This window comes from Bolinopsis microptera, chromosome 13, assembly GCF_026151205.1.
Source record: "Bolinopsis microptera isolate Bmic1 chromosome 13, MBARI_Bmic_1.0, whole genome shotgun sequence".
Classification (NCBI taxonomy): domain Eukaryota; kingdom Metazoa; phylum Ctenophora; class Tentaculata; order Lobata; family Bolinopsidae; genus Bolinopsis; species Bolinopsis microptera.
The window spans coordinates 7664-125387 of NC_087084.1; the positions used below are offsets into that span (position 1 = coordinate 7664).

Below are 117724 nucleotides of genomic sequence, written 5' to 3' on the forward strand. Positions count from 1 at the left end.
TATCACTGCGCGTATGGTGAGCGCGAATCTTTCTGAAATATTTCGACTGCGCGTTCCATTGCAAGTTTTATGTAGACTCTTTTAACGTTTAGCGAAACATTGCTTACGTATCTAATATAACAGCTTTCCTTCACTCACAATTAGTTTTACACAAGAACAGATCTATACAGCCTATAAATACTCTACAGAACAGTTCCCAAGATTTTACGATCCAGATAAAAACATCATCCGACTTTTACTCAACATTCTCCCGGATAAAATGTAATTAGAGTTGAAGCAGATTGAGTGGTGGAAGTGCTACAACCAGGCGTTTACTCCTTATCACGGGTATTAAGTTACGTTATATATATTTGCCGGGGTGATGTAACTGGGGGGGGGGGGGGGGTGATGTAACTGGGGGGGGGGGTGATGTAACTGGGGGGGGGGGGTGATGTAACTGGGGGGGGGGGGGGGGGTGATGTAACTGGGGAGGGGGGTGGGGTGATGTAACTGGGGGGGGGGGGGGGGTGGGGGGGGTGATGTAACTGGGGGGGGGGGGGGGGGGTGGGGTGATGTAACTGAGGGGGGGGGGGGGTGGGGTGATATAATCATCCCCCGCTCTACCACACAATAAATCTCTGAATCGCTGAAAAATTTGTGATTACAAACTAACATGCCAAATAATACAAAAAGATATAATATTATTTCATGATGCAATAAAAACTTGTATGCAAACCCTTGGAAAGTGTGACATGCTATTAATCGTGTAACAATTTTAATGGTATTAATATAAAAGTGTACTACAAGGCAGTCACCCAACAACTCCAATACTTACACAAACACAACTAAATAAATCAAATTCCACAAAATTAAAACACAAAGTTGCTCTCTCATCTGCCACTCCTTACTTTTAAATAACAATTCTCAATAAAGATCCTATATGGACAAGTTCATTTGATTTTGAGGATATTGGTAAACAAAAATAATAGCGTTTTCGACGATAGTGGCTTAATTTTGGCATCTATTAACCTAGCACGTTAAGAAGTTATGAACATTAGCCACGTGACCCATACTCCCATATGCACTGCTCAGAAATAAAATTTATTGTTTTTATGCACTGCAATGTTTAAAAAGTTCCTTTTTTTGCGACTTTGTTAGCTATAGCTGCCCAATAAGCTTCCCTTAGTCTAAAATATAGTAGTCAATCTAACAAATCTGATACAACATTGGTTAAAGGGCAGGGATCGAGCGGTTTACGAGGTAAGGGTCATATGTACCCATCCTAGTGATGAGACGAATATCCTAACCATAAAGGGTTTAAATAATTTCATAGTGTGACAAAGTCACTACACTGTGCCTTTTAATAGGACCACTAATATTTACCAATATTCTCAAACTCAAATGAACGTGTCCATAAAACATTGGTTAATGGGTCACAATAGAATTGTCTGGAATGTCTTTGCTGGAATCTAATTAAAACTAATTTATTAATTAACTAATTGATTAATTAATTAGTATTTGTTAATACCAAATAGTCGTTTGGCGTGCATGAAGGGTTGTTTAGGTATGAACTGTAAGAGGAAGGAAGGTATTGATTGGAACAGTACGTCAGAAGAGTAGTCGCAGTAGTGCTGGCACATCAGAAACCTGGGAGAAAGAGACCTTACTTACATAATTAGGGGGAATTAATTACATAATTAGGGGAACATTATTATCAAACTTAACACAAATCTGAAGTAGTTAACAATAAACATCTTAAAGATCTGATAAGTCTACAAAAAAAATTAAAATTATTATTAAATGGCAACAAACTTAAAGAACTATAACATAAAGCGTGTTTAGGAGGATATATCTAGGGGGACATTGCTAACACAATTAGGGGAACTTTACTTAAACAATTGGGAGATATTTCAAGAACTGTATGTTAATGCTACGCACTGTATGCTATGTTTGGTAGCATTGAAAATTTGGTCGGGGCAAAAATCGTAATTCTTCTTCACTCAACTTTAATCGGCTTGTAATTTGGAATTTCCTTGTGTTTTACTTACAATATGCAGGAGAAGATGATAAGGAATTTCCTTGTGTTTTACTTACAATATACAGGGGAAGATGATAAGGAATTTCTTTGTGTTTTACTTACAATATGCAGGGGAAGATATAAGGAATTTCCTTGTGTTTTACTTACAATATGCAGGGGAAGATGATAAGGAATTTCCTTGTGTTTTACTTACAATATACAGGGGAAGATGATAAGGAATTTCCTTGCGTTTTACTTATAATATACAGGGGAAGATGATAAGGAATTTCCTTGTGTTTTACTTACAATATGCAGGGGAAGATGATAAGGAATTTCCTTGTGTTTTACTTACAATATGCAGGGGAAGATGACAAGTAATTTCCTTGTGTTTTACTTACAATATGCAGGGGAAGATGATAAGGAATTTCCTTGTGTTTTACTTACAATATGCAGGGGAAGATGATAAGGAATTTCCTTGTGTTTTACTTACAATATGCAGGGGAAGATGATAAGGAATTTCCTTGTGTTTTACTAACAATATGCAGGGGAAGATGATAAGGAATTTCCTTGTGTTTTACTTACAATATGCAGGGGAAGATGATAAGGAATTTCCTTGTGTTTTACTTACAATATGCAGGGGAAGATGATAAGGAATTTCCTTGTGTTTTACTTACAATATGCAGGAATTTCCTTGTGTTTTACTTACAATATGCAGGGGAAGATGATAAGGAATTTCCTTGTGTTTTACTTACAATATGCAGGGGAAGATGATAAGGAATTTCCTTGTGTTTTACTTACAATATGCAGGGGAAGATGATAAGGAATTTCCTTGTGTTTGTCCACTGTTTCCCGTGGTTTATCTGCTCCCAATGTGTTAGCTGTCTGTTTTCTCCTTGATCGCTGCAACCAAACGGAGATCCTCTCAGATAGTGAAACACGATAAAATTCCCCTGCGGAATGTTAATTTATAAGTTGTTTCAATGAAAAAATAAAATTATCTAAAGAAGCGGTAACTTTATATTTGTGTGTGATCAGGTGTGATCAGGTCCCTGACACTGTGTGATCAGGTGTGATGCGTGTAGGGTTGATAAGGGAAAGAATCTATATTACATTATCTACATCATTATATTATCTATATTATATTATTTATATTATATTATCTATATTATTATCTACATCATATATTATCTATATTATATTATCTATATTATCATCTACATCATATATTATCTATATTATCTATATGATCATATTTTAATATTCCTCTTTCAGCTAGTATATAGCGGGTTTCCAGTATTATTTGAGACTCAGGTCAACTTTAAACAATTACGTGTATTACAGGAACACAACAGGTATTGTACTTGTAGTGTACTTCATACAACAAAAGTAACTTTATCCGTGTATGATACTTTATAGTGTGTGATAAGATTTTAACAGAATTATAAGAACCTGTACAATAAAACCATTCTCCTGATACTCTAGTAGCAGCGTGTAGTGTGATACTAGAGTAGATGCAGTGTGCTACTAGAGTAGATGTAGCAGCGTGTAGTGTGCTACTAGAGTAGATGCAGTGTGCTACTAGAGTAGATGTAGCAGCGTGTAGTGTGCTACTAGAGTAGATGTAGCAGCGTGTAGTGTGATACTAGAGTAGATGTAGCAGCGTGTAGTGTGATACTAGAGTAGATGTAGCAGCGTGTAGTGTGCTACTAGAGTAGATGTAGCAGCGTGTAGTGTGCTACTAGAGTAGATGTAGCAGCGTGTAGTGTGCTACTAGAGTAGATGTAGCAGCGTGTAGTGTGATACTAGAGTAGATGTAGCAGCGTGTAGTGTGCTACTAGAGTAGATGTAGCAGCGTGTAGTGTGCTACTAGAGTAGATGTAGTGTGTAGTGTGCTACTAGAGTAGATGTAGCAGCGTGTAGTGTGCTACTAGAGTAGATGTAGCAGCGTGTAGTGTGCTACTAGAGTAGATGTAGTGTGTAGTGTGCTACTAGAGTAGATGTAGCAGCGTGTAGTGTGCTACTAGAGTAGATGTAGCAGCGTGTAGTGTGCTACTAGAGTAGATGTAGCAGCGTGTAGTGTGCTACTAGAGTAGATGTAGTGTGTAGTGTGCTACTAGAGTAGATGTAGCAGCGTGTAGTGTGCTACTAGAGTAGATGTAGCAGCGTGTAGTGTGCTACTAGAGTAGATGTAGCAGCGTGTAGTGTGCTACTAGAGTAGATGTAGTGTGTAGTGTGCTACTAGAGTAGATGTAGCAGCGTGTAGTGTGATACTAGAGTAGATGTAGCAGCGTGTAGTGTGCTACTAGAGTAGATGTAGCAGCGTGTAGTGTGCTACTAGAGTAGATGTAGTGTGTAGTGTGCTACTAGAGTAGATGTAGCAGCGTGTAGTGTGCTACTAGAGTAGATGTAGCAGCGTGTAGTGTGCTACTAGAGTAGATGTAGCAGCGTGTAGTGTGCTACTAGAGTAGATGTAGTGTGTAGTGTGCTACTAGAGTAGATGTAGCAGCGTGTAGTGTGCTACTAGAGTAGATGTAGCAGCGTGTAGTGTGCTACTAGAGTAGATGTAGCAGCGTGTAGTGTGCTACTAGAGTAGATGTAGCAGCGTGTAGTGTGCTACTAGAGTAGATGTAGCAGCGTGTAGTGTGCTACTAGAGTAGATGTAGCAGCGTGTAGTGTGCTACTAGAGTAGATGTAGCAGCGTGTAGTGTGCTACTAGAGTAGATGTAGCAGCGTGTAGTGTGCTACTAGAGTAGATGTAGTGTGTAGTGTGCTACTAGAGTAGATGTAGCAGCGTGTAGTGTGCTACTAGAGTAGATGTAGCAGCGTGTAGTGTGCTACTAGAGTAGATGTAGCAGCGTGTAGTGTGCTACTAGAGTAGATGTAGTGTGTAGTGTGCTACTAGAGTAGATGTAGCAGCGTGTAGTGTGCTACTAGAGTAGATGTAGCAGCGTGTAGTGTGCTACTAGAGTAGATGTAGCAGCGTGTAGTGTGCTACTAGAGTAGATGTAGCAGCGTGTAGTGTGCTACTAGAGTAGATGTAGCAGCGTGTAGTGTGCTACTAGAGTAGATGTAGCAGCGTGTAGTGTGCTACTAGAGTAGATGTAGCAGCGTGTAGTGTGCTACTAGAGTAGATGTAGCAGCGTGTAGTGTGCTACTAGAGTAGATGTAGCAGCGTGTAGTGTGCTACTAGAGTAGATGTAGCAGCGTGTAGTGTGCTACTAGAGTAGATGTAGCAGCGTGTAGTGTGCTACTAGAGTAGATGTAGCAGCGTGTAGTGTGCTACTAGAGTAGATGTAGCAGCGTGTAGTGTGCTACTAGAGTAGATGTAGCAGCGTGTAGTGTGCTACTAGAGTAGATGTAGCAGCGTGTAGTGTGCTACTAGAGTAGATGTAGCAGCGTGTAGTGTGCTACTAGAGTAGATGTAGCAGCGTGTAGTGTGCTACTAGAGTAGATGTAGCAGCGTGTAGTGTGCTACTAGAGTAGATGTAGCAGCGTGTAGTGTGCTACTAGAGTAGATGTAGCAGCGTGTAGTGTGCTACTAGAGTAGATGTAGTGTGCTACTAGAGTAGATGTAGCAGCGTGTAGTGTGCTTCTAGAGTAGATGCAGCAGCGTGTAGTGTGCTACTAGAGTAGATGTAGTGTGCTACTAGTGTAGATGTAGCAGCGTGTAGTGTGCTACTAGAGTAGATGCAGTGTGTAGTGTGCTACTAGAGTAGATGCAGTGTGTAGTGTGCTACTAGAGTAGATGCAGCAGCGTGTAGTGTGCTACTAGAGTAGATGTAGCAGCGTGTAGTGTGCTACTAGAGTAGATGTAGCAGCGTGTAGTGTGCTACTAGAGTAGATGTAGCAGCGTGTAGTGTGCTACTAGAGTAGATGTAGCAGCGTGTAGTGTGCTACTAGAGTAGATGTAGCAGCGTGTAGTGTGCTACTAGAGTAGATGTAGTGTGCTACTAGAGTAGATGCAGCGTGTAGTGTGCTACTAGAGTAGATGTAGTGTGCTACTAGTGTAGATGTAGCAGCGTGTAGTGTGCTACTAGAGTAGATGCAGTGTGTAGTGTGCTACTAGAGTAGATGCAGCAGCGTGTAGTGTGCTACTAGAGTAGATGTAGCAGCGTGTAGTGTGCTTCTAGAGTAGATGCAGCAGCGTGTAGTGTGCTACTAGAGTAGATGTAGTGTGCTACTAGTGTAGATGTAGCAGCGTGTAGTGTGCTACTAGAGTAGATGCAGCAGCGTGTAGTGTGCTACTAGAGTAGATGCAGCAGCGTGTAGTGTGCTACTAGAGTAGATGTAGTGTGCTACTAGTGTAGATGTAGCAGCGTGTAGTGTGCTACTAGAGTAGATGCAGTGTGTAGTGTGCTACTAGAGTAGATGCAGTGTGTAGTGTGCTACTAGAGTAGATGTAGCAGCGTGTAGTGTGCTACTAGAGTAGATGTAGCAGCGTGTAGTGTGCTACTAGAGTAGATGTAGCAGCGTGTAGTGTGCTACTAGAGTAGATGTAGCAGCGTGTAGTGTGCTACTAGAGTAGATGTAGCAGCGTGTAGTGTGCTACTAGAGTAGATGTAGTGTGCTACTAGAGTAGATGCAGCGTGTAGTGTGCTACTAGAGTAGATGTAGTGTGCTACTAGAGTAGATGCAAGAAACTGATGTGTTAAAAGTAAAGGCAAATAGTTTAGCAACGCTAGGCAGGTTGGCAGTGTGAGGACTCCGCACTGAGGAGGATATGATGTCGCAGTTGTTTTCACCTCTCGTATTAGCGTTAAGATCACAGTGGTTGAGGAAGTGATATTCGTTTTTAATGAAACCAGTACCTAAGACTATATTCTTGCAACTTATAATACTATAGTTGACAATAGTTTTATTAAAACATAGTGTTAATTAATGTTAATAAGTTACTAATTACTAATTACTAACGATATTGTGCACGTTAATAGTGCAGAGCCAGCCAGTTGTAGCTGTAATAGAGGGGACACATGAACACATGAGGTGAAGGAAACACACTGCTCCAGTATAAGCTATCCAGAAATACCTGGTAATGTTATTAGTTAAATACAGTATGAGTATACTGTACCTTATATATATAAATGTAATGTTATTAGTTAAACACCTGTAATCAAGTTTTGTAAGTAAAATAAGTAGTTTAATAAGTAAAATAATTAAAACAAATTAGCTAATAAGGTTAGTAACCTGCTATCCAGGTAGCTAGCATTAGTTAATAAAGTTAGTAACCTGCTGTCCAGGTAGCTAGCATTAGTTAATAAAGTTAGTAACCTGCTGTCCAGGTAGCTAGCATAAGTTAATAAAGTTAGTAACCTGCTATCCAGGTAGCTAGCATTAGTTAATAAAGTTAGTAACCTGCTGTCCAGGTAGCTAGCATTAGTTAATAAAGTTAGTAACCTGCTGTCCAGGTAGCTAGCATTAATTAATAAAGTTAGTAACCTGCTATCCAGGTAGCTAGCATTAGTTAATAAAGTTAGTAACCTGCTGTCCAGGTAGCTAGCATTAGTTAATAAAGTTAGTAACCTGCTATCCAGATAGCTAGCATTAGTTAATAAAGTTAGTAACCTGCTGTCCAGGTAGCTAGCATTAGTTAATAAAGTTAGTAACCTGCTATCCAGGTAGCTAGCATTAGTTAATAAAGTTAGTAACCTGCTATCCAGGTAGCTAGCATTAGTTAATAAAGTTAGTAACCTGCTGTCCAGGTAGCTAGCATTAGTTAATAAAGTTAGTAACCTGCTATCCAGGTAGCTAGCATTAGTTAATAAAGTTAGTAACCTGCTATCCAGGTAGCTAGCATTAGTTAATAAAGTTAGTAACCTGCTATCCAGGTAGCTAGCATTAGTTAATAAAGTTAGTAACCTGCTGTCCAGGTAGCTAGCATTAGTTAATAAAGTTAGTAACCTGCTATCCAGGTAGCTAGCATTAGTTAATAAAGTTAGTAACCTGCTGTCCAGGTAGCTAGCATTAGTTAATAAAGTTAGTAACCTGCTATCCAGGTAGCTAGCATTAGTTAATAAAGTTAGTAACCTGCTATCCAGGTAGCTAGCATTAGTTAATAAAGTTAGTAACCTGCTATCCAGGTAGCTAGCAGTAGTTAATAAAGTTAGTAACCTGCTATCCAGGTAGCTAGCATTAGTTAATAAAGTTAGTAACCTGCTATCCAGGTAGCTAGCATTAGTTAATAAAGTTAGTAACCTGCTGTCCAGGTAGCTAGCATTAGTTAATAAAGTTAGTAACCTGCTGTCCAGGTAGCTAGCATTAGTTAATAAAGTTAGTAACCTGCTATCCAGGTAGCTAGCATTAGTTAATAAAGTTAGTAACCTGCTGTCCAGGTAGCTAGCATTAGTTAATAAAGTTAGTAACCTGCTATCCAGGTAGCTAGCATTAGTTAATAAAGTTAGTAACCTGCTGTCCAGGTAGCTAGCATTAGTTAATAAAGTTAGTAACCTGCTATCCAGGTAGCTAGCATTAGTTAATAAAGTTAGTAACCTGCTATCCAGGTAGCTAGCATTAGTTAATAAAGTTAGTAACCTGCTATCCAGGTAGCTAGCATTAGTTAATAAAGTTAGTAACCTGCTATCCAGGTAGCTAGCATTAGTTAATAAAGTTAGTAACCTGCTATCCAGGTAGCTAGCATTAGTTAATAAAGTTAGTAACCTGCTGTCCAGGTAGCTAGCATTAGTTAATGAAGTTAGTAACCTGCTATCCAGGTAGCTAGCATTAGTTAATAAAGTTAGTAACCTGCTATCCAGGTAGCTAGCATTAGTTAATAAAGTTAGTAACCTGCTATCCAGGTAGCTAGCATTAGTTAATAAAGTTAGTAACCCGCTATCCAGGTAGCTAGCATTAGTTAATAAAGTTAGTAACCTGCTATCCAGGTAGCTAGCATTAGTTAATAAAGTTAGTAACCTGCTATCCAGGTAGCTAGCATTAGTTAATGAAGTTAGTAACCTGCTGTCCAGGTAGCTAGCATTAGTTAATAAAGTTAGTAACCTGCTATCCAGGTAGCTAGCATTAGTTAATAAAGTTAGTAACCTGCTATCCAGGTAGCTAGCATTAGTTAATAAAGTTAGTAACCTGCTATCCAGGTAGCTAGCATTAGTTAATAAAGTTAGTAACCTGCTATACAGGTAGCTAGCATTAGTTAATAAAGTTAGTAACCTGCTGTCCAGGTAGCTAGCATTAGTTAATAAAGTTAGTAACCTGCTATCCAGGTAGCTAGCATTAGTTAATGAAGTTAGTAACCTGCTGTCCAGGTAGCTAGCATTAGTTAATAAAGTTAGTAACCTGCTATCCAGGTAGCTAGCATTAGTTAATAAAGTTAGTAACCTGCTATCCAGGTAGCTAGCATTAGTTAATAAAGTTAGTAACCTGCTGTCCAGGTAGCTAGCATTAGTGTATAAAGTTAGTAACCTGCTATCCAGGTAGCTAGCATTAGTTAATAAAGTTAGTAACCTGCTATCCAGGTAGCTAGCATTGGTTAATAAAGTTAGTAACCTGCTATCCAGGTAGCTAGCATTAGTTAATAAAGTTAGTAACCTGCTATCCAGGTAGCTAGCATTAGTTAATAAAGTTAGTAACCTGCTGTCCAGGTAGCTAGCATTAGTTAATAAAGTTAGTAACCTGCTATCCAGGTAGCTAGCATTAGTTAATAAAGTTAGTAACCTGCTATCCAGGTAGCTAGCATTAGTTAATAAAGTTAGTAACCTGCTGTCCAGGTAGCTAGCATTAGGGTTGCTCTCAACAGTGGTTGTTCCAACTTGCATCCTATTCAGATATTAGTCAGGATGCGTTCACATATTACGTAATCAGCCGAGGGGGGGGGGGGTTCCAAATGATTACGCTGGTGTAATTATGACACAATAGCTATGTGTAAAAGTGATAACAGAGGGGAGAGGGAAATTGTCCAAAAAGTGATTACATAGTATGTGAACGACCCCTTATAATATGGATTGTTACATAATATGTTTTAAAGTATGTGAGTTTAAAACACTCTTGACTTGTTCCAAATCATTCAAAATAATTACTTTCTTAGTCAATTCCTAATTGAGTCAATTAGCTGGAGATGAAGTTGAATCGTTGAGAAGATCAAAGTAAACAAGTAAAACACAAGTTAATATTCTTTCCGACGAAATAGGTAAATGGATGTAAAAATAACACAATCAAATTTAGAAACGAAAAATACAATATCTCTTTTACTGTCTGAATACTAACAAACAATACTTTACCTCTCTGGATACATTATTATCATGTAAACACCACTAACTAACTAACTAACTAACTAACTAACTAACTAACTAACTAACTAACTAACTAACTAACTAACTAGCTAACTAACTAACTAACTAACTAACTAACTAACTAACTAACTAACTAACTAACTAACTAACATGATATAACGTTAAATTTTCTGAAATTTGTTCAGTTTATAGTATTTTGTTTAATTTATTGTATATATAGTAGGATTGAAGCAATACAAAATGATAAAATTAACTGAGATCCAATGAAAAGTTAGTAAAGTCTGGTCCCTCTGAATGAGTAGTAATAAAAGTAGGAGGTCCCTCCCCACAGTCCTGTAACTGGCGTGACAGTGCGCGCTGCTCCCTCCTCCGCACGCGTTCTGAAGTGCGCCTCCTCTCCTGCTGCTGAGGGGACTCCTGACTTCTCCTCTGCTTAGCGCGCACTCTGTTTACTTCATTGTACAACAACTTCTCCTCCTCTGTCAGGGACAAGCGCTTCTGTCTCTGGCGCTGTGCAGCCTTGCGCAGTCTCACCGCGCGCTCTTCAGGCCCCTCTTTAGCTCTCCTCTCCTTACATCTCACTCTCTGTCTCTCTTTTTGCTTTAAATATTTCTCATGCTCAGATGAGAGGTAATCTTTAGCTACAGAGAAGAGAGCGGTGGTTGAGACGTGGGAGCTATCTGAATCACAGTTAGAAATATTACTACCTCCTAGGAGCTCCTCCTTAGTCTCCTCGTTATCGCTCATATCTCCTCCTTCTTCAGTTGAATAGACAGAGGACTGAGCTAATATAGTACCGGTACTACCTCCTAGTACAGTACCGTTACAGTGAGGGGGGAATGTGCCTGGATTAAGAATTATGTTTGATAGATCGACCACCCCAGTTGTTGAGTTTAGCAGTGGTAGAGCAATATTCTGATTGATCTGCGGCACGCTAGTTGGAGGATTGAGTAGCCGCACGCATGTCTGCGCGACCACCTCAGCGCCTAACACTCTCACTTGCTTTATTAGTGCTCTTTTCTCTCTCATCCTTATCCTGTCTCTTATTCTTCTTATCTCCCTCTCATCCTCAGTCTCTCTACTCCTTCTCTCTTTAGTTCTCTTCTTCGCTACCTCCTTTGCGTGCTTCTTCTCCACCTCTGACAGGTTCATGCGCTTTAAGCGCTGACGCTCTGCGCTGCGCTGGAGCCGCTGTGTTTTCTCCCAGGGCAGCTCGTTTATTCGCCGCTCTTGCTGATCTAGTCTGTGTTTTTCTCTTCTTTCTTCAGCTGTTAACTGTTTCCTCTGTGATAATTGTTTTGAATTCTCAGCTCGGAACACTGTAGAACTGGAATTATCTGAGATGTCAGAACTGTTATTGTCTGACACTATTGTAGGACTATCTGTAATACTCCTCTTATCTGAGGTTACACTGTCGTCTGAGCAAGTTAAATGGGAATACGTTTTGTGGTGAGAGGTTTTGTCGACATGGTTACTGTCGATATGGTTACTGTTGCCATAGTTACTGTTGCCATGGTTACTGTTGCCATAGTTACTGTTTTCATAGTGTATACTGTGCTGGGTAAACTTTGTGTAGTCTTTATTTTCTTCGTATGTAAACTCGCCTGCAAAGTTAATCCAAATACTTGAGTGATTTTAACCATTAATTACAACAGTAATTAAAATAACATTTTTAAGAGAAACCTCAGACTTTGGACTAGCTTGTTTCGAGAGTAAACTAATAATTTTAAATATTACATACCTTGAGACTGAATGGGGTATTTTAAAAAGTCGCATTCCAAATCATCGGGCTTTATAGACATGTGCCGTACTTTGCTATCATAAGCTATATGTTAGGTAACGTGAGTATTAATAGGGAAACAATAGTTCGATCCTAATTTTATCTGATAAATTTAATAGCAGTAGTTATAGTAGTAATGTATAACATGACAGAACTTAATTAAAATATATAATCCGACTTATTGCAAAATATTTATCAATCAATAGATTCATTACCTATATTATAACAGTAGTCAGTAATTTCAACTCCTACTCCCTGCTACTAGAGTAAAGCCACATATCTCTAAACTGCGAGACTTAACTTACTTAAGTTCTGAAATTTTGCAGTGTTAATTTTAAGTAATTACAGAATAACAAACTCTTTAAAAAGTGCAAAACTTCACTTCAATATAAACCATAATATCACTGTACAATCAGAATTTTTCAGTTATGTATTATAAAGAAGAAAAGAATGTTGAGCTATACATTTTGACTAAACAATAGTTACTGTGAAACTGTACACTACATCAAATAACTGTAATGGAACCTTACTCACAAGTACTTACTTACTCAAACCAATCTTCTTAAATAAATAACTATCCAGTCTGAAGATCAAAATCCTTCCGAAATACAATTTATCTCAAAAACTTAGTAAATTCAGAAAACTTAACTAAAGTAACATAATATACAATAAGTTGTAACTACTTAAGCTCACCCTGATTTTCTTGTGAAATTTAATTTACCAACAAACTAGGGCATGTAACCGAACTTTTGAGGGGTTCTCGACTCTGGGTGCGGTGCCCGCGGGACAGCCATGAGCCACGCCCATTTTTGGTCCAAATTATGCCCAATTATGCCAAATCATCTTAATATGCTCAAAACCCAGATTTTAGGTGCTCTACTTGTAGCTAGTGGTCCCCTATCTCGAAATAAAATTTCACAAGAAAATCATGGTGAACCCCCCTTAAAACAAAAGTACTGCTGTTTTAAAAGTACAATACACCCTGTATATTAGGTGATGCATCACCTAACATACAGGGTGTATTAGTAGATGGGGGAGGCTGTAACCATGGTAACAGGAGGGAGGGGGGCTTCATATAATTAACTGTTAACTACTCAGCAAACCTAGTGAGTATCTGCATCTCATCGAAAGCTTCAGAGAATTTAGAACTCTCAGACCTACAGAAGATAACAAGATACCAGAATACAGCAGTAGCAGCAGCAGCGAGGATACTCCCCACAAGTACCAGTACTACTGCAGGTAACAGCTCTAATACAGCTGCCACTACCACCACACACCACACCACTGTTAAACACAACCACAACACTACCTTCTGCGTGCTATCTACATGGGTAGCTGCTAAGCTTCTGTGTATACACTCCAGTGCTCCCTCCGCAGTACTTTTAGATAGTTTACACACACGAACTGCACTGGAGGGGGGTTTCAATACAAATGTACTGGACACTCCCAAGTGGTCAGAGTAAGAGAAAGTCTGGCCGGGTATTTTACCCATCACTACTAAAGAGTCTGTACAGGAGAGCTTAGTGGAGTTGAAGAAGATGTAGTCAATACGTTTACAGGTTCCATTACTGCAGAGCGTGGCCAGACTGGTGTCTGCTCTCCAGCTACACTCTGCGGGGGTAATACTTTATACACTTTTAAATACATTATACATTTAAATACATTATACATTTAAATACATTATACACATTTAAATACATTACACATTTAAATACATTATACATTTAAATACATTATACATTTAAATACATTATACACATTTAAATACATTATACATTTAAATACAGTATACATTTAAATACATTATACACATTTAAATACATTATACATTTAAATACATTATACATTTAAATACATTATACATTTAAATACATTATACATTTAAATACATTATACATTTAAATACATTATACATTTAAATACATTTAAATACATTATACATTTAAATACATTATACATTTAAATACATTATACATTATACATTTAAATACATTATACATTTAAATACATTATAGTACATTTAAATACATTATACATTTAAATACATTATACATTTAAATACATTATACATTTAAATACATTATACATTTAAATACATTATACATTTAAATACATTATACATTATGGACATCTTCAACAAGACGTTGTCTCATGTTTTGACTGCCACATGCTCAAATTTTGACTGCCAAACCATGTGATAGTTATTACTCGGCAAATTTTAAACCAATAACCACAAAAATTTGTAGTTTGGTCAACAAGGATACTATAATCACTCATTCATCAACATGAAACAGCTAAATTTGTTATTTGTACACTTTATGATAAGAATATCACAGGGAAACTTGTTTATGGCTGTGTAAAATCGAATTTACATGATTTGAGTGAGTTATCGTGATAGATGTGACCATCAAACCTTTCTGAAGCATGTGGGTGTTATATGTACCGCGATTAATGGTTAAATATACGAAATATGGTACGATTATCACACATCACTTAGGGTAGGCTATAATGACAACCAGTGAGGACTATTTTGATGTTTTGAATGCTATTCAAGGTGCTTTAGGCTGTAAAATAATGTTGTAATGATTAACATTCAATAAATGACCTGTAAAAGATACAAATATCACATTAAATTCAATATTTTTCACGAATCAATGTCAATAATGTGTGAATGTTATTTTTGAAGATCAATTCATCCAATATTATTAAACATAGTCAATAAGTAATAGGCATTTCATTAAATAAGCACTTTTCAGATACAAATATCACTTGATTAAAAAAAATTTAAAAAAATAAAAAATTATTTAAATTGAAATTGTGATATTCGTATCCTATTTTGGTTCCTAGATGTGCTGTGTAAGATGTTCAGGGAGTAATAATGTTTATTGTACATGTATCAAAAAGAATCTCGTTCTATAGACCCATATTGATACATTTATCACGAATGTTACACTTGTAAAATTTGGTTCACAAAAAATGTGATATTTGTATCCTTCAAGTGGTTGGAACAATTTTTCATCCTTGTATCCATACTGAGTTACCATTTTTGTAGGTGTGAATGAAGTTTCATCTTTATTAATGAATTATGTACCCTTCAAACAGCCACCCAGAGAACTGGACCCGAAAAATAGCTATATTTCGTTGTTTCAAAATACAATGTGATAATTGTAGTACATCTAACGGGAGGTTGATTTTTGTATCATACTTTTCACTAATTCTGTTTGGAATTGCCTCTGGTACAGTTTGAGTTCAAAGAAACAGAAAAAAGAGGTCAAGGGGATTCAATAATCACATCATAAAACGGACAATTTTGAAACGAAAATGTGTGATATTTGTATCATAATGAGCCTAAATAACGATTTCCTTTTGTACACTGCTTCCTTAGGAGACAGGCATCATGTTACGAAATTTTCATAAAAATCTGATAACATTCGGTCTCTCCAGACCCATTTGTATCATTATCACACCTCAGAAAATGTGATATTTGTATCATTGGACTTTAACGTGGTCTAGCTCTGTCAATTTATGTGATAGCATGATTTTGATTTCATAGTCATAAAGCTATGAAGATTCTGCAACCAATCAATCGAGTCTATCATAGCCAATAGACTATATAAGATTCTAAAAATCAATTTAGAAAAAGTCAAAACGTGAGACAACGTCTTGTTGAAGGTGTCCTTATACAAAATTAAATATTCTTATTGCATTGCTGTATAAAGTTTATTCTTATTCTCTCTCATTCATTAAGGAATAGATAAAGATCGACGAGCAGGGAACACTACACCACAAGTTCTACAGAAAAAAGCAGAAAAAGAAGATCACACTTAGCGCTAACAGCCACCACAATGAGGGAACAAAAGTAGCCACCATCAACTATCAAGAACTTCTACAAAACGGCTGCTCATTGCTCATCAACACCAGAGTATAAAGAAGAGTCCATGAAGATAGTAGTAACAGTTACCAAGACCCACGACGTATAAACCAGACAGGACGACTTCACCCTTTTTCACCTACAACACGACACAACCCATCATCATCGCACATACAAGATACCAACCACGTGACATGCACCTTACCAAAGAAGTCACTCAATTTGCCCTCTCACACAACTTACCTGTCAAATTCATATTCACACCAGGTAAGAAACTCTCAGATATTTTATGTTCATCACGACCAAACGACAAACCACACTGCACCATACCAAACTGTATCATATGTCCACTCATCACTGAACAAATCACGACTGCAAACCAAAATGTGTAATATACAAAGTCACGTGTAAATTATGTCAAGAGCTATATATTGGGGAAACAAGTAGAACAGTACACGATAGATTTTCTGAGCATCGAAGAGCAGTCAACAGGCCTTTAACCTATCTTACTATATAAAGCGAGACGATATATATGGTTCCGTGCCATTTTACTGACACCACGGCATCAACTTTAACGGGACTTTCCTCAAATTTATTTAAACCTAGTATCAATAATAAGGAAGAGTGCGAGAAGCTTAAGGGATTTATTTTACAACATATCAAGAGACAAATTTAAACAAGCACACAACCCTTATGTTCAGTAGATATTATGTACTTGAACAAAGTGTAAAACGTGTGTACATCACCATTTTCAATGTAATATATAATACCATTTGATGTAACCTGTATTCAGTGTGTGTAATTTTAATATAGCATTTTAACTAGTGTAGAACCATTTATAATTATATACTAACATTTGTACCAATTTTAGCCTGAAGATGGCGTTGACGCCGAATATTTGCCTACATTCCTAACCTCCTGTTTCATTTGTCCTTGTCTCTTCCAACCGGATATTATCCAACTATCAGTATTTAAATCATGAGACTAATAAACAGCGAACTACTCCATCATTTGATTAAGGAATAGGTTTAATTGCTGGATCCCTACCTGGTGTATCGTTAGTGTAACCGGGATCATTTATCTTATCTGGATGTAGTTCTCTGTAACTGCAATATGAGATAACCTGTTAGTAACCAGTTAGTAACCAGTTAGTAACCATATACATATATATAATAACCAGTTAGTAACAGTTAGTAACCAGTTAGTAACCAGTTAGTAACTGGTTAGTAACCATATACATATATATAATAACCAGTTAGTAACAGTTAGTAACCAGTTAGTAACAGTTAGTAACCAGTTAGTAACTGGTTAGTGAACAGATAGTAACCAGAAAGTAACCATATTGTAACCAGTTAGTAACTGGTTAGTGAACAGATAGTAACCAGAAAGTAACCATATAGTGACCAGTAAGTGACCAGTTAGTAACTGGTTAGTGACCAGTTAGTAACTGGTTAGTGACCAGTTAGTAACTGGTTAGTGACCAGTTAGTAACTGGTTAGTGACCAGTTAGTAACTGGTTAGTGACCAGATAGTAACTGGCTAGTGACCAGATAGTAATGATTCTCAAAAGTGTTGTTTGATGTTTCGCTACCTGTCAGTTAACCCCGACGCCTCAACAAACACCTCTGTTGCAACCTCGTCCTCCTTACAGTTGTAGTCCCCTACCGCTATTATAGCGTCAGAGTCGCAACTTCTTGCTATGTACTTAGCCATGCAATACATCTGACTCACCCTTAAGAGATAACGTTAGTTAGTTAGTTATAGTAGTAGTATAGTAGTAATTATAGTATACAGATATACAGATACATATGTATATAATATACATATTATACAGATACATTTTATTAAATCAGAACTTACTTGAGACTCAGGAAATTGAGCGAGCAAGTTTTTAAGGTAAGATCACATATGACATATTATTTCAAACCTGTGTCCAGTGTACATATCATAGCCAGTATGTGTGTAGTTAGCGTGGATGTGAGTTATGTAGAAGTCAACTGTAGCTAATGGGTGGTCAATTCTACACAAACCAACTCCTTTACCTGAAGTTTATATTGTAAGGGGTGTAAAGTAAACATTGTACACTCACTGTACACTCACTGTATACTCATTGTACACTCACTGTATACTCATTGTATACTCGTTGTATACTCATTGTACATTCATTGTACACTCATTGTATACTCGTTGTAAAGTGTACACTAACAGAAACCCGTCTAACCCTAGGTCTATTTTTTTATTTTTTCATACTGGTCAAAAGGCCAAAAAGGTGCTAGAATAAATACACAGTAAAACCTGCCTGATGTAACGTGCCTCTGTCTACACTTTAGTTTGACTAGCAGGAACCCGTATAACTCTAAGTGGTGTCAAGACTCAAGAGACTAAAATAATTATTATCTATTTAATTCGCGTTTTTGACACCACCTGGGGGTCCAAATTTTGGGCACTAAAATTCTTATTCCTTGGCAAATTTGTTATTTTTTCATGCTGATTTGAAGGCCATTAAAGCATTTGAACCAGTCAAAAAAGTTTAAGTTGTATATCTTTTACGGTTTTTTAATTTACTTGGAAGTGAGGAGGAATTAGCGACAGAATAATGGCGTAATTTCATCAAAGGTTTACTGCCCTGTTGCTTAGCAACAACAAGAGATTGCACAAGCAACCACAAATTAGCAACTCGTGTTGTCAAGCTTTATGATACTAGCTCACATTAACGCTGTCATCATTGTCAAATAAAATCTATACTGTTTGCAGAGCTAGATGATGAAGAGAAATTAAAACAAAACTGATTTTTAAAATTTCCGCGACCAAAGCTTTCGACTAGCAGGTTCTTAGTGCATTATAAATGTCATCACTGAGTCAGTGTATATTAGTTACAAACTGTCTCACCTGCCCACCAGTCCCCATGTGCTACACGCTGTGGGTACCCATTTAGAGCAAACGGGTGGAATGCTATCTCAACTATAGGGTACCTGACGCAAGGGTAGTTTTAGTAAAATTGTTACCAGAAAACAACTGAAACTGTGGTATTAAAGGGTGATCATATAATACACTTGTCATAATAAATACATCAACTGTTACTGTTACCTGGAGAGGACAAGCAAACCAGGACTACCCAAAGATCCGCTTCTGAACCAGTGACTATGACCAAATATTGACTGAAATCATTAGTCAAAGTAAAAATTCAAATAATGAAATTGTTTTTACATTTGGAAGGTGTTACTTCAACAGTGTAATCTATTAAAAATCACAGGTCACAGAAAAACAAAACAGCTATGTGGCAGCCAAAAGCAGAAAACACTACCTAGGAAAATATGTGTAATGTGTATGAAGGTGAGTTTAAAGTTGTTACCTTGACACCATCCTGTATAAGTTTAGCATGCCAGGAGGTAAAAACCTCTTGTAACCCCACAATCTGATAATCTGACACCATAAGGTGTTCTATCAGGTGTTCTGAGCGCTGTTTAATCTTCTTGCTGGCAAACGGGACCCCCCACATGTTCAGAGACAGTACTTTAATTGTTGTCCCCATTGTTACTCCTAATGCAGGGTGTTTTTATTTACCTCGGAAACCCGTAGTACTATGTTTTAAGTTGAGCCAAACCACAACAAATTCTACGCTTTTCTGTGACTACAGTTGTTATCTTTGTGGGAGGGGTACCAATCTACCCCTATTCTTGCAGCAGTTATTTTCTTTTTTATTAAAAAACAGTATACACATAATGTCACAATGACTCTATATAAAAATAACCCTTCAAAAACTCAATATTTTCCCTATCTCAAATATTGGTATAAACATTTGAAAATCACCCTTGGGCCTTTGCCTTGTGGCTCCAAGTTCAAATCTAGACTATCTATATTGACAAAGTTCTTTCTCGCATATCTGTCTCCCCAGATTGATATAATAGCCAATCATGAATTATGTTTAATTTAAAATGTGGCACGTGCAATTTTGCAGCAAAGGATCTGTTGTATATTTATATTAATGCAATATATTGTTAGCTTATGTTCTTGATTAAACGATCGTTTTAGTGCTCCCTAAGAACCCTACACAGAACACAACAAATGGCGACGAGAAATGTTAACCCCTTCAAAGAAGTACTTACGAAGTCGAGCAACATCCGTGAATGGTTTGAACGATATGAATTTTATCTCAATGTTAACGACTTGACCAGAAGACGCAGAGAATGCTGATCAGGTAACCGCGGCTAACAAGAAGAACATCAAAGTCTTCATCAACTCAGTCGACGGTGAAATCTACTCACTTATTAAATCACTGGTGAACCCTGACAATGTAACTGAAAAAACGTATGCTGAGAGAAACTGTTGGTAGACCACCTTTCCCCCAAACCAACCCAGTATACTCAGCGTTTTAAGTTTTACAGGACAATGCAGAATATTAATGAGCCAGCCAGTGAGTTTTTAGCCAGATTGAGAGTAATAGCCAACGACTGTAATTTCAGGAACTTTGACAGCGCTCTATTAGATCAGTATTTGGTAGGTTTGAGAGACCCTAAAATCCAGTCAAGACTGCTGTCAGAAAAGGAGTCGAACCTTGCAACTGCTGTTGAGGTGTTGAGTTTTTAGAAGGCTAACCAAGAAGCTCAAATTATGCATGGGGAGAACTTGAACTATGTCAGAAAAGGGAAACAGAGGAGAGAGAGACAGTACTCATGTCAAGGACATATTGTGATTGATTGATCTAATGATATATTTGATAATATTGTGATTGAGTAATCTAATGATATCATTGATAATACATTCTAACAATTAACTTATACAGGATGTTATCTGTATCTGGAATCAGTGTGTATCATTTGTAAAAGACCATTGTAACCAACTGACACTCAGATAAAACTATACTCCTAACCCTAAGAGCATGGAAGAGCCTCCCCTACAAAATTGCTTGCCGATGGTTTAGAGAGTACATTTTGGTATACTTAGTTATTCAAGCCTATACAATAAAATACGATGAAAATATTATTTATCCAGTAATAAATTTGAATGGCGCGCGCTATATCCCTTCCCAAAGCACATATCCAATTTAATACGTATTTGATTGACGATGTCAATAAAATACGCGAAGCAAAAATGATAATTTGCGAGGCGCATCGATGCAGCGTTGTTTTTCAAAATACGTATGAATTAGTTCAATAACTTAATTGATTTTTTACTTTACCTGGGGACCCAGGCTATTTTATTTATGTTCATAATCATATCAGGGCACGTGTTAATGAAAAATGTACGTGTCCTTCCACAATCCCTTCTGTTGGGTCACACGTTATTGGGAACTGAGATCGCTATCGTGTAACTAGAAGCAGTATATGCAAAGTAACTTAGGTGATAGGTGATAGGCAATATGAAATTACACATCTTACTTTAACTTTATCCCGTCACCCATGGACTTATCAATTAACGGCTGGTGGTGGTGTCATCGTTTGTCGTACTCAAAACGTTTCGCGGTTGCGAATGCCGGCCCATCGAGGAAAATCTTTTTACTTTGTATTTTAACCATTATAAAGTATGATTAGTCGGATATAATACTGAATTCAAACAGTCCCCGAAACGAAAAAGCAAACATTTGATTTTTGTTTCGGCGACTGAATCGTTAATGGGCCGGCAAATATTTGTTGTCGAGTAGAGTTGAATACTCATATTAACATGATTATTGATTTGATTTAGGAATTGTATATAAATAACTTTGACCAAGTTTAATTGTTAATGAGAATGCACCCCAGCACTGGGCGCGCGGCGGCTTTGATGTTAGCGGCTACAAGCTTGAAGCTAGGCAGCTGCAGAAAAAATGCCGCGCGCGTTCAGCGTACGGCTTTTCGTTTTTGATTTTACAAATGACAAAGCAACTTTTAATGATTCATGATTATTAATGGAATTATCGGATATTTATAATTCAATATGTATTGATTCTTCTGTGGAAAATAAAAATTGTATTTTACTTAAAATTGTATTTTACTTATGAGAATAGAGATTAGGCGGAATGACAGGCTGAGTGCCGGCCGCCGCCCAGTAATTTTAAACTAAGTTGATTGACCAAAATTGAACTGGGAATCGAGGTACGTCGCCAAAATGTTTGTACGTTTGTGTTCGCGTTATTGTATTTTTAACGAAGAAATAAGGAAATTATAATGTTTTTGTTCACCAGCTAACCATGTGCTTTCGCTTAACAATTAATTGCATCAACATTGCTCTATCCAGAGCCTTTGCGCTTGCAGTAGTGCGCCTCCGCTTTGTGAAACAAGCGCGCCCGCAGCGGCGCGAAAGCACATGGTTAGGTGAAGCATCAACACGGAATTTGACTTTTTCCTAGCTCTAGGTTGCAGTTTGCTCTAACCAGTGCAGAGCCCTTTTGCTTGCAGTAGCGCGCGACCTATTCTACTTGTGAAACAAGTGACCAAAACGGTTTTTTGCCCATATGCCATAATTCTTCAGGGAAGCATTTTACCGGCCCTATGTCATGGGGGTGATTCGGAATCAGCGTTCAAAAATACACCGATCACGATTTTGATCAATTTCATACCCCAAAAGGCCTTTTCTCAAGAATTTTCTTGAACATTGAAATTTGGATGAGCGATTTAGTAAGAGCGGCAGTTAGCAGCAGTCAGCAGCAGTTAGCAGCAGTTTCTTTGCACTTTAGTCTCCCTGTGCCAGGCAAGTTATTGGCGAAAAACTGTCTCGATCACGTGAAATGACCGTATATGGAAGTTGGTATAGTTTCTCGTTAGGGTCAGGGTTTCAGTTGTATCACGCGGTGACCCCCACGGTCGCTTTACTATAGTAGCTTCACTATAGTAGCGTCTTCGACGCTACAGGGGGAGCCGCGCACTTCGTGCGCGGCGGGTCATACAACGTATGACAAGGTTTCAGCTTATGCTTTTGTTAAAAATTGGGTTAGGGCTAGGATTGTCACGTGACAGTCGAGTGTAAAGTGATTAATCATCATCCCCATAACAGGGCCTAAAGCGTTAAGATTAAAATTCCATTATTAAAATCCCAATAATTGAGATAGGGATTTTAGGTTTACAACCTACCAGGACGCGCGCCGATTTGGACTCGTCGACGTCAATAATTGGAACAAATAATTTACGATTATCACCCGTTAAGATAGTGGATAGGGAATATATTGATTTTTTGAAGGTTTGTTTTTATATAGGGTCATTGACCATTGTTGATGATCTGGCCCGGCACGCGCTACTTCGTAGCACTTGCCGTCGGGCCACGTTTCGAGAAGAAAGCGGCGCGCGCTACTTCGAAGAAATTTGTCATAATATTTGAATAATCTTATATATAACAAAATTAATATGGGGTGATTTAAAGTCAGCGCTCGATCAAATACATCGATTTAAGTTGATTTTAACTGTCGGGGCCCTTTTAATAAAAATCACAAAGATCGAGTGTAAAGTGTAAAGCACGCTTGATAGATTACATTTAATCTAAAATTACATTGAGAGTAAAATTATTAATCATATTATGCGTCCAGTTCTACTTATTACATATAAGGCCTTAAATTTAATAATATAAAAGGAGCCTTCTAGGTGCATCTTTCAGTAGAGATATAAAAAGAACATTGTATGATATAAACCTACAAAGTGAACTGAACAGTTTTGTGAGTTATGAATTATTGAATCATGGTTGCCCAATGTCCATTGTCCACAATTCAAGTGGCTAGAAATGAGATGGTTTACAAAAGGTTAGTATATATCACAACAAAATAATCCTTGTTAAAGACCATAACTGTCAAGGTAATCCTCAAGTATCCCTATAGTTCTAGACTGACCATCTGTAACCAATAGGCTTCTTACCAAATCACTCATTACATCTTGTCTAGATAAAAAATGTTGAACTGCTGAAGTATTGCAGTGCCTTTCAAAATATAAGACACTAATAAATTGTATAAATATTGCATGTTTTGCCAGGCTCTGAACTTCATTACCAGTAAAAATTCCACAAAATTGCCTCAGCTTTGGCAAATGTGTTCCAATATTATATGAGCCTAGTAGATTGATGAGACATCGATGAAGCAACGAGTTACGTCCTGCTGAACTGATTCCAAGAATAAGTGACCTAATGTTATGATCTGCTTTGCCACGGCATGTAGTTATTATTTTGCTATTCCTTAACTGCGCTGCAGCAGTAACCATTGAATCCATTTCCTCTCCGTCAAAAAGGAATAATATATTATCACTATATTGCCTTAAACAATGTTCAACAGACCTTTTTTCTGCTTCATTGAATGTCCCAAAAACTCCCAAGTTGGTGAGGGTAGACAGAACATTTATACCATGATACATGTTTTTAGATGATGACCCCTCAGTCAGAGAGGATTTATCTATAAAAAGGATCAACTTTTCTGGGTTGAACACCTCTGCTTGCACACAGAGTTTTTTGAGGAAACAAGTTTTACCAGATGCCCCTGTACCTTCTATACACCACTTTTGTTGTGTTGTTTTAAGGAATCTTTCACACACCAGTGAGATTTGTCCAGATAGCCATCCATTACCAGACACTTCGAGTTCCTGCCACAAATCCATCAGAGTCAATGTGCACCTTTTTAATGGTCCTAAAAGAGTCACATTGTTAAAAAGTGGATTTTTGTATCTTCTCCAACTGTCCTCCTTTAATCGGTTCCAAATATCTCCTATAGAGTTTGATTTTGCCTCAATGAGACTTTTCAGTAGTCCTGTTTGTTCCTCTGTTTTGTCCAGTAAAAGCATCTGGTCCTCTTTGATCCTCACCAAGTCATGTTTCATTTCACCCTGTAAATATTTTAGCACATCATCTCTGCTTGTCATCAGCTCTTTTGATTTACTCAGCCAATCCTCAATCTTCTTCCTGAACATTTCCCCAAAATTTATCATTTCATCAGCCAGTATAACATTGATATGTGCGTTAATGCTTGTCTCGAGCGAGCTGTAAACATCATCGGAAATCCAGCACTTGTTAGTGTGGGAGTAAACTGTGTTCTTGACAGTCCGCATGTAACACAGTGCTTCATGTGTCTTGGGTTTCCAGCCCTGGACTGGTTTTGTGAATGACAGGAATATAGATGCCAATGTAACGTCTAATGCTGCAAAAGTGTTCACTGCATCTGCCGGTTGCTGGTCAGTGAGCTTTGTCGAGAAGTATAAAAGTGACACTTGATTACCATTTAAACCTTTCTGTCGGAGTTTTGACCAGATGCTTGTATCAAGCAGCCATTCCTGGATTGAATTGTTGCACTTATCTGGCCCAAGTATCTTAATTGCTTCCCTGAAATGAATCAATTAGTTCATGAAAACTTGAATATTGATAGCATTAACTAGTAAAATATAGTTTCTAAAATAAGTAAGTGATTTTTTATTCAAAAATTAAAGTGTTAAAGAGATCACCCACCTAAGAACGGATGGGACAATCTCTACTACAAGTACTGACAATCTAAGGAAGTAGTTCTGGCCTCTGTTTATCTCAAACAAGTTTAGAGTCGGAACCTCAGAGGACATCTCAGCCATGATGATAAGCCAAATCTATGACAAACACGAGAAAAAGTTTGAATTGTTGTGATCTGTTAAGATTTGTAAGGTGTCTTGAGTCGAATATTGCATGCAATCAAGTGATTGGTAGTGCAACATTCAAGAACATCGTCTCTTAAATTTATAATGAGTGTTTTTTAGGACAACGTGTCTGTGATAAGATAAGTGTGACAAAATAGGTTACCACACAATTTGACATATCATAATATTACGATGTTCATATTATATTATATATGAGACTACATAGCTGTACACATGTTACATTGCTGTATTACATTCATGTATTGCACTTAAACTAACATTTTGGAGATATGATATTTAAATCCCCATTCCCCATGCTGCATTTTCTGAAGTTCTGTAGTTTATTTCTTTGAATGTGAAATGTCAGCTGGGCAGCTAAACTCCACGCTTTTAAGTTTTCTCTGGTTAGTTATTCTGTAGTGCGCAACTCCAAACCACTGTGAGCGTCTGGTATAAACGTTCTTTCAAGCAATCTAATTAATCAGAGAAAACAGCTATAACTCCTGCCTGCTGTACTAGAGTAGCTATAACAGGCCACTAAATCTACTTTCTCACAAACTCTCAAACCGTTCAATATAATGTAGTATATAATGTTAATATATTATATAACGGTTCCCAGAGCTGGCACTAAAGTTAGCAACTCAATGCTAGGTCATAATATGTGATCAGTTATTGTTGAACACTCAGTATTGCTCGGATCACGTATCCGATCGATTTTGAAATGGTCATAACTCAGCCAAATTTTGAACAATGAACTGAAACTTTGGGAAAGGTTTAAATTATCAAGCCAAATGTGTGCACAAAATTTTGAGTTCTTAGCTTTTAACGCGTTCTCATTTTATGAAGACAATAGTAAAAAAGAGGGAGTGTCACGCCACGCCCACTGTAATTGGGATTACGAAACTTTCAGGAAATCTAAGTTTGACCCATATCTATAATCTCTGAAATTTTGGTGCAATTTGGAGACGAATAACGTGAGTTATTAAAGTAATAGTTACTTATGGGCCACCCTGTACATACCATAGTAACCATGACTACATACCATTGCATAGTGACCATGACTACATAGTACATACCATAGTAACCATGACTACATACCATAGCAATATGTACATTGATAGATATTACTCCCCTCTATCAGAAACAACTAACTAAAAAGTCGATTTTGAGAAAATTTCCATGAAGACCCCCCTGTCCCCATAATACAGTCAAGTCGGCCATAGACAATTGTCTTACACGTTATCAATATGTCCTAGCTAATAAAGGACGATGGGTTGAGCAAATTATTAATTATTAAGTATTTTAATTGTATTATTATAAAAAGTATATATTTTCATTACCTAAATATGCAAAAACTAAGTGGAAATTTCATTTGTCAAAAAAATTAGAGCCATTTACTTTCCACACACTATTTTCAACTCACCCTGTAGTCTTACTCACAGTAGACTCCTCAAGTTGCATTTGCAGTTGTCTGTAAAACTGTAACTATAGCAACTAACTCTTTTTGTGAGATAATGCCCCATTCCTGACCTCCTAAAATATTTTAAAGTTTGTAGATAATATCTTGATACGTGGCTACCCTCATTCTCCGGACTTTAATTTGGAGGCTCCTATTTTACCAATTAATCAAAATTCGAAACCTTTAAGTTTAGAATACCTAGTAGCAACTATACTATACCACATACCTGGGCCAGTGAGATGAGATTAGAATTTAATAGATCTAATTACTAGATACAGTGGTGTGAACAGTATGTGAACTGTGGTATGTGAATCTTATTGAACACCTGGTGGTTTGTTTGGTAAGGTAATTATTAATTACTGCTAATTAAGGTAATTGTATTGATCACCACTGGAGAATATCAGAGTTCCGTTCTCAGTGTGTATTTTACAACAACTCTTATTATTTTATTATTTTAGCATGTGTCTTGTACAGAGAGAATTACGCAAAATAACTGTGTTACACACTGTGTGATATTCATGTTATATACATTATTATACATGTAATATTCATATTATATACATTATTATACATTATTACATGTTCCGTGTAACTCCATAGGAACTGGATCAAATTTATTTTTACAGCAAACTGAGACACATCAAATTACATTGCATACATAGTACCCAGTCAACTCATTTGTGATTTTGGTACACTGAAATTTCCTAAAATGTTACATAATATAATAATCATTGACTTCCTTCACTTTCTATTTTTTTTGTTGAAACTTTATCTCTTTCTCTTTTTTGTGTTACCCCTAACTTTTCTCACACTCCAGTATACCGCCAACCGTATAATTTGATAACTATGATAATATGTAGTCATGCGCAGTACATCATACATGGTTACTATAGTTACTAAATGGTTACTATAGGTACTATGGTTACTATAGGTACTACGGTAAATACTGTGTGGTTAAGCTTTTTCTATTGGTTTTAACTGACAATTTTCTACAACTTTGTTACCATGGTAATAGTAATACTATTGCTGACATTAATTTTCTCAACGTTTAAATTATAATCTATATAAAGGTTTACCTAGTTTTCCATTGCAATAACTTAATTATTGCTATTACTTGTTAATTTATTAATGATCAAATTGTAATAGATAATTAAGACATGAAATAAAGATATAATGTAGTTTAGAACTAATTACAACACTACAAATCCATTACATTTATTATATGTTATATATATATTTTTTTCTTATTTATTTATTTTTTGATATATTTTATATATTATTATATATATATGTTATATATTTGAGAAGGAATTGTAGTAATCCTCCTCACGTCCTAAGATGGCGTTTCTCTTGTCTCATATACAGTGGCGCCACTGCTCATATATAAATATATTATCTTCATAATATGTTGGACGTTGGTTCGCAGTTCTAGAAGTTTAGAACTAGTAATCTTCCCTAATATGGAGCTGGAATATAAACTCACAGGAAAACTATTAGAATTATATGCTCACATGCTCTGGGGCGTTTCTATATGAGTATAAGGGTGTTTTAAAACACATACCCTGTTACAATACACACTGTTGTAAGAAACATTGACGTTACCATAGTAACACTACCTCCTGACTACTCCTGTTGCAAGTAACCTTGACTGATCCTGTTGCAAGTAACCTTGACTACTCCTGTTGCAAGTAACCTTGACTACTCCTGTTGCAAGTAACCTTGACTACTCCTGTTGCAAGTAACCTTGACTGCTCCTGTTGCAAGTAACCTTGACTACTCCTGTTGCAAATAACCTTGACTACTCCTGTTGCAAGTAACCTTGACTACTCCTGTTGCAAGTAACCTTGACTACTCCTGTTGCAAGTAACCTTGACTACTCCTGTTGCAAGTAACCTTGACTACTCCTGTTGCAAGTAACCTTGACTGCTCCTGTCGCAAGTAACCTTGACTACTCCTGTTGCAAGTAACCTTCCCGCCGCGCTGTCACAGCTTCTTAGTTTATCTACATTTCACTATACTACTATTATATATATATATATTATATATATATATATAATACTACTCATAGTATATACAAGCATAATCAATATCTGTATTATTATAGTTAATCAGTTCTTTGTATCCGGGTCATCCTGATGACTATCAACTGTTTTCTTGGCCCAAACACTCAACGCAGTTTATCCATACATATTATATATAATAATACAATGTAATGTGTGTAATCAATCATCACTATAACAATTTAAGGACTGTGAACTCTTAGAACAGTAGTATTACAGTAATGTATTATACATTATATAATAATATTTCATTATAACCAGTCTCTTCTTAATAATATGTACATACTTACATGAATATTATTATTATATACAATATACAATATAATACATATTATCATTATATACATTATACATTCATATTATATATATATTATACACACTACACATTTACATAGTTACACTGCTTCTTTTCAATTTAGTGTTTAGTTTGTTCTAATGAATTGGATGAACTTAAGACGGCTTCAGCGTTCTAGTATTAATTCGCTGTCTCCATACATAGCAAGTTCTACTGTGTCTCAAAAGATTGCGCGATCAGATACAATGCAGCACTGCGCGTGTTGGTACGTCATGACTAGCTCACGTTATACTATGACTACTTATAAATACTCTATACTGTTCACAGTGGTGCTATAGGGGCAATTAGAAGATTCCAGCGGGCTTCTAGCATTATATAGCTTACTACATTATGATATAATGTAGTAAGCTAATCCTAAAAGCTCTTGATAAAAGAATGTTGGTGTGATCCTAGTAAACATTGTAAAACAAATTCTTCCTGGTATTGTTTAATTCTGCTGATAGATCAATGGTCGCATATTTTCAACTGTTTGATATTGTGTGTAGTGTCAATCTGATCATGACACAAATCACAGGTATTTACTTCTGTTCAGTCTAATTCTGAAACAGATTTATTAATAAATAAATTCAAACATTTATTGCACGCTTCGAAATTAAAATATACTTTAAAAAGATCGATTTAAGTCATTCAAGCGAGACTTTTTTATTATTCACTAAACGTAAATGCAGCATCTGTCCGTATGAAGTGTGGTGCAGTAACCATAGTAACACGTCACGTGTTACCATAGTAACTGCGTGGTATCGGGGTTGAAGTAAAGTGAGCTGGTGAGAATTATTTAAAAATATTGTTGAATTATATGGGGATGCTGCTGCTGTGTATCAATCATCGTGTCTTGTATTCGTTTGAGCATCATCTGTGTGGAAATTTGTGTGTTTGTATAGTTTGTAGCGTATTAAAAGTCAGTTTGAGATACTACGCTTAGCCTTGTTCACGTTTCCAGCTTGTTTACATATTTGCAGTTTTAAGTCTCATTCTCGCAGGCTATGTCTTCAGCGGGCAGGAAAATGTCGCCTGCTAACGGGCTGTATCAGGAAATTGACGGGGCCTTTTTAAAGCGGCTGCGCACGCCCCGGTGTACAAAAAGAGCTGGTGGATATAATAATTATATAGTGTGATTTAGTTAGTGTCACTGTCACTCTCCCCTAATTCCAAGTCTAATTAAGCAATTAACAATGTACAATTATAAATCCTGCTACCTGCTATAAATATACTCCTTTTAGAGCAGGAATAAGATGGATCTACTTATCACATGATCTTCCACGAGTTGTGGTTGCAGACCACGTGACATTAATATAGCGCTGTGATTGGTCAATACATCCTCACAAGCTTACAAATACCAACGTGGTTTAAATTTAGCCTGCTCGCCTATTCCGTACCATTTTGACATTGTAGTGCTGTATTATATATTGTAGTGCTGTATTATAAATGATATTATTATTGTGTATTATACTCTGCTGTGGTATAGAGTTATACATTTAGTATATTATAACATAATATACTGTAGATATTGTGCGTTCTATATAACGAGTATTTGGTTTATAATAAACGGTTTGGTTTGAAGTGCTGCGTTTCTGTTGATTTTAGTGTAGGGACCTATCCTAGTCATGTCAGTGCGCTCTAATTGGTTTCGCCAGCAACGTTCTATTCATTTAAATTACATCTTATCTTATCTTATAATCTTACTATCTTTTAATACTTTCAAACTACTATATAACAAATAATTTGAGGTTATTACTGTGTTTTGAACGACGACTAGTGGGTTTATCAAGTACTTCTCACACTTACCACTATCATTACTTGGTTTCATTAGTAGAGAGGCTCAAATCCTTTACAGCAATGGTTAGCACTGATGTCTATAACAAGTTAGAAGCGATCAACAAAAGCATAAAAGGTACTGAAGAAGCTATCTACCTTACTCGGGAATATTATGACTGGGATAAAGTGGTGGGTTTTGGAAAATTCCGCCATATTTTTCCCGGTCATTAATTTTCCCAGTCATAAATTAACCCGCTATAATGTTCCCGAGTAAGGTAAACTAATAGTAATACATTTTGATGCTTGGTGGGTTTTGGAACATTCCGCCATATTTTTCCCGGTCATTAATTTTCCCAGTCATAAATTAACCCGCTATAATATTCCCGAGTAAGGTAGTTGATTTTTCAGATTTGGCCACGTTGAATAACAAGACGGATATTTTTAAAGTTTCGAAGGAACTATACAGTTTAAGTAAGAGAGCCTTGGCACTACTGAAGACCACTCTACTAAGGGGGGGGGGGGGGGGGATCATGTTTTTTTGTCCGTTTTTGTCCGTTTGGCAGCTATATTTTCAAAACGGACAAAAAATAAAGCGGACAAAAACGGACAAAAACGGACAAAAACGGACAAAAACGGACAAAAAATAACAAAAATTGAAATAACATTTAGATGCTTCCTCCTCCTCCTCTTCCTCCTCCTCCTCCTCCTCCTCCTCCTCCTCCTCCTCCTCCTTCTCCTCCTCCTCCTCCTCCTCCTCCTCCTCCTCTTCCACCTTCTCCTCCTCCTCCTCCTCAGCCATCCTCCTCAGCCATCCTCCTCAGTCCTCCTCAGTCCTCCTCAGTCCTCCTCAGTCCTCCTCCTCTGCAGTCCTCATCATCCTCCTCAGTCCTCCTCCTCCTGGGTCCTCCTCCTCCTCTTTATCCTCCTCCTCTTCCTCCTCAGTCCTCAGTCCTTCTCCTTAGTCCTCCTCCTCATCCTTTTCGTCAGTACTCCTCCTCCTCAGTCCTCCCCCAGTCCCCCTCCTCCTCCTATTCAGTCCTCCTCCTCAGTTCTCCTCCTTCTCATTCCTCCTTCTGAGTCCTCCTCATTCCTCCTTCTGAGTCCTCCTCCTCCTCCTCTTTCTCCTGAGTCCTCCTTTTGGGTCCTCTTTCTCCTCCTCCTTCTCAGTCCTCCTCCTCCTCCCTCTCAGTCATCCTCCTCAGTCATCCTCCTCAGCCATCCTCCTCAGCCATCCTCTTCAGCGATCCTCCTCAGTACTCCTCAGTCCTCCTCCTTCTCAGTCCTCCTCAGTCCTCCTCCTCAGTCATCCTTCTCCTCCTCCTCCTCCAGGGGGGATCCTGTTTTTTATCCGTTTTTTCCGTTCGGAACCCTATATTATCAAAACGGACAAAAAAAAGAGCGGACAAAAACGGACAAAAACGGACAAAAAATAACAAAAATGGAAATAATATTTAGATGCTTCCTCCTCCTCCTCAGTCTTCCTCAGTCATCCTCCTCCTCCTCCTGAGTCCTCCTCCTGGGTCCTCCTCCTGGGACCTCCTCCTCTTGGGTCCACCTCCTCTTCATCCTCCTCCTCTTCCTCCTCAGTCCTCAGTTCTCCTCCTCAGCTCAGTCCTCCTCCTCAGTCCTCCTCCTCATCCTTTTCCTCAGTCCTCCTCCTCAGTCCTGCCCAGTCCCCCTCCTCCTCCTATTCACTCCTCCTCCTCCTCCTCCTCCTCCTCCTCCTCCTCCTCCTCCTCCTCAGTCCTCCTCCTCCTCAGTCCTCCTCCTTCTCAGTCTTCCTCCTCCTCCTCAGTCCTCCTCCTCCTCAGTCATCCTCCTCAGTCCTTCTCCTCCTCAGTCCTTCTCCTCTTCCTCCTCCTCCTCAGTCTTCCTCATATTCCTCAGTCCTCCCCCAGTCACCCTCCTCCTCAGTCCTCCCCCAGTCACCCTCCTCCTCATCCTCCTCATCAGTCCTCCTTCGCCTTCTCAGTCCTCCTCTTCAGTCCTCCTCCTCCTTTTCCTGGTTCCTCCTCCTCAGTCCGCATTCTCCTCCTCAGTCCTTCTCAGTCCTTTCCCCAGTCACCCTCCTCCTCATCCTCCTCATCAGTTCTCCTTCTCCTTAGTCCTCCTCCTCAGTCCTCCTCCTCAGTCTTCCTCCTCCTCAATCCTTTCCCCAGTCACCCTCATCCTCATCCTCCTCATCAGTCCTCCTTCTCCTTCTCAGTCCTCCTTCTCAGTCCTCCTCCTCCTCTTCTTCCTGGTTCCTCCTCCTGGGTCCTCCTTCTCCTCCTCAGTCCTCCTCCTCTTCCTCCTCCTCCTGGGTCCTCCTGATCCTCCTCAGTCTTCTTTCTCCTTCTACTCCTCAGTCCTCCTCCTCCTCAATCCTCCTCTTCCTCCTAAGTCCTCCCCTCCTCAGTCCTCCTAAGTCCTCCCATTCTCAGTCCTCCTCCTCATCAGTCCTCTTCACCAGTCCTCCTCCTCAGTCCTCCTTATCCTCATCCTTCATCTCCTTCCTTCATCTCCTTTCTCCTCCTCATCCTCCTCATACACCTCCTACTCATCAGTCCTCCTCCTCACTGCTCACTCCTTCTCCTCCTCCTCCTCCTCCTCCTCGTCCTTAGTCCTCTTTATCAGTCCTCATCAGTCCTCATCAGTCCTCCTCCTCCCCAGTCCTCCTTTTGGGGCCTTTTCCTGGGTCCTCCTCCTGGGTCCTCCTCCTCTTGGGTCCTCCTCCTCTTGGGTCCTCCTCCTCATCCTTCTCCTTAGTCCTCCTCCTCCTCAGTCCTCCTCTTGAGTCCTTCTTCTCCTCCTCCTCCTATTCATTCCTCCTCCTCAGTTCTCCTTCTCAGTCTCACTCCTCCTTCTCAGTCCTCCTCCTCCTCTTCTTCCTGGTTCCTCCTCTTGGGTCCTCCTTCTCCTCCTCAGTCCTCCTCCTCTTCCTGGGTCCTCCTGATCCTCCTCAGTCTTCTTCCTCCTTCTACTCCTCAGTCCTCCTCCTGCTCAATCCTCCTCTTCCTTCTAAGTCCTCCCCTCCTCAGTCCTCCTAAGTCCTCCCCTTCTCAGTCCTCCTCCTCATCAGTCCTCTTCACCAGTCCTCCTCCTCAGTCCTCCTTATCCTCATCCTTTATCTCCTTTCTCCTCCTCATCCTCCTCATACACCTCCTTCTCCTCATCAGTCCTCCTCCTCACTCCTCAGTCCTTCTCCTCCTCCTCCTCCTCCTCGTCCTTAGTCCTCTTTATCAGTCCTCATCAGTCCTCATCGGTCCTCCTCCTCCCCAGTCCTCCTCATGGGGCCTTTTCCTGGGTCCTCCTCCTCTTGGGTCCTCCTCCTCTTGAGTCCTTCTTCTCCTCCTCCTATTCATTCCTCCTCCTCAGTTCTCCTTCTCAGTCTCACTCCTCCTCAGCCCCCCTCCTCTCCCTCCTCAGTCCCCCTCCTCAGTCCCCCCTCCTCCTTTTCCTCTCTTTCATCTCTCAATAATTTGTTCAATTTATAATTATTGTTGGTGTTATTGTTAACATAATTTATTGTTATATACTAAAATGTTTTTAAGCGCATTTGAGTCTGACTCAAAATGTGCTCAAGAATCTTTGTGTTTAACAAAGTTTTACTCTCCAGTAATAAAACTTTTCATCCCTTTTTATGTTATTAAAAAATGTGTAGACTATTCTTTGTGCCTAATTGAAGATTAAAAGTTTGAGAAAGGACCATGGTCATTAACCGGGCTACCCATTTCTGCAGATAGCCTGTTACAAATTGTGGAGAAAATTTAAATCAAAAGTTACAATTTTTGTCCGTTTATGTCCGTTTTTGTCCGTTTTTGTCCGTTTGGCAGCTATATTTTCAAAACGGACAAAAATTAACGGACAAAAACGGACAAAAACGGACAAAAAATAACATGAGCCCCCCCCCTCTACTAAAGACACCCTAGGAGGGGACAGCCACTGAGGCGCTAGATATAATTAGAAATGAGCTAGCCCAATTTAGAAAAATTCTCATTGAGAGGGATACAGGCATACTCTGACTTTGGAAGGGCAGAATGAGTCTGATAAGATAACAGAAGAACTCTAGTCCTCAAAGGTGTAGAAACATGTTGCATCAAAACTGCCCAACATCCCTATGGTGTCAAGGAAGGCACAGCTAGGTTAAAATTCAAGAACAAGGAACTCATGGATAAAGCTAAAGATGCCCTTAGTTTGGACTACTAAGTGTCTGCAAAATCCCACAGTACAGCGTGGCAATGCTTGAACCTAAGCTTACTATGTTTGATCTTAAGGGAGATTTTGAGTCATCTGAAGACTTGTGCCAGAGTATCCTTGATAAGAACAGTTCTATAAAGAGTTTAGTTGAAGACGGGAACGATACTTTTAAGGTTGTTTTCTTGGAGAATAACAAGACCTGGGCATACCAGGTAAGTGTTATATAAGTGTAAGAATTATAATGCCGACCCAGTTTCCACTGTGCAGGTGCCCACAAATCGAAGGATTGTGCAAGAGAAAAAAGTCGGGTAACAAGTATCAAGTTAACAAATTCTTTGAGAGTACGAACTTTCGAAAAACAAATTTTCGCCGATGTACCTCTCCAGGAGTTGGTTCAATCGAATAGAGATGACATGGCTGATGGCTGTCAAAGAAACCAGAACAAGAACAGCATGCAATCTATCTTCATTCTTCATAATAATATGAAGATACCAAAGTTCTCTGAACTGAAGTCGACTAGCAGTTCAGCAACTATTTACTTATTTACCTGAATCATGGAATTCTCTCTAGTGAAATAAGTGAAGTCAATCCCGATATAGGGATTCCCGAATCCCGGAATTTCCCGATGATTTTCAGTCGGAAATTCCCGACCGGGAAATTTTCTCAATTCCCGATTTTCGGGAATTTTAAATATTTGGGTTCGTTACAGTTGCAAATTTTAGAATATTCTATGTAATTTAAAAAATTAAATTAAAAGTTGGGTCATAGCATAAACTGATAAACATGACGTTAGGGATCGTTCACATATTAAGTAATCACTTTTTGGACAATTTTTAACCCCTTATTACACAAAATGGGACCTAAAGATGAGGCATGGTGCTCAGCTCATGCCTCATCTTTAGGTTCCAATTCTCTACCTCTTGATGTCCGTAACGTCGATAATATTGTGTCTTTCAAGAGTAAGCTGAAGAACTAGTTGTATGACCAGTTATAGCCTGGTTACCCTGGTTAATTTTTTAGCAATTTTTACTCCCTCCCCCTTCCGTAATCAACCGTAATCAAGACCCACCCCCCTCCTCCTGACAGCAAAATTACGTAATCATGGCCTGACCCCCCCCCCCCCCCCCCCCCCTTTTGACTTTTTTCCCTGGAAAACACTTTTCTCTGCGTTTTATGCTACCGTACCCTGATCATTGTGAGCCGAAATCATCCGGCCAATCACCTTCCCAACTACTTACTTTAGCAGCCGGATACCCGATCCATTCCTAAATTTTATCACTATCATAGTCAAATTTGAATTTGAATTAAGATATTGTCAAATTGTTATTATTCTAAAGGGTAAAAATTTTTTTGATTACGTAATATGTGAACGACCCCTTAGACTATTGCTAGTTTATACAATATCTTTGTCGCATAGTAGCGGGGTAGTAAATACTGTGTTTCGTTTTCATTTCGTTACTGTGTATTATCATTTTGCTATGTTATTTAACTATGACCTATGCATAATAATGATGGGGGGGGGGTGTAATATACTAGAAATGGGGGAGGGGCCGGGGGGGGGGGGGGGTAATATACTATGCATCATAATGAGGGGGGGGGCCGGGGGGTAATATACTAGAAATGGGGGGGGGGGGGGAATATACTATGCATCATAATGAGGGGGGGTGTAATATACTATGCATCATAATGAGGGGGGGTGTAATATACTAGAAATGGGGGGGGGGGGTGTAATATACTAGAAATGGGGGGTGTAATATACTAGAAATGAGGAGGGGGTGTAATATACTAGAAATGGGGGAGGGGCCGGGGGGGTAATATACTATGCATCATAATGAGGGGGGTGGTAATATACTAGAAATGGGGGGGGGGGGGGGGGAATATACTATGCATCATAATGAGGGGAGGGGGTGTAATATACTATGCATCATAATGAGGGGGGGTGTAATATACTAGAAATGGGGGGGTGTAATATACTAGAAATGGGGGGGTGTAATATACTAGAAATGGGGGGTGTAATATACTAGAAATGAGGGGGGGGGGTGTAATATACTAGAAATGCAGCTATAGTCGAGGTAATTTAAAATCAGTATGTTTTAAATTCTCTTCAGCATACAGATTTGTACTGTAAAAAGTATGGATTTTTATTTGACAATGATAACGAAGTTCTTAGAAGTATTCCCTAATCGTAACCTTTTCCCGCATCAAGTAATGTCAATCACAATAAAAGTTATGAATATTAAGTTATGATTATTCATAGCATGTCAAGCTATAATACCATTATCAAGTTATTAGTACTACAATTCAATATGAAATAATTCTATAACTAGTAGAATACTATTATAAAATAGTTCTGTAAAATTGCTATGAATAAATAAATTGGTACCACAATACAATGAAAATATAGAACTAAAATACTGTTATAGTTAATAAGTAAGTGTTAATTTAACTAATGATAGGTGTTACTGTATTTAACTACTGCTAGAGAAGTATGGGTGCTATTATAATATAGTATCGTACTGAATAGGAGGTCTTGTGTAATGTATTATTGCAGTGCGCTATTATGTAGGGTATTTATCGTACTTGGTTATAATATATAGTACTAAATAGTTGTATTATATATTCCTGTTTAGTGTATGTAAGTATGTATCATATAGGCTGCAGGCTAGGAGATAAGGAGATGGGAGTTTAAATACACCATTAACACGCTACAATCCACCTTTAATCCGGACCAGGAACTTTTATTCCGGACCAGATTACATTCCGGACCAGATTACGTTCCGGACCAGATTACATTCCGGACCAGATTACATTTCGGACCAGATTACATTCCGGACCAGATTACATTCCGGACCAGATTACATTCCGGACCAGATTACATTCCGGACCAGATTATGTCATAATAGTGAAATGAATAACTACACAATATATTCTATATGTGCACGTGCGAGATAAAAGAGCTAGAGAGTAGTGTGTGAGTCCTCTAAGTGCATTTATTTTACCATATACCTCGTGAAGTTGGTAAAAGTAACCATTTTATTGCTAAATGGATATTATTCACATTTTACTTAAGTTCGGCACGTGCACAGTTCCATGCTTGACACGCACATTTTTAAGAGTTGTTAATATATATAATGCAGTTAGTTCACTTTACAAACTTTACATGTTTCCCTCTTCAGAAACTTTACTTTAGTCAGTATTAGATTTACTTTTGTGTAAGGATTATTTGTTGCAGTTTAAACTTTAAATCGTATTAAAATAATTGTACCATATAGCATGCAGTACCTTGTAGTTTACTACATCTCATATCTTGTGCGCGTGTTAAGCTTGTGCACGTGTAGATAATATGCACGCTGGTAGTGTACCTTGTAATGAGATGTAATGTGGTGTGCCATGGTAACAGCATTTTAACACTAACAGTAACACATTATCTTATAATAGTCTCTATTATAGAGACTATTATATATTATAACTAGAAAACCCGTGGTCACAGGGAGGAAGCTAATAGTATTTTTTGTTAGTAAGTTTAAATCGCATCAAAAAATATCCTACACATGAACCGAAGATACAGCCAATTAAAATGTTGCTCGCACTAAACACAACGTAATATCACCAAAACTGATCAAAATGACGTTAAAACAATCATTGCACGTGCACGTGCGTGTAATAATCCTCGTTACCATGGTTACTACGCAAGTTCATATTTTTCGTTTGATTTGCACGTGGGCGGTCGTACATACATACAGACAAAAATAATCTTTTGAATTATAGTAGAGATATGTTATAATAATACACATATCACTGTCAATTTTATTGTGTACAATGTACTATTGTATAACATTTACCATCGGATATAATAATTGTTCCGGTACCAAAACCTGCATTCCAAAGTACAGCTTACTAGTTTAGTTTCCTTAATTATTGCCTCCGATAAGTAAAAGCAATGCCGGTCACCATATTTAAAGGTAATGTTACTATGGTAACTACAATATTACTATGGTTACAGTACCATTACATATTATAATCTAGGCATAGCTCCAGAGTTCTAACTCTTGTTTACTTGTAGTCATCTGACAAGTACATATTAATATTTCTACCATCACTGCATGTTAATGTTCTGAATAGTTTAATAGAGTTGTTATCGCGGCGGAAAGTAATTACTCTAGTAGCAGGGAGTAGTAATGGTATGTACTGTTATTTGTGCGAGAAACTGTAGTCGGTTATTTAATACGTAAGTTTTAAGTAGGATAGGTAGGTAGGATAAGTAGGTAGGTACCTGTAGGATGTTTTCAAAGCACAATGTTGAGGTATATAATATTATGATAATATGTACTACAAACCCGCTAACTTCGAAAGCTTTGTTCGAGGAAATTTTAAGAATCAGTTATGTTTTAATTTCTCTTTACTGTAGAAAATATGGATTTGTATTTTACAATGACGACAACGTTGTACTTATTCGGATTCTATAAACGATACTTTTTACCGCATCAAAAATATCAATAACAACCAAAGTTATGAATAGTCGTAGCGTGAGCTAGTCATGACGTGTTATTGCATAAAGCAACGCGCGTTGCTAACCAGTGCTTGCTCGCGCACGTGTAATCTCTTGCTGTTGCTACGCAACGACGTAGTCAAACAGTGATGAAATTACGCCATTTTATTTTTAACGTTTATTTTACCTCACTTCCGACGTCCCCGTTGCCGGGGGGGGGGGGGGGGATTTCGTCAAGTTTAAATATAATATAGATATGTATATAATATCAATACTAATAATCCCAGTAAATCTGTTGTGTGCGTGTGTGTTTGTGTGCGGGAAATTTCCGAGCGGAAAGAAGAAGAAAATAAGAAAACGGTAAGAGTTACGGGACTTGTTTTTTCGGTATAGTACCGACAAAACTCTGACGAAGCCAATAAGCAAATATTTTAAAAATCGGCAGGTGTTAAGTGGTTTACTTGATGGTTTTGTACCACAAATGTGACATAAAATGGCTCACTTTTTCTCCCTCCTCGCTCTCTCTCCCATTACTGTATATGCAGCGTTGTTACTTGAATCATAATTAGGTTATTTGGCATTGTATCAGCCGCAAGATTCACTGTCATGTCATACTATAAGCTTATTGGGGGGGGGGGGCACTCATTGCGGTCTGTTTGGAGTAGAGAGAGAGTTCATACTTCCATACGACAATATAATGCGTGTTTTCGAATATAATAGGCGGGGTTATACTTTTGCATTTCAACTGCGATAGTGCCCCAGCCGTAGGCACGGGTTACACTAGTATGTAATAATGATAATATGTAACTAACATTAATTTAAACTATTTAAAAATGTGTGCTATTTCAATTTTAAGAGCATAATCACAGTTCCGCTCTTAATCCTCACAACTTCATTAATGTTCATTATGTTTATTTTTGCAATTACGCTATTTTAAATGAAACAAATACATTATATCAGCGACTAACATCAGTTTCTCGCTGTCATTCTGCTCAAGATTGGAATATTTATGTTCATCGTTCTACAGCTGCAATTTTATCATGTTGAGTAACTTTTATCATCTTCAGTTAAGAGCGTTAAGGTTGTTGGAGATATTGTAAGTCTATTTTTAAAGAACAAAAATAGAAAATAAATGTATTTAACGTAACAGATGTGTGACAATGATGAACAAGGACAGCTAAATATCAATTAGGTGGGCGTTTCTCAATTTAACATTACAGAGCCTCCATCTTACTGTCACTTCTAGTTTCAATACCACAGCTGTAAGCTACTGTTCCTCAAATTGTTACCTTATATGGTAGTATACTGCACTGCCTGCAGATAAACCAATACCCAGCTGTCTCTAATAATAGGTCGAGTACGGGGTGATATTAAAGGGGATTGAGTTGGTTATCTCCGAGCGCGAGGATGGGGTGATATTAAATGGGATTGAGTTTTGACGATTTTTTCAGGTCCAAGATTTTCACAATGGAATAAAAAATGTTTAAAAGCCTATCTCAAAATTCTAAAAAGAGTGAAATCTTCTAAATGGTCCTTAGAATATATCCTGAAAGTTTCAAGATGATTGCTCAAAAAATGTAGGAGAAGATAGATTTTTAGACTCGATTTTCAGGACGCGCGATTGAAAATCGCTCACGCAATACAATTACACATGAGCGCTGACCTTTGACCGGCAATAATTTCGTCTAGGAACAATATTTTTCCATGGGACCAAAAGTAGCAGATAGATATCACTCCCCTCTATTAGAAACAACTATAAAATCAATTTCGAGAGAAATTTCATAAAGACCCCCCCCCCCCCTGCCCCCTTAAAGGGGATTGAGTTGGTTATCTCCGAGGAGGGGTGATATTGAAGAGGATTGAGTTGGTTATCTCCGAGGAGGGGATGATATTGAAGGGGATTGAGTTGGTTATCTCCGAGGAGGGGTGATATTGAAGGGGATTGAGTTGGTTATCTCCGAGGAGGGGTGATATTGAAGAGGATTGAGTTGGTTATCTCCGAGGAGGGGTGATATTGAAGGGGATTGAGTTGGTTATCTCCGAGGAGGGGTGATATTGAAGAGGATTGAGTTGGTTATCTCCGAGGAGGGGTGATATTGAAGAGGATTGAGTTGGTTATCTCCGAGGAGGGGTGATATTGAAGGGGATTGAGTTGGTTATCTCCGAGGAGGGGATGATATTGAAGGGGATTGAGTTGGTTATCTCCGAGGAGGGGTGATATTGAAGGGGATTGAGTTGGTTATCTCCGAGGAGGGGTGATATTGAAGGGGATTGAGTTGGTTATCTCCGAGGAGGGGTGATATTGAAGGGGATTGAGTTGGTTATCTCCGAGGAGGGGTGATATTGAAGGGGATTGAGTTGGTTATCTCCGAGGAGGGGTGATATTGAAGAGGATTGAGTTGGTTATCTCCGAGGAGGGGATGATATTGAAGGGGATTGAGTTGGTTATCTCCGAGGAGGGGTGATATTGAAGGGGATTGAGTTGGTTATCTCCGAGGAGGGGTGATATTGAAGGGGATTGAGTTGGTTATCTCCGAGGAGGGGTGATATTGAAGGGGATTGAGTTGGTTATCTCCGAGGAGGGGATGATATTGAAGGGGATTGAGTTGGTTATCTCCGAGGAGGGGTGATATTGAAGGGGATTGAGTTGGTTATCTCCGAGGAGGGGTGATATTGAAGGGGATTGAGTTGGTTATCTCCGAGGAGGGGTGATATTGAAGGGGATTGAGTTGGTTATCTCCGAGGAGGGGTGATATTGAAGAGGATTGAGTTGGTTATCTCCGAGGAGGGGGTGATATTGAAGGGGATTGAGTTGGTTATCTCCGAGGAGGGGTGATATTAAAGGGGATTGAGTTGGTTATCTCCGAGGAGGGGTGATATTGAAGGGGATTGAGTTGGTTATCTCCGAGGAGGGGTGATATTGAAGGGGATTGAGTTGGTTATCTCCGAGGAGGGGTGATATTGAAGGGGATTGAGTTGGTTATCTCCGAGGAGGGGTGATATTGAAGAGGATTGAGTTGGTTATCTCCGAGGAGGGGTGATATTGAAGGGATTGAGTTGGTTATCTCCGAGGAGGGGTGATATTGAAGAGGATTGAGTTGGTTATCTCCGAGGAGGGGTGATATTGAAGAGGATTGAGTTGGTTATCTCCGAGGAGGGGTGATATTGAAGGGGATTGAGTTGGTTATCTCCGAGGAGGGGTGATATTGAAGGGGATTGAGTTGGTTATCTCCGAGGAGGGGTGATATTGAAGAGGATTGAGTTGGTTATCTCCGAGGAGGGGTGATATTGAAGGGGATTGAGTTGGTTATCTCCGAGGAGGGGTGATATTGAAGAGGATTGAGTTGGTTATCTCCGAGGAGGGGTGATATTGAAGAGGATTGAGTTGGTTATCTCCGAGGAGGGGTGATATTGAAGGGGATTGAGTTGGTTATCTCCGAGGAGGGGTGATATTGAAGAGGATTGAGTTGGTTATCTCCGAGGAGGGGTGATATTGAAGGGGATTGAGTTGGTTATCTCCGAGGAGGGGATGATATTGAAGGGGATTGAGTTGGTTATCTCCGAGGAGGGGTGATATTGAAGGGGATTGAGTTGGTTATCTCCGAGGAGGGGTGATATTGAAGAGGATTGAGTTGGTTATCTCCGAGGAGGGGTGATATTGAAGGGGATTGAGTTGGTTATCTCCGAGGAGGGGTGATATTGAAGAGGATTGAGTTGGTTATCTCCGAGGAGGGGTGATATTGAAGGGGATTGAGTTGGTTATCTCCGAGGAGGGGATGATATTGAAGGGGATTGAGTTGGTTATCTCCGAGGAGGGGTGATATTGAAGAGGATTGAGTTGGTTATCTCCGAGGAGGGGTGATATTGAAGGGGATTGAGTTGGTTATCTCCGAGGAGGGGTGATATTGAAGAGGATTGAGTTGGTTATCTCCGAGGAGGGGTGATATTAAAGGGGATTGAGTTGGTTATCTCCGAGGAGGGGTGATATTGAAGGGGATTGAGTTGGTTATCTCCGAGGAGGGGTGATATTAAAGGGGATTGAGTTGGTTATCTCCGAGGAGGGGTGATATTGAAGGGGATTGAGTTGGTTATCTCCGAGGAGGGGATGATATTGAAGGGGATTGAGTTGGTTATCTCCGAGGAGGGGTGATATTGAAGAGGATTGAGTTGGTTATCTCCGAGGAGGGGTGATATTGAAGGGGATTGAGTTGGTTATCTCCGAGGAGGGGTGATATTGAAGAGGATTGAGTTGGTTATCTCCGAGGAGGGGTGATATTAAAGGGGATTGAGTTGGTTATCTCCGAGGAGGGGTGATATTGAAGGGGATTGAGTTGGTTATCTCCGAGGAGGGGTGATATTAAAGGGGATTGAGTTGGTTATCTCCGAGGAGGGGTGATATTAAAGGGGATTGAGTTGGTTATCTCCGAGGAGGGGTGATATTGAAGAGGATTGAGTTGGTTATCTCCGAGGAGGGGTGATATTGAAGGGGATTGAGTTGGTTATCTCCGAGGAGGGGGTGATATTGAAGGGGATTGAGTTGGTTATCTCCGAGGAGGGGTGATATTGAAGGGGATTGAGTTGGTTATCTCCGAGGAGGGGATGATATTGAAGGGGATTGAGTTGGTTATCTCCGAGGAGGGGTGATATTGAAGGGGATTGAGTTGGTTATCTCCGAGGAGGGGTGATATTGAAGGGGATTGAGTTGGTTATCTCCGAGGAGGGGTGATATTAAAGGGGATTGAGTTGGTTATCTCCGAGGAGGGGTGATATTAAAGGGGATTGAGTTGGTTATCTCCGAGGAGGGGTGATATTGAAGAGGATTGAGTTGGTTATCTCCGAGGAGGGGTGATATTGAAGGGGATTGAGTTGGTTATCTCCGAGGAGGGGTGATATTGAAGGGGATTGAGTTGGTTATCTCCGAGGAGGGGTGATATTGAAGAGGATTGAGTTGGTTATCTCCGAGGAGGGGTGATATTGAAGGGGATTGAGTTGGTTATCTCCGAGGAGGGGTGATATTGAAGAGGATTGAGTTGGTTATCTCCGAGGAGGGGTGATATTGAAGGGGATTGAGTTGGTTATCTCCGAGGAGGGGTGATATTGAAGAGGATTGAGTTGGTTATCTCCGAGGAGGGGGTGATATTGAAGGGGATTGAGTTGGTTATCTCCGAGGAGGGGGTGATATTGAAGGGGCTAAGGGGGTTGAGTTGGTTATCTCCGAGGAGGGGTGATATTAAAGGGGATTGAGTTGGTTATCTCCGAGGAGGGGTGATATTAAAGGGGATTGAGTTGGTTATCTCCGAGGAGGGGTGATATTGAAGAGGATTGAGTTGGTTATCTCCGAGGAGGGGTGATATTGAAGGGGATTGAGTTGGTTATCTCCGAGGAGGGGGTGATATTGAAGGGGATTGAGTTGGTTATCTCCGAGGAGGGGTGATATTGAAGGGGATTGAGTTGGTTATCTCCGAGGAGGGGTGATATTAAAGGGGATTGAGTTGGTTATCTCCGAGGAGGGGTGATATTGAAGGGGATTGAGTTGGTTATCTCCGAGGAGGGGTGATATTGAAGGGGATTGAGTTGGTTATCTCCGAGGAGGGGTGATATTGAAGGGGATTGAGTTGGTTATCTCCGAGGAGGGGTGATATTGAAGAGGATTGAGTTGGTTATCTCCGAGGAGGGGTGATATTGAAGGGGATTGAGTTGGTTATCTCCGAGGAGGGGTGATATTGAAGGGGATTGAGTTGGTTATCTCCGAGGAGGGGTGATATTGAAGGGGATTGAGTTGGTTATCTCCGAGGAGGGGGTGATATTGAAGGGGATTGAGTTGGTTATCTCCGAGGAGGGGTGATATTGAAGGGGCTAAGGGGATTGAGTTGGTTATCTCCGAGGAGGGGTGATATTGAAGAGGATTGAGTTGGTTATCTCCGAGGAGGGGATGATATTGAAGGGGATTGAGTATTCTTTCTTGCCATTCTCTACTAGTTAGCATACTAATATATTAGTAGTACAGTTGTGGAACACAACAAGAAAATTGAGAATAATCTTGTGCGAGGGTAGGGACCCAGATGTCGTTTCTAACCCAAATAAACTTTAAGGAGGCCTCTCATCAGTAGCCGCACCTCCTTACTCGGTTTCTGAACTGGAATTCTATGGGCTTCCAGACGGCCAGACCGAGTATTACCATCCCATCCTTTTAGAGTTCATCACAAGTAGCACCCACCTTGAAGATCTTTGACACCCAGACACACCCCGTTGGCGAACAAACTTTGGATATAATCTTACATGCTCCCGAAGGAATCCCTGGTTTATGGTCTTTCTCATCGTCACCAGCACTTTCACTAGAGTCACCAGCCCTTTCACTGTAGTCATCAGCCCAATCACTGAAGTGTACAGAAGTACAGTTGTGGAACACAACAAGAAAATTGAGAATAATCTTGTATATATATACGGGCCTAATAATATAATTAATATATAATATACTTATATCATCTTCCTCTCTTTTTAGAAAAGTTGCCTCAGTTGTATAGTCTTCAAGTTATACTAAGATATTACATCATTGAAAATACTGTTCTGGTATTTGCCTGTTATTAGATATGATATAAATAATAAAAATGTACTTTTTCTTAAGTATACACTTGTGACTTTACACTTGATCACACTTTTCTTTAGTTTTAGTAATAGTAATTAAGCTTTTAAAAGAGATCAACTTCTCAATTTTAATGCTAAACATGATAAACATGATTAACATGATAAACATGATAAACATGATAAATATGATTAACATGATAAACATGATAAATATGATTAACATGATAAATATGATTAACATGATTAACATGATTAACATGATTAACATGATTAACTCATTTTCACAGTTTTACAGTCAATAGCATAATTTCATACAACTCAAAACTTAGAAGCAACCATTTGATAAAGTCTGAATAATGAACCTACAAATAATGTGTTTTTTAGTGCTTTTGATTTAAAAGCTTTTCTGGAGAAAGCTTTTAAATTCGATTTTACATTTTCTCTGAGCTCTTAATATCTAAAGTAGATCCTATATAAGTAGATACTTGTTTTATTTAAGTCATGTTCGTTTCCAGACCAGTAGTTGAACTACCGATCCACTTGCACCTGTTTAAGTAAAGGGGGTTCACCGTCATCTTTATGTCAAACTTGATTTCGACCAACAAACTAGAACATGGCTGCAATCCGGGCAATGGTGGGCGCCCTCAAACGTTCGATCAAAGGCCCTAGTTTGTTGAAATCAAGGTACACCAAAAATGAGGGTGAATCCCCCCCCCCCCCCCCTTAAAACTACGAGGACTTGAGTTAGATAGAACACTGTACACTGTACACTGTGCACTGTACACTGTACACTGTACACTTTACACGTTACACTTTACACTGTACACTGTACACTGTACACTTTACACTGTACACTTTACACTTTACACTTTACACTTTACACTTTACACTTTACACTGTACACTGTACACTGTAAACTGTACACTTTACACTGTACACTTTACACTGTACACTTTACACTGTACACTTTACACTTTACACTTTACACTTTACACTTTACACTGTACACTGTACACTGTAAACTGTACACTTTACACTGTACACTTTACACTGTACACTTTACACTGTACACTTTACACTTTACACTTTACACTTTACACTGTACACTGTACACTGTAAACTGTACACTGTACACTTTACACTGTACACTTTACACTGTACACTGTACACTTTACACTTTACACTTTACACTTTACACTTTACACGTTACACTGTACACTGTACACTGTACACTGTACACTGTACACTGTAAACTGTACACTTTACACTGTACACTGTACACTTTACACTGTACACGTTACACTGTACACTTTACACTTTACACTTTACACTTTACACTTTACACTGTACACTGTACACTTTACACTGTACACTGTACACTTTACACTGTACACTGTACACTGTACATTGTACACTGTACACTGTACATTGTACACTGTACACTGTACACTGTACAGTTTACACTGTACACTGTACACTGTAAACTGTACACTGTACCTGTGTACAGTAACGTTAGCGGTGTGTTTCATGAAGTCATGACATTGTGTACTCAAGCTAATCTACAATGTGTATTTTATTACAATACTGTGAACTTAATACTTTAATAGCACATATTTTCTAAATCAAATTCTTGCCTGGATAGATATTATTAGTTTTAAACTAATAACAACACTACACATCAATTACATTTATTAAGTATTAAGTATTTTAACCAGGTGTAGCCAGTCCACATAATATGAAGAATTTGTTTGAATCCAAGATGAAAAGTTCGAATAGAGAACAATATGTAAGATATTATTATTAACATGTAAGTAATAGTTTGTCGGAGAGTTATAAAGGACTCATCTCAGGAATTTAGTTCTTCCGGTCAAGTAAGATAGGTTACAGAAGAAATGTTGCTATTTTCACACATCTCACCAAGTTTACAAGTAGCGAGATGTCAGTTTTACTGCTGATCTGTAATATCTACACACGCACACACAGACACACACACAGACACACACACACACACACACACAGACACACACACACACACAGACACACACACACACACACACACACACACACACACACACACACACACACACACACACACACACACATACACACACACACACACACACACACACACACACACACACACACACACACACACACACACACACACACACACACACACACACACACACACACACACACACACACACACACACACACACACACACACACACACACACACACACACACACATACTTGGTGTTGTTGACAGCAACTGAAAACCTCCTTATATTATACTTATAACTATATTATACTATACAGGGTGATGGCCATAATTTCTGAGCCAAATTTAAAACTCAATTTTTGCATATTCAGCTTTATAAAAATATAAATAATCTTACTATATAATATAATAAAGGGTACGATATATATATATATACATACATAATACATATACATAATATATATATACAACGGTGTTTTTTCTCTTTTAGCAAAGGGCTCTACTAGTTGCTAGGAGCATTATATAATAAGCGTAACAAAGTAAACGATATATATAATATATATATATATTTTAAACTATTTTCACAACTACAATTAAATACATTTATTGAGGATGAATGTAAAGGTACATTTTACCGACATTTGAAGTCAAGGCGTTGTTTTACTGACAGTTGTGGCTGACTAACAATATATATATAATATATATAATATCAAATTGGCGGGCAAACGATCCGTTTCATGATATGTATAAAACAAATAGAATAATGAATTGTAGCGCTATGACATGTTGCTCCTTTATAAAATAATTTTTATCGATCATGAAACATTTTCAAAATTATCAAAATTTACAAAATTTCCAAAAATACTTCTAAACAGTTTATTGTGTCCGTCCAAATTTTAAAATTGTCTATGAAGTAAGGTAGTACGATATCTTTGGCTTTTAAAGTTGTATACTGCGTATTGTATAATAAATATATATATGAATATAATATCATCTCTTGAGTCTTGACACCACTTTAGGGTTAGACGGGTTCATGCTAATAATTATAATACAATCAAAATACTTAATAATTAATAATTTTTTCAGCGTTCCTTATTAGTAAACACCTTTTTAGGCAATTGTTAAGAAAATTTCCTCGAAATTGACTTTATAGTAATTGTACGTATCTGAGATGAGGGGAGTGAAACTATCAGGATGTGTTCTAAGGATCTCTTAAAAGAAACTGCCAAGACAGAATGTTGAGTTAGGCCTTTAAAACATTTGATTTGATTTTAGAATTGACAGCCCTCTAAAATCGTGAAAAAACAGGTCCAAGATTTTCAAACTTAGAATTAGAATAGTTCGACCTCAAAACAAACCTGTCAAACGACTTCTGATGATTCTAAATGAAAAATATTAAAGGCTGACGGTCGTGCTTGCCAGCACTGTGACATATTATTTTACATCAAATACTCAAATAGAAACACATACTTTGTAACATATCAATTAAAACAGGTCAGTATATGACTATATATGGTGTTGTTAGTTTCTGTGCGTGGGTTTAGATACAGATACACTTATTATATCTCTATTATAATTCAGAGAATTGTTTTTGTATGTATGTACGACCGCCCACGTGCAAATTCGGCAAAAAGCAAAAGGTTGCAAAGTAACCATGGTAACTTTGTTACACGAAGGTTGTTACACGCACGTGCACGTGCAAAGATTATTAAAACGGCATTTTTATCGGTTTTGTTGATATTACGTTGTGTTTAGTGCGAGCAACATTTTAATCGGCTGTATCTTCGGTTGTGTAGGATATTTTGACGCGATTTAAACTTACTAACAAAAAATACTATTTAAGCTTCCTCCCTGTGACCACGGGTTTTCTAGTATATATATAATAAAGTAGTAATACCACCCAAACTGACCTCAATGATTTAAAGACGATCGCATAACATAAGAATATCATTAACAGATTAACAGTTCAGCTATTACAGCTGCTCACTGTTAAACCTATAGCCCTCACCACTTTAACTCCTGAAGGGGAAAAATTAAAGAAATTAAAGAAATCTCAGGGATGATCCCGTTGGACCTATTCAGTCATTTTATCGTTAAAACGCCCTTTATCAAGCTACTTCAAAATGATTAATTTTGGACACGAAGAGAAACACACAAATTTGGCTTGGAAACTTCGTTTATTACATCGCTAGAGCCTGCAAAAAAGAAATAAATTAGTCAGATAAAATCAATCATAATACTCAGTCAAAGAGATTCAAAAATTTATAAAAAGGTCATGATTAGAGAATATCATGAAAGTCGATCAGAAATTGGAATACGATAAAATTGTTTCACTGATAGCGTGGTAGATAAAATTTATAAAGAAAAATGACGCAAAATTGGCACAAAATTGTTAAAATTAATTAATTACAGATATTGGTAAAAACCACAAAAAAACTATCTTTTAATTTCCATCCTATTTAAACCCCAAACATTAGTTCTAAACTTTGCACAAAATCTAGCCTCTTCCCTATCTAATAGGGAAGGTTTAGTCTTTTTCACAATCCCGAATTTGAAACAGTCAAAACTGAAAGTGTCCTTGTGTACATCGTAACAATGCATTGATAAGGCTGAGTGCTCGTAGAGGGCACGGTCGTCAATGTTGAACTTGTTCCGGTGCCCATTGAGCCTAATGTGGAATGGAGTCAACGTCTGCCCAAAGTAAGTGTCCTCAGATCCCTCAATAGCCCTACACTGCTGGCATTGTGCAACGTAAATAATGTGCTTATCTTTGCACGTGAGGGATTCGTCTAGATTAAGCTCCATGCCGTTGACCATACCGGGCAAGTCTTGCATCCAGGGGCTGAGCACTTCTGTGATGTTTTTTGGGGACATTCAGCCCTATTTCCAAGTTGTCGATTCTTCACTACCCTGTTCCCGATTGAAGGATGTTTTCGTGTGGCAAATATCACACGTATATCTCCACATATCCTCCTGATGTCCGGTCCAAGTTCGTGAATCAACTTCTTCAGCTGAATGTTGTCCGAAGAGTGTTGTACTGAAAAGACTAAGTTATCAGCGTTCTCACTCTCCTTAGACCTGTTGGCTCCGTGGGTGTTCTCCAGTACTCTGACAACTGCTCTCGGCTCGATCTCCTCTAACTTAACGCTGTTATGTCCGCTTTTAGATAAATCTGCTTTCAGCTCCATTAAGTCTTCTACACAGGTTGAGTCTTGCGAGTTCCTTTCTATGATTCGTATCATCTGGGAAAACGCCACAGATTCGAATACATGGTGAGGATGAAAGCTATCCGTTCGCAAGTAATTCCTAGCATCTGTCTCCTTTCTGTAGAGTCTATATTGGATCTGGTTGTAAGTATCCAAGGTTAGAGTGATGTCAAGGAAATTAACAGTTTTACCGATTTGTTGGTCAGCAAATCTGATTCCAAATGGTTCTGCCAGTTTGTTCAGTTGCTCCACGAATAGATTGAACTGTCGGACTGTTCCTAACCACACCCCAAGTACATCATCAATAAATCTCCTCCAGAGGTCTACCAAACTCCAGTTTTTCATCTTTCCTTTGATCTGTTTAAACAATAGCCAATGCATCGTCACATCTGCCACTTGTCTTGAGATACAATTTCCCGTCGGGATACCCTCCTTGTTAATGTATCCCTCTCCCTGATAAGTGACAAAGGACTCCCGGAAAATCAGGTCAGTGAACTCATGCAAAGCCGCTTTTAGCTCTTGTGAGAAGTTGGTATCACTATTGAGGGCATCCTCAAGAGCAGTAAGCGCTAGTTCAGGCCTGATGCTAGGACATAATGCTGCCACGTCTAGAGTAAAGAGCTGCAAGTTTCTAGAAGCGCCACTTCAAAATGATGCATTTGACTGTACCAAAGTGACACCATACATATAGTAGTACATTTTTTGAACATTTAGAATATAATTTGAAACATTACAGTAACGTTATTCAAATCTCAAACAGAAACAGTATATAACAAAGTTTTGTGTTTTGATCATATGATCGTGGATGTATAGTGATTGATTGCATAATTTTGAATTTGATTGATGGTGATTGTGAGTGAGAAGATGTTTGGAGTGCCAGCCAGTAACTCTGTCAAATGAACAGCCCATTGAAGAGCGAATGAGCGCAATTGCGTGCAGGAACAGCAGAGAGGGTGGCACAAAACGGCACACACGGAAAGGACGAAACAAAAAAAGAAAAAACGCCGTGCGCGGTAAGCTTGCCTATGTCTGAGAGCTGGTGTTACCTGGCAAGAGGCCTCGAAGGAGGTGCCGTGGTGGAGTGTGAAGGGAAAGTTCGAGAGCACGGCAGCTCTAACTGATGATGATGATTGAAGAAGGAGGTCGAGCGGGAAGCTCAGAAAAAGCTAAACAGGAAGGATCCAGCTGAGGTCTGACTCATGTCAGGAAGTGATGAAAAACTCACAGACAAAATCATCAGTGGCTGTCTACCCCGTACGTAGGCAGTGTCCAAGATTTCAGGCATCAGGATACACTGGAGCAGTGCAGAGCTGATTACGACCAGGGTCCTCACGGATACCCTGTCTTGGAGGTCGAGCCAATGCCCTGCGTTCGGTAATTGTGTCTACTGATATAGCCTTCATACTTTCCCTACTAACAGTCACTGTAACCCTATCACTCGGAAGGCCCCACGGCTCCTACATGGACGCACGGCCGGGAGCCCATGTAGGGATAAAAGTGACCGCAAGAAATCCATCACATCCGTCACAGATCCAAAGCTGGAAAAGAAAAAAAGGCGGAAAGAAAAAGGGGAAAAAAAGAAAGGAAGAAAGGAAGAACTGAAAGAGGAAGCTAGTTATCTACATTTAGACTTTCTTTGAAGTTGAGGGTTAGTCTGTAGATCTTGTTAATGGTGCTGGTCGAGAGTTTGATCAAACTTACGTCCTCATCACTGAGATTATCCTTGCAATCGGGTTGCGAGATAAACGTGGAGGCAAGATTGAAGCTACCATTTCCGTCAATGCTGACTAGATTTCCACTGAGGCTTTGAAATCTGTCCCTTGGATGTTGCAGGGTGGGGGCAGGAATGGAGCATATTGAATCTAGTCTTCGATGATTAGCCTGGTTGAATGTTCAGCTTCGCAGAATTACAGGTCTTTCATCAAGTTGAGTTTTGTCGTACCTCACCCTTTCAATTCTAGGTGATGGAAACTGGACGACTTGTGTGGTTGCCCTTCTGTCCTGGAAAGGACCTAGCGTGGGCTTAGATATGGTCTCCCATCCAAATTCTTTTTTGACTTCCACTGTAGAATGTTAAGGCTTATAGAATCTTTCACAAGAAGAACCCAGGAATTCACGGCAAGTTTCGCAGGTTCTCTGTCATCAATTCAGGGCTGCAGGAGTCGCGCGGAAGGTGCGTTGAGCAAACGATGAATGTATTCCTGTCAGGAAGGTCGATGATTGTTAATGACTTGATAAACTGATCGATGCCTACAAACATGACAATTTGAGGTTAATGGCTCAGTCATTGCAGCTTTGACCAGTTGTGTTGAGGGAGGCTCATACACTCTTTGAATTATTTAGTACTCAGTTCAACATCTCAATATAATTGGGTATGAGGGCCAGTTTCTCCCCAGGCTGTAGCTGACTGCCCTTCTGTTAATACCCATGAAGGTATTTGAGGTGACGTAGGTGCACTTGCTCCCGTTTTCTGTTTGCGATGTGGAAGACTGCATGATCATGGTTGTGAAACTTGGCGAGCAGAGAGTACCTTACTGACAGTGGGTAGAACTGGGGCCAAACTTACAACGCTATGGTAGAATAGGCTTGACAAGGGTTGTCAAATAGTTTTGTTAGCATGATGCGTCCATGTATCTCCGGTCTATGGTGCTTCTCAAGCTTAAGTAAGCTCCGTGTCACTTACGGTAGAGAGAGTCAGTGCCTGCGAATTCCCTGTGTGCCTTATATGATTCCAAGATAGAGTAGCTGGAGACCATCTCTATAATCTCTGTCATAATAGAAGGACGCCAGTTGGAATGTATGTCCTTTACCGTTGAAGACCATGAATTTGGTTTTGGAGATGTTGATTTTCCAGACCCATTCGATACCAGTAGTCCCAATGATCGAAAGCAACTTTTGGAGTGATTCAGGATCTAGGCGAGGATTTATAGATCATCAAGACCACGCTAGGTGAGTCACTTAGATAACAGCGAGGAGTTGGGCAGTTCACAAAGGGCTCATTGAGGAGGTCAGAAAGCTTATTAAAGTAGGACTTTGAAAACTCGGGGCTGGAGTGGATGTCCTTGTTCAGTCCCTTGAGGATCTTGAATGCTTCACTGATTTTACCATTCATCTTGTTATGACCTCTGATTACTGTACATGCTTTGATGATGTCGTGTAGCCGCCAATTGACGCCTAGCAGATAGTTTGAACAGGAGGGCTTGTCTGGCACACTAGATCAAACGCTTTTCGGAGATCAATGAAACACTGCATATATTTTATTTTTTCACCTTTCTTGATTTTTCGATGTGGACATCAGCGTGGAATATATGGTCATTACATTGACTTCCTTTGGTAAAGCCTGCTTGATTTAGTGGATCTGGATGGAGATTTGGCGGTGAGTGACAAGCCGAGATAGCAGCATCGTGGGGGGAGAGCCAGTTTCCAATACAGCTACATACTGCTATTGCTCTATTATTGTCAGGGTTCCTGATGCACCCTTTTTGTGAATCGGTGTGATACCTTTTGCTCAGAGGTAGGTTCCTGTCTCAATGGCACAGATTGAAGAGGTTAAGGAGGAGGGGACTCATTTTCACTGTTCAAACCCTTGAGCATTTCAGTGCTTATGTAGTCAAAAGGCAAGTGCTTTGCCGGATTTTAGTTTGCTAGTGGCAGCGTTCAGCTCACCCAGTGTAAATGCGCTGTTCAGCGACTCATTTGGGGCAGATCCCTCGGCTAGGGTGTTGGCTTTCTTCGAGGAGAGCTCTTTTTGTGAGTGAGTCTACTGTTGATGAGTGTCAAGAGTAGAAGCTCAGTGTAGAACTGATGATGGTTTCTAAGTTGCTCTGAGTCACGTTGGACTTCTTCCTTCTTGTTAGATCTTTAGCTTTTTGACAGTCTCTCCAGGATATGGTTTTTACCGTTTTTGAATCTCTTTTGTTAAGATCTTTTGAAGAAGTCATCCCGTTTCTATTGACAATCTTTCGATATCATCTGCAGTTAGCACCGGTGTCGAGCGATTTGATCCTATTGATTGTCAGGGTTATTATCGACAATCTTTATTGACAGCTTGAAGAGGCGTCGTGCGGTGTGACACTTGCCGTCCCAACATGGAATCGCACTTGGGTGTTTGGATTCTGGGTCTGTTTAGAGATTTCAAGCTCATTTTTAGCGGGCATCATTTATAAGTTCTGTAATGTGCTATTCAGTGCTTCGACTGCTCATGGGTTTTGGGGCGGATTCGGCTTCTTTGAGTTAGCTGGGAGTTTCTTTGGATGAACTCAGGCTGTTCTAGGAGTGTGTGAAGTTGACTAGACTGTTTTCTGTGATCGGGTAACGAAAGGAGCATTCCTGACTTATGCTATGGGAGCTCGACTATTCTTTGGGGGCTCCGGTGTCCATGCCAGGAGACTGAGGTAGAACAGGATTGTGGTCGGAGAACCAGAGTATGCTCGCCCACTGAGAGGGACTTACACGGTGAAGAAAGGATGTGATGCAATGAGTAGTCCACCACGCTGTTTCCGTTCCACTTTTTGAAGCATGTGTATTTCCGGCAGTGTCCCAATGGTACGTCCATTAAGGATCAAGAGGTTTGCGATCCAACAAAGTCAAGCAAAGATTTTTTTGTTCTATTGGTGATTTTGTCCTGGCTGTTCCTATTTTGATGATATAGGTGCCACTTCTGCGTATAACCATGAAGTCGGAGGGGCCTGCCAGTTCTGGAAAGAGCTCGAAATCATCCGCTCTGTTATATATCTGAAATCAGAGATGCCCTATTCTTTTTTGGCATAAGGTCTCCATAGAAGTATGAGTCATTACTGGTAGTTATCCTTGATGTCTGCTTATTTTTTCTGGAGTGCCATCAAATTTGCTTCGGTGCAGGATAGTGCCGGTTTTTCAAATGCTGTTTGGTAGGTGCGTATGTAGCTATTGAGAACAAAGGTGTGATATTGGTGTTTAGGGATCAGAACTTTAAACAATTATCAATGTACATTGAGGGGTCCGCAGTAAGTGTGAAATTTCTCCAGAGAGCAATATGCCACGATAGTTTTCCTAACCAGAGTAGTTACTCCTCCACCTTTACCAGATTTTCGGATGTCACTATAGATTTGTATCCTTTCAGTGACACTTCGCATCGGTCTTTGATAGGCGATTATATCATTCGGACTGATGATTTTACAAGAATCGGGGATCACGTTTTGTTTCGAGAAAACATGATTGTTTGCAACATTCCAGGAAATTATACCGTTGACATAGTTCATCAGTTCAACTTGTATAAAGGATTGAGAGAGGCAAGAGGAGCAAGGAGAAGAAAATGAGGGAGGGGACTAGATAAGCTGAGAATGAGAGATAAGTACGCAGGTGCGGTCTCTGCTAAATGTACTGTTGAGGCTTGTCTTGAAGTTGCCTGATTACTTGTTACTCGTCATTCAGATGAGGTTGATCTGGGGACAAACAAATTGTCGTGTGGATATCTGATCCCCCGAGTGAATGTTGTTGTTTCTGTTTTTCCCTTGATTCATCCAGAAATCAGCTTTCTCACTGTCCAACCTTTTAAGATTTCTGATTGCTTCAGTGAGAGTCGACTATATTACTCCATCCTTCCGTTGGTCGCGGAGAAGGGATGCGAGATGCAAAGTTGGCAGTGTTGCGAAGTCTGTCTAAGTATCTTTTCGGTAGACTTTCTTTGTGATCACCAACGGAGGTCAGGCTTCGGTACCATCTTGTATGTCCTGAGTACCAAAGGGAGCGTAAACTGCATCTGGGTTGTGATTGGAAATTGTTCGGCCGTTGATTCGATACTGTATGTATAGTCTGTTAAAATTCGCGGTATCGTGATTTTTGGCCGAAATAATCGCGAAATCCTTTTGTCCCTGTCCCCCAACGGCAGGCTACACTGCATGCTATCTGCAGCAACTCCTTTATACTTATAGACTGGAGCCTCCTAGTCGGGTGGTCTACGTGATATGTACGATGGCCCTGACCTTCTGGCTAAACCTCATCAAAGTATCAAAGTCAGTTATACTTAACCCTTTACCCTTACCTTCTGAACCTTGTTCAAAATCTGCCGACACTGGTTTGTCTTCATTTTTCCCTTCTGAAGCTTCAGGGGTGTCAGTTACTGTTAAAGTAGTATTTGCAAATATGAAATATAAAGTTAATTAGTATTAATTATCGAAACTGTAAAAATCGTTAAATTGGTAATTATATCTCGGTTTTTTTGTTGACGGATGTTACTCGTCTAAATTTCTTCGAAGTAGCGCGCACCGGGCCAGACCATTAACAATGGTCAATTTTTTTGGACAAATTGTTTCCTCCCTCGATTCAAGCTATAGCGAGGTATTACTGTATTTATTAAACATTTATTATCATTTATGGTACCACTATAACTGAAACTGTTATCGGTTATGCTCTGTAATATAATTAGTGAACTTTCCATTTTCTCCTTAGAAAACCGTAATCATTTGGAAACCCCCTCCCCTCGGCTGATTACTTAATATGTGAACGACCCCTTATTAATCTTATCGCGGTATGAATATGATATTTTGTATATCGGAATATCTAGTTCATAGTTATTGGTCATGGGTTATAATTATATAAATTTAATATTATAAAACCAACGACCAAACCAGGCTTAACCAAATAAATTATTGGATCTATGCGATCTTCTCGGTCGACTCAGCCGAATGATAGGAAACTTGATTAAGGATTTAATGAGGAGGGGTCCGGGTACTTAACGGATGTTACTCGTCTAAATTTCTTCGAAGTAGCACGCGCCGCTTTATTCTCGAAATGTTATAGCTCGAGGCAAGTGCTGCATGCTACGAAGTAGCGCCCGCCGGGCTATACTAGTCCATTAACAATGGACAAAAGGGGGTACCTGTTAAAATTTCAAGAAACTTCCTGGGATAACCCTTCAGTACATTAACTGTAAACATATACTATGTATCAACTATTAGTATTATTATTAGTATTAATATTATTAAATAATACAGAAAGTAAAATAATATTATGCACAATTTTGCCCACCATCTTTTTCAAATGTTGCATGCTCAATTTCAGACTCATCGTAGTCCACAACGTTTAAAATAGGATTTGCTGTGACCAAGTATTCGTCCAAATTGTATTCTTTCATGACACCAATAATATAATATAGCCTATTCTTTGTGAGGTGGCAACAAGTGCAAAGTGGGTGCTAAAATAACTCAGACGAGAAACAAAATAAAATTGTACTAAAACATACTAATAGTACTACTACTAGTAGATAGACGCCTGAGAAGCACACTGCATGCTAAATTATGGCCTGAAGTTTGTTAAAGACTATCATGATCATGAATGTGGTAGCAATTGACAAAAAATTCTCCCATGGCAGAGATGTGCAACGTGTTACTTTAAGGCGGCGGCGGTCTGACTACTACAGTACTAGATATCTAATCCACGGTCTGTGATTTAATAATAATTTCGATGAACTATAGAATGAAAATTGCACTATTACTTATAGTTATAGTAATATTTGACCAAAACCCATTATCATATCTTAATATCTGTAAGAACCCCCGGATCTGACGTTATCCAAGACCGGACCTTATGCAGATAGTTCTCCAACTGTACCAGCGGACATCGGTTGTCATGGTAACATCGGTTGCCATGGTTACAGAAACCCGACCCTACGGCCGCACCAGCCGAGAGCTGAAGTGTCGATAATTAGGACGGGCACCGAACTCGATAAGATTCACCATTCAATTGGGTGATAAGATACCACAATGGTAATTGGTCTGATAACGAACCAAGCGCGGCCAGCCTCGGTAGGTTACACAGAAGTGCCGCCGAGACTGTCGGTCTCAAGCCACCGCTAGCGACCTGTGACCCACGTGTCACGTCGCATCACTTCTCTTGGACCGATCCAGAGTACGTTACGTTTTTCCACTCGTGACTTAAGATGGAAGTATCCGGAAGGACTTCACCACCTTGATGAACTCTGCCGATTTCTCTGGACCTCACCCTCGAGCGGCTGATGATTATACGCCACTGTCGCAGTACTTCCCGGAGTCGCCACCACGTCGAACCTTGTCGGATTCTACGCCTCTAAGCTTCACCAAAGATCTACGACCACCGGGGTGAGTACTCCTAGAAGGCTTTAGGATTAGAACTTACGTTAAATTATTATGACGATATTACGATTATATATATCCATTGCTTGGTATAATTACCTTGATGTCAGAAGCTATATTCTGGCCCCCTAAATAGGCGTACCTTACTGGTGTTATTATATAAATCAGTGACAACAAGGGTCACCAACCAGGAGCAATCCTGTGCTGCAAATTGTCATTGAAATTACGTTAAAATAACAACACTACTAATACGGAATGATGCCGTGTCTCTCGGAGGCTTTCGAGTGCCACTAAATTAGTGGAACGTTACGAACCCGAGACCCTGGTGGAACCTGAAGGAGGACATGATGCAGGTAAGTATTGACCCGCTTGCCCGGGCTATCCAGGTTTGATCATGTTTGGGAGCTATAGGAAAGCTTCTATGGAGCCTTAAATAAACTCTCCGCCCTAGGTTGTTTGACGCATTATTCCAGGCCACCTTTTGTAGTTCACAGCCAGTTTAACGACGGCTGGGCTCTTACAAATTGGACCCAGATATACGGGACTCGAATAGCTTATGATTGACAGGCATTATTTGATCCGTATACAATATTCATGCTAAAAGCAACGTTACGCACTGTGGGATATTATCAGTCGACATGGACAGTAGTTACCAGTCGAGCCATCGTAGGCATTTTATTAAGACACAGGCGTTGTAAAATTAGCCGACTCTAACATTATTTCCCCCTCATATATTGGATTGACGTGGACGGAACCAACCAAAGAAGTACCATGCCGAGGAGGATACGAGAAGCACGAATCGAATCAGTACACTCCAAACGCCGACAGTAGATGTCTCCTTAAAGAACACGACCGACGCCAAGGATACCCCTGTCTGATGAACCAGTGAGGAAACAGGTCAGTGTGCTTGAAATATTCGGCTGATGAAAAATAACGATCCCAGTTTATGGATTATTAATGAGTAAATGGTTTGGCCGACCAAAGCTAGGATAATGGTTACTTTTCGTTAAATTATTAAATATGTACATGAGACACTTTTGAAAGAAGTTCATTTAACAGAATAATCACGAATTGTGATTTCGAGCCACAGTTTTGAAGTTAAATTAAATTATTAAAAACGTCGAGGTTAGTTGCCAGCCACAGCAACTGGACGTCAGTGAGATAATGAAAGTAATGTTTGACCGTTCTTCGGTGAAGGATGGAGATGCGTTCCCTATATTTTGCTAACTAAGATCATGTACACTCACTATAACGTTACTTTGGTTACCTACACGCTCACGTCTCACGAACTCAAAAACCCCACGACATTCGCTGTAACCAGAGTAACGAGAATTGTGTTAGTTTATTTAAAGAGCGTCTGGATATTATCTGGTTGTCATGTCAACTCTGGCTGAAGAGTTGTATGCGTGCAGCACTCCAGCTCGAGAGGCGATACAAATTCCACGCTCCACCATCACTTTAGATATGGAGATTACCAAAACTGGCCTCAAATGACACCAGCTAGTTGATGGAAGCTAATAATTTTGCCACTCACAAAGGGGGGGAATGACCCTAATGGTCACCATATCATCATCAACGCAACTAATTATTTTTATTAACGCGTAAAAACAACTCTGCGTCGTATACGTCGTTCAGTATATTACTAGTAGACACGTTCTAAGGAGTCGATGAACACTTCGAAAAGAGAGGGAAGCACTAGGTGGATTAGAATAACCACCATCTCCTAGTATTAAGTTTGAAATCACTCGTAGCTTATGATACCGTAAAATTGTACGGTACCCAGACCATTGTACCAGTAATAAGTATTTACCATAAACGGGCTCCCAATCACAGTAGATGTGTTGCATCGACATGGTAAATTATAGTGTAGAAAAGGTGGGTGGTTGTTGTCGTTGTTGTAATTTAGTAATTACGTATATCTAGTAGTAAATTCGCCACCTCCGTTTAGAAACCGGGGCCGCCGGGGCCAATGTATCGCGGTTTTTGTGGTATAAAATTCAATTTCTGTAACTTGACTTTCGCCCCCCCCCCCCCCCCCCCCCAATTTCCACATAAATCAATTTATTCCTGCACTCCTCCTGGGTTCTACTTTCACGGTTCCTACTTTCAGATCCCTAAACTATCCCCACGACAGGTAAGAGCATGACTGTTGTCGTAATTATTTAATATCCACGACTCAAATAACGGAGTAGTCCGCTACGTATTAGCTTAATTTTTAATACTTTCAACAGTACTATATAAGTATAACAAATAACTTGGGCCTGAAGATGTCGTTGGCGCCGTAAATGTGCCTGCATTCCTGGCTCCCTGTTTTGTGGTCCTTGTCCCTTCCGGCCGGATGTTGTCCAGCTATCGGCATATCCACCATTGTACCAGTAATAAGTAGTAGTAGTAAACTGCCCTTTGCCTCATTTAATACTTGTAAATAAATCGAGTAAAATGCTCCTAACTAAAAGATGGTACTGCAAACACCGGTGAGCCGTACCAACCATGACGTAATGATTAAACCACACGACGTAACCACATACCCACGAGACCACTAAGTAGGTCAACCCTTCGAACCATCAGTTGTTAACGAGCATTCCCTAATCATATGTCATTGTTAATTGCAGGGAGGACACCCGAGATAACCTACCGAGGCTCGATAGTCAATCAAGTTGATTAAGCAATTAACACGCTTAGCGAAACCACCTTAAGATTATCATGTGATTTTAGACCACCTCCTATATGAAAGATACCATTTAGTCGCCCTATTTAATAAAACATGTGCAATTGAACGCATATTAACTTAGTGCTTCCAGTGCAGTTGTGCAATTGTTTAGCGTCTGGTTTTGATCTTTTTGATGGTAAAAAGGAATTAACACCCCAGCAACGTAAGTATTATAAGAATTGTTGGTTTCGAACACCCATCCCAGACTATTGACGGGGCCTTCGGAATGTCGTTTAATTAGGTCGTTCTTGTAACAGTTAAGTTTCAAACTAGTGAGACTAGCCACTCAGTTAGCGATCGTCACGTGTCTTTCGGGAGCTGGGTCCCAATGAAATTCACACATTTATGAAATCTCACACAGTCTGACAGTTACTCCTGTTACCATATAGTTACCGGCATTTTATCGGTTCCACCCGACTACTTTCCACGATCATCATACTAATTCCGCAGGTCGTTCTCACTCTAAACATACCGCACAAACGACCCTCGTACCCCACACAAGATCGAACACCACCCCACACTATCGTGGCAGCTGCCGCGACGCCCCTAACCATTTTGGCAATATAAGACAGGACTGTTAATTGCGCAACATAAGTTTAGTTGACGTATTACGATAAGTATCATGACGTAATACTGTACCTGATAAATGCTACGACGTACTCAATTGTAGTTTAACATCTTTAATTCTTGATGTAAGGGTTGTATTTTACTATTTTTAAAATGTACATGTAAGGGGATACAGTTTTAATCCCGAATTGCTGAGATAGTACTTGTTTTATACCACTTTAAATTTCTTAATTCGAACTTATAACTTATGTTTGGTAGGCCACCTCACGTGTATTATTATATTACGTCCCAAAAATTGTTGATGTTACTCTACTGGGAGAGCGGTACTGTAGAGAAAGTTAATCATGCCGTCAAGTTGAAGAGAAGAATGATGAAGAGTTGAGACGCATGAAGCGTAAGTATGCTGGCAGGGGCCCCGTGATTAGAATAAAGTTGAAGTGTAAATGTGTAAGTGTGTGAGTGTAGAGAAAGTAAGTAAGTAGAACCGTGCTGGATTGTAACTGTATGAGTAAGCTGCTGTTCTGTGCGAAATAAGGTTAACCCGCTGGATTTTATATTTAGTGTTATTGACCAGAGAATAGTGCCTGAAAATAAGAGAATCGAAACAGCACGTGACTCGCGAGTCTGAATGGTGAATGTGTGATATGTAAGTATTAAGTAATGATAGCAGAAGATATGACGAGTGATGTTATAAAGTTATAAGAAGTTTATGCCAGCTGGGCCCCAGATTATATGAGAATGAAGATGATGTGTAGAGTGATGGTGTAGAGATCTCACGTGAAGTAGAAGTTATGTATTCCTGCAGATGCCGACAATGATCGATGCCGCAAAAAGGGCGAAGGTGAGTCAGTTTCGTATAATAAATAAATAGGATTAAAATAAGTGTACTAATTAGGCATCGACTGGCTCACGTGAGTATGTCGTGTGATGAATGTGTGAAATGTGAGAATTGATAAGCGCTATATAAGTATAAATTTGTATTCCTGCAGATGTTACGGCCGAGTATTGCCGATTCCGCCAATTTAGAAATCAGTACAAATGTGAGTTACTGGGCGAAGAAGGACCAGGTTAAGTAAGCATACGTTAAAGAACTGATAGTAGGATAGCCACCTATGTACACTAGGTGATGACTGGTGCCTTGTTAAGAATATAGTGTGACGGCACTTGCACTTTCAATGAAGGCAAGTGTGAGTAGTATGGTTAGATAAGAAGCATATAACACCGCTCTCCCTCAAATTTTAATGTAAACTTTTGTCACTATAAGTGCTATTATATTATATTGTGGCTAAAGGAAAAGAAATTTTTAACACTCAAATTAACCCTCTTCCTATCAGAACATGTCAACCCAAAGTTCAACCTCAACAATGAGCATGGACGCGAAGCACGCCATTAACCAGTATTCCCTCAGAAATGGCCGATGATCAAGCCCCTATGCGTCCGGCTGCAGCCGCCGCCGCCAACCCGCCGAGACTCCACCCAATGTTCGTACGAGCACCGCCGCAGTTCAAAAGTGGCATGGATCTCGAACTCTACCTCCAACGTTTTCGTGCATACGCCCGATCCATCAATTGCCCCGCTGACGAACAGGCTGACCTCCTCATCAGCCTGTTGGAGGACAAGGCCCTAGAAGGGATTTCTCGCACCGTACAAGACGCAGCTGGTGATATCGACGACATTATTGCCCAACTCCGACGAGCCGAAGGGTGGAATAGAAACAGCGAGCGATACGTCACGGAACTAAGGAACCGCAAAAGACTTCGCAATGAAGGAATTTGGGAGTACCACCTGGAACTGTTCAAGTTATCCAACAAGGCGTACCCCAACGACCTAGCAATGAGAAGAGGATCACTTCGCGAGTCCTTCATAGCGAATATAAACGACGCGTACCTGGCGTCACGGCTACGAGAGCTACAGGAGCTCGACATGGAGCAATTGCTAGACGCCGCCATTATGTTACACGGCTGTCAAGCTGCCTCATTCAAAACAGCAAACACCGTCACGTCCGAAGACGACGTAACCAATCAACCACCACGTGATGAACTAGGACAACGAATGGACAACTTGTCACTTAGATTGGACCAACTTGCGATAAACCAAGTTGCCAGCAATCGAGCACCAGGTGGCCAACACGACGGCACGGGAGGTCCAACCAGCCATCAGGACGGGTACCACTACGACGGTCCACAACATTCATTCCCTAACCCTCCAGTACCCAGTAACCAATTTAACTCTCAACTACGAGACGGTTCTTGGATATTTGTCCCTAACGACCAAATGGACTACAATTCCCACCGATTCCACCAAAATTAAACAGATCCACGGTAACCTACGTGTCCCAGCAACCAGGACCATTGACACGCTCAGCAAGCCACGTATCACTGGTGGTAGCCGCGGAACCGACAATCGTCGCACCCTACCGGAATATTTACCCGGAAACTCCGACGGGTCTCTAAACAAACAGGACTAAGTATCAACGGTAAACAGGTGCCGTATCGTTTAAACAACTATATTATTTTTAATCAATTATATCGAGTTAACCCACTATACAAATTTACCAAATTAAATTGGAATGTTTTTTTTTAAATAAGTTATTTTAACTCTGGCATATTCTGATTGCGCTACCCTAAAATCCACTTTTTATACAGTATACCTTCTTTTATATCGCTACGCTAACATAAATAATTATAAAATAACACTCAATTCCCTCCAGAACGCTGACACGCCCCCTAACATGGACTCAACGCAACCAGACGTACAACGCCGTGGAGTGAATTTCGTTTAAGGACGCTGGGTTATAAGAGACACATAATAAACTATTAAACCCTTTTCTTGACGAACAATGACTAACGTATTTTGCCGCGAGAATAAAGAAAGGGCAGATTTTAAATTTTGTTTTTAGGTTTAAACCTATTCTTAACTATAAGCAACACTATTCATTGTCGCATACCAAAGACACTAGAAGTGTATTGCCTACGATAACTATGTACGTCGATTTAATTAACTAAACAAGACTACTAAGTTAAATTATTGTGAAATATTACGCATGCCCCAATTTATATCACTGCCGCTCCTTATAGAGGGCCACTTTTAATTGACTTTTATTTAACTATGTGGAATTTACAGCATGCCGTAAATTAACTTACACAGCCTTCTAGTCCGCGTAGGAAAAACCGGAACTACGAACCCTTACAGCCGACGGTGATGAAAGTTCGACAACGACAACAGAACAACCGATGCTCAACGGAGATGTACCCCCAAATAATTGACGTGGGCGTCAACTTAAAGAAAGAAAGCTGTAAGAACCCCCGGATCTGACGTTATCCAAGACCGGACCTTATGCAGATAGTTCTCCAACTGTACCAGCGGACATCGGTTGTCATGGTAACATCGGTTGCCATGGTTACAGAAACCCGACCCTACGGCCGCACCAGCCGAGAGCTGAAGTGTCGATAATTAGGACGGGCACCGAACTCGATAAGATTCACCATTCAATTGGGTGATAAGATACCACAATGGTAATTGGTCTGATAACGAACCAAGCGCGGCCAGCCTCGGTAGGTTACACAGAAGTGCCGCCGAGACTGTCGGTCTCAAGCCACCGCTAGCGACCTGTGACCCACGTGTCACGTCGCATCACTTCTCTTGGACCGATCCAGAGTACGTTACGTTTTTCCACTCGTGACTTAAGATGGAAGTATCCGGAAGGACTTCACCACCTTGATGAACTCTGCCGATTTCTCTGGACCTCACCCTCGAGCGGCTGATGATTATACGCCACTGTCGCAGTACTTCCCGGAGTCGCCACCACGTCGAACCTTGTCGGATTCTACGCCTCTAAGCTTCACCAAAGATCTACGACCACCGGGGTGAGTACTCCTAGAAGGCTTTAGGATTAGAACTTACGTTAAATTATTATGACGATATTACGATTATATATATCCATTGCTTGGTATAATTACCTTGATGTCAGAAGCTATATTCTGGCCCCCTAAATAGGCGTACCTTACTGGTGTTATTATATAAATCAGTGACAACAAGGGTCACCAACCAGGAGCAATCCTGTGCTGCAAATTGTCATTGAAATTACGTTAAAATAACAACACTACTAATACGGAATGATGCCGTGTCTCTCGGAGGCTTTCGAGTGCCGCTAAATTAGTGGAACGTTACGAACCCGAGACCCTGGTGGAACCTGAAGGAGGACATGATGCAGGTAAGTATTGACCCGCTTGCCCGGGCTATCCAGGTTTGATCATGTTTGGGAGCTATAGGAAAGCTTCTATGGAGCCTTAAATAAACTCTCCGCCCTAGGTTGTTTGACGCATTATTCCAGGCCACCTTTTGTAGTTCACAGCCAGTTTAACGACGGCTGGGCTCTTACAATATCTAGTAAATATACGCTTGAGAAGCGGACTGCATGCTATATAATTACCAATTATGGCCTGCAGTTTGTTAAAGACTATCATGTCCATGATCATGAATGGGGTAGCAATTGATAAAAAAATTCTCCCATGGCAGAGATGGGCCGCAACGTGTTACTTTTAGGCGGCGGCGGTCTGACTACTTTATATTAGATATCTAAACCACGGTCTGTGATTTAACAATAATTTCGATGAATTATAGAATGAAAATTGTACTATTACTTATGAGTATTGCTGAAAGCACAGTGTAACTTTTTAAGGTTAAATTTAATAATACCTGAGGGGCTGATAAGTCTGAATTCTTGGAAGAACCCGGGATTATTATCCCATATTCATTAGCATCACATATTTCGAATACATATTACATAGGGGCTGAGGTCATTCCAAATTTTTGTAGAGGTGTACAAAAAGTTCTGTTGGGAGATATCTAACCTCAGTAATGGGACAATCAGACGAAGTTTTTCAAGTTTTTTTTTCTTCAAGTTTTCAAGTTTTTTCAACTAAGGATGAGGAAGAAGGGCTGGAAACAGCATGCTGGCCAGGTGAGAAATACAGCAAAACATGACGCGTAGTCATAGTGGTGAACAATCTAGTCACATCTATAGTTAATTCATGTTAATATGATTAATACTCAATCCTAGTTATTAAGACTATTTAAACAGTTTCTAAACTGCTGCCAAATCATCTCAATATCAGAGTTTAGAAGCACTTACAGTACCTTGTTCAATTATTCATTTATTTATTTTATATGACGGCCAATTGCTGAAATGTTTTATTCGAAAGAGAGTTGTGAGATTACACATTTAATTGTTGCAACTGTTTAAAACAAATCATAGTCATTGCTAACGTATTAATGTAAAACTTAACTATGTGCTTATTAATTAATACTTCAAAAAGTAATGTAAGTTGTAAAGTAAAATGTATTTAGATTTCTCAGTTAAAAATAGTACGGTAAGTAATAATTTACACTTTAAAGAAAAATATTCACACTGCACAAAACATTTACTTTTTAAATTTCAAAATAAATCTTTAAATTTCTCGGTGAATGCCGATTTATAAAAAGGTTCAAAACGATTTAAAGTTATCTCTCAAAAAAATCCAATGCCATTTATTAATCGATTGCATTTCATAAAATGTTAAAAGGGACACCAGTTCTACTGTTCGGTGAGGTTTACAGTGTTTTCCATCTTCAGTGGTAGGTTAATACTAGTGAAATTGTCCATTAAGATAGCTTGAAATGTCTGGTTACAGCAGTATCTCACAGTGGCGGAGGTCTGTGTCTTTTCTTGTGATCTGAGGCTCGTTCCTGGATTCTGAAATGGTCGAGTGACAAAAATCTGGTATCATATATAATAGTCGTTATATATATATTGAATATTGATTGTTATTATTATTAATTATTAACGTTATGTTCTTCCCTAGCCTCTATGATTACGTGTTAACAGATTGTTTTATTTCTACGCTCACGCTACTACAAAAGAGCGCCTAACCGTCCAATGCTGCCGGAGGACTAGCAGCTGATAATGGTTCTAACCGTGAGGCTAGAAACACGGCTATAAAGAAGAATTTAGCATGCTTTATTGCAATGACAGATGAAAACATATAGCTGTTGAAGTCACTGACCATAAAAAAGATAGAAGACTGCAGCTACGAGGAATGTAAAAAGCAAATACTAAATCACTTGGCCCCGGCTCCAACAAAGTTCAGAGGTACAAACTGAGAAGCTGCGTGCAGGAGGGCGAGAACCTATGTCTCAAGACTTAGGACCATCGCAAACGAATGTGATTTTGTTAATTAGAACGAGGCAATACTGGATCAACTGCTCGCTGGACTTAGAAATCAAAAGGTTGTTTCCGAGTTGTTGACTAAAGATGATCTAACCCTTGCAACTGCTGTCAAGGAAGCTTTAAGTCATGAGCAAGCAAACAGAGAGGCTCAATTTATGAACAGTACGCTATCTTCTGGTGGAGAGTCATCGAATTATGTTAACTTTGTCAAAAACCCAACCTTTAAAAGAACAATGAACGTGAAAAACCTTTATGGAAAGAAAGGGGAAGGTTCAGGTGATTCGGGTGGTAAGCAGAAAAGTGGAATACAAAAGGGACTTAAATGTAGACGGTGTGGACTTTGTGGACATATTGGTGAAAATTGTCAAGTCCGGTGTCATATCTGCAAACGTATCGGACACATTTCCAAGAATTGCAAGCAAAACAGCTCACAACATTGAGCAAGGAGAGTCGAGTTCGGAGAGTTATGAGTTTGGTATGGATGAGTACTGTGAAAATGTGTTGGATAATGAGCTTTACCCCGAGTATTACAATGAGTGTAATTCAGTAGAGATCGAAAAAGGGAATGCTAATACATGTCCTCAACCGAAAGTTGCTTCCCTCCTGAAAACCAATGGTAAACACCAGAGTTCTTGTTTGTAACGTAAAAGTAGAAATGATCACGTTTCATGAAATGATAAGAATTATTGGATATTGATTGAACAGTTTTTAAAAGATTTCAGCGAAAAGAATATTCTTCCTCTTCTTTTACTACTCACAGCTCATAAAATAGTCAACAAAGGATTCACATTTTGTCAGCTGAAAGGTTCGTTCCCGCTGAGTAAGAATCAGAAATAAAGTATTGTATTATATGATACAAGTGTAACCCGGCCTTCGGCCGGGATTTCACTGCCGAAGTAAAAAAGGGTAGGAGTATTTACCCACTGAGTCAAAACCCGCATTAGGTGAGCAATTCTATTCGGAGTGCCCTCACGTATCCAATAGTATTTAAAAAAATAGTATCTTAAACAATAATCAATAGAAATTAACCCTTATTAACTCCGCATCACACCCGCACATTTGAAAACATGCATTACATTGTCGTATGAAAGTATGAACTCTCTCTACAGTTCAAACAGACACACACACACACACACACACACACACACACACACACACACACACACACACACACACACACAAACACACACACACACACACACACACACACACACACACACACACACACACACACACACACACACACACACACACACACACACACACACACACACACACACACACACACACACACACACACACACACACACACACACACACACACACACACACACACACACACACACACACACACACACACACACACACACACACACACACACACACACACACACACACACACACACACACACACACACACACACACACACACACATACACACACACACACATTGATAATGGCAAAACATTTAATGTTAAATACATATTTACAAATGATATGTATTTAACAGTGAATAATGGTTATAAATGTTTATAAACACGAATAGGTCTCACAGTGATGGAGTTATGTGTCTTTTTCAGGGTATTCATTGCTTATCAATGCCATGAAGCTCGTTTCTGTAATCTGTATTCTGAAATGGCGATTTAATTGCTGAGTGACACATTATTGGTATTGTACAAGTAATTTCTGGTAATCAGCACAATTCATCTTCAAAATGCGAAAGTAAATTTGATCACAGTCAAGTTGAAAATAAGTTAGATAATAGCAATGTGTGTATCAAACAGCAATTGAATTTTAAGAATGCAACACAATAGAAGTGTTGCCGTATATCACGAAAAAGCACTCTAAAAAGGGGCATTTTAAACAACCTTCAATTCTGATTAAATGGTTGAAGCTGATATCCTCCCTTTCCTCCTGCTGAACATAGTCTTTATACAGCATCGTCTTCGTTCCTGGGTTGGTTATTAATAACTTAAGATAGGAGTAGATTATCATCAATTGACGATATAATGATCTTCTCGCTTTTAACATTTGAAAAGGAAAGCACCGGATTTTCAGTCAGTTTCTAATATTAGCTAAACTATATCACCAAGCTATCAATGGTGTATGTTGTTACAATTAACTAGATTTTACGTATTAAGTATAGGTACGTAGCGTAATTGTAACTGCTGATCATACTTTCAACACTACTATATAACAAATAATTTGAGGATGTTACTGAAGATAGTAATGAAAATGTTTTAACACCTCAGAACTGTGTATTACTATTTACTACAGCTCAACCTGCTCAGTCTGACTAATTGGGAATATAAACTCTTGAAAAGCTGAAAGTATAGGTTTAAAAACGAAGGTTTATTAGGGCTGGATAAACTTCAACAGTTCAAAACTAATTACAACACTACAAATCTATTACATTTATTAAGTATTATGTAACGCGATGGAAATATTTTAAGCGGGTAATTTAAATGGACATTTTTCTTACTAACCTTGAATTCTCATAAATTAATTGGAGCTGACATTCTCTCTCTTTCTTCCTGTTCATCTCTATTCTGTCGACATTCGTATAGAATTTATACAGCATCATCTTCGTTCCTGGGTTTGTTAATTAATAACTTGAGATAGGAGTAGATTATCGTTGAACCTTATTAAGATCTTCTGGTTTTTGTCATTTGAAATGGAAATCACCGGATTTGCGGTTAGTTTTCTAATATTTGTTAGACTATATAATCATCAAGGGTTCATGTTGAAAAATTGAAATAGATTCTACGTACATCTCACGATTGTATTAAGTGTTTTGATTTAGACTTAATATATATATAAAGCAGAGTGTTTTACTATGTTATAATAACAATGCATTGTTTGTTAAATTTTTGAGTTTAAATTTATCTTACATTTATTTTTCTTTGTCAAATGCTGTTGTGTTGATATCTCAGAGCAGGTTACCTCGATAACTTTTCTTGGGACCTTTGGGTACTGGGTTTCTGCTGTCATACTTTTCCTCCCGGAAAACTCAAACAAACCGTTTCTTATTTAGATATCTAGGTTAGATTGCAGTATCATCTGAGCTATTGGTCATAGCCCATCAACTGTAAAATTAAATTAAATCAGTTTTCTATAGTAATATAACCATTAACCGACTCTCCCCCTTACGACATTATTTTACCCCCTTTCGTCGGTTCTGGTGATACTATCCTGGTTGTATGAAGAGTTTAGTTATCCTCTTGTAGTGATGCTATGGCCATTTAGCGTATTCGCTTCTACAATACCTGTATTTATACACTCGGGTTCATTAAATTCGAAACTAAATTCCGTCCCTGAGGTACAGGTCACCTCGCTGCTCCCTTTATTGAGAGCTCTGGATTCAACACAATTCACTTCCATTACGGTTCCTGGAACTACTGGGAACTGTGTTGTTGTTCTGATCGCAGTTATCCACTCAGCCTTCAGTCCCGTACAGCTCACTGTCGATATGTCATATCAAATCACGTTAAACTGATTAATTAAGTTTTATTAAATACTTTTCAAATTTTACAGAGTACAGCAATAGATGAATATAAAATAGAATCGTTCAAAATATCGCCCCCATCTGTAAAATATGATGGGCACCCAAACACGGTAAACACATAGTGAACTATGTCCGCAGTAACTTGGACCCATTACATCGAATTAATCTAAATCCAAAAATTTATAAAAAACTATTTAATAACAAACAAATCCATGGTGAATAACTGTGGATATATAGTCAAAATTGGTATTTCAATACGTCAAATTCCAGATACATTAGATACAGGTCTGATATGGTCATTAATGTGTGAGGTGTGCGGGTGAAGTGTGATATGATGTTGAAAGTATAGGAAGGTAGATAAAAAAATTAATAAAACAAAAATAATAATAATATGGGGAGCAAAGAGACTAGGCTAGGCTGTTGTTTCACTATCCAATAAACATTTCCATAGATGCTTAGTGACCTCAGCTTTGAAAACACTTGTAGACACAATCTGTCTTACCTGTAAAGGGAGTCCATTCCACAGTATATGAGTTCTGTAGAAAAATGATTTTGCCAGTGGGCTATTTGAGGTACATAAGGTGTGTGAATTCTGACTTAACTTAGGTAAAATTGATGACACAATAGACAGACTGTCGAGGTGGCAACGTCTTAGTCGAGAAGTGCCCTGATATAAAGTGAGATAGTGAGGCAGCCATACAGGAATTAAATTGTTCAGAACTTTGTGGAAAAAAATAAGATCATTCAAGTCAAACTTTTGAGACAAAGGGAGAATGTCGACAAGCTTGCACTTTTTGACATATTGCTCAGGTGGATAACTGCGGCCCTCTTCAGACAGAATCCATTTAATAGCTCTCTTTTGGAGACTTTCTAATTTATCACTAAGTGATTTATTACAAGGGCGCCAGATTATGGAACAATTTTCGAATTGGCTACGAACCAGGGAGAGGTAAAGCGCCCGGCGACGTTTCTGATCAATGACAATATGGCCATCTCTTCTGACCATACCAAGTTTTTGGCAGGCCTTAGTATAAATTCTGTCGCACTGACTATTCCAACTGAGCTTAGGAGTAACATCGACTCCAAGATCTTTTTCTAACTCTACATACACAAGAGGAGAGCCATCAAGATTATATGCGAATGGAGGAGATAAAGATGGTTTTCCTGAAACAATAAGCACTTTACATTTTGCTGGATGGAATCGCATTTTGTTTCTAAGTGCCCAGTCAGAGAGATAGTCTATATCCATTTGTAAATTGGTATTATCAGAAGATGAATGTATTTTACGCCAGATTTTTGTATCATCGGCATACAAAACAATATCAGTATTATCCGAAAGGCCAAGAGGAATATCATTGATAAACAATACAAAAAGTAAGGGACCAAGGATAGAGCCCTGGGGGACACCAGAATTAACTGAGAGGGTAGATGACATCTCATTACCAATAACCACTCTTTGGTAACGGCCTTGAAGGTAATTGGTAAGAAATTTGAGAAGTGTACCATCAATGTTATATAAGGTCTTTAGCTTATGAAGAAGGATATCATGATTTACAGAATCAAATGCCTTAGCAAAATCAAAATACACAACATGATTGATAATGTTTTCGTTAAGAGACAATGCCAGGCTATCACAAAAATCAACCATATTGGTTGTGCATGACTTGTGCTCTAGAAAACCATGCTGCCTGGGATCAAGAAGGGTACTTGTCAAAGAAAGCAGTTTACGTTTAACAATGCGCTCAAAAACTTTCATGACTAAACAAGTAAGGGATATTGGTCTATAGTTTTCAACCTCACTTTTCTTACCTTTCTTAAATATTGGGACAACATTTGCAAGTTTCCATTCTTGTGGAATGTAGCCGCTGTTGTAGGATCCACGAAAAATGCATGTTAGAGGGTAAGCTAAACCTACGGAACAATTTTTTAGAATTTTACCGTGTATGCCATCTGGTCCCTGGGCTTTATTTGAATTAATATTTGAAAGAAGCTTACGAACATCCCGATGATCGAAGTCAATATCAAAATCAACATCATTGACATAGGAGATGTCAGTGTCATAAAGTGAAGGATCCGAAAACTGGTTATAAAAGAAAGAATTGAAAAGTTCAGCTTGATCTTTGGGATTGAACCGAAGCTGTCCAGAATAACTAACACAATTAGGAATACGGCAGGAGTTAGATTTATACTTAACATGTGACCAAAACTTCTTAGTTATAAGCGCTGGATCATCACTATTAAAAAGATTATCTCTTATTTTGGCTGATGAGAGCCTCTTAAAATCTTTACGGCTAGTAACAAACTTTAACTCATCAGAAATAGAACCAGAAATTTTAAATTTAGCTCTGAGTCTATCTTTTTTACGGCATGAAGAAAAAAGTTCACTATCGAACCACGGGGGTTGGAACTCTGATTTAATAATTACTTTAGGAATATGTATATCAACTAAATTCATAATGCAGTCTTTAACTAACTTCCAAGACGAATCAGGATCAAGGCATTCTAGGACTTGCCAATTAATCGAGCATAATTCACGATTAATCATGTCCCAGTTTGCTTTCTTAAAATTATAGATTTTACGTTTAGGAGTTTTCTTACGGGAAAAGGAGCTTTTAATTGAAAAAGTGACAGGAAAATGATCAGATTTGCACACGGAATGAGGATCACAGACATTCAAGTTATCGATTGTGTTATCATAATTACTGAGAAGAATGTCTAATGTATTACCACTTTTATGGGTGGGTGATGTGATCAACTGGGAGAGAGAAAGATCACTGAAAGAATCTATGAAGGATTGCTCAATAGGTACAGTACTGGATGAAGATAGCCAGTCTGTATGGGGGAGATTAAAATCACCAATAACATAGATTTTAGGGGGATTCTTTTTGGAAACTAGCTTGCGAATATAACTAACTATGACATCATGATTAGGTAACCCAAGAGTTCCTACTCTATAACAAGTACAGATTACAATACTCTCTTTGTTAGGAAAAGAAATTTTAACGGCAAGCATTTCTGCACCTAGGCTAACTGGTAGTCGGGTTGTAGTGGCGTCGAGATCAGACCGAACAGCCAAAAGAACACCACCTCCATTTTCCCTAAACTTTTTAGGGTTATTAGGATCTTGAGGATGAGTCTTTCTCGTGCGGTCATTGCGGAAGATTTCATATTGAGAAGAAGGAAAGATTTCGTTGCTAGAAATAGATTTTTTGAGCCAAGTCTCATTTAGGGCAATTATGTCAGGCTGCTCTATGTTAGCAAAGGATTGAAGTTCGGAAATCTTATTACCATCAAGAAGGGGATGGGAGGAGCTTAGGTTACTGAAAGGAATGAGACCTTGGACATTTTGGTAGAGTACAGATAGGGAGTTGGGACCTGGATTAAGCATAGAAGGATTAACAAGAGTTATCAAAAGAAAGTTAAGAGAGAAAACCCAAAGAATGAATAAAGAGACTAGACGCCTGAGGCGGCTGGAATACTTGACTCTATTCATCTTACCAGGGAGAAGAACATTTCTTATAAACCATGAGGAGATAATTACAAAGAAAAGTTTGATGTGGGAGCAAGCAAGAAATGGTATAAGATAACGTGGGCTGTCAAGGAGTAGAGAGGAATGAATATTAGAATCTAGGGGGAATACGGTGTTCATGGACCTAACCGTGGAGAGAAGAATTGGGAGAAAGTAAGTCATGATGAGAGAATAGAAGAGAAACATATGATTATGATAATTGTAGTTGATGTGTGGGGTGTATGGAGACTTAAATGTGTAAATTTTGTTAGGTATAAACGTGTTGATATGTATAAGTGCATTTCTTGACTGTGTACGAGGCCTTTTGCATGCAAAAAGACCTATTCTAAGTCTAAACGATTCATTGTCTAACATATTGGAAAATGGACAGTGACCGAATGTACCTGAAATGGGAGGCATAAAATTGAGAAAAAGATTAAATCAGAGATTTGTTTGAGTTTTAATTTTAGGCGCAACGTCTTAATCAAAATATTAAATGGAAGAAAAGATCAAAGATTTAAATTCCCAGAAGATTATTTACAACCCTGTCAAAACTGTGTTCGTTTACAACAAACTTAAGCCAAGTGGACAGTAAACCTACTCCTCTCATGTTGAGATGAAGCCAATCATGGTATAGAAGTTCATTACATGATCTAAAGTCTCGAGTTAAAAAGACTGAGAAACAGTCTAAGAACACGCAATTATTATTTAGGCATAAGTCTTTAAGTAGATTATTAAAATCTAGAACATTCTTTGCTATGTAGGAATATAAACATTTAATAGGAAGACAACATTGGATAATTATAATTGCAGCGGGAAATAACTGCTTAGTGGTGTCAATTAATTCAGTGAGATACTTCCTAAGGAACTGAACCCCATACTTAGAATGTTTAATGTCATTTGTACCAACACTCAATATAATTTTTTCAATATCGTCAGCTTCTGCAGCTGCATGAGTTTTATGAAAATTATGAATGTTTTCAGTGATGTCTCTAATTTTTGCACCACTTTGAGACACATTGATTACTTTCCTTCCCCGGAATCCCAACTTATTTGTCCGTACGAATTTTGTCATTGACGTACCAAACAGGACAGTGGTTTTCCTGCTCTTCGGTTTTCTTGGAGTATTTCGGTAGTAAAGGGTTGGTGTTGAGGTGGTGGTGGGCGGCATAGGAATTGTAGTGCGGGCAATCTGCTCCTTGACTACATTTGTATCTGTCTTCGGTATCTGGCAGCGAAAAGATAAGCTATACCGAGTCCCCTTAACTGAGCTCTCTGCACGAACCTTGTGAAGACAATATTCCTGACACCCCGGTTTCATAATATACAAACTACAGTCCTTTGGGGTGATATAGCATTTACTGTTACATCGCTTATCCCCATTTTCTGGAATTATGTCGATGGTCCTCTCAGCTCCAAATGAAACTACATAAATACCTTGCGACTGGTCAAGAGACACCTCGTCGTCGTTGTGGTACCTAGTTGCACAAGAACCAGACTTGTACATGCTTGCTAGGCATGAGTTTAGCTTGCAGCCAAACTTGGAGTTGATATCATGCATAAGCTCTGATATCCCAGGATAATTTAAAATATCGATTGGCTCCTTAGTCGTGGTGTGTCCATTTGAGGAAGACCATACATATTCTTCTCCAGTCGAAGTGAGCCACTTTGTGGCAGTTTTCACAGCAGTTTGCTTGGCCATAAGTGTTTCAAGTTCAGACATCAACGTGCCATGTTGAACACTCTTGTTCTGAACAAAATCTGAATGCAACTCCAAGAAGTCCTCGCATTTAACAGAATTTCTCTTAAGTTTCATGACATTCTCAACACTGGCCTTGAGAGCTTTCAGCTCATTTAATGAAAACGAGTTTAAAACATTGGTAACAGAATTCAGATCCATAGTGATGTGAGGAAGAGGGAGGAGAAAATGGCGGTGAGGGAGGAGAAAATGGCGAAGTCAATACTGTAGCCCAGGAAGTAGATGCGTTGCTTAGGATACAAACGGTCACGTCATAGTCTCTTCTATCGCTTTGACATTGGGACCTCAATAAATGTATTTAATTGTAGTTGTGAAAATAGTTTAAAACTGTGTGATACAATTATTATTTTGACGGTTTCTTATCTTCTCTTCCGCGATTTAGTTTTCCTGTCCCAACCTGAACCCTCTCAAGCAGCTTCTAACATAACTATACTATCGTTTGCTCGGGAGTCCAAGTCTCAAATACTGTATAATATTGAACCAAAACAGTTTTGATTTTTTTGGTAAAATAATTTACTGCTTATGTTCAAGATATTTTGTAAAAACATCAGTTTTCGATTGATAATTGTTTTAACCTTTAGTAGCTGAAAATGGCTTGTCTCCATGATGTCTACTACAAAATATGCAATATTTATAAATTATAGTTAGCTATTTTGCAATCCGCTATCGCCAATATGATTATAACTCTGCCTTCATTGAAAGAATGTGATTTATCTCATTCGGAAAACAGTAACTGATAAAATTATTACCACTTTATTCAGTTATAATTAACAATATGCTAACTAATAACTATCCTATATCCCATATCCTATATATGTGTTATATTATGTTAAATAACACACTTGAAATTTAGACAGAAAACACGTAATCACGATGCTTGTTGTCATTAATCACCTGGTTGTGGTCTGTAGTAATCAGATGCTGTGTCATGGGTTTCGAACTTTATCTTTGCCACGTCTCTGTTCCAGATAGTGCTCCAACTACCGCCACTACACGTTGATACCTTACAAGACATTTTTATAACGTACGAAATGCGACGGTTTTCCCGAAATTTCGCCATATTTTCGGACCGCCAAAATTTCGGTCGTCGTAATAGAATACGTCGCATTATTTTTAGCTTATTCCAATAATTGTGGCTTCATCGATTCATTTTGTTCTTGAAAAGTTAGTGATATGATGGTGGGACAAATAAACACAATATTCCATGATGAATTTAATGTCAAGTAATACGTTTTAAATTTACAATAAATTACATTTATGTGCTAACATAAACGTCTTATAAGAGACTAAGTCAAGATAAACAATTTAATACCAAACTCAATAAGTGAAACTGAAAGAGTCGAGCCGGACCCCTTAGAGGAAGATGAAGAAATCGATTTATAAGTTTCATTTTGTTTCAACATGATTTTACCGATTTTTAGAAAAGTTTGAATTTCCTTTAGCTTTGTGTCAGAAAACAAAATGATGAAAAATACCCTTATTTTCTGTGACGTCCGAAATGTGACGGTTTTTGTTCAATTTCGCCATATTTTCGGACCGCCAAAATTTCGGTCGTCGCAAATAGGTCCGCCACAAAAATGTCTTGTAAGGTATTGCTGTGCTGTAAAAATTGACTTTATTTATTTATTTATTTTATTTATTTACAATAACTTATGCTCCTGTAAATACTTTAATTAATTGTTTGTTCCGTTATTCTTTTTCCTTCCTCTTTTCCTTGTCATCCCCTTTAGTTTTAAGATTCTTGCTATAAATGGCTACAGCTAACACTATTAATGCTAAGTACCAAACAACAAGTGGGAGGTGGATCGTTGGTATACCGTTAAATCGATTTAACACCGCAATTCCAGTCGCAAGCCTGGGACCACTACTAGCATTGTCACAACATCTACAAAGCTGCCATTTAGCCTGACTGACAATTTTCTCGACTGACTGACAATGTTTCTTCTTTTCCCCATTTAGAATACAAAGATTAGTACATTTTAGCTTATGATTAATATTATATTTTTACCTATAGTTTACCTAGATTAGAACAATTTTATCTCAGATAACGATGTTTAATAAATGATGCAAAGAATTTCGAAGATCTAATCAACACCGACTTTTAATGTGTAGGAGTACAGCAACGAAATATATATATATGTATCTCTCTCATGTATTAAAAAATTTATCCAACAACAAAAAACTTACGCAATTCTTTTTTTTTCAAATTTATTGTAAGTAACTCAGTCAAACATATTATTGTAAAATAGAAAGAGAACTTACAATTCAAAAGGTTTTTAATTTACATTTAACTCTGGTCACTTCCCGCTAATTGATCTTATATCAATGTATATTGCATGTTTATGAATTCATTCTAAAGAGTTGAAACTTATCACAAATTGAACGACTCCTTCTAGAAGCACTTCTTGTGGACCCAAAAAGAACCTCCTTCATTGTACTCTGCATTCGTTACCCACATCTGTAAAATACAAAAAAGGATTTAGCAAGGGAAATAGAGGCACGGATTTTCTGCCCACACTACGCCATGTGGCGACGGGCCACATGGCGTGGGTCAAAAGGCGCAGTGTGTTTAGAGCTCCCACCACTAGTCACCGGATTCACACAACGAGGCGTGTAGTGTGTTTAAAGCTCCCGCCAGTTGGCGTTGAAACTCTTGGGGAATAGAGGCACGGATTTTTAAAATCCGTGCGTCTATTCCCCTTGCTAAATCCACGCCAAGTGGCACAGTGTGTTTAGATAGACGGGCCACATGGCGGGAGCTCTAAACACACTGTGCCTTTTGACCCACGCCATGTGGCCCGTCGCCACATGACGTAGTGTGGGCAGACCCTAACGTTACTGTAATGTTTCAAATTATATTTTAAATGTTCAAAAATGTCACATAATTACCCAGTCAATTTTGTTAACGAGATACACAAAATGCTTAATAACTTCGTCATTTCAAATCCGTTTCACATAATTTGTTTCAGATCAGATGCAACATTTAATAATCTACAGTTTCTGAAAAAATTAAGCGTCTAGCATGTTCAGAGAGAACAATATAGATGTTTAAATATTGAATGGGTGTGGTTTAAAATATTCGAATTTTCAAATTTTGGCGACGGAATCCTCGAACAAGTAGGTACAGTATGCCATCTGCAAAGCAACAACTCTCAAATATAAAACACAGCGGAGGTATAATTAGACCCAACATATGGGTACTGACTTTTGGCCCACCCTGTAGTTATTACATGAGTATCGCATGGGTAGGTATCGCATGGGTAAGTTACATCTTACTATAACCAACTCATCATAAGACCCATAGATATTTTGTTTGCAGATCATGCCAACGATTGGAAGATAATATTTAATGAGGATGAGAGACAGAGAAACTTCCCGCGGCACATTGCAGCTACGCTACTAAGACCTGATGTAGTGATCTACCTTAGGGCCAATAAATTTAGTTCACAATAAATTTGGTTACCATAATTTTGATTACCATAATTTTAGTCCCAAATTTCGCAAATTTTTAGGCTACAACAATTTTAGTCACATTTTTTGACTTTTCGAGACCATTTTCCATTCCATTTACTTTAAGAACGACAAATTTAGTCCACCCCGTCTGAGCATTACAGATTAAGCTGCAATGCATTACTCAGGAATTTCAATAACATCAGATCCAGAGTTTAAGTCTCTGTATCACTAAGATCTTCAGTAAACTGTTCAGTTTCTTTTTCACCTTTTTTCGACTTTACCATTTTTCTCGGAACGACGTAGTTTATGTCGATATGATCCTTCAGCCGTTTCAACAGAGCATGCATTGGGATGTATCGATAAAAAATGTAATGTCCAAGAGGAGCTCTAACCCTTTAAGTGCAATAGGACTTTGGTACGGTTTTGTGCAGTAGGATTAGGAACGGTGATGTCATATATTAATTATTAACAATGTTAGCTTAATAATATTCTTTTATTCAAATTTCTGATTGTTTCTGAATAGACTCAGTGAAGACAAATTCTAATGGAAATAAATAGCTGAATAACGTATCGACATTTCTATCGACATTTACAACGCTGCAAATCGGAGCAAATATTTCCAGTATTCATTCAAAACAGTGTCAGAGCTTTGAAACAGTCATTTCCTCTAAATTTCTCAGCCTTTCAACAAAAAACACTATTCGAACTCAGGAAATCATGTTTAAACCAACACATTCAGTTCAAATACGTACTCATCGAACAACTAAAGAAGGACTCACTCCAACTGAAGAACTTTTTACGTGATTCTACACCTGAACATTTTGCTTTCATTTCGCAGCTTTATTTTCACAACAATAATCAAACTAAACAAAACTCTAAGACAAGACTATGTAACAAATTTAGCTGGTTAGTATACAAATACTACCTCCCCTGTTGGAAAAACAGAGAAAAATTCAATCAGAACTTCTCTTATATCCACTTGTACCACCACATCAAGAAACAGGACCAACTACCACCCCCTCTACATACCATTTTCGATCATCGTCCTACTCTACGTTCATCCTCCTCTACCTCCCCTCCTCGCCCGCTTCATCAACACTCCAATTCCAATCCTACTTCCCCTACTCATCCCCCTCCACTCGCTACCCCGAGAGAAAAGGTCACGTTCGTCAACATTCCAGAGAACATGATCAATGATGACACTGTAAGCCTACTCAGCCTCGGTCCAGGGTATGCCCTAACCCCACGACTGGACAAGAAAGGAAAGGAGGCCTTACTCACTACGGTACAGGAGAATATTGCTGCAATGGCCATTAATGTGCGTTGGAAAGAGTTATTCGCTAACACCTACTCAACTAAGACGCTTAAACAACATTTGAAGAACATTGCACCATTCGAGCAAACTTACACTCGTGCTCCACCTCTAGCAGACACTACCGTCGAGAACAAATTGGGTGCACTTCGACGAGATCTGATCAATATCACCAAGACAGCTCAAGTCACACCCAATCTCACTCCAAAACAACGAACTGCCCTCAGAAACCTGAAGAAAAATGAAGACCTTCAAATTTCCGTCGCTGACAAAACAGCAGAGTTTGTAGTAATGCCTAAAGAAGATCATATCAGGACAACTACCTTACAAGACATTTTTGTGGCGGACCTATTTGCGACGACCGAAATTTTGGCGGTCCGAAAATATGGCGAAATTGAACAAAAACCGTCACATTTCGGACGTCACAGAAAATAAGGGTATTTTTCATCATTTTGTTTTCTGACACAAAGCTAAAGGAAATTCAAACTTTTCTAAAAATCGGTAAAATCATGTTGAAACAAAATGAAACTTATAAATCGATTTCTTCATCTTCCTCTAAGGGGTCCGGCTCGACTCTTTCAGTTTCACTTATTGAGTTTGGTATTAAATTGTTTATCTTGACTTAGTCTCTTATAAGACGTTTATGTTAGCACATAAATGTAATTTATTGTAAATTTAAAACGTATTACTTGACATTAAATTCATCATGGAATATTGTGTTTATTTGTCCCACCATCATATCACTAACTTTTCAAGAACAAAATGAATCGATGAAGCCACAATTATTGGAATAAGCTAAAAATAATGCGACGTATTCTATTACGACGACCGAAATTTTGGCGGTCCGAAAATATGGCGAAATTTCGGGAAAACCGTCGCATTTCGTACGTTATAAAAATGTCTTGTAAGGTACAACTCACCTCAACAATGGAAACGTCTACAAGAAGATCGACATACCACAGGATAAACTGGGCAAACAAAAGTACATAAACAAGTTAACTAAAACTCTAGAAGACGATGTTAACTCAACATTCAAGAACATTGCCAAGAGTCGTAATCTCCCTCAAGATGTTACTAACCTGTTAATGAGCCATCACACCACCCTCGCTACTGCAAGAGTGATGCTTAAAACACACAAGTACACAAGTGATGAGATCAAGACTCTTAACCCTGACACAATGAAAACTAGACCTATTGTTTCAGGCTGCAACTCCCCTTTCCACAAAATCCGTTGGTTCGTCTGTCACATCCTATCTCCTCTGATGAATCTAGTACCTTCTCATTTGAAAAACACTCACGATTTTCTTCGAAGGATTAGAAACATCACACCAAATGATCTGAAGAGTCTTACTTTCTTTACAGCAGACGTCGAAGCTTTATACACCAATATCAACGTACTAACAGCAATAGAAGATGTCATGGAATTTGCCAAAGAAAATAGACAGTCAATCAGTACATACGGTCTCCATCTCTCTGATTTACAAGAACTACTAGAGACAACCCTAGGAAAGTCATATTTTGTCTACAACAATCAAGTCTACCTACAGCTTCTTGGATTGTTCATGGGAACCAACCCTGCACCTATACTAGCTACTGTCAAAATGTGGAAACTGGAAAAACTTTCAGTCTACGTAGACCTGAGGATAACACTGCCCACCTACAGCAGGTTTTACGACGATCTAAACGGAGCCACCACCAACAGACGAAAAGCTCAGCAACTGTGCAACCTCATCGAACAACAAGATCCTGACAAACTTATCAAACTAACTGTAGACTACCCTGACAATCAGAACGACTTTGTTCCCTTCCTCAACACGGAAATAAAGATCGACTCAGATTGAATAGTACATTCTAGACTCTACAGAAAACCACAGAAAAAGCCACTCACCCTCCACTACAACTCTCATCATACAACACGTACAAAGAATGCTACTGTTGAGAGTATGTACAACACCGCAGAGGCAGTCTCTAACAACAGAGAAAACGAGAAGTACTCAGAAAAGATGATAGATAAACTTCTCATCAAAAACGGCTACACTGATAGAGTCTTAGAAACCATAAAGAACAAGAGAAAACGTAGAAAGAGAATTAATCAGAACGTACAGAACAAAGACCAAGACGGAGCGATTCTCAAACTACCCTATGTCAACGAAGCTACTAGTCGCAAATACAGAGATGCTGTCAGACATAGTGGACTCCCCATCAAAATTGTCGAGAAACCTGGACGGAAACAGAAGGATCTCCTTACAGACTCCAGACCCCTTGACAAGAAATCCTGTACAACATCAAACTGCAGAACATGCGCAGCTTTAACCGATGGAGAATGCACCACAACTAATACCGTCTACCACATCACTTGCGAAGTAGACAATTGTACCGAGAACTATGGTGGGGAAACATACAGACCGATCAAGTGCAGGTTCGACGAGCATTACCGTAGTGCGGCAAATCCAACAGCAAAATCTTACGAAGATAAGCCACTAGCAAAGCACTACAGGGAAAGTCACCCTCAGCACAAAGGCCCCCCAAAGCTTAAACTTCAAATCGTAGATAGAGGAACATCACTCATCAACAGAAAGATTAAAGAAGCCCGATTTTTAGTTGAAAATAAACCAACACTCAACGATAAAACAGAGTTGAACAATCTAACACAGTTTTTAGTTGAGTGACGTGTAAATAGTAATACTCTCGTTTAATTCTTTTATCTCTTTTAATCTTTTATCTCCTGTATAACGTCACGCTATTCGTTAATTTTCAGATGAGCCCAATTTTGTCAGTTTTATGTTCATATTTGCTCCGATTTCGTTAAAAACTATTTACGGTTGATAACTATTTTACAGTTATATATTTTGTTTGAAATAAATTTCGTCGTCAAATTTTTAATGTGAATATTGATCGTTATAATTGAATTAATACTATTTCAGAATATGAGTATGACGTAGAAATGTCGATACGTTATTCAGCTATTTATTTCCATTAGAATTTGTCTTCACTGAGTCTATTCAGAAACAATCAGAAATTTGAATAAAAGAACTATCAAATCATGAGACTCAAAAACACTACACGAATCCACCAGATTAATAATATTCATGCCATATTTGCTCAACTGAAATTTTGGTCTGCTTTAAAATTAGTCGCCGAAAAATTTAGTCTCATGAAATTTGGTTTACAACAATTTTAGTCAAAAGTTTGACTAAATTTATGGTAGACTAAATTTGTCGTTCTTAAGGTATTCAGATAAAGCAAAGAAGGGTTATCTAATGGAGCTGACTTGTGGAAATTAGCAGAACTTTGCTGATCAAGAGAAGCGAAAGATGAAGAGATATCAGCAGCTGACAAAAGAGATAGAAGCCAACGGATGGGCTTACAGTAGAAGTGGGAGCTCGAGGCATGTACAACTATAGCCTCCCAACCTTTGGTTGGGAGGCTATATGAAGATCGCTGAGATCAGCCTGAGGGCATCGTATACCATCTATTTGTCCAGAAACACTACCATATGGACAGATGATCGGGAGTAAGTCAAGAGACCAGTAATAGCTTAGTAGGAGCGTAGAATGTTTGGGCCCAGAAAAGCATGTTTAATACCGCTATAAATTATAATGAACCCGTCATAAGCCGGGGACTACTATGAAAGTGATGATGCTGTGTTGTTGAAGGACCTTCGACCAATCAGATATGTACCTCATCACGCCAAGCAGTTATGCTTCTAGGACCTAGGTGAATATACACTTAAAGAGTACAACAACTTTATAACACTCCAAAGCGAGACGATATATATGGATGGATGGATGGATCCGTACCATTTTACTGACACCACGGCATCAACTTTAACGCGACTTTCCGCAAAAACCGTAAAAGAAATACAACTGATCCTTTTGACTGGCTCAAATGCTTTAATGGCCTCCAAATCAGCATGAAAAAAGATAAAATTGGCCAAGAAATAGGAGTTTTAGAGCCCAAAATTTGGGCCCCGAAGTGGTGTCAAAAACGCGAATTAAATAGGTAATAATTATTTCAGTCTCTTAAGTCTTGACGCCATTTTAGGGTTATACGGGTTTCAGCTAGTTATATTAGCGTAAATAAGAGTGAGAGAACAACTTTTACATAATTGACACTATTTTAGGGTTATACGGGTTTCAGCTAGTTATATTAGCGTAAATAAGAGTGAGAGAACAACTTTTACATAATTGACACTAATTGGTAACGTCACTAATTGGTGACGTGATCTTGGGGCCCGGACCAGCTTCCTTACCCAAAGCTTCCAGTGCATTAGTTAGGGATACTATTAAAGAAGTGTCAATGGAGGTAATTATAGGTAAGCGCCCCACAAAGCCTTGTTGCAGAACGCAGTTAGATTAAACAGAAGGCTCCTAGTGACAGCAACAATAGGAGCAAATACTCTCGGGCCGAAAATTGTTGAAAAGAGCTACAGGAAAGACGACGAGAATTGGGCTCTTAGAGTTGCAGCAGATTTGGAAACAGCTACTGTCACGGCCGGCAAAGAGAAGTCTGTCCGGTAAGATCAACTGCTGTCAGAGATAAAACCGGGAAGTTAATTGCTGGAAGATGCTGCAGCGTTTTCAGGAAACACTTATATAGATCTAGAAGGAGCGAGCGAGATGGCTAGTGACCACAAACACTGGAGGGAGATGATACGACACAAACGGGAGTTCATTGGTGCAGACCACTCGAATGATTGAGAATACAAGACCTTATCAAGAACAAGTAAGTACTGGAATAGTACCGGGGACATGTTCTAAGGAAGTTTTCTTTATCTTCTATTATCGGGCAACATATGGAAGATTTAGGAAGAGCTCCATCACGGACTTTTCATATCTCAGTTCACAATATCCGTGAAAGTTATCTCATTTAATTAGTTTTCAACATTTTTGCATGAAATTATTCTGAACATTTGAACATTTAAAATATAATTTGGAACATTACAGTAACGTTATTCAAATCTTCGATTATTGGGTTGAAGAATGGTAAATCTGCCATGATCTCCAGAGTTCCCTTGTTCTTAGTGGAGCATCCCGCACAGATACGGTGTAGCAAACTAAAAGTTTCATGGATGTGTGAACAACAATCTCCAGTGACATGATTACAATTAAAATGGCAAACATTATACGACACAGTGCTCTTTTATCAAACTCTTATAATTATCAATTATTCAATACTAATAAAACCTATAATTAACAACAATTCTTAATGCCTATAACTAATAAATTCTAACTAAAAATGTCTAACTAAAATTTCTAACTAAGAATTTCTAACTAAGAATTTCTAACTAAGAATTTCCTAGAATAAATGTCTACATTTAGAGATAATCTCAGATCTTTTATTTATTGAGTCTGGGTTTTTAAGGATGTGTAGCTTTTCGTCTAGGCAGAGGCCACAATACCCTGTCCCTGCCGTATAATTATTTGATTTAGTGATAATCTTCCAGTCTATGCTATATTCAATGTTTTTATCCTTGAGGTCCCATATCAATTTTGATTTGAGTTCGGAACTTAATCTGTGCTTAGGATTTTTGAAGCTTAGTCGATGATACTAATAAAGCTTATTGAATGGGAAAAGCGAGCAACCGATTCCATTCTCGGTATCAATTTGCATTTGCGGAAGGTTCCTCAAATTAATATCATATCCTTTTGTTTGGAAAAGAGAGACACTGGCAGCGGTTCACTCTATCCATGATTATGGGTTTTGGTAAAATATATACATATACTTCACGACAATGGCACCACTTTAACCTGTATGACAAAAAAAATCTTGGGTTCGAATTACATGTATGATTATTGATTACATGGCTCCACTGGAATGAGATAAGAAAAAAATTGATTAAGTTAGGCGGACTGCAACAGATGCACCGTTTGTTTGTCATTTAAAAACGGTGTAAAAAGTTATATTTTCAGTTTTTCGTATTTGATAACAATATTTAAATTGTTATCAAAATATTTCGTATCTAAATGTATAGTATCTAAATATATCATATCTAAATGTTAATTTCCCTCCAAATTTATCTTATGGAAATATTTGTATACCTTTAATGACTTTAAAATTTTTTAAATGTGTCCTTCTGCGTTTGTTATTTTATTCCGATAATCATTACTTTTTTGTGTTTACTAGCAGGAACCCGTCTAACCCTAAAGTGGTATCAAGACTCGAGAGACTAAAATAATTATTACCTATTTAATTCGCGTTTTTGACACCACTTGGGAGTCCAAATTTTGGGCACTAAAATTCTTATTCCTTGGCCAATTAAAAAAAAGAAGCTGATTTGAAGGCCATTAAAGCATTTGACCTAGTCAAACAAGTTTCAGTTGTATATCTTTTACAGTTTTTGCGAAAAGTCGCGTTAAAGTTGATGCCGTGGTGTCAGTAAAATGGCACGGATCCATCCATATATATATATATTGTGCTATGGATAAGATCGATATTTTAGTTAATGAAAGAGATTTAGAACATGGCCCGCCACACAGACCAGCATTCTGCATTGCGTGACGATATATACATGGCATGGCCTGGTACTGTTGAGGAGCTTCTACAATTTATGGAATGGCTCAATAGTATCCATCCGGACCTTGTGATTACTTACGACTACTCTAAGGATGGTGTTGAGTTTTTAGACACCTATGTCTATGCTGTTGGCGATGTTATTCATACCAAACTTTACTCTAAGCCCAGTGACACCCACTGCTATCTCATCCCCACCTCATGTCATAGGAGCCATGTTCTCAAAAACATACCCTATGGTGTGGCGAGGCGAGTGAGGCAGAACAATAGTGAAGACACTAATTTCTTAGAGCAAAGGGAGGTATATACTGGTTACCTTGTAGCCCGTGGTTACCATTCTAGTATTGTAGACGATGCTTTCAACAAATTTAGTGATATAACCAATAGGAAAAACTTGTATGCCCCTAAAAATAAGGATGAGACGACTACTTGTCTAATACCTATGGTGATGGATAAAAATCCAGCACTTCCCAACATGGGGAGCATTATTCACAAGTATAAGCACCTTCTTAATCTCGATCCAGCCTTGAAGAAGCTAGTACGTGCTGACAGTGTATTTGTAAGTCACCGAAAGAATCAAACTATCGGTGGCATGCTTGTACACAATAAGTATCGTGCTAGTGGAACTGTAAGCAGTGATAGAGATGGAGGAGCCACTGCCAGTCAATTTCTTGAACCAGACGCTGCAATATTGCCGGCTGTTCGGGAGGCTAACAACGCAGGGTGCCATGCCTGTGGAAAATGCTATGTTTGTAAGCAAAGTTTCCTGTCCCCTTGTTCCAAATTTAGTAGTCACCATTCCAAACAAGTTTTCCCTATTACTAAATATATAACTTGTCAGAGTAATAACCTTATTTATTTAATGGAGTGTAGAACTTGTAAACAGTCGTATGTAGGATATACTACTTCTAATCTCCCTAAGAGATTTTCTAATCATAAGAGCCACATTAAGAAAGGTATCAGGAGTTGTAAGTTAGTAAATCACTTTTTAGATATTGATCATGATTTAGATTTTAGTTCAGTAGCCTTATATAACTCTTCACTTAGTACGCACCTTTCTGTTATTATAGTGGACGCTATAGAATTTAAACCTGAAATCAGTAAAGCAGATAGGGAAAAGGCCATGGAAGCTAGAGAGGGGTTCTACCAGACCCAATTGAAAACCCTTGAGCGTTATGGGGGTATGAACACCCTCGATAGTAACCACATCCTTTTTAAATCCGCTGGAGCTTAGTGTTTAGTTTATTTATTTTATTTAACATGATCTTAGCCTATAAACCCGTGTTTAGTTTACAATATTGCTATCAGAGACGTATTATATTCATCACTATTTTAATATTTTTACTGCTTGATTCAGAGAAATCTAGCTTTTTCCGAGAAACTAATCTTTAATAGATTAGATAAGATGTAGATGTACGCAGCCATTCTTTTCGTTTGATTATTACTCAGTATTTTTTAGTTTTGTACCGTTTTGAGTCACATAGTTTTGTACGTCTTCCTAAGACTTGTTTTCCTTTCCTAGTTTGTAAGTTATTTTAAAGATTTGTGTATATTCCAGTTGCTTTTAGAACAATTTTATCTCAGATAACGATGTTTAATAAAATGATGCAAAGATCTATTTCGAAGATCTAATCAACACCGACTTTTAAGTTTTAATGTGTAGGAGTACAGCAACAAAATATATATATATATCGAGACGATTGAATATAGCATAGACTGGAAGATTATTACTAAATCGAAGAAATATAAGGCTGGAGCGGGGCATTGTGGCCTCTGCTTAGACGAGAAACTATACATACTTAAAACCCCAGGCATTATTAATAAAAGATCAGAAATTATTTCTAAATGTAGGCACTCTAGGAAATTCTTAGTTAGACATATTTAGTTAGTATTTATTAGTTATTAGGATTTGTAGTTATTTATATAGGTTTAGTAGTATTGAGTAATTGTTAATTGTTAATTATAAAATTTGATAAAGGAGCACTGTGTTGTATTATGTTTGCCATTTTTATGTTAATTATGTCACTGAAGATTGCTTTTCAAACATGAAACTTATAGTTTGACAATTGCATAGTTTGCTTTGTACCGATATTTCATGCTCCTAGCTACAGCTAGTAGAGCCCTTTTTCTATAAGAGAAGAAAACCAGTTGTATATCGAGACGATATATATATATTATATATATATCGTCTCGCTTTATATATAGTACGATATACTATGACTCACACGGTCCCTCCCCCTCAGTAAAATGTTAATACGACTGTCATGCATGGTTCTATGTCTAACAGTTTCGCACTGCCTGGTTGATCGTCCAAACATCATAATAATGCTGATGGATGATATGGGTTGGGGTGACGTGGGGATCAATGGAAACTGGGCTAAGGAAACCCCTTTTATCGACAAGATGGCAGCAGAAGGTATGTTGTTCATGAACTTTTACACAGCTAACCCGCTCTGTTCCCCCTCACGAGCAGCCCTAATGACGGGGAGACTTCCTATTAGAAATGGATTTTACTCAACAAACGCTCATGCTAGGAACGCTTACACTCCTCAGACCATTGTCGGTGGTATCCACGAATACGAGCAGCTCCTTCCTAAACTTTTGAAAGAAGCTGACTACAAAAGTAAAATAATTGGAAAATGGCACCTGGGACACAGGAGACAGTTCCTTCCCTGCAATAGAGGGTTTGATGAGTTCTTTGGCTCAGGAAATTGTCATTTTGGACCATTTAACGATGTTAAAACACCCAACATGCCAGTGTACAAAGACGACAAAATGGTTGGAAGATACTACACCAACTTCACCATTGGAAAAATGACTGGACTGTCCAATGTGAGCCAAATATTTCTCCAGGAAGGTCTTTCATTCATCGAAAAGGAGCACTCTGATGGAAATCCGTTCTTCCTTTACTGGACACCGGACGCGACACACGGTCCCAACTATGCCAGCCCAATGTTCCTCGGGAAAAGCATCCGAGGAAGATACGGAGATGCTGTGATGGAAATGGACTACTGTGTAGGCAAGATCTTACAGAAGCTGAAGGAGCTAGGGATTGACAAGAACACTTTTGTCTTCTTCACGTCTGACAACGGGGCAGCTACCTACAGAGGTTCAGCAGGCGGAGACAATGGTCCTTTCTTGTGTGGAAAAGAGACAACATATGAGGGAGGGATGAGAGAACCAGGGATAGCTTGGTGGCCTGGTTCAATCCCTGCTGGAACCATTACTCATCAGCTCGGAAACATCATGGACCTTTTTACTACCAGTCTAACTTTGGCAGGGGGTAAAACCGCCTCAAGACAGAATTATTGACGGCATAGACCTGTGTCCAGTTCTACTGGACGAGTCAGTCCCAGTGATAGACAGGTCTATATGGTATTACAGAGGTAACGAGATGATGGCAGTGAGGGTGGGCGCTTACAAGGCACACTATTGGATGTGGACTGGGTTCGGACAAGACCCACTGAAGTTCACTTTCTGCAGAGGCCAATACATTTCCAATGTTACAGTTCACGACCAAATAGATCACACGGATAAACCAATACTTTTCAATGTTAATAGAGATCCAGGTGAAAAGTATATCATCGCATTCAAAAGTAAAGAATACAAAGCTGCCATGGAAATCATCGACCCCATCGTTAAAGAGCACAAAGCAAACTTGGTACCAGGAGTGCCGTCCCTAAACTATTGCGATGTTGCAGTGCAAAATTGGGCTCCACCGGGCTGTGAGGACCTTGATTACTGTTTGCCTGTACCTGATTCTAATCCCAAGCTTTGTGTGTGGGGTCACTGATGCGATAGAAGAGAAGTAACTGGGAAGCTACACAGAAAAAGCTTTAAAATTGTTTTTTGAAGAGACATTTAAAAATGGGTGTATTTTTGTTGAAGTTTTAAATCGAGATTTTGTTTAATACGATAAAAATGTGTTATGTCACTTTTAACCTCCGAAAATAATTTATTTGTTTCATTTAATGAAAATGGTGGAGTTTTTTTTGGCAAATAACCTAGGTAGACGCTATGAATTTCAAACACTGCTGCTTATTTCAGGCAAGATTTCGCGACAATTGACCCCCGACAATTGACCCTCCCGACATTTGACCCCCGACAATTGACCCCCCATGTAACTAGGGTTAGTGTTAGTGTTAGTGTTAGTGTTAGTGTTAGTGTTAGTGTTAGGGTTAGGGTTAGGGTTAGGGTTAGGGTTAGGGTTAGGGTTAGGGTTAGGGTTAGTGTTAGGGTTAGGGTTAGGGTTAGGGTTAGGGTTAGGGTTAGGGTTAGGGTTAGGGTTAGGGTTAGGGTTAGGGTTAGGGTTAGGGTTAGGGTTAGGGTTAGGGTTAGGGTTAGGGTTAGGGTTAGGGTTAGGGTTAGGGTTAGGGTTAGGGTTAGGGTTAGGGTTAGGGTTAGGGTTAGGGTTTGGGTTAGGGTTTGGGTTAGGGTTATTGTCGGGGGGTAAATTGTCGGGGTGGGGGGGGGGGGGGGGGGGGGGGGGGGAATTGTTAGGTGGTCAACTGTCGGGGGGTCAACTGTCGGGGGGTCAATTGTCGGGGGGTCAATTGTCGGGGGTCAATTGTCGGGGGTCAATTGTCGGGGGTCGATTGTCGCCCACCCTCAGGCAACTCTTTATGTAAAATACTAAAAGTTTCTGCGACTCACAGATTGGAATGATGATAATGAAGCAAGGATAGATCCTCCAATCCATACCGAGTACTTCCTCTCAGGGGGGCAAACCACTTTTATCTTCATTGAGGGTGGAGCTAGCGCTGTTAGCTCCCTCTGCATCCTGTCTGCTATACCTGTCATGCTAATAATGAAATAGTGCTAAACCTGTCTGCTATTATACCTTTCAAGCAAATAGTGAAATAGTATTACACTTGTCAAACTAATAGTGAAATAGTGCTATATCTGTCGCTATACCTGTCAAGCTAATAGTGAAATAGTACTACACCTGTCTGCTATACCTGTCAAGCAAATAGTGAAATAGTATTACACTTGTCATACTAATAATGAAATAGTGCTAAACCTGTCTGCTATTATACATTTCAAGCAAATAGTGAAATAGTATTACACTTGTCAAACTAATAGTGAAATAGTGCTATATCTGTCGCTATACCTGTCAAGCTAATAGTGAAATAGTACTACACCTGTCTGCTATACCTGTCAAGCTTATAGTGAAATAGTACTACACCTGTCTGCTATACCTGTCAAGCATAATAGTGAAATAGTATTACACTTGTCAAACTAATAGTGAAATAGTACTACACCTGTCTGCTATACCTGTCAAGCTAATAGTGAAATAGTGCTATACCTGTCTGCTATACCTGTCAAGCTAATAGTGAAATAGTGCTATACATGTCTGCTATACATGTCTGCTATACAAGTCTGCTATACCTGTCAAGCTAATAGTGAAATATTGCTATACCTGTCTGCTATCCCTGCAAATAGTTTTAACCTGACCGTCAAATAATCGTAACTTGTATATCAAATACAGCAACTATGCTCTGATAAAGAAAGAGGCTTGTAAATCCAATAGTAGAAGAATGGAAGGTCTATAAAGTTTTTTTTAAATGTTCAGCATACCTGAAAACATTGTAGAACCCCCAGAGAGAACTAGATTTGCGTAGAGATCACGTTTAATATCAATGTCACATTTCTGGATTGAGTTGTAGCACGCTTCATGCACTCCTTTAGCTTCCATTCCTGTAAACGAATAGCCGAGTCACACACATGTGACATATACATTTTTTGTGTTCTAATAACTAAACTTAAATATTGCCAACATTTAAATAATTTTAAGAGAACCTTAAAAACTGGTCTTATTACTTGTAGTACCTCTAAATTACAGTACAGTAAAATCCCTGTATAGTACCTCTAAATTACAGTACAGTAAAACCCCTGTAGTACCTCTAAATTACAGTACAGTAAAATCCCTGTAGTACCTCTAAATTACAGTACAGTAAAACCCCTGTAGTACCTCTAAATTACAGTACAGTAAAACCCCTGTAGTACCTCTAAATTACAGTACAGTAAAACCCCTGTAGTACCTCTAAATTACAGTACAGTAAAACCCTGTAGTACCTCTAAATTACAGTACAGTAAAACCCCTGTAGTACCTCTAAATTACAGTACAGTAAAACCCCTGTAGTACCTCTAAATTACAGTACAGTAAAACCCCTGTAGTACCTCTAAATTACAGAACAGTAAAATCCCGATTTACCGCAAACCCCGAATTAGTGTGGCCATTTTCTTCCCCAAAAATTAAGAATAAACTTGTAAATCATAAATGTAAACAATCAAAACTCTGATTTACGGCGGACCCCGATTTAGTGTGGCCATTTCCTTCCCCAAAAATTAGGAATAAACTTGTAAATCATAAATGTAAACAATCAAAACTCCGATTTACGGTGGACCCCGATTTACCGCACCTTTTACCTTTCCCCCAAACTCCGCGGTAAATCGGGATTCATGTACAAAGTATACATGTACATAAATCTACGTAGCTACATTAGTGAGCCATTGATCACGAACACAACTTGAGTAACTGGATCTTCATTTAATTAAGTACTAAATCTTTAATTCAATTAAATACTAAACCTGCAATTTAATTAAGTTCTAAATCTGTAATTTAATTAAGTTCTAAATCTGTAATTTAATTAGGTTCTAAATCTGTAATTTAATTAAGTACTAAATCTGTAATTTAATTAAGTACTAACTCTGTAATTTAATAAAGTTCTAACTCTGTAAACTTATACTCACCGATCATAGTAGGTTGAAATAAAGCTTCGGGGCCCCTAAATCGTTCATTTCCAATCGTAATTACCTGGGTGTACAGGTGAAGGTATCAGAAGGGAGTCCAGAGTTGAGGATAAGGTAAATTTTAGGGCAACGTTACGATTTGAGGGGGGGGGGGGGGGCTCTTCATGAACATTTTCTCGAAATTGAGTTTATAGTCGTTTCTGATAAAAAGAGATTGATATTCATCAGCTGCTTTTGGTCCCATGGAAAAATATTGTTCCGAGGTAAAATTATCGCCGTTTAACTTCAAAGGTCAACGCTTACATTTTTTAGCTATCACCCTTAATTTTTTAGGATATTTTCCATGGATCATTTAGAAGAGAACTGTAGAGCCAGAATTTTGAATAGGCCTTTAAAATTTTTAATTCGATTTTGAAAATCTTCGACCTCTAAAACTCGTCAAAATACGAGCGGCCAATTCCATTTCGGTATCATTTTGCATTTGATAACGGGAATTAAAATAGATATCTCCTTTTGTTTAGGAAAGGGAGACACTGTAACGATCAACTCAAGCCAATTTTGGGTTCCGGTAATAATATCCCCTTGGAATACAGCTGAGTAAGCTCTTTCAGAAAAAACTCACCACAGATTGTTCGCCATGCTTTCGTAGAGCAAAGAAACCTAGAGCTGACCTGGTTCCGAACATCGAGAGCGCTGACCGACGCATTTGACCCAGGAGCAACTAAACGAACAATTGTCACGAAGAATGTTCCCATGCCGAACAGCCAACTCGTTCGGAGTAGACTGAGGGATTGGTTCCAACAAAAGTGGGAACAAGCTCGACTTGAAAACAAAAAGCTTGCATTCTACAACGAAATCAAAAGCAGCTTTAGATTAGAACCATGCCATCTCTAGTCTCTACCCAATCACAAGAAAACCCGATGAACCTCATGGACAAGCTCCCACAAACTCAATATCGAGACAGGGCGATATGGCTGGAAAAATTCAAGCATCTTCTACAGAGCTTGCCACTTCTGCTGCGCCTCAGACAGAATCACCTCAGACCTCCTGAACGAGCTCCCTTTAAATGACATCATCAAAGAAGACGAAATTCATATACTTAGAGAATGTCTAGTCTACGAGGAGATCAGACACAGAAACAGCACGGAACTTCACAACCTGCTCACAAATAGTCAATTCAGTAAATTATTTGAGGAGAATTACATTCTTGAGACTAGAAATTGTTTTTATAATTTATTTAGTGAAAGATTTCCTAAAAGTAAGCTGTGACTTACTTAATCCGTGCATATTTTAAAATCATTTCTTTATTTTTGATATGTTATTTGTTTGGTTGAATAATTTTAATTTAATTGATCTGAATCTGACACATGTAAATTTGTAATGATCTTTCTGATTTCTAATTTCTAATTATGTCACGACAATCTATCTTAAAACAGGGGTTCCTGGTTCCTTCCCGATACTCCGAAACTTGAAAAAAATTGCCATCGATTTGATCAACGTCTAGCCGCCCTGCGAAATTTCAGATCTCTAACTTAGTTTAAAAGTGGTTTTTAAGCAACTTAATGTAGGTAGCGATTTTGGGGTTTTTTTTACCGAATTTCGTATAACAGCTGGCTCGTATTTTATGCAAATTTCTTAAAAATCTCCACATTGCTTATTCCTGTCATCTTTGACATTGAATTAGAATGTTTTAAACTAAAAATAAACCTGCTGAACGACTTCTGATGAGTCTTATTGCCTGAAAAAAACAACAAAAAAACAGTAAACGAGGTATAAAGTCAGCACCGTGATGCTATTGTTACCTGGCCATCGGGTAGCTCATATGCTTTTTCAAGACCATCTGAAGAATCTGGAGCTTTTAGCTCTTTTTCAAAGTCCAACGCAATGTACGATAGCTTTTCCTGCGTCAGAATATTCAAATTCAGAAACATTAAATACTGAGTGTTCCCAAAAAAGACCACCTAGAGATTAGTTTTAAACAAAGATCACATAGTTGCCTTTTTGGGCCATCTTGTATGACACAAACGAGGGTTAAACATTAATTAAATACGTTGATTACGACATAGACGAGGGTTAAACATTAATTAAATACATTGATTATGACATAGACGAGGGTTAAACATTAATTAAATACATTGATTATAATGCAAACGATATAAGTGATTAGAGAATAATGTTCATTAAAGTTAATACGCTGCACTGACTGTATTAAAGTTTATAATGATCAGTGAAATCATCAGTAGCCAAAAGTAGACTTTTCACGAAACTATAATCAGACCAAACGTTAAGATAACCAGTTATGATTAATTCTGCTGCCAAATTGGACGATTTTTTGTTTAAAATTTAACTAAAATTCAGGGGAAAAGCGCTCTGTCTGATGCCCGCCTCCCCACATAGTAGGGTCAGTATGTGTATCACACTGTTTTAATACGCTGCACTGACTGTAATGTTTGTAGTTTGTACAATAAAGGAATACCTTAATATCTCTGACAATTTCCCTCTCTGCGGTGGTGATGAAGACATATCCCCTCTCAGTCAGGAGCTTCATCAGATGGTCAGTTAGATCCCTTCCAGCCAAGTCTAGTCTCATCACAGCGTGAGGTAGAGCGTACCCTGTAAACACAGTATAGTTGCAATATTTGTAGAATATAGTGAGGTAGAGCGTACCCTGTAAACACAGTATAGTTGCAATATTTGTAGAATATAGTGGGGTAGAGCGTACCCTGTAAACACAGTATAGTTGCAATATTTGTAGAATATAAATCTATAGGGTAATGAGAATAATTCAAAACTAATTTACGTGGTTTTCTAAAGACCAAAAATCGTAATTCGTTTGCTTTCCCTGTACGATTTTTTGTTTGAAATGATTCATAACATTCTGAAAAGGTCAGAATAGTACAGACTGTCTGCACTAGAAATAATCTCACCCTCATAGATTGGGACTGCATGAGTAACCCCGTCACCAGAGTCCATAACCTGGCCGGTAGTTCTCCCAGAAGAGTAGAGAGCTAACACCGCCTGGATAGCCACGTACATGGCTGGAACGTTGAACTGTTCAAACATTATCTCCGCCATCTTCTCTCTGTTAAAGTGATGACATTTCGGTAAAATGTTCAAAAATCGAGGTAACCGAATACTAATATTAGTAGTCAGTAGTAGTATTAATACAGGGGGGGGGGGGGGGGGGGCAAAGGTCAGTAAGGGTGGCAGACAACTGAACCCAATTGAACCTAGTTCCCACGCAGTTAACAGGCAACCAATCAGCTTAATTGGGTGACCAATCAGCTTAAATCCCAAAACGACAACTGAACCCAGGTCATATCACAACTGCACCCAAATTGGAAATACGACAACTGAACCCAAGGAAATACGACAACTGAACCCAACGATCGGATTTTCAGGTTCTCCTTCTTCGCAGGGGACTGTGGTCAGGGGAGCTGATGGAACGCACCATTAGCACGCTGGATACTTGGCTCAGGTTACTTGACTCAGATCTCGTGACTCCTGAATCCTGATGCTTTGGGAGGGCCTGCCATGGTTCAGATCTCGAGCCCTGGGTCGGATCTCGATGCTTAAGGAGCAGTGGATCGTATCCTTTTCGGCACGCTTCGTGAACACGTAAGCTTGTTAGATCAGATCTCGCGATCGAAAGGCACCTGAGACCTTGTCATCTATTAGTACGCTTGTTATACAGATCGGATCAATACATAAGGAAGAGAGATGGTGGTCACAGTATCGAATCATGGTTGTCTTCAGCAAGTTCATCAGTGGACAAAGAGGAGCTCAACTACTTCTGGACACAGACGGGAGATACCCCTACTACCTCTACTTGGAGATGCCAGAAGTACCGAATCAAGAAATGTCCTGCTCATGTATTCCTTGACCATGGAGATCAGTCCTTGGCCAGCGGTGCCAAACCTCATTCCCACGACCCTGACAAGGAGTATTTCAGGGCTATTCGTGAGCAGCAGGTGATAACCGATTTTCATATCGATCGTCTCGCTGTTGGAGTCACTCCCTCCAAGAGACGGAGGAACACGAGCTCGAACCTTGAGTTATATGATATATGTTCTAAGTTTGACAGTTTTTATACAGTTTTAGATTATCTTTTTGCCATTGCTAAGTGCTTTGGACACGATGTTACTGCTTAAGCTGAAATATTATGATGACTTTGTGTGAGATTTTAAGTAATAATTATTATATATTTACAATTACCTATTAAAATTAACATTAATGAAATATTGTCTCTGTTTTGTCTCCGAAATTATAGCACTAGAAACCAGGCAGCAGCTAAAAATCACTAACAGTTTAACGGTATTTGGAAACCTGTTAAACTGTTAGTGATTTCTAGTGACGATTGGGTTCAGTTGTCGTTTCAAAGTCAATTAGGTAGTCTGATTGGGTTTATAATTATTTTCCCAAGCTACCCTGTCTAGGAAAAATCCAAATTGGGTTCAGTTGTCCGGTAGCCGTCAGTAATCATACGTTGTATCTTATACCACCGCCGTGTTTTATATTTGAGAGTTGTTGCTTTGCAGATGGCATACTGTACCTACTTGTTCGAGGATTCAATCACCGAAATTTGAAAATTCAATTTTTGGGGGCACACCCAATCAATATTGAATTGCTTATACTGGTGTTTGTGAACATGTTAGAGACTCCGTTGTAACATATTGCAATAGGTCATTTAATCTGGAATATAATCTGAAAATATGGTGCGAAACGGATTTAAAATGACGAAGTTATCAAGCAATTTGTTTATCTCGTTAGCAAAATTGATTGGGTACTCAATAATAACCCAATTACGACACCGTAATTGGGCTCTCTGCACGATTCCCATAATGCAGATCTAGCCTCAACCCAATCACCTGATCACACGTAATGAACAAACTCGTTATGCTTCATATCTCGGTCATCCGAAAAGCTAAACTCTCATTTTTTTCAGGAAAAACGTAATTTAAATGGCCAAACACCATTCAATAAAATTTGATTCGATCCGACTATCCAACCTATCAAATAAATGCGAAAATGAACCTTCATTTGAAAAAAATGAACACGAATATTTTTCGATTTGACAAATTCCTAGAACCAGTAGTGCCAGGGGTAGTAAGTCATATCAGAAAGAATTATTTCGATTGGGCACTCAGTGACTGAGCTACTAAGGCCAACGTATGGGTACTGACTTTGCCCCCCCCCCCCCCCCCCTGTACTATAACTCCACTTTTGACCTATTTGACGGCCACTTATTATTTTCATAATTGCACCGGTTTTTCCCAGGGAGTGCGATTACAAAACTGGTTGCACTGTTTTGAGAGCAACCGAAAACATATTCGGTGTGATTACAAAGCTAATCGCACTGATTTTCTTAAAGATACTGTGATATATTAATAGCTTTCAGTGGTAATTTAACGGGCGATACTTGGGTGGTCTGAAAATCCACAGCAGGCAAGCAAAACGTTCAAAAAATCATCACAACTGCAGATAATAGGGATGGACCGATTCTTGGTCCATCCCATCCTAGCGGCCAATAGCAATCGATGAGTTATGTCACGTGACTCAGATCCGACCAATCACATAACAGGAGCAATTAGCATCGGACGGTTATCCTATGTTTACTTTTCTTATCTGTATTTGACCCTCTGTTGAGATGGTTATCAGATATTTTTGTGGAGTTACTAGATTGTACAAATCAACCGAGAGAGAGTCGGCGGATGACGTCACTTCGTTTCTCGGAGGAGGTTTCGGGTTGAAGTGGAGGGTTGAAGCGCGCTGTTCTTTGAGTTGCTCAGTGCTCTCAAAACAGTGCGATTAGTTTATAATCTCACTGTTTTTAGAGCAACTAACTAAACAGTCCGTGCGAATATAAACTAATCGCACCGATTATATAACACCAGAAGTAGTTATACTTGACTTAACTGACTTGTAGTGTAGTGTTCCCGAGATCCATTGACAACAGTTCTCCACAGCTTTCTGTCCTCCATCAGTCTAGCTATCTCATCTACTGACTTCAGCCCAGTATCTGCTTTTAGGTTATCTAGTAGTGTTAAGTAAGGTCGCCCCCTGTTAGTATGCCCATGACTCGGCTTCCAGAGGATCAGTTTGTTCAGTGTCAGCTCAGGATGTCGGTGAGCATGACCTGCAAGTCTGAGCCTTCGTTGGGTGATCTTGGAGCCGACTTTGGAAAGATCACCGTACAGGGTTGCTGACATAGTCTCGATATTGATTGATGTTAAGAGCCATTCTAAACATTCGCGCATAGCAACCATCAACCATCTTCTCTAGCCTTTTCGTCATAGTCCAAGTCTCCGAACCGTACAAAAGCACCGACTCGACTAGTGTTGTAAGTGTAAACACTCTGATCTTAACAGACTTCCTAAGCTTAGAATTCCAAAGTTTTTGAGTGTGTGGCATGCTCCCCATACTCTTCCTTTCCTAACCCTGATATCACTCTCACTGTCTCTGATTCTTGAACCCAGGTAGGTGAAGTCTTCCACATGCTCTATTGTGCTGTTACCCAGGGACTTGATAGTATCAGGGTTCTCGATGTTCTTAGTAATGAATTTGGTTTTCCCTTCATTCAGTCTAAGTCCCACTGTTGCAGCAACCCTTTCTACCTCTTGCATCAGCGTCTCTGCCTCCTTTACAGTATCTGCTATCAGAGCAATGTCATCCGCAAAACTCAGCCTTGACTCTCCTACTCCTATAAGGCTTACTGGTAAATCCTATTTCAGGGTGCTTGCTTAAGGCTTGTCTCATGCAATAGTCTAGTATAGGGCTATAATGAACAAGTATGGTGCTGACGTATCCCCTTGAAGAACTAGAAGTTTAAACGCGAATCTAACTGCATGTATAATACGATTACACCAGTTATTGCACTCGGCTGCGCCTCTTGAAATAACTGCAATAATCGAACTCAGCTTCGCCTCGTGCGATTATTGTATCAATTTACACTTGATTGCGCCTCGTGCAATTAAGTGCAATTAGTGTACTCGCATTATACGCTGTTAGATTAGCGTATAATATACATCGGGTTGTAATAATACCTGTTAGTTTTAGGGTTTAAAGGAGCCTCTGTAAGCAGCATTCCAAATTCCTCTGGTGAAACACGAAGCTCATTGTAGAAAGTGTGATGCCAGATTTTCTCCATATCTTCCCAATTGGTGACGATACCATGCTCAATGGGGTATTTTAGAGTGAGGATACCTCTTCTACTTTGGGCTTCATCTCCAACATAGGCTTCTTTCTGTCCCATACCTATCATGATTCCCTGTGAGGTATTAGTGTTGTAGTATTAATAGTTAATAGTTAATAGTACTAAGTTTACAGTATGCACTGAAGGGGTATCCTAGGAAGTTTCTTGAACTTTTAACAGTTTCCTATCATTTGGCTGAGTCGACCGAGGAAATCTCATAGATCCAATGGATCCTTAGCTACTTCCTAGACTAGGTGACACTGGGATTCGAACCCTGAACCTTCTGCGCAGAAGGCGGATGCTCTAACCACTAGGCCACCTAGACCCTAGTAGTGCAGTAAGGGCATAATGTAGTGGAGGGGTGGGGGCATTCACAAATAGATGCCTTTACAAAGTTTCATGTTGAGTTTATGTCATAGTTCAGTCGAGATTAAGAAGAGAAAACCTCGTATGCGCTGTGATCTGTACGTGCGATTTATGTAAGTAATTAGAATAATCTATACACTTACTTAGGTATCTATTATAGATACATTTGATATAATATTGCATGGTTGAGATAGATTATGATTAACCTTAAAAATGAAAGCTTAGAGCATAAAATTTTGTTAACGCTAGGTGAGAAATTGCAGATAAAAATAAATGCAGATTTATTTAGAACGAATCCATTTTTTCTCAGCGGTAGACATAATAGCTAATTGAGCTCCCTTGTTCGCAAATCTGCTCAAACACCCTTGCGGTTTTCTTATTTACATTTTTGAGGATGTGCATTGTGCTGATGATTTTTGATGAAGGAACGTGCAGCGACATCGGACACATCAACTAAACGGATCGTTGCTGAAGTTCATTCAGGACTGGACTTCGAGTGCAGAGCTAACTTTGGATGTCGCACCAGCAGTCTCTCGAAGATGGTGCGAAAAGCACGAGCTGCCTCTAACAGACAACCTACCAACCCCACCTCCCTGGAGTTCCTATCCATTCCTCCTTCCTACCTCAACACAGCTACTGGCGACCCGGTCACCAGGCGGTCATCGCCTCCTTCTCTGTGATTCCGGATACACCTCTTCACTAATTTAAAGAATTAGTGGACTAAAGTAGAATTAAAGAAAAGTAGAGTGGAGTGAAGAGTAAAGAAAAGTCGATATAAGATAAACTTGTCACTATATGGTGCTGTCACTATATAGTGCGATAATGTTCCGTCTAGGTAGGGTCTAAAACAAGGGTTTGCTGTCTGAGGGTGTAATTTGGCAAACTGTGCTAGCTTGTTCACTTCACTCAACTACAAGGTTGTTACTGCATCCTTCAATTCAGGATTCAATCTATTACATTTTAGACCAAGGAATATGAATTGAGCAGCTATAGTGCCTAACAACAGCATATTTTCTTTCTGAGTGGTGTATATGGGATTGTGTGGTGGGTTCCTGGTGCTGACGAAGCAACTGCCTGTTCCGAGATTTTATGAGGCGTTCCATGTTTTTCATACAGCTGTATGAGACTTTTACACTGTTCCGGTTCAAGATCTTGTGTAGTGGATTGTCTCGAGGAAAGTTTCTTGATAGGACCAAAAGCAACTGACAGAAATTACTCTTTTCTATCAAAAAAACAACTAAAATGATGATTTCGAATTTTTTTTCTTGAGACCCCTAAATTACAGCAAGCTTAAGTTCCTGAGCACCATAACAAAATAGCAATTTGTGAGAAATCAAAAATTGATAGGTACTTGAAATTTGGTATGCATAAATTCGACACCTAGTGACACAATGTGATGAAGAGTTTTTAGCAACTGCTCCTATATAATATGCTATATTTTGTATCATTTCTCAAAAAAGTCACACTTTCTGTGGTACACCCTGTATATATGTCCTCGAGGGCGCTAGCCCGAGGACGAAATATCTTTGTATAGCCCGGAGGGCCCGTTGGGCCCGAGTGCTTTATAACGAAACTTCCGCCCGCGAGTTACTGGGCGGCGCTCAGCCTTACCTGTCATTCCGCCAAATCTCCATGATTATAAACATAAATATAATAGCCTGCCTGGGGACCCCAGATAACCCGCGATATGTAGAACGTAAAATTCGCAAAAAACATAATTTTACTGGCGGTGTCAAAACAGGCAGAGGCGGCCATTGCTTTCAGGTCGATACGTAGTAATAGTAATAGTATACCTAGTATTTCGGGATAAGGGTGGTATAGTTAGTGTCCAATTAGCTGATGTTTATTGAATCTTTATTGCCGAGTACAGCTGCCTTCGGGTAGTTTTTCTTAATCTATTACAATTTTATATGAATGGGAAAAGCGACCGACCGATTTCATTCTTGGTATCATTTTGCATTTGCGGACGGTAATTCAAATTAATATCATTTACTTATGTTTGGGAAAGAGAGACACTGGCAGCGGTTCACTCTACCCAATTATGGGTTTTGGTCAAATTCATTTATAGAACTATAGAAAATATACCTTAAGAACGACAAATTTAGTCTACCATAAATTTAGTCAAACTTTTGACTAAAATTGTTGTAAACCAAATTTCTTGAGACTAAATTTTTCGGCGACTAATTTTAAAGCAGACCAAAATTTTAGTAGAGCAAATATGACATGAATATTATTAAGCTAAAATTGTTTATAATTAATATATGTCATCACCGTTTGTACTGCACAAAACCGTACCAAAGTCCTATTGCACTTAAAGGGTTAGAGCTCCTCTTGGACATTACATTTTTAATCGATCGATCCCAATGCATGCTCTGTGGTAGTATGTAAGTATTTTGCACTTTTTTTTCAAATTAATCTGCACGCCTAAAATGAAAACATTGTCAGATTGCAGGTGCACCACACTTTTCACTTGAAATAATTACTGGTAGTAGTGGTACAACTACAACTACGAGTAAATTGTAAGGAAAATTAATTGTGCGTGGTGTAACCGCGGCGAAATTCTTGTTAATATACTAATATAGTAAGCAAGAAAAATGGTCGTTAAGGAGTAAGAATGTTGGTATAAATATATATAAATAAGTTCGTAGTGAAAATCGTTTGGGAAACAAATTTTGAACGGACTTTGACTTGGACGGACATTAAACAGACAAATGTCATTTGAACGGACATTAAAATGAACGCTAGGGCCTCCAGCGTCCAATAAATGTCCGATCAAATAAGGTCCGATAAGGTATACTAATTCATTAATCACTTTATATCCTGAAACCATACTACACAAACCTGGTGTCTAGGACGACCCACAATGGAGGGGAACACAGAACGGGGAGCATCATCTCCAGCAAATCCTGCCTTGTTTACTCCAGATCCATTGTCTAGCACTAAGGACGGAAACTCAGGGTCTCCCATATCTTCGAATCAAAACAGTGTTCACAGGGATAAACTTAGGTATAAACGTGTATCAATGTAATATTTGACCTGAATGGTGGAGCTGTACATGTTTACCAATACCCGGAAACAGTTTTTGCTTTGGAAAATATTTGATAATTGATAAGTAATTGCATTTAGAAGCCTGGTTTATTCAATATTTATACAGTATATAGATTATAGCGGATGTTACAATTGCCATTGGGTGGGAAGACTGGCATGGTCAATGGATGATGATTAATCACTCTACACTCGACTGTCACGTAACTTTTTCAACCCGTTCTCCAGCTGGCCCTGAACGACTATTCGAAACCCTAACCCTCCTATCTGATCCCAACCCTAACCCTAACCCAATCCCTAACAAAAGCATATGCTGAAACCCTAACCCTAACGAGAAATTAGACCAACTTCCTTATACGGTCATATCAAGTGATCAAGACAGTTTTTCACCAATATCTCGGCAGGGGAGCATTTTAACCCTATGTGATGGGAGGTGATTCTGAATCAGCGTCCGAAAATAGATCGAATTAAGCTGGTTTCAACTGTCGAGGGCCCTTTTAGAACAATCTCGAAGATCGACTGTAGAGTGATTTAGCACGCTCGATGGTCAATTGCAATGTTTATCTAATACCAGAAACCCGCTGTTTATCTAATACGAGAAAGCCGTTGTTTATCTAACGTACATAACGCCGGCACGCACAGGGAAGCACGAGGGATTCAGTGGCGTAACGTTGCCTGTTGGCGCCCCCCGCCAAAAAAAGCGCTCTAGAAACACACTTTTTTAGAGATTTTAAAATCACCTAATTTGTTCAATTTTAGGGAGGGCGCAAAAGGGGAGGGTGCGCCAACATGACAGGGGGCGCATTTTCGGCGGGGGCGCCAACAGGCAACGTTACGCCACTGATGGTTGTCACTCTTTGAGTAGATTAGATATAGGTTTAACGGGGCAAAGGAGTGTGCGTGCTGTTCGCTATTGCTCACACCAAACAGCAACCTAGTAAAAGTTTTGTATGGACACCGGTCTTCATAACGATACAAAATTAGGATTGTAGAATTTATTATATAACTATTAGTATTAGGAGTGGAGGTAACGGTGTGATACATTAATAGAGTGACAGCGTACTGATTTAGAATTGTTTTTAAGTGAGCTGCATAATGGGTATATTTTTGAACCTAAAGGCTGCAGTATGGCAACTTTAAAATTGGTTCTTTTAATCATTTATTAAATAACAGTTTAAAAATATATAAATCTGGAATCTGTTCACACTGTGAACCAGTCCTATAAAAATCACAAAAAAACCCTCCTAAATTAAATATTAAAAACGTCTCAATAATGGAAATAGTCATACAATTTAGAAATTTACCAAATTCTTAATATCTACCTAAAAGAAAAATACCTACCTAAATTAATTTCTATCTGTAATACACTAAATATTAAGTTAAACTTAAATACATAGGTGGTGGAGTCAGCACACATTTACCAGAATTACATTTTTCAATAGGAGGAACCTGTGGGCCGAGAACACTGGATTAAATTTGTTGAAGGGGATTGTTTTCAAATGACAGCTGCATTATGTCATAATCACTTAAGGTCCATGCTGAATCATTATAAGCACGTTGCAGCTTTAGAAGTGCCTTTTTCAGGCGACTTTTAGCAAGGCTAATCTTGTATTGCGTCGTATGCCAACTTTATTGACTGTAATCAAATATTCTGTCTCACCTTAGTTATTATTTATATCTAACACAAACTAATACATTTTGATGCTTACTCGACACATCTACAGCACCATCTGCATCGACTATCGAGCCTTTGATTTGATATAAGATTCTTTAAAAGCTTGCCGCAATCTTATTTGCTTCTTGAATGTAAATGTAAAGTAACAGCTGTTTTCATATAAGTATTCGCTTTTTACCATTCAGTGTCGAACTATTAAATAATCAGCCACGAGTTCATCAGCTGATATCATAATTTTATTATTTGACTTGCTGAATTTTATCACTCGGTAATTCATTAAGCTTGTTTCATAAAAATAAAACTTACTTTGATGATTGATCCGCTCAGAAGACTAGTACTACTCTAGTAGCAGGGAATAGTTGAGTGTGCACTTCGATGTGTACTATTTCTGACAACACAGGGTTGTTTGTTAGGTCATTCTTAACCAAAATCGTGTGGGTGCACAATTTGTTTCGCTAGAGACAACCCTACAGGGCAAATTTTCTAAATTACCCTCAGTCGCGTATACGAGATTTTCGTATTTCGGCTCCTGAAGGTCATAGAGACTTCAATTTTAGCTTAAAATTACCGCAATAGCCATATTTATATACAACTTATGAAGCAACATAAGGTCTCCAGTGCTTTGTTTTATAGATATTGACAAAAAACTGTTTTTTGGCTCAGCGAACCAAAAATGGGACTGAATTTTGGTAACTTGAACTAGGAAGATCGTAGAGACTTGAATTTTAGCTTAAAATGAGCGCAAACATCACATTTATATACAACTTATAGAGCAATATAAGCCCTTTAATGCTTATTTGTTAAGATATTGACAAAAATCGGTCATTTTGACTACACGCGTGAGGAAAAATACCAAATTGGGCAACAACTTTGGTCTTTTTTTGACCAGTTTTGTGCTCAAGTTATTAAAATGTGATTTGATGTTGTAGATCGGGTGTTTTCTTCCAATATGGGTTTCGGTATAAATCCGGAAGCACCCGGTTCATGGGTGATAGGGGTTAAAAACCCTAAAATGTCAGGCGACGGGCGAGACAATTGTCTGAATTTGGTTATAAAAACACTTGCACTCTTTGCTAGGGTTTGCTTTTTTCTGCTACATCGATCCGATTTCTAACTACTAATCATCCCCCTCTACATCATTCTCTTTTAGATACATGATTTCTATAAGTTCTTGAAGGTACATCCGGCATGATGTAAAGTCTATATCAAAGCATTTTAATGTGGCCTTAACAAGTTGCAAGATATTCAAGTTCACTAATAAAACAGAAATTGTAGGATATTTTTCTTTTACATATTGATTATTGAGTAATTTTGGTTACACATGTGAGGAAAGATACCAAATTGGTTTACCAAACGAAGATTGTAGGTTATCTATTATTCTTTACATGATTATTGACGCAACTTTATAGTCAAACCTGTATTATTTTTAATATTTAATATTTATCCACACTCTCCATAAGAATATTATTGGGAGTCATTTTGTGGTTAAAATTCGATTAAATCAGTATTTCCAAGCAAAAAACTGCCCCAAATTTCTCCTCCGAATATGGTCCGCTAGTTCGAAATTTTAGCACTTATAAACGTTATTGTTAGACATTACATTAGTGTAATACCACTGAGACCAGATGTAGTAATCTATTCAGATAAAGCGAAGAAGGTGCATCTGAAATAAAGAGAACTTTGCTGATCAAGAGAAAAGAATATTAAGAGATATCAGCAGCTGACAGAAGAGATTGCAAGCTCCAGACAGTAGCAGTTCGAGTTCGAGTTCGAGGCATTTACAACTGCAGCCTCCAAACCTTTATGAACCACCTGAACGTAAACACTAAAGAGAAAAAGGCCTGCATGAAGATCGCTGAAATTAGCATGAGGGCATCATAAACCATCTATCTGTCCAGAAACACCATTATATGGACAGATGATTGGGAGTTAGTCCAGAGGCTAGTAATTGCATAGTAGGAGCGTATAATGTTTGTAGAATGTAATTATTTTTTATAAACTACCGTTCAAAACTTATAGATCAAGTGATAGCCTACCCACAATTATATTACAACGTCGTGGGGTCAGTCGATATTGTTGCTAAAAATCAGGAGCAAGCGTCTTGAGACAGGATACCATGAATCTGTATAAGTTTTAAGTAGTTTCATTCTACGTTTAATATTATTATTGGGTCGTTTACGTTAAAGTTATATTTGGCCATTTTATAGCCTCCCCTCAAAAAGCCCACAATTACTCAATATGTAAAAGAAGAATATCCTACAATCTCTGTTTTATTAGTGAACTTGAATATCTTGCAACTTGTTAAGACCACATTAAAATGCTTTGATATAGACTTTACATCATGCCGGATGTACCTTCAAGAACTTATAGAAATCATGTATCTAAAAGAGAATGATGTAGAGGGGGATGATTAGTAGTTAGAAATCGGATCGATGTAGCAGAAAAAAGCAAACCCTAGCAAAGAGTGCAAGTGTTTTTATAACCAAATTCAGACAATTGTCTCGCCCGTCGCCTGACATTTTAGGGTTTTTAACCCCTATCACCCATGAACCGGGTGCTTCCGGATTTATACCGAAACCCATATTGGAAGAAAACACCCGATCTACAACATCAAAGCACATTTTAATAACTTGAGCACAAAACTGGTCAAAAAAAGACCAAAGTTGTTGCCCAATTTGGTATTTTTCCTCACGCGTGTAGTCAAAATGACCGATTTTTGTCAATATCTTAACAAATAAGCATTAAAGGGCTTATATTGATCTATAAGTTGTATATAAATGTGATGTTTGCGCTCATTTTAAGCTAAAATTCAAGTCTCTACGATCTTCCTAGTTCAAGTTACCAAAATTCAATCCCATTTTTGGTTCGCTGAGCCAAAAAACAATTTTTTGTCAATATCTATAAAAGAAAGCACTGGAGACCTTATGTTGCTTCATAAGTTGTATATAAATATGGCTATTGCGGTAATTTTAAGCTAAAATTGAAGTCTCTATGACCTTCAGGAGCCGAAATACGAAAATCTCGTATACGCGACTGAGGGTAATTTAGAAAATTTGCCCTGTAGGGTTGTCTCTAGCGAAACAAATTGTGCACCCACACGATTTTGGTTAAGAATGACCTAACAAACAACCCTGTGTTGTCAGAAATAGTACACATCGAAGTGCACACTCAACTATTCCCTGCTACTAGAGTAGTACGCTAAATTGATGAATTAGAGTAAATTGTAATCAGATGGAAACCTGTGTAACATTCGTCAAGCACCAAAAACTGGTTGCTTGACTTATTCCCTACGATCTTTTTGCCTTCGGCAAGAGTAGGGAAAAAAAAAGGTTTTTGGCCTATTTTTGGCCCAAAAATCGGTTTTTTGCAATTTTACCCGGGGAAACTCAGTCTTATCATTTCAACAGAGGAATTTTTGTCTCCCTTTGAATCAATCAAACTAGATGAATTGTTGTAAATACTGAGATCAAACTATCAATCTACAGGCTATCGTCAAACATGTTGCAAGGTGTCATCTTCAGTGACATAAGCCCTAAAAAATTGTAAAAAGTTAGTAAAACCCAAAATTCCTTTAAAAATCTGAATACTCTTAAAACGGTTATAAAAGTTAAAATTAAGAAGTAAGGAGTAAGGGAAGGCCAAAAGGATTTATAGTGTTAATTCCCAAAGGTTTTAAAGTCTTGAGTAGTTGACTATATTTATGTTCACGGACTTCCAAAGTTTTAGGACTAGAATTATCAATAATTGACACATTAAAAATTTTGTTAAAATCATATATTCATCACTTGTTTCATCTACCTTATCGCCATTTAAAAGTTTATAATATTTGACCCTATGTTCTTCAGTCCTGACCCGTAGAGAGCGAGTAGTGCGACCGACGTAAGCCTTTCCACAGACACTACATTGGAACAGATAAATGATGTTGTAACTCTGGCAGTTTCCGGGGGAAGCTTTAACCTTCTTGCCGTTCACTTTGAATTCATGGGTGCCTTTGACAAGTTCACAACATTTGCATCTTGGAACATTGCATTTGCTGGTTGGGCCATTTAGCTCCTAGAGCAAGTTCTTTCAATTTGACGAGGCGAGATTTTAGGCTTGGCCCTGTCTTCTTTGTGTAGCTGAATATTTTCTTCCTAGGGGTGGCAGATGTCGAGGAGGTCTCTTGGGATGTTTCAGCAGTGTCTTTTTCACTGAAACTCCTTGTTCTTGAGAGGTGTTCTTCATACTTCTTAGTCACAGACACCAGATCATCATCACTACCATAAGTAGATATGACCCTGATTGGAAGATGTAATGATGTCTGGTCATCAGGAGCCTGAACTTTGCGTCACAGTGATCCTGCTGAATTGAGGACCTTATTACTGATGTTCTCAATCATTTTCCTAGGGTAACATGTGGCAAGAAAGGCTTTTTAGAGGTTGTTGAGGTGTTCTTTCAGGCGTTCTTGGCAGTTGATGATCCTTCTGAGTATCATTTCAAAACCACTTTTAATCGATTCTACGGTCAAAAATACGTCTAGAAAGGTGTATCTGGAATCACTAGCGTATCGAGCAGGTCTTCTAAAGAAGACCTGGAAACTGATAAACCGTTTTTAGGTAGGAAGAGATCTAGTATTTCCTAATCAAGACACAGTGCATAATTTTAATTTTGTTGATATTGGTAATGACCTTTTGCTAAAAACGTATGGTGAAAATGCTAATACGAATTTAACAGATTTTAATAAATAAATGCTTCAGTATGCCTGAGAGGAACATAAACGAGCTATCGGATATTAATTTTACAGATAATATTATTCTTAAGCTTAACAATAACAAGGGTACATATTATTCCCCTAGGGTCCTCCAAATGTTAGCTACCACTTTAAGTCCTTTGCTGGCTGATATTTTTAATAAATGTGTCAATGAAGGTTATTTTCCGAAAGAATTAAAAGTAGCAAAAATTATTCCATCATAAAATAAAGGATCTATTTCTTATATAAGTAATTATCACCCTATTTAAATGTTACCTCTTTTTGTTAAGATTTTTTGAGAAGTTAATACATTTTGTTGGGGACCGGCCCGAAGTACCAGCCAATGTTTACTCAAAAATATATATATATAATAAGTGTTATCAATTCAAATTTAAAACTCACACAAGATTAGATCTTATTAAAACGATTAAAATGGAGCTTGTCGAACAAAACATAGCTGAGCACATAGAAAGTTGCCTTTAGTTGAAATTATCATATTAAAAATCTGATGTCTTTAATAAACACACTCTTTTCTGTAATAATCAGTTTTGTTTCCGCAGTAAGCACTCAACCTTTCATGCACTTGTTTCGTCAGTAGAAAATCTTCAAGAGGCCATCAATAATAAGACTTTTACATTAGGTATCTTCATAGATTTTCGAAAGCCTTTTAAGCTTTTATACAGTGCGACTTAATATTCTTTTAGAAAAACTGGAGAACTACGGTATCCGAGAAAACGTTCTTAAATTATTAAACAGCTACTTGTCGGATTGGTATCAGTATGTTAGCTATGGTGGACTTGAAAGCTGTCTTTTGAAAATAACCTGTGGCCACTGATATATATAACCACTGACTCCACAGTGTTAGGCCCCCTGCTCTATTTTTATCAATGATTTGGCAAATGTATGTGAATTAGCTAAATTAATTCTTTACTTGATTACTTCTTTAAGTAGTCCAACAAACTTTTGATTCTTAGGTACTTTACTACTTCCAAATTCAATAAAACAACTTGAGCAGCAATAGTAAATGTATGTGAGTTAGCTAAATTAAACCTTTTTCTTCAAAATACACCTTTTTCTTCAAAATAAAGACCGTAATTTACTTTACAATAATGCTAATGATGTATTATCTAAAATTCACGACTATTTATCTAGTAATGTAATATACGTCTCTTACTTCCCAATTCAGCTTCATATTTTTCATACTGATCTCAAATAGCTAAAATGAAAGGTAATTATTAAAACGAATAACCCCTAGCAGTATCCTAGAGGAGTTTAATTTGTAACACATAACACCTCAGTACTTAAGATTATATTAAAATAACCATTAACCCCTCGTGCTATGCAACTCTCAATTGTTATGAAATATAATCTCTGTGCGTGCCGGTGTTGTGTGTTATAACAATTATTCAATGATACGTTTATACATTTTTCCCGGTTGCCTTCTTATTTTTGAGTTTTGGGGTTTATTGTTAAAGTCGAAGAAAGTGAAGTAGTAACATAGTAACCATTACCCTAGTTAAGTTATAATCATCAATCGCTTATTTTTCATTATGGAATGCAATCAATGCGCAGGAAAATTGGGCATAAAGTTCAATGGTGCTTAGATTGGTTGACACTTTCCACTCGAGCTCTACGTAAACAGTGATATGCTCATAAAATGCAATCCAAGTTGCAGTTTTTAACCACATTTCATCCACAGAATGTATTTCAATCAGTGCCATCCAGCCTATTAATTAAGGTTGTGTTACCATAGTAACACTACCATAATATAAGGTAATGTAACCATAGTAACCCCCTGAGTTGTCCATAATAGCCATGTCATCAGCATAATCGGTGTCCAGAATGACCTTTTCCTCAACTGTCTTCATCTCCTTCTGCAGCACTGCGCCTTGACTGATGGTCTTGTTGGTCTCAGCCAGATATGCAGAAAAGTTTAGGCAGAAATTAAAGACAGGAGGTGCTTGAATGTCACCCTGACCTGTGCCTGAGTTAACATCAAACCAGTCTGTCAGCTCCCCATTAACCCTCACTGCACTCATAGTACCCCCAAAAAATGACTGAAATATTCTGATATATTTTTCAGGCAGCCCATAGTGTCTCATACTGCACCAAATAAAGTCCCTTCTAATAGAATCGAACGCTGACTTGAAATCGACAAAATTAATGAAAAGAGGAATGTTAAACTCAATACAGTTATGAATAATAGTTCGAAGAGAATAAATCTGATCAATACATGAGCGGTTCTGTCTGAATCCGCACTGATTCTCCCTGAGAAGACACTCCATACCAGCATGTAACCGCTTAAGAAGAATCATCTGAAAAAGCTTGGATGCTGTAGACCTTAAAGTGATCCCTCTGTTGTTCCCGCAGACTGAAGTGTCTCCTTTCTTCCCAATAACAATTATCACACCCTTTAACCAATCTTCAGGAACAGTCTCTTCTTCCCACACTTTCTTGAATAGACACTCTAGTTGATCAACTAGAGCACTCGCACCATACTTCAGTTGCTCGTTAGTTATCCCGTCCACGCTTGGGCTTTTGTGGTTCTTAAGCTTTGTCAGGGAATAACTAATCTCGTCTCTGGTGGGTGGTCCATCCGAACAAGAGAGAGAGTCAAAGTGGGGTTGGGGTGGTACTGTATCAAGGTCGGGCAGGTCGACACTTGATAATGGAGGATTCAGAAGTTCAGTAAAGTGTTCCTTCCACCTATCCCTCTGCTGTTGGGGATCCGTGATCTTCCTGCCGTCCTTGTCCCGAACACAAGATGCTTGAGGCTTCTTGTTCTTACCAGAGATCTTCTTGATCTTTGCCCATACCTCACGCTGCTGACCTTTGCTCGCTGCTTCCTCAAGATCAGTAGCCACTTTAACTGCCCAGTTATTGTCGTCTAGCTTGCTGCTTTTCTTGACTAACTTATTAAGTTTAGAATACTCTGACCTGTTAGCGTCCGAGTTTGGGTCTCTGCGCTTAAACTGTGGGGAAGGCCTACATGAGTCAACTGATCTACTAGTTCATTACAGCTCCTACGCTGGGCTCAGAATAAATGCAAAGAAGACCCACAGCATGACTGTAGGCAAGTGCGCCTCCCAGCGACCTTTCATCAAGGATGACTGTATTGAGCTGTCGGTTGAGGGTGAACCCGTTGAGCAGGTTAGCAACTTTGTCTACCTGGGTGCAACTATCAGTGGGGATGGGACAATCGACAGAGACCTGCATGTCCGTATCCAGAAGGCTAATGGCGCCTTTCATCAACTCTGGAACATTTGGAATAGCAGAACTATGAAGACTCCAACCAAGATCAGGATCTATAAGGCTGCTGTCCTCACCATCTTGTTGTATGGAGCTGAAGTCTGGAACACCACCAAAAAGCAGATGAAATGCTTCGAGGTTTTCCATCAGACCTCCCTAAGAAGGATCCTTAGGATTAAATGGTTCTTCCATGTTTCCAACGAAGAAGTTCTTAGGAGGGCTGGCATCAAGTCAGTCGAGACTTTCATCAGTGCTGCCAGGCTACGTTGGTATGGACATGTAGTTAGAATGCCAGACTCTAGACTACCGAGGTTTCTGTTGAACTGGAAGCCAAATTATGGAAAGAGGTCAGGGGTAGACCCCGTAAGAACTGGAAGACCTGCGTACTTGAAGATGCTGCTAAGTTTACAGGTGTTGAAAACATCGACAACAACACAACAGAAGCTCTGGCTACCAACCGAGTACAGTGGAGACATATGCTACGCCGCCAACGCGATGTGTTATGCAGGCCACTCCAACGACTAGGAGGAGACCTTACCATGTAACATGTATGCAACATGTAACCATAGTAACACTACCATAGTAACACTACCTTATAAGAATAAGATATTATCCAGCCTAATGCTCTGAACAATTGGTCGTAGTTGTAAAGACAAGACACGCTTTAAGGACTTTCGAGAGGGTTTGAAAGTTATACGCAGTTATACACGCTTTTACCATAGTAACACTACCTTATAAGAATAAGATATTATCCAGCCTAATGCTCTGAACAATTGGTCGTAGTTGTAAAGACAAGACACGCTTTAAGGCCTTTCGAGAGGGTTTGAAAGTTATACGCAGTTATACACGCTTTTATTTCGTTGCTAATTTGTGCCTCTGTTATCAGCAGCGCTTATCATCTCAACAACTATCTCATACTCGCAGCTACAGCTTGTTTTACGGATACTGTACACTGTGTATAACTGATCAACGATATGCCGACAGTAGCAGAACGTTTCAAATTTGACTTAGTAGAGACCGATGGACAAAAGTTCCTACTTGATACCGTGAAACAGTGTAAAGTCGATTGTGTTCAAGAACTAAATCATGAGAGCGTGAACAAAATTGGTAACAAGGGGGATTTAGCGGCAAAGTTTTTGCAAGCCATGCAGCTCATTGAGAGACAGCATAACATGATCATAAATCAGAGGGTACACGTTAGTTAGTATCAGTCTAGTATGATACAGCTGCAGGACCAAGTTATAAAACTACAGGAGCAACTATTATCTGCAAAAGAAGGACTTTCTAAGGCGATAGAGTTTAACGAACATCTCAAGACTGAGTTTTTTGAGGGTGTTCAGAAAGAAGTCAGTTCAGTTAAACAAAGTTTTAGCGATGTGGTGAAATCCGATAGTATCGAGAACTCAGCTGCGATTTCTACAGAATCCATTAAATCAGTTGCCAAGCAAATTGCTTTGGAGGAGGAGTTGGGTAGGAACATCATGGTCTTTGGGCTATGCGAGGAGGTCAATGAGGAGATCAATACAAAAGTCGCTGAAGTATTGGAATCATTGGGAGAGAAACCCCGAGT

At 38.9% G+C, this 117724-nt stretch overlaps 4 protein-coding genes across 4 annotated transcripts; 1 reads left to right on the plus strand and 3 right to left on the minus strand.

The window, feature by feature from the left end:
* Positions 1 to 1174: 1174 nt before the first annotated feature.
* On the minus strand, positions 1175 to 78175 carry LOC134825585 (ORM1-like protein 1). Its single transcript, XM_063837824.1, has 5 exons — positions 78152 to 78175; positions 9701 to 9760; positions 6908 to 7022; positions 2795 to 2946; positions 1175 to 1626 (listed from the first exon to the last, which is right to left on the minus strand). The coding sequence occupies exons 2-5, from the start codon at positions 9757 to 9759 to the stop codon at positions 1491 to 1493; spliced, it is 462 nt and encodes a 153-aa protein (XP_063693894.1). The 5' UTR covers position 9760; positions 78152 to 78175; the 3' UTR covers positions 1175 to 1490.
* Positions 12834 to 20355, minus strand: LOC134825583 (putative neutral sphingomyelinase). Its single transcript, XM_063837822.1, has 8 exons — positions 19991 to 20355; positions 19237 to 19424; positions 18972 to 19042; positions 18774 to 18856; positions 17812 to 17926; positions 17476 to 17616; positions 16932 to 16990; positions 12834 to 13624 (listed from the first exon to the last, which is right to left on the minus strand). Exons 2-8 carry the CDS (start codon positions 19414 to 19416, stop codon positions 13104 to 13106), a joined length of 1170 nt encoding a protein of 389 aa, XP_063693892.1. The 5' UTR covers positions 19417 to 19424; positions 19991 to 20355; the 3' UTR covers positions 12834 to 13103.
* Positions 31013 to 93123, plus strand: LOC134825582 (N-acetylgalactosamine-6-sulfatase-like). The gene is given in 3 exon segments (XM_063837821.1): positions 31013 to 31030; positions 91389 to 92424; positions 92426 to 93123. Coding segments are annotated over 2 exon segments (1545 nt in total). The 5' UTR covers positions 31013 to 31030; positions 91389 to 91392; the 3' UTR covers positions 92939 to 93123.
* On the minus strand, positions 80230 to 106423 carry LOC134825584 (uncharacterized). The gene is made up of 9 exons (XM_063837823.1): positions 106298 to 106423; positions 102942 to 103165; positions 98826 to 98980; positions 98375 to 98511; positions 97701 to 97799; positions 95899 to 95962; positions 94723 to 94842; positions 93799 to 93938; positions 80230 to 80325 (listed from the first exon to the last, which is right to left on the minus strand). The coding sequence occupies exons 1-9, from the start codon at positions 106421 to 106423 to the stop codon at positions 80260 to 80262; spliced, it is 1131 nt and encodes a 376-aa protein (XP_063693893.1). The 3' UTR covers positions 80230 to 80259.
* Positions 106424 to 117724: the final 11301 nt, after the last annotated feature.

Bases quoted from the DNA above. Each gene is read 5' to 3' on its own strand.
- LOC134825584 (XM_063837823.1), bottom strand. From the start codon at position 106,423: ATGGGAGACCCTGAGTTTCCGTCCTTAGTGCTAGACAATGGATCTGGA. The intron at 98,981-102,941 runs GTATTATTACAA...TCACTTTAACAG, and splicing joins TTAAACCCTAAAACTAACAG to AGAGAAGATGGCGGAGATAA. The intron at 80,326-93,798 runs GTGAGTCGCAGA...TGTATTTTACAG, and splicing joins CATTATCATCATTCCAATCT to ATGTGGGTAACGAATGCAGA.
- LOC134825583 (XM_063837822.1), bottom strand. From the start codon at position 19,416: ATGGGGACAACAATTAAAGTACTGTCTCTGAACATGTGGGGGGTCCCG. The intron at 19,043-19,236 runs GTAACAACTTTA...TAATGATTTCAG, and splicing joins TTATACAGGATGGTGTCAAG to TCAATATTTGGTCATAGTCA. The intron at 16,991-17,475 runs GTAGCGAAACAT...CTCATATTGCAG, and splicing joins GCGTCGGGGTTAACTGACAG to TTACAGAGAACTACATCCAG.
- LOC134825585 (XM_063837824.1), bottom strand. From the start codon at position 9,759: ATGCAAGTTGGAACAACCACTGTTGAGAGCAACCCTAATGCTAGCTAC. The intron at 7,023-9,700 runs GTTACTAACTTT...TAACATTACCAG, and splicing joins GCTAGCTACCTGGACAGCAG to GTATTTCTGGATAGCTTATA. The intron at 1,627-2,794 runs GTAAGTAAAACA...TCTTTCTCCCAG, and splicing joins ATCATCTTCCCCTGCATATT to GTTTCTGATGTGCCAGCACT.